We start from the raw sequence: 144,179 nt of genomic DNA, 5'->3' as shown, positions 1-144,179 counted from the left end.
CTACTGGGTTGCCACACTGTTAGATCCCCGGTACAAAAGTAAATTTGCAGAAATTATTCCTGCCATAGAAAGGGATGCACGCATGCAGGAGTATCAGCAGAGACTGTTGCAGAATCTTACATGTGCTTTTCCACAAAATACCAGTGGTGCACGTAGTGAATCTCACAGTTCCAACTTGCCAACCGTGGGACCGTCAAGTGTTCAGCACTCAAACCGTAACAGAACCACAGTATCTGCTGGTAACATCAATTTTGCGGAATCATTTCACCACTTTTTTAGCCCATCCTTTGCAAGGCCACAGGAGACAAGAAGTCTGACACATAGTCAACGCCTAGAGACGATGGTACAGGAGTATCTCCAAGTAAACATTGAAGCCACGACTGTGTCACTGGACCCTTGCTCTTTTTGGGCTTCCAATCTGGATAAATGGCCGGAGCTAGCCACTTACGCCTTGGAGATCTTGTCATGCCCCGCAGCCAGCGTTCTGTCTGAACGTGTGTTCAGCGCTGCTGGTGGTGTGCTGACAGATAAGCGCACGCGGCTCTCCACTGATAATGTAGACAGACTCACGTTCATAAAGATGAACAAATCATGGATCCGAAACGACTTTTCTACCCCTGTGTCATCCTGGGGAGAGTAAAAGCTTGATGATTGGTTAAAATCACCCTACCAACCGTTTTAAGCTTTCAAATTACTAATCATGTTTATCTGTATCTTGACTGGAAAATAATTTGGGCTTTGTAGCAGTGTGCAGCACTGATCCTATTAGGCCATCTATAATAAGCTTCACCAGATTTAAAATTAAAAATAATTTTTAGCTGCATCTAGCCCGGAAAATAATTTTGGGGCTCCGAGATGCGCAAGACACATAAGTGCCTTCTTGCTGCACTACCTGCAGCATGACCCTCATATTGTCAGAATTCGAAGTAATCATGACTACTGGGTTGCCACACTCTTAGATCCCCCAAACTTTTCGATCAACCTTTTCATTTTAATAAAGACCAAAAAAATGGTCATTTTTGAAATTATAAGCATTAGCAGGTTGTTAGAAACTGAAATCAAACAGTTTTCAACTCAAAACTTTATTCTAGGTGATGTTACATTTTCACATAGGACCCCTTGTTCGAAAGGAGCTTCTGAACTCTCTCGTCCATTGAATTTGTCAGGTTTTGGATGGTTTCTGCTTCAATTGTTTTGCATGAGGACAGAATACCCTCCCAGAGCTGTTGCTTAGATGTGAACTGCCTCCCGCCATCATAGACACTCCTTTTAATGATGCTCCAAAGGTTCTGAATGGGGTAGAGGTCAGGGGAGCATGGGGGTCACACCATAAGTTTGTCCCCTTTTATGCCCATATCAGCCAGAGATGCAGATGTTTTATGTGCAGCATGAGATGGTGCATTATCATGCAGAAAAATGATCTTGCTGTGAAATACACGGTTCTTCTTCTTGAACCATGGCAGGAAGTGCTGTTTGAGAAAATCCACATACATTATGGAGTTCATCTTTAGCGCCTTCAGGGATCCTAAAGGGGCCGACAATCTCTCTCCCCATGATTCCAGCCCAAAACATTACTCCACCTCCTCCTTGTTGGCGCTGTAGCCGTGTTTGCGTGGGGTGTCCATCAACCAGCCATCCTCCACTCCATCCATCTGGACCATCGAGCGCTGCACGGCACTCATCCGTGAACAAAACAGTTTTGAAATCAGTCTTCATGTAATGTTTGGCCCACTGGAGCCGTTTCTGCTTGTGTGAAGTGGATAGAGGAGGTCGACAGGATGGCGTATGCACAGCTGCAAACCTCTGAAGGACCCTGCATCTTGTTGTTCGGGGGACGTTGGAGGCACAAGCAGCTTCAAAAACTTGTCTGCTGCTATGACAAGGCTTTTTTGCCGCTGCTCTTTCAACCTGACGTAATTGCCTGTAGGAAAGAGTCTTCAATTTGCCCTTATCAGCACGCACACGTGTGTACTGTGAATCAGCTACATACTTCTTGATTGCCAAGACACTTCATCCTGATCATCGCACAATGTTGATTGTAGTCATGCCTTGACCTAAACACTCCACAATTTGTTGCTTCTCAGCAGCCGACACATCCTTTTTCTTTCCCATTTTGGCAGAAAATGTAGGCTGCTTAATAATGTGAGAGAGCCTTCTTAAGTAGTCTTGCCTTTCATTGGACACACCTGCCAAACTAATTAGCACAGGTGTCTGCAATTGCTTACAGTGATATAAAGAGCCCTGACACACATCACCATCAATGAGTTTAACTGACAAACAAACAAATTCTTCCCTTATCACTCCTAAACACTTTTTGCATAATAATTTGGAATGCGGTGTACATGTGCTTTTCCACAAAACACCAGTGGTTCACGTAGTGAATCTTACAGTTCTAACTTGCCAACCGTGGTCTGTATGGAATTGTTCAATAAAGGGCCCAAAATTAAGATAACATAGATGGAAGAGGTCTCTATGAATAGGAATTCCTAAGTATTTGATACCCTGTGAGGGCCAGGCAAAGGGAAAGTTGGACTGGATGGAATCCTATATGGATTTAGGGAGGCAGACATCGAGGGCCTCAGACTTCGCTGCATTGATTTTAAAATTTTACCATGTAACAAAGTGATCTATTTCAGCCATAACAGCAGGGATGGATATATGTGATTGAGTGATATATACTAGGACATCATCAGCAAATAGAGAGCACTTGTACTCGGTGCCTCCCACCTCAATCCACCTAATATTGGGGTTATGGCGAATTGATGAGAGCAGGTGCTCCGTCACTAGGATGTATAAGAGAGGGGACAGAGGACATCCCTGCCTTGTCCCATTGGTGATTGTGAAAGGTGATGAAAATGTTCTGACGCACCCCCTGGGCCTTGGGACACCCGGAGCCGGACCCTTTTTGGTGGATGCTGGTGGTTGTAGTCTTCGTGGCGGCGATCCGGTTCCGTGGCTCAGGGCGGTCAAACCAGTGGCGGAACTATTTATGTGGTTTTGATGTTTAAATGTCCGACTACGCCACCCGTGGATTGCGGTCAGAGTGAACCGCCGCTACAGGGCAGACCGCTAAGGCTGGTGTTGTGGGTGCAGCAGAGCGTAGCATAACTCCCCACGGGAGGAGTATAGCCTCAGGGCAGTGTATGCGGAGGATGGGGGTGATGGTGCAGGGCAGCAGCAGTAACGACACGGAGTCAGTGATGCAGTTCAGGGCCTTTACTCACAGTTCTTATTATCCAGACCACGTCTGCAGGTAACGGCTGCCCACGTCGTACTGTGCTCACCAGGTGAGGGGCTCAGACAACTCCCAGATAACTTTGGAGCGCTTCACAGGACCCCCTTTGTGTGTCCTTTGTCTGGCCTTTCTTACCAACACTTCTGTCCGGCTGCCTCGGGCCTCCTCTTGGTAAACTTGGCGCCAGTTTCCCTGACCCTATGTGGTGCCTTCCTAGCGGGTGGAGCAAGGGGCTGCGCCACATAAAATGTCAGAGCCTCCGGTTTCTAGCTGAGGGTCGTTTCCTGCCTCCACTAGTTCGGGGACCGGTCTCCCCCTTTGGCCTGACCCCTCCACGCAGGTGGATTCGGGCGTGCGGTGGCGACTCGCCCGTCCGCACCCCTGGCATCCCTTCATTCCTCGTTCCTGGAGCCTTCTCCGCTCCTCTTCCTTCCTTCTCCCTCTTGCAGGCCTGGGCCTCTGTTACTAGGCCCGCCTCCGGAGCAGAGCTCATGCAGAGCCCCTGCTCCCTGCCACTTCTGCTCAGACTTCTCTGCACTGAACTAAGATGGTGCCCACCTTTTATACTCCCTTCTCAATGCACCCAGGAACTGCTTCCTCCCTGCTCCTGCACTGCAGGGTTCCCCTTCCTCAGTGTTCCCTCCCCCCACTCCAGCCAGGGACAGGGACTGTCGTGCCCATCTCAGGGGCATATTGGTCGCCCTGCCCCACGGCAATGTGGTGTAATGCATGCAGGTGTCGGGTCCTGATCCACACTCCATCCTTATCTGAGAGTGAGATATCACACCTCTGGGTGAGGTGCAATACGTCTGTAGCAACCGAGCCCTCGGTGCTACAGTTCCATTTATCTTCAGCCTAGGTGACGTATTGTGATACAGGGCCGTGATTTTGGCTATAAAAGGGTCCCCTAGACCCCTACCCCAAGCTTTTTAAGAGAATCATATATGGCGTGCCAGGAGACTCTATGGAATGCTTTCTCAGCATCCAACGAGAGTATCTACTTACAAATTTTTAACTGCATCTAGCCCAGGAAATACTTTGTGCCTAGTAGCAGTGTCTGCTAGTCAGCGGATTATCCCAGCTGTTAAGCAAGCTACACCACCTGTAGTTTGGACACTTAATTTTTTCAAAGGAAATGCTTCGGGACCACGGGATACTTAGTGAAGAGCATCAGGAGGCACCCCAAGGCATAGGGGCTGGGACTGGCACTAGGATGCCTTGCGGTGGACAGCCGAGCTCGATCCTTATAAAAGCTTTTTAACTGCAGCAGCTTTAGTGGACGCTACTGGAGCTGGAATTACGCGGCTGCTGGCATGAGACTTGTCCTCCAATAGATCCTTGTAAATGGATTTAAAGTGTATTCATTCAAATTAGAGGGACAATTTAAATTAAAAAGCTTAGAGCTGCCTCCACCACAGGGGGGCTCTCTCGACCCACCAGCGGACAGGTACCAGTATTGGGAGAGGGGGGCTGGCCGTCAGGGTTCACCGCGGCTCTGGCACAAACCCGGCGACACGGAGGTGGCACGGGCAGGAGCGGACTGGCCGTCTCGGCTTCTCACTTTTTGGATTTTAGAAGGGCATGACATGCCTATATCTGTGTCTCCCCCTCCTTTTACTCCTCCACCTCTTTTCTTTTCGCATGACTATATGTACTTGTCACTTTTCCATGTGTTAGTTGTGTCTTCTGAGCAGTTTGTCAGCTTTTGGACACCTTTGAAGGTGTTTTCTATGTGTTTCTATGTGTTTTTGTTTGCCTGCCATTGGTTTTAACGGTGTTCGAAGGTGTTCGACGAACAGTTCGACGAACAGTTCGGCGAACACACGGGTGTTCGACGAACCGAACCGAACTCGAACACTACGGGGGTGGCTCAACACTAGTGGTAAGCCACCAGGGATGTTACATCAATGACTGCCTTCTGGACATCTGTCAAGTCAGCAGTCTTCCCCATGATTGTGGAGCCTACTGAAACAGAGTAAGGGACCCTTTTAAACACGTAGGGAGCATGGGCGTACCCACCGTGGGGCGGGGGGGCAGCTGCCCTCCCCCTAGAAGCAGGCACGCAAGCTGCACACCAGGGCCGGCGTCAGCACCCGCAAATGCTGGGGCCCTGAGCAGGTGGGGGGGCCCCTCACTGTCAGCGCCCACTCCCCCCCGCTTGCTCAGGGCCTCGGCACCCGGCACAATACTTACCTCTCCCCGTGCATCAGCAGCAGCTCCTGCATCCTCCGCGGCTGCTGCACTGTGACGTCTCAGGTCAGAGGGCGTGGTGACATCTTTATACCGCGCTCTCTCCTGAGCAGTCGCAGCGCAGAGCGGGATGAGGCCGGCGACGCTGGAGTCCGGAGCAGCGGCAGCAGGTGAGGAGTGAGGTGAGTATTTCATTTTTTTTTATTATATGGAGGCCTGTGGCAATATAAAGGAGGGGGGTGAGGTGGGGGTGTGTGACATCCTGCATGGGGCATTATAAGGGGGGGTGACATCCTGCATGGGGCATTAAAAGGGGGGGTGACATCCTGCATGGGGCATTATAAGGGAGGGGGGTGACATCCTGCATGGGGCATTATAAGGGAGGGGGGTGACATCCTGCATGGGGCATTATAAGGGAGGGGGGTGACATCCTGCATGGGGCATTATAAGGGAGGGGGGGTGACATCCTGCATGGGGCATTGTAAGGAAGGGGGGGGTCATCCTGCATGGGGCATTATAAGGTGGGGTGACATTCTACATGGGGCATTATATGGGGGGAACAACCTGCATGGGGCATTATGTGGGGGGAACAGCCTGCATGGGGCATTATGTAGGGGGGAACAGCCTGCATGAGGCATTATGTGTGGGGAACAGCCTGTATGGAGCGTTATATGGGGGCCAGTATTCTGTATGGAGCGTTATATGGGGACCAGTATTCTGTATGGAGCGTTATATGGGGGCCAGTATCCTGCATGGAGCGTTATATGGGGGCCAGTATCCTGCATGGAGCATTATATGGGGGCTAGTATCCTGCATGGAGCGTTATATGGGGGCCAGTATCCTGTATGGAGTGTTATATGGGGGCCAGTATTCCGTATGGAGCGTTATATGGGGGCCAGTATCCTGTATGGAGTGTTATATGGGGGCCAGTATTCCGTATGGAGCGTTATATGCGGCCAGTATTCCGTATGGAGCATTTTATGGGGGCCAGTATTCTGTATGGAGCTTTATATGGGGGCCAGTATTCTGTATGGAGCATTATATGGGGGCCAGTATTCTGTATGGAGCGTTATATGGGGGCCAGTATTCTGTATGGAGCATTATATGGGGGCCAGTATTCTGTATGGAGCGTTATATGAGGGCCAGTATTCTGTATGGAGCATTATATGGGGGCCAGTATCCTACATGGAGTGTTATATGGGAGCCAGTATTCTGTATGGAGCGTTATATGGGGGCCAGTATCCTGTATGGAGCGTTATATGGGGGCCAGTATCCTGTATGGAGCGTTATATGGGGGCCAGTATCCTGTATGGGGCATTTTATGGCGGCCAGTATACTGTGTGGAGCGATTCGCCGGTTTCTGAGCTATTGTGGAATTTACAATAGATATCACTCATGTAATGTAAGAAGTGAAATCTTTGCATTGTACTATATATATATATTTCTCTTCGGTATCTGTGACCATGGCTTGCCCCACCTAGTTTTGATCCTTGGTACGCCCATGGTAGGAAGCCTTTTCAGGTGTTTTTTGTTATTTATTTTAATTTACTGTGATAATGACTTTTGTGTTTTCATTGACTGTAAGCCATAATCATCAACATTAAAATAAATAAACAGTTGAAATAGATCACTCTGTTTGTAATGACTCTATATAATATACGAGTTTCACTTTTTATATTGAAGAACTGAAATAAATTAACTTTTTGATGATATTCTAATTTTGTGAGATGCACCTGTATATTCTCCCCAGTCCATAGCTCCCAACCGTCGGATTCTATGTACTCAATCTGTCCTGCAGGCTCTGACTACAGGCACATTGTACTGATAGAAATACACTGCTATGTACAATATATGTATTTGTATTCTAGAGAACTGAAATAAATTAACTTTTTGATGATATTTTAATTTTGTGAGAAGCACCTATATTGATGGCTCTGTTCACACTAATGATCATATCTGTTATATGTAATATTTAGGTCACATGTAATATTTATTTCCACAAAACAGATCAGTTATATCCATTAGATATCCTTTAACATGGAACACGGACACCAATGTGATCAGACACTTATACATGTAAATGTACAAATGCTTATTCAGTCCATCCATGCTTGAGATAGCCAAATTGCACGTTTATTTGCACAGTGAGAAATAAATGATTAGTTATGTTGCAATCCAAACATATGCTCATGTGCTGCCTTCACATTACATTATCAGACAATATTTATATAATACTGTGATTTTAGCTTTCAAACAAAAGGATTATTATGGCACACTGATAAGAACGGACCGATAAGATACATTGCTATTTAGCATTTTCAAATTTATGCAGTATATTTATAAAGTTTGCCACATGGGGTCACTCTTGAGTCATTTTCTTGCACACTGTCACTAAACTACTGTTTTCTATATAGATATTCAACAATTTAAAACTTAGTTATTTGTAGGGGTAAAAAAGTGTACCTGTTATTTTAGAAAAAGCAGTCATGAGTGCGTACATGAGGAAAAATACGATTTTTGGCCATTTCATTATTTGTATCCTGTATTTTTTCAACAATTTTCCTCTCTGCAGCCTCTTTTTCTTTTTTCCAGTTCTCTCTGAACTACTAGGTGGAGAATAGTTACTATGATATCTTGTATACACAGTACACTGAAACACATGGATGGATGGATGCTTCTTTCTCTCTTTGGGACAAGTTCAGAAGTAGCAGCAGAATGCAGGATATTAAACAGTAGTACTGTGCAGTGTAGCAGTGAATCCTGGACTGGGTAAGATAAATCACTCCCTATCCTGAACTGAATAAGATAAAACACCTCTAACTTTAGCAATGTCTGCCTGTCTTGTCTGTGTGACGCTGAGTCACTTCTCACGGACAAGTCGTGAGTCAGGGTAGTCAAGGAGTCTGAGGTCAAGAGACAGGAGACTATGTCATAAACAGAGGGAAGAGACAAATGCGTAGTCAAGTAACAGTTTGAGGTCAGAATACCAGGAAGATAACGGATCAGAACAAAGGGGCTAGGCAAAACGGATGGTCAGAATGAGGTCCAAGGTCAGGCACTAGGCACAGAGAACCAAACCACACAGACATATTTTACTTCATGATAGTGGTAAAATTTCTTTGATACCACTTGCGTTTATTTGTGAAACAAAGCAAATTTGGCAAAAATTTTTTTGCAATTTTCAAACTTTTAATTCTTATGCCCTTAAATCGGAGAGTAATATCACACAAAATAATTAATAAATAACATTTCCCACATATCTACTTTACATCAGCACAATTTTTGAAACCAATTTTGTTTTGTTAGCAAGTTATAAGGGTTAAAAGTTGACCAGCAATTTCTCATTTTTCCAACAAAATTTATAAAATCATTTTTTTAGGGACCACACCACATTTTAAATGACTGAGGGGCCTATATGACAGAAAATACCCAAAAGAGATACCATTCTAAAAACTGCACCCCTCAAAGTCCTTAAACCCACATTCAAGAACTTTATTAGCCCTTCAGGTGTTTCACAGGAACTAAATCAATGTGGAAAGAAAAAATGAACAGTTTACTCTTTTTCAGAAAAATTTTACTTTAGCCACCACATTTTTATTTTCACAAGGGTAATGAGAGAAATGGACCACAAAATTTGTTGTGCAATTTCTTCTGAGTATGCCCATACTCCAAATGTGGGGTAAAACTACTGTTTGGATGCATGGCAGGGCTCGGAAGGGAAGGAGCACCTTTTGACTCTTTTGAATGCAGAATGGCTGGAATCAAGAGCGGATGCCATGTCGTGTTTGGAGAGCCCCTGATGTGCCTAAACAGTGGAAACCCCCCACAAGTGACACCATTCTGGAAACTAGGCCCCTCAAGGAATGTATCTAGATGTGGGGTGAGCACCTTGAACCCCCAGGTGCTTCACAGAATTTTATAACGTAGAACTGTGAAAATAAGAAAAAAAACATTTTTTCCTCAAAAATGTACTTTTAGCCCCAATTTTTTTATTTTTACAAGGGTAACAGGAGAAAATGGACCCAAAAATGTGTTTTGCAATTGCTCTCGAGTACGCCGATATCCCATATGTAGGGGAAAACTATTGTTTGGGTGCATGGTAGGGCTCGGAAAGGAAGCAGTGATGTTTTGAAATATTTTGATGGAATTGTCTGTGGTCGTTATGACGCGTTTGGAGAGCCCCTGATGTGCTCAAACAATGGAAACCCCCCACAAGTTACCCCATTTTGAAAACTACACCCCTCAAGGATTTTATCCAGAGGTATAGTGAACATTTTAAACCCACAGGTACTACATAGAATTTGATAACATTAGGTCGTCATATTGAAAATTTTCATTTCGTTCATGAAAATGTAGTTTTAGCCCCAAATTTGTAATTTTCACAATGAATAATAGGAAAAAACGGATCCCATAATTTGTTATGCAATTTCTCCCGAATGCAATGATACCCCACACGTGGTCAAAAACTTCTGTTGGGTGGCAGGGCTAGGAAAGGAAAGAGCGCTATTTCTCTGGAATAGATTGTGAATTAGAGATGAGCGGTGTTCGACTAGAACTGTTCGCCAATCTCAAATTCGAGCTGTTTTGGGCGGTGTTCGAGTTGTTCGACGAACCCGAACGATTTGCAAAAAATTCGGCTGTTCGAGGTTATGTTCGATAACTGTTCGTGCACCAAAAGCGTGTCCTGCATGTCTGGCGCTATTTAGAGCACCAATCATGCAGGGATTGTCTGCCACTCACTGTAATGCCACAGCCATGGTGGTTGTGGCATTACAGTGATTGCCCAAATCGATGGGAACAGTGCCAACAGTGAAACATGAAAAGCCGGCAATTCAGCAGCGGCATACACCGGTACCCGACAATTTAGAACCGAAAGAATAGAGCTTCACACATAGATTAGATAGATATAAACATGTCAGTCACATATATATGAAGTACTGTGACAGTGTTGCTTACTGTACTTGTCATTTAGCGTAAAGGATTTATCAAAAAAAATAATAGTGTTTTCATGCACCGTCTCTTTAAAAAAGCCGGCCGGCAATTCAGCAGCGGTACCCGACAATTTATAACAGACAGAATAGAGCTTCACACATAGATTAGATAGATAGAAACATGTCAGTCACATATATAATAAGTACAGTGATAGTGTTGGTTACTGTACTTGTCATTTAGTATTAAAATAAAGGATTTATTATTAAAAAAATTGGCGTGGGGTTCCCCTTAATTTTAGGCTCTAGCGGAGGTTAAGCAGACGGCTGGGGCAGATGTTTGAAGCCTGGGAAGGGGGTAATACCCACGGAGCTTCCCAGGCTACTAATATCAGCCCCCAGCTGAATACATAGCCTTTACTAGCTATTAAAATGGGGGACACCCCCAAAAAAATGACGTGGGTCCCCCCTAATTTAATAGCTAGCAAAGGCTAGGCAGACAGCTGGGGGCTGATATTAATAGCCCAGGAAGGGAGCCATGAATATTGGCCCCCTCCCAGGCTAGAAACACCAGCTGTCAGCCGCCCCAGAAATGGCGCATTCATAGGATGCGCCAATTCTGGCACTTAGCCTCGCTCTTCCACGCTGCCCTGGTGCGGTGGCAGGGGGTAATAGGGTTGGGGTTGATGTCAGCTTATAATGCCAGCTGACATCAAGCCCAGGTTAGTAATGGAGAGGCGTCTATAAGACACCCCCATTACTAACCCCATAGTCAAAGTTAAAAAAAACACAAACACCCAGAATAAAGTCCTTTAATTGAAATAAAGACACAATCCTTTATTGTTCTAAATTAAACCATACTTACCGTCACGCCCATTCCAGCTGAAGCCAACGATCTCCTGCAATAAAAGAAAAATAATAAAGCAACCTCATCCTTACCTTTCCATGGTTCCCACGACAGCTTCAGCTCTGCTACATCGAGATGACAGGCTGGACCGCAGCAGAACGCTGCCATCCAGCCTCTCATCCCGCAGACACTGAGAAGCGCAGGCTTGCTTGCGCTGCTCAGCGTCTCTCTGTGACGACATCCAGATGAGCCGAGTTCATGTCCAATGAACTCGGCTCACCTCATGCACGTCACTGACAGCGTGGGAAAATTCTCACGCTGAAGCGGTGAGTGCAGGAGAATTCTTCCACGCTGTCAGTGACGTGCATAAGGTGAGCTCATGTCCAATGAACTCAGCTCACCTCCTGCACGTCACTGACAGCGTGGGAGAATTCTCCTGCACTCAGCGCTTCAGCGTGAGAATTCTCCCACGCTGAAGCGCTGAGTGCAGGAGAATTTTCCCACGCTGTCAGTGACGTGCATAAGGTGAGCTCATGTCCAATGAACTCAGCTCACCTCCTGCACGTCACTGACAGCGTGGGAGAATTCTCCTGCACTCAGCGCTTCAGTGTGAGAATTCTCCCACGCTGAAGCGCTGAGTGCAGGAGAATTTTCCCACGCTGTCAGTGACGTGCATGAGGTGAGCCGAGTTCATTGGACATTAACTCGGCTCATCTGGATGCCCTCACAGAGAGACACTGTGGAGCGCAAGCAAGCCTGCGCTTCTCAGTGTCTGCGGGATGAGAGGCTGGATGGCAGCGTTCTGCTGCGGTCCAGCCTGTCATCTCGATGTAGCAGAGCTGAAGCTGTCATGGGAACCATGGAAAGGTAAGGATGATGTTGCTTTATTATTTTTCTTTTATTTCAGGAGATCGTTGGCTTCAGCTGGAATGGGCGTGATGGTAAGTATGGTTTAATTTAGAACAATAAAGAATTGTGTGTTTATTTCAATTAAAGGACTTTTTTCTGGGTGTTGTGTTTTTTTTAAATACTTTACTAGAAATTCATGGTGGTCATGTCTAATATTGGCGTGACCCCATGAATTTCGGGCTTAGGGCCAGCTGATAATGCCAAGCTGGCCCTAACCCCTTTATTACCCAGTGAGCCACCGCATCAGGGCCCTGGATGAGTTGGGTACAGCGCCAGAAGATGGCGCTTCTATGAACGCGCCATTTTCCGGGGTGGCTGCGGACTGCAATTTGCAGCGGGGGTGGCCCAGAAAGCTTGGGCCTCCCTGCGCTGCGGATTCCAGCCCCCAGCTGCCTAGTTGTACCTGGCTGGACACAAAAACAGGGCGAAGCCCCACGTCAATTTTCTTTAAATTATTTCATGAAATAATTAAGAAAAAAAGGGCTTCCCTATATTGTTGTGTCCGGCCAGGTACAAATAGGCAGCTGGTGGTTGGGGGCAGCCCGTTCCTGCCTGCTGTACCTGGCTGGACACAAATATAGTGCGAAGCCCCACTTCAATTTTTTTTAAATTATTTCATGAATTTCCTGAAATAATTTAAAAAAATTGAAGTGGGGCTTCGCACTATATTTGTGTCCAGCCAGGTACAGCAGGCAGGAACGGGCTGCCCCCAACCACCAGCTGCCTATTTGTACCTGGCCGGACACAACAATATAGGGAAGGCCTTTTTTTCTTAATTATTTCATGAATTTCATGAAATAATTAAAAAAAAAGTACGTGGGGCTTCGCCCTATTTTTGTGTCCAGCCAGGTACAACTAGGCAGCTGGGGGCTGGAATCTGCAGCGCAGGGAGGCCCAAGCTTTCTGGGCCCCCCCCCGCTACAAATTGCAGTCCGCAGCCACCCCGGAAAATGGCGCGTTCATAGAAGCGCCATCTTCTGGCGCTGTACCCAACTCATCCAGGGCCCTGGTGCGGTGGCTCACTGGGTAATAAAGGGGTTAGGGCCAGCTTGGTATTATCAGCTGGCCCCAAGCCCAAAATTCATGGGGTCACGCCAGTATTAGACATGACCGCCATGAATTTCTAGTAAAGTATTTAAAAAAAACACAACACCCAGAATAAAGTCCTTTAATTGAAATAAAGACACAATTCTTTATTGTTCTAAATTAAACCATACTTACCATCACACCCATTCCAGCTGAAGCCAACGATCTCCTGCAATAAAAGAAAAATAATAAACCAACCTCATCCTTACCTTTCCATGGTTCCCACGACAGCTTCAGCTCTGCTACATCGAGATGACTGGCTGGACCGCAGCAGAACGCTGCCATCCAGTCTGTCATCCCGCAGACACTGAGAAGCGCAGGCATGCTTGCGCTCCTCACTGTCTCGCTGTGACGGCATCCAGATGAGCCGAGGTCATGTCCAATGAACTCGGCTCACCTCATGCACGTCACTGACAGCGTGGGAAAATTCTCACGCTGAAGTGCTGAGTGCAGGAGAATTCTCCCACGCTGTCAGTGATGTGCATGAGGTGAGCTCATGTCCAATGAACTCAGCTCACCTCCTGCACGTCACTGACAGCGTGGGAAAATTCTCCTGCAATCAGCGCTTCAGCGTGAGAATTTTCCCACGCTGTCAGTGACGTGCATGAGGTGAGCCGAGTTCATTGGACATGAACTCGGCTCATCTGGATGTCGTCACAGAGAGACGCTGAGCAGCGCAAGCAAGCCTGCGCTTCTCAGTGTCTGCGGGATAACAGGCTGGATGGCAGCGTTCTGCTGCGGTCCAGCCTGTCATCTCGATGTAGCAGAGCTGAAGCTGTCGTGGGAACCATGGAAAGGTAAGGATGAGGTTGCTTTATTATTTTTCTTTTATTGCAGGAGATCGTTGGCTTCAGCTGGAATGGGCGTGATGGTAAGTATGGTTTAATTTAGAACAATAAAGGATTGTGTCTTTATTTCAATTAAAGGACTTTATTCTGGGTGTTTGTGTTTTTTTTAACTTTGACTATGGGGTTAGTAATGGGGGTGTCTTATAGACGCCTCTCCATTACTAACCTGGGCTTGATGTCAGCTGGCATTATAAGCTGACATCAACCCCAACCCTATTACCCCCTGCCACCGCACCAGGGCAGCGTGGAAGAGCGAGGCTAAGTGCCAGAATTGGCGCATCCTATGAATGCGCCATTTCTGGGGCGGCTGACAGCTGGTGTTTCTAGCCTGGGAGGGGGCCAATATTCATGGCTCCCTTCCTGGGCTATTAATATCAGCCCCCAGCTGTCTGCCTAGCCTTTGCTAGCTATTAAATTAGGGGGGACCCCATGTCATTTTTTTGGGGGGGTCCCCCATTTTAATAGCTAGTAAAGGCTATGTATTCAGCTGGGGGCTGATATTAGTAGCCTGGGAAGCTCCGTGGGTATTACCCCCTTCCCAGGCTTCAAACATCTGCCCCAGCCGTCTGCTTAACCTCCGCTAGAGCCTAAAATTAAGGGGAACCCCACGCCAATTTTTTTAATAATAAATCCTTTATTTTAATACTAAATGACAAGTACAGTAACCAACACTATCGCTGTACTTCATATATATGTGACTGACATGTTTCTATCTATCTAATCTATGTGTGATGCTCTATCTTTCTGTTCTAAATTGTCGGGTACCGCTGCTGAATTGCCGGCCGGCTTTTTTAAAGAGACAGTGCATGAAAACACTATTATTTTTTTAAATAAATCCTTTACACTAAATGACAAGTACAGTAAGCAACACTATCACTGTACTTATTATATATGTGACTGACATGTTTCTATCTATCTAATCTATGTGTGATGCTCTATCTTTCTGTTCTAAATTGTCGGGTACAGATGCTGAATTGCCGGCCGGCTTTTTTAAAGAGACAGTGCATGAAAACACTATTATTTTTTTAAATAAATCCTTTACACTAAATGACAAGTACAGTAAGCAACACTATCACTGTACTTATTATATATGTGACTGACATGTTTCTATCTATCTAATCTATGTGTGAAGCTCTATTCTTTCTGTTCTAAATTGTCGGGTACAGATGCTGAATTGCCGGCCGGCTTTTTTAAAGAGACAGTGCATGAAAACACTAATATTTTTTTTAATAAATCCTTTACACTAAATGACAAGTGCAGTAACCAACACTGTCACTGTGCTTCTTATATGTGTGACTGACATGTTTCTATCTATCTAATCTATGTGTGATGCTCTATTCCTTCTTGTCTAAATTGTCGGGTACCGGTGTATGCCGCTGCTGAATTTGCCGGCCGGCTTTTTTAAAGAGAGTGTCTTCTGAGCAGTTTGTCAGCTTTTGGACACCTTTGCAGGTGTTTTCTATGTGTTTCTATGTGTTTTTGTTTGCCTGCCATTGGTTTTAACGGTGTTCGACGGTGTTCTAAGGTGTTCGACGAACAGTTCGACGAACAGTTCCTCGAACATCCCGGTGTTCGACGAACCGAACCGAACCCGAACACTACGGGGGTGGCTCAACACTATTGTGAATGCCATGTTGCATTTGGAGAGCCCCTGATAAGCGAAAATAGCAGAAACCCCCAAAAGTGACCCCATTTTGGAAACTAGTCCCCTCAATGAATTCATTTAGAGGTGTACTGAGCATTTTTAACTTACAGGTGATTCACAAAGCTTTATAACTTCCAGATGTGAGAACAAAAATATTTTTTTTTACACTAAAATACTGTTTTAGCACCAAATTTATAATTTACACAAAGGGTAATAGGAGAAAATGGACCCCATAATTTTTTATGAAATTTTTACCCAACACCGTAATATCCCATATGTGGTTGTACACTACTGTTTGAGCACATAGCAGGGGTCGGATGGGAAGGAGCGCCTTGACTTTTAGAACTCAGATTTTGTTTTAATAGATTGTGGGCTCCTTTAGCTGAGCCCCTGAGGTGCCAGAATAGCAGAAAGCCCCCCATGTGACCCCATATTGGAAACTTCACTGCCTAAGGAATTCATCTAAGGGTGTAGTGAGTATTTTGAAACCATAGGTGCCTCACAGAATTTTGTAACATTGGGACATGTAAATATGTAATTTTTGTATTTGCTGAAAATTTGTCAGGTATACAAGGGTTAATAGGCGAAACTGGACCCCATAATTTATTGCACAATTTCTCCCGAACGCGGTGATACCCCATATGTCATAAGAAATTACTGTTAGGCCACACATCAGGGCTGAGAAGGAAAGAGCGCTATTTAGCTTTTGGAGCACAGACTTTGGTAGAATATTTGGTGACATTTGCGGAGCCCCATAGGTGTTAGAACGGCAGAAAAACCCCAAAAGTGACCCCATTGTAGAAATTACACCTCTCAATTAATTCATCTATGGCTGTAGTGACTATCTTGTGACATCCACGCTAGGCTTTATTCTGGAGAATTGCAAATATGGCAGTTTAGTGCCCATACATTGTGTTTTTGGTAACACGCACCCCATAAATTGTTAAGTGCTCACTTTGCTACAATAATGATAAACATGTAGCCGCTCAGGCGGAGGGGGACATTTGGATTTGGGAGCACAGAATTCACTGGATTTTATTTTTTTATTTGGGGGGGGGGGCATCGCTTTTCCAGAGTCTTTGTTCTACCAGTAACGTGGGATCCCCTTTAGTTCCAGTGACAGATGACGGACCTGAGTGGGGGCTGGTTTTATGTGGGATAAATTAGGGTTTTATTGGTAACATTTTAGGGTACATAATATTTTTCGATCACTTCCAGAATAAGGCTGGGATCACCTTCTTGTGTTCTATGCTGAGTACTTACGTCAGGGTTTCCATGTAAATCCCACAAAAATGCGATTTAGATGAAACCCCCAACGGAACCACCCACCCAACTGAGACAGATGGAGACACTTTGGGTTCTGTCTGGCTTCTGCTCCAGTGGTCTCCATCTTTTAAAGCATGCACAGATCTGTACCACACTTGTGCGCTAAAAAGACGCATAAAATGATGGGACACCGCCGTAACAGAGACCAGTACAAAGTGACTCCATTAGTGACTGGTTTTGCTCAGAGTTTTGTCTGAATCGCAGTTTTGGGGAATTTACACGGAAGCCCCGGTGTAAGCGCTTAGCGGAGAGTGCAGGATAAATGCGAGCCGAGCCTTATTCTGATTTCTGGGAGGCAGAATGAACATATAGACAGCAGTTACAAGAATAGTTCTTATTTTTATTTTTGCGCGGTTCACCGTGCGGTATAAGTGATAAGGTAGATTTATTCTTCTGGTCGGTACGATTCCAGCGATACCAGATCTCTTATTGTTTGCGGGCGAGTTACAGATTTTTTTTCTACCATTTTTGGACACATAATTTTTGATCGCTTTTTATTCAGATTTTTCAGACACAGAATGAACAAAAACCAGCAATTCGGTTATGGTTTTTATTTTTTGTTCAGTTCACCGTGAGGTAAAAGTAATGACTGATTTGTTCGTCGGGTCGTTACTAGTGTTGAGCGAACATGCTCGACACTGCTCGGTACTCGCCCGAGCATCACGCTACTCGGGATGTTTGGCGAGCACCGAGCATTTCTGGGTTACTCGGGCGGGAGCTCGGGTCTCCGCCCTGCATGTTTGGCGCTCTTTACAGAGCCAATGAACATGCAGGGATTGCCAGCCAGTCACTGTAATGCCGCAGCCATGTTGTTTGTGGGCATTACAGTGATTGGCTGGCCGCACAGCGTCACCTAGAGTATTTAAAACCGGGCGCCGCCATCTTGGACACAGTCGCTCCGGATCAGACAGTGTAGGGAAAGCGCTGCTGATTTAGGGAGAGATATATCCTGCAAAATAGTTAGTGTAGGGTCTGTAAAGGCTGCCAGATCAAACAAACAGTCCTTCTCAGGACTAATATCCATCCCAGGTATGTCAGGCAGGCAGGCAGGCTGTATAGGAGACGCAGTGGTTATACCAGCAAACGCTGCATTACAGTCCTGTGTGCTGCTCCTGTTGCTGAAATTGCTGGACTTAGCTCCAGGTCCCGGAGGCCAGGAAAAATCCTTTTTTTTATCTAAATCCTCTTTTTTTTTCCTCCTTCACAATGTACAAATACCCATCTTATTAACCTTTCGGTGCCCCCCCCCCCCAAAAAAAAAAAAAGTGTGCCTCTGATTTTTCAGACACAAATATATCTGTTGAAAATAGTCTGGTGTAGGCCAGAGAAATAGAAGTGTGGTTTTGCAGTTCTATGGGCCATTTGTATCTAAAAAAAACAGTTTGAGTGTGTCGCTCACTGTTCAGCCGCAAATATATATATATTTTAAAAAGCCTGGTATACACCAGTAAATTATTACTGTGGTTTTGATGTTCCACGGTAAAACATCTCTATTATCCTGTTTTTGGCATTTTTTGCTGTATAAAAATAATAATAGTGTCTCCCTGATTTTTCAGACACAAATATATCTGTTGAAAATAGTCTGGTGTAGGCCCGAGAAATACAAGTGTGGTTTTGCAGTTCCACGGTACAAACCTCTGTATTATCCACTTTTGGGCCATTTGTATCTAAAAAAAACAGTTTGAGTGTGTCGCTCACTGTTCAGCCGCAAATATATATATATTTTAAAAAGCCTGGTATACACCAGTAAATTATAACTGTGGTTTTGCTGTTCCACAGTAAAAAATCTCTATTATTCAGGTTTTGGTAGTTTTTTCCGTAAAGAAAAACAGTAGTGTCTCCTGACTGTTGTGACACAAAAATATATCTGTTGAAAATAGTCTTGTGTAGGCCCGACATCCCAGTGTGGTTTCGCAGTTCCACGGGTAAAATCGCTGTACTATCCAGTTTTGGGTCTTTGGTATCTAAAAAAAAAGCAGTTTGAGTGTGTCGCTCACTGTTCAGCCGCAAATATCTCTATTTAAAAAAGTGTGGTATACCCCAGTAAACAATAACTGTGGTTTTCCTCTTCCACGGTTCTAATCTACTCTTTATTACCCTTTTTCCATTGATAGTGCAAGTGTAAGCTATTTTACTTCATTTACAATGGGCAAGGCGCGTGGCAAGGGACGTGGAAGTGGACGTTCTGGTGATGGTTCGTGCAGCGGACGGGGCCGTGGCCAAGGTGAAAATGTGCCACAACCAACAGCCACATCTTCTCGCTCCCACTTCTTGACCGAATTACAAGGGAAGCACAGAACAACACCAGTATTGAGAACTGATCAGTGTGAACTGGTTATTAATTCGATAGCAGACAATACTTCCAGTTACCTGGGCACCACCACCTCCGGTCTGTCTTCCACACGGTCAACTCTTAGTAGCCGTGAGTCTCAACCGCATACTCCTCCTCACCCTGATGCTCCTTCCTCCCACCATGCCGAGTGTCGTCAGACAGCAAGTGATCCCACACTTGGACACTCTGAAGAGCTGTTCACTGGTCCATTTCCATATTTGGGCCCCTCGCCTGATACGCTTGAAGTGGTGGAAGAGGAGATCCCATGTTGCGATGCCCAAATATTTGAACAGCCACAGCCACAGGAAGTCGACGTTGGTAATCTGTCACAAGAGGTGGACGATGACGAGACACAATTGCCAGGAAGTGAGGAGGAGGATCGTGGTGCGCAAGTGGAAGAGTAGGAGGTGGTGGATGATCTAGTAACTGACCCAACGTGGAAGGAGGACATGCAGAGTGAGGCCAGCAGCACACAGGGGGAGGGAGGCAGAGTACCCCAACAGGCAGGAAGAAGCAGTGTGGTGGCCGCAGACAGAAGGCAGGCAACCGTTCCCCGTAACACCAACACGAGGGACGTTGCCAGTACAAGCGGTAGGTCTTCCAAAGTCTGGAATTTTTTTAAAGACTCTGCTGATAACCCCAAAAAGGCCATATGTTCCACCTGCCATGCCAGCATCAGCAGGGGTGACAAAACTACCAGCCTGACCACCACCAGCATGATCAGGCACATGGCAGCAAAGCACCCGACTTTGTGGGGCGAAACCCAGGGTCCACGACCAGTGTCAGCGGGTGTCACCACTGCTTCTTCCACTGTTGTGCGTGCAATAGAACCCCCTGTTGTGTGTGCAAGGCAATACCCTGTCCATACTGCATGTAAAGATGCCCCCTCCTCTCAGTCTTCACTTGTTATGGCAGTTTCTCAAGAAACAGCATCAACGTCCACGTCCACGTCCCACCGCAGCGTTCAATTGTCCATATCCCAGACCTTTGAACGAAAGCGAAAATTCGTAGCTAACACCCCACAGGCCACAGTCCTAAATTCGCACATTTCACGACTGCTTGCATTGGAAATGCTGCCTTTTAGGCTGGTGGAGACGGAATCCTTCCGCAATCTTATGGCGGTGGCCGTCCCTCGGTACTCGGTCCCCAGCCGACACTATTTTGCCCGATGTGCCATCCCCGTACTACACAAGCACGTGTCCCAAAGCATCTGCCGTGCCCTCAACAACGCAGTTACTGGGAGAGTCCACCTGACAACGGACACATGGACAAGTGCTTGTGGCCAGGGACGGTACATCTCTCTGACGGCACACTGGGTAAACATAGTGAAAGCCGGGACCCAGTCGGACCTTGGGACGGAACACATCCTCCCCACACCGAGGATTGCGGGCCCAATGTCAGTCAGAGTTGCCCCCACAGTGTACAGCTCCTGCGCATCCTCCTCCTCTTCCTCCTCATGTTCAGCCTCCATCTCAGATATCACCACATCAGTTACAAGCTGGAAGCATTGCAGTACTGCCTCCGCCAAGCGGCAACAGGCTGTGCTGAAACTCATAAGCTTAGGTGATAAACCTCACACTGCTTGTGAGTTGTGGACAGCTGTGAAAGAGCAGGCAGATCTGTGGCTGAGACCGCTGAACCTACATCCCGGCATGGTCGTGTGTGACAATGGCCGTAACCTGGTGGCGGCTCTGAGGCGAGGTGAGATCACACACGTACCATTCCTGGCTCATGTGCTTAACCTCGTGGTTCAGCGGTTTCTTAAATCGTACCCCGAGTTGCCAGATCTGCTCTTGAAAGTACGCCACCTGTCAGCTCATTTTCGCAAGTCGGCTACAGCTTCCGCCGCCCTTGCTATGTTGCAGCAGCGTTTGCAGCTTCCGGCACACCGACTGGTGTGTGATGTCCCCACACGTTGGAACTCTACCCTCCACATGTTGCAAAGGATTTGTGAGCAGAAGAGAGCAGTTGTGGAGTACCAGCTGCAACAAGGCCGTCGATATTCAGGTCAGACTCGACACATAAGACCTCAGGAGTGGATCTGGATGTCTGACATATGTACCATCCTGACAAACTTTGAGGAGGCCACCAAGATGGTGAGTGGCGATGACGCCATCATTAGTGTCAGCATCCCACCACTTGTCTGTCTTTTGCAACGCTCTCTGCAGAGAATTAAAGAGGAGGCATTGCAGCCAGAGTATGATGAGATGGATCAAGAAACCGTAGCGGGAGATTACACACAGCCCAGCCTCATCTCATCCCAACGTGCATTGGGGGACAATGAGGGAGAGGAGGAGGAGGAGGAGGAAGAACAGGAGCTGCTATCATGCGTTGTAGACTGTAGTAGACGGTAGTACCTGTGCAAGTGTCATACCGTCGGTTCAGCGTGGGTGGCCTGAGGACAGGGGGGAGGAGGAAGAGGAGGAGGAGGAGGAGGAGAGCATGGTCAGTCGTCATCTTGGTGAGGACACGGAAATCTTGCCCGTTACCAGTCTGGCACGCATGGCTGACTTTATGTTACGCTGCCTTAACCGTGACCCTCGCGTTGTCAAAATGTTGGGTGACAGTCATTACTGGTTGGTGACACTTGTAGACCCCCGCTACAAAAAGAACTTTCACTCTCTTATTCCTGAGGTGGAGAGGTCTACAAAAATGGGGCAATACCAGAAGGCCCTTGCTGCAGAACTCTTAAAAAAATTCCCATCTGAACACGCTAGCGGCAGAGGTCACAGTTCGTTGCCCAACCAAGGCGTACAGGCGAGAGAGATGCAACTCCAATCCAGCAGAGGCAGGGGAACACTGTCAACGTTCTGGGACAGTTTTCTGACACCCGCCCAGCTTACAGGCCCTGAGGCGCGGGGTACTCTCACAAGGAGTGGAAAGTTTCAAAAGATGGTGAGGGAGTACCTTGCCGATCGTACCAGCGTCCTCCGTGATTCCTCTGTGCCTTTTAATTATTGGGTATCCAAGCTGGACACTTGGAATGAACTCGCTCTGTACGCCTTGGAGGTCCTGGCCTGCCCTGCCGCTAGCGTGTTATCAGAGCGTTTTTAGTGCCGCTGGGGGAATTATAACTGATAAGCGCACTCGCCTGTCAACTGACAATGCTGACAAGCTGACCCTTATCAAAATGAACAAGGGCTGGATTGGGCCAGACTTCTCATCACCACCAAATGACAGCAGAGTAACATAAAGTCAAATCCACTGTGTTATTTCGGGAGGTGTATTCACATGCACCGCTTCACACCCACACATGGGTATACGCTTCCTCCTTTCGGTTGTTTAATCTTCTTCCCCTTATCCTCAGCCTCCACCACCACTATATCACCAGGGTGCCAGCATTGCAAGTTCCTCCGTCCAAATTTTTGGCAGCTTTTGCTGGGAAAGCATAAGCAAATACCATCGGACACCCACTCCCCAATAATGGGACTTATGTTTGTAATATGCTGTACTGCATGGCTCTTGTAAGGGGCATTGCAAGTTGCTCCGTCCTAATTTTTGGCAGCTTTTGCTTGCAAGGCATAAGCAAATACTAAGGGACACCCACTCCCCAATAATGGGACTTATGTTTGTAATATGCTGTACTGCATGTGACGCGCCCCCTGGGCCGTGTGTACAAGTGTGTGGGATACCCGGTGCCGGGTCTCTGGGGTCTGTAGTCTCCGTGGCGGTGACCCAGTCCCGTGGCTCAGGCTGGTCAAACCAGTGGCAGTCTTTCTTAGGTTTTGAGGTTAATTGTCCGACTGCGCCACCCGTGGATTGCGGTCAGGGAGTACCACCGCTGCGAGGCAGACCACTGATGCTGGTGTTGTGTGCGCAGCATAGAATGGGATAACTCCCCTCGGGAGGAGTATAGCCTCAGGGCAGTGAGTGTGGATGATGGGGGTGATGGTGCACGAGCGCAGCAGGAACGACTCAGAGTCTTTGCAGTGCAGTTCAGGGTCTTTACTGATGATTATAAGGTAGACCCTCCCGGGAGTACTGGCTAGCATAAGAGGCCTGGTCAGTCTGTGAGCAAGCAGGAGTTCCCCTGGCCAGGTGGAGTTGTAGGCCTCCCCGTCTGTCTGCACTCTTCCTGGCTACCTTGCTGTAAGCGGGTAGAAGTAGCCCACGTCCCTGAGTGTACCGTGTAGTGCTCACCCGTATGGCTGGTGACTTGGGGCCTTCTGTTAGCCTCCGCTCCTCGACGGCGGTGCTGGTCCCTTGCTTGTGACTGAGCCTCCGGGCTTCTATGGCCAGAGGACCTGAAATCCCCTGCCGGCTGGTTTTTGCTGCTGGATATATAAGTCCTCACAGCTTCGGACTCCTGTGTCCGGTTCCTATTGTCTTCTGCCAGGGCGAACTCTGCTCAGCTTCCAGCCCCTGGTCTTTAGCTCCTAGCTCCTACAGAGCTCCTTGCTGTTACTTTCCCTTGCTCTTACTCTGACTCTGACTGTTCTCTGACTCACTTAACCCCGCCCCAGATCCAGTTTATAAGGGCAGAATTCTCCCCTCCCAGGACTGGGGCAGGAGGATGTTGCATGTTTAAGGGATCCTGACCAGGAAACCTCCCACTTACTCTCTGACGTAATATCTCTATTACTGTGGTGACCAGACCCCTGGGGTGCCACACATGGCTCTTGTAAGGGGCATTGCAGTTCCTCAAAATTTTTGGAAAGCCTTCCATTCACTGCTTAGGCCAACAGTGCACGGGAGACCCTGTTGCTATAAATCGAAAAAAAGGTTTAGTTAACGCCCTCTGACCTCCATGTCATTTCCAAGGGGCATTGGAGTGGCTCGAAATTTATGGTAGGCATTGCACTCACTGTATGCCCTATAACTGTGTAGCCGAACCGCTCCTTTTGTTACAAAAACATATCCTGCAAGACATATCTGGTTGACTGGCCTGATATTGATGTGAATGGTCCCTGTTCCTCCTGCTCTTTCTCCTTTGCCACCACCTCATCCATCATTTATCACCTGAAGCTTTGTTTTAACGGGAGTCATAGAACTGGGATAGTAGCAGGAAAACATCCAGCAATCCTCGGAGGAGGTAGGATATGCGCCAAAACGCGGACCACTTCAGGCCTAGCCGCTACTACATACATGCGCTTGCATTCCAAGAAAACAAAGCAGATGCTAACTTCTATCATCATCATCATGCTCCTCACGTAGGCACTCTCAACTCCCCTGATGGAGAAGCCAGGGCCCACCGGAGGAGTCTGGTTCTCTGGTGGGCTCGTCCAATGCTGTCCTAAAGCAGGCCAGGCTAAGAAAAGTGTGGGGGAAGGTGACAGGAGAAATCAGGGCGGCTGGGGACCGAGTATGGACACCTGGCCGCCACCTGGCGGCTGGGGACCGAGCGTGGACACCTGGCCGCCGGGCGGCTGGGGACAGAGTATGGATACCTCGCTGCCGAAGCGGCCATGAGGTAGTGGACAGCTTCGGCCTCCTCCAAACTAAAAGGCCCCATTTCAAGTGAAAGCTAGCAGTATGGTATTGCAGCCTGCGGGTGGGTGGGTGGTTGGCTGCATATTTTCGCTTGCATTGCAAGGAATGGGGGAGGTACAATTGAACACTGCCCTGGGACAAGGACTTGCACGGGGATAGTTGCAAGTCTGCATCTTCTGATGCGGCAAGGATCACTTCTGATGGGCACACTTTTAGGCAGTGACCTGGGTGTCAGAGATGCTTCCAGGGGTCTTCCCCATGCTGATCCCTTGTCTTTTCAGCACTGTATGTGACGCGCCCCTGGGCCTGTGTCGCGCTGCGTTGCGCACGCGGGAGCTTACCCGGAGCCGGATCTGTTTAGGGTTGTAGTCTCGTGGCGGTGACCCGGTCCGTGCCCAGGGAGTCAAACTGGACGGCAGTCTGTTAGCGGTAGAAAATGGTTGATGACTACGCCACCCGTTGAATGCAGCCAGGGGGCTGCTGCTGCAGGGCAGACCGCTGAGGCCGGTGGAAGGATGGTGCAGCGTGATAGTATAACCCCCAACGGGAGGGGTATGGCCTCAGGGCAGCCGACGTGGATGATGGGGGTAGCAGGAACCACTCAGAGACGGTATGGTAGCGTTCAGGGTCTTTACTGGTAACAACGATAGACCCTCCCGGAGTACTTGCTAGCGAACGGGGCCTGGTCAGTCCTTGAGCAGCTGGGATCTCCCCTGGCCAGGCGTAGTTGTAGGCCTCCCAAGCTGACTGTACTCTTCTGGCTACCTTGCTAGAAGCTGATGTAAGTAGCCCACGTCCCTGAGTGTACCGTGTGGTGCTCACCCGTATGGCCGGTGACTCGGGGCCTTCTAATGGCTTCCGCTCCACGATGGCGGTGCTGGTCCCACGCGTGTGACCGGGCCTTCGGGCTTCTGGGCCAGGGGACCTGAAATCCCCTGCCTGACGGATTCTGCTGCTGGGTAGAAGTTAGTCCCCACAGCCTCGGACTCCGGGTCCGGTAAAGAATCTTCTTAGTCAGGGCGAGCTCTTTAGCTGCCAGCCCCTGACTCCTTGTGACTCTGCTGCTTCCTATGCTGCTCTTGTCTCTACTCTTCCTGGACTCTCTAACCCTGCCTCAGCCCCGGGTTTATACAGGGGAAGTTCTTCCCCTCCCAAGGCTGGGCAGGAGGTGTGGCATGCACAGGATCCCTGACCAAAGGACCTCCCACCTGCTCTCAGACGTAATATCTCTATCACTGTGACAACCAGACCCCTGGGGTGTCACACTCCCCCCTAGTGAAATTTAGTACTCCGGGACTAAACACTTTTCAGAAAAATATAACAAGGTATATCAAAGAACAATAAAATACAATAAGGAAACACAATAAGATGGTCACGGATGTCCGCAACCGGGTGCAGTCTTTGAAGAAAAGCAAAGGTGTCCATTTCACCAACACAGGGAGACGTAACCAGGTAGGGGTCTGTCCTACCCCGAGTCCTTAACAGTCTCTAGTCCATCCTGGGTTACGCTCCAACTATATACAAAGGATTCCCGGTAAATCCACCGAAGACTCCTAAAAACAACTAGAAACACAAAATTACACACAAGCAACAATAAACAGGTAAACATTGTAAAACAACTTAAACATTTAGATCCTCCAACGTGCGGGTAACTGGCCTCTAGTGGCCCTAGTGGACCTACGGAGCTGACTGTCTGGCCCTGAACTACAGGGTGTAGGAGCTGTCAAGGGTAAACTGGGCAGCTGTCTACCGGCTCTTTGTCTCACTAGGGGTACGGCAGGCTCACTATAAGCAGAGGGTGGATTCTCCTGTTCCGCTTGGGTGGAGTCTTCTGCCTCCTGGACCGGCTGCTCTTCCAGCTCTACCCGTTGCTCCGTAGGTTCTTGGGATGATGGTTGGAGGAAGGTGAGTACGGGTACCACAACTGCACCATTGACTTGAGTCCAAGACCGAGGGAAGTCCCCGAGCACGGTACTAACCATATCTTCCCTTTCTTAAACGGGTCGATGGTCTTCCTGTTCCTCCTCAGGGTTCCTCAGTTGTTCGGGGCACTTCTTCAGGTGGTCCCGGGATACAATGGCTGTGGTTTCCCCTCCGTCTTTACTGATGGTACAGACCTTTGGGTTCTCGTGGCTTGAGGGCAGTACGGTGTACGGGTCCTTCTCCCACTGGTCGTCCAACTTGTGGAGCCGTCTCTTCCTCTTCAAGACCTGCTCTCCGGGTACCAGGGGAACAGCGGGAGCATACTGGTTGTAAGTCTTCTCTTGTCTTTCCCTAGCCTGACAGAGACTTCGCTCCACGCTCTCCTGTACTTTCCGGTACTGCTGCTGCCTCTCTGTGTCCCAGTCTGTTTCTGGTGAAGTGTCCTCGGGCGTCAGGACTCCCATTTCCAGGTCAACAGGTAACTTACCAGGTCTTGCCCTCATTAGGTAAGCCGGGGTACAGTTGGTGGAACCTACCGGGATGTGGTTGTATAGGTCCACCAGATCGGGCAACTTCTCAGGCCACAGACTGCGTTCTTCCAGGGGCAACGTTTTTAGAAGATCCATTACCACCTGGTTCATTTTCTCACAAAGTCCATTAGTTTGCGGATGGTAGGGTGTCGTCCTTATCTTCCGGCAGCCATACAGATTGCAGAATTCCTGGAAGACCTCCGCTTCAAAGGCAGGTCCCTGGTCCGTCAGCACTTGGTCCGGGTACCCGTGTGGACGGCAAAAGTGCTGCTGGAAGGCTCTAGCTGCTGTTCGAGCCGTTAAGTCCTTGACGGGGACGACAACCAGAAACCGGGAGTAATGATCCACGATGGTTAACGCGTAGACGTAGCCACTTCTGCTGGGGGTCAGTTTTACATGATCCAAGGCTACCAGTTCCAACGGTTGCCGGGTGACGATGGACTGCAGGGGAGTCTTCTGGCTGGCCCGGTCCTTCCTTCTCAGATTGCACGGGCCACAGTCTCTGCACCACTTCTCGATGGTTCCCCTCATGCCTACCCAGTGGAACCGCTCGCGCAGCAGGAACTCCAGCTTTTTCCACCCGAAGTGTCCAGCTCCGTCGTGGTATGCCTCCATCACCATGGCTGCGTCTCTTCGTGGCACCACTACTTGCCAGAGTAGTTCATGCGTCCTGGAGTTAACCATTCTGCGGCACAACTTCCCCTTGTAAAGGAACAGTCGACTCTTCTCTGCCCATAGTTGTTTGGCTTCCTCTGGAGCGTCTGATTCCAGGCTAGCCTCCGGGCGAGTCAGCATCTCCTTCACCAGTCGGACGGCAGGGTCGCTGTCTTGCGTTTCCGCCCAGTTGTAGTGGGGTAAGGGGTTCAACGTAGCAGCCTGTTTACCCCTTACCCGGTGGGAATACTGGATAGTCCCATGACGGTGGAACGCAGGGAGTTCAACTTCTTCCAGTCCCTCCGGATCTTCTCCTTCGTCCGGCAGGTTGGGCATCCTGGACAGGGCATCCGCGTTAGTATTGGAGCGTCCTGCCCGGTATTTGATTGTGAACTCGTAGTTGGACAGACGGGCCATCCACCTCTGCTCCAGGGCACCGAGTCTTGCCGTGTCCAGGTGTATCAACGGGTTGTTATCCGTGTATACGGTGAACCGGGAAGAAGCGAGGTAATGCCTAAAGCGCTCGGTGACTGCCCATACCACGGCCAGGAACTCTAGCTTAAATGAGCTGTAATTCTCGGGGTTCCTTTCGGTGGGTCGCAGTTTTCGGCTGGCATAGGAGATCACTCGTTCTCTCCCCTGCTGAATCTGGGATAGTACGGCTCCTAGCCCGATGTTACTGGCGTCGGTGTAGAGGATGAAGGGCTGGCTATAGTCTGGGTACGCCAAGATTTCATCCCCCGTGAGGGCCATCTTCAGCTGGCGGAAGGACTCTTCTTCTAGCTCTTCCCATTTGAAGGGCGGCTTCTGGTTCTTGGCCTTCCGGGACTGGCCTATCAGGAGGTCCTGCATAGGCGCTGCCTTTTTGGTGAAACCGGGAATAAACCTTCGGTAGTAGCCTACCAACCCTAGGAACTGCCGCACTTCTTTTACGCTGGAGGGGCTTGGCCATCCCTTAATTGCGGTGATCTTATCGGGGTCGGGAGCCACTCCGTCAGCGCTCACCACGTGTCCCAGGTATTGCACCTTTGGTTTCAGGAGGTGACACTTGGAGGGTTTCACCTTTAGGCCGTAACTCGCCAGAGCTTCGAACACCTCCGCCAGGTGTTTCAGGTGGTCCTCATAAGTTTTGGAGTATACGATGACATCGTCCAGGTACAACAGGACCGTCTCGAAGTTTCTGTGGCCCAGACAGCACTCCATTAATCGTTGGAAGGTTCCTGGGGCGTTGCAGAGTCCGAACGGCATGCAGGTGAACTCACTAAGTCCCATCGGGGTGGTGAATGCGGTCTTCTCCCGGTCCGCCTCTGCTACAGGAACCTGCCAGTACCCGCTAGTGAGATCCAAGGTAGAGAAGAAGTTAGCAGATCTTAAAGCAGCCAATGACTCCTCTATCCTTGGTAAGGGGTACACATCCTTGTGTGTGATACGGTTGATTTTCCGGTAATCTACACACATCCTCATGGTGTTGTCTTTCTTTTTGACTAAAACTAGTGGGGCTGCCCAGGGGCTACAGCTATCCCGGATTACCCCAGCCTCCTTCATGTCTCTAAGCATCCCCTTGGCGTGTTGGTAATGTGCAGGGGGTACGGGTCGATACCTCTCTTTTATGGGAGGATGATCTCCCGTGGGGATGCGGTGTTCTACCCCCTTGACTCGCCCGAAGTCTAACGGGTGTTTACTAAACACTCTCTCATACTCTTGAACCACCCGATAGACTCCTTGTTTCTGATGTGAGGGAGTGGAATCATTACCCAAATGTAGTTGCTGACACCAGTCCTCCATGTCTTTCTTAGAGCCGTTACCTTCCTCCGGGTGAGATGGAGGCAAGGGTTCCACAGATTGTATAGAATTTTGATTAGTGGTATATAATTTGGCTAGCGTGGCATACCGGGGCAGGTACACTTCCCTCTCCCCGATATTTATTATGCGAACGGGCACCCTCCCATGGCGTACATTGACCACCCCCCGTGCTGTCAAAATGGTGGGCCTACTGTCTGAGTAAACTGGTTCTACCATTGCCTGGTAATCTCTACCTCTCAGACCAATAGCTGCCCGGCACCAAATCATCATTTCACTTTTTGGGGGCATGGCAATAGGAAAAGGGTCACACATTCTTACGCTACCAATCTCACCGCCGGAGAGTTCCACTTGTTGCCGTTGCATCAGTGCCCGGATCTCTTTCTGGAGCACCCGCTGCTCGCCGGAGCTGGCATTCTTGGCAACCTGCTGTAAAAGGAAAATCACCTCTGCAAGACAATTTTCAATTACATTAGTTCCTAGAGTTATTTTTGGGTGACTCTCATGTTTGTCAATATCTACAATGATCAGTCCCTGTGCGGCCAGTTCGACTCTATCAATTTTGATGGTCACCTCTTTAAATCCGATCTGTGGCACGGGCTGACCATTGCTGGCGATGATACTCAAGTCGTCGTCAGGGTAGCGGGTAATATCCGAGTCATTCCAGTACTGCTTGAAGAGCACGTACGGGATGGTGGTGACCTGTGACCCGGTGTCCAGTAGGGCACTCATGGGAATGCCATCCAGTACCACAGGCAAGACTGGACGTCCTCCCACATATCTGTCGCGCCAGTTCGATGGGCCTGGTGATCTTTTTCCTGGGGGTTGGCCCTCTACCCCAGGTTGTGCCCGTTTAAAGAACAGTACCTTTCCATATGTCCGGGTTGATTGCAGCGGCGGCAGATGGGTCGTCCGTCCTCGCTGTATCGGTCACTGGGTCTTCCTCTGGCCGGTGGGGTCCTCCTTGGTCGACGCCACGGGATGTCCTCCGGTCCGGATGCCAGCTGGATCTTCCCTGGAGTGGAAACCTGTAAAGACTGCACAGTTCGGGTTAGCGCAGCAACGCTTTTAGCTAGCTCTTGGACCTGATGGTGTAGGTCTGGAGCCGGGTCATTGTCCAAAGCCTGCGCATCAGCTCCCACAGGCCCTGCTGACAAGGGCGCCGCCTCCTGGTAGTAAGTGGTAGTGGGGCGTCTGTGGGTCACAACGCCACCTGGTGCCGGTTCTCGGAGCACCCGGATGGCTCTGTCCTTGAACTGTGCAAATTCTAGATGAGGGTCCTGTAAGGCCATTGCCCGCAACTGGGTGCGGTGGGCATTGCAATATAAACCCTCTATAAATTGTTCGGTCAACAGCCTGTCCTCGTTTCCCACTCCATTAGGGTCGGTCTGCTTAATGGCCCTCAGGGCCTCTTGTAGGTTGAGTGCATAGTCCCTTATACTCTCATGCGCTCGCTGCTTGCACCCGTAGAATCTAAGTTTAATCTCGGCTGAGGTGCGGGTATCAAAGGTGTCCTTCAGCCGGGTTAGTATCCCTGCGACAGTCTTCCTCCCAGGTGGCCAGGATTTTACTTCCCTTTTGGCTGCCCCAGTTAGTTGGGCCACCAGGATGCTCACTTTTTGCTCTTCTGTGAGGGGGTACACCTGGAAGAGGCTATCCAGCTTTTCTCTAAAGTCATGCAGGGTATGTGACTCCCCTGAGTACTGGGGTAGCCAAGCTGCTCCCGGGATATAGGGCATGGTGAAGGGCATAACTGCAACAGCGGTAGCGCTGGCGGGGGTTGAGGCAGTGGAGCTCTCCTCCGTATCCGACATCTTCCTCCCCCCTAGTGGACCGTGGCCTACCTTGCGATGATCCTGTTCCGTAGGCCGTGGCTCCGCAGTGGATCGTCAGGGTTGAGGACCTTCCGTCGCGCTCCTGTGACGTCGGCGTCTGCTGGGCTCCTTCCAGGACCTTACGCAACGTCCGGACGTGAGGCGGGGCTTCAGCTCTCGCGCGCTTTCGGAGTCCACGCCCCTCTTCTTCCCGCGCGGCGTCCTCAAGATGGCGTCCAATGGCGGGAAAACTCCACGGATGGCGGGAAGAAGGCTGAAGATGGCGCCGGATGGCGGGAAACTTCACCGATAGCGGGAAGAAGGCTGAAGATGGCGCCGGATGGCGGGAATCTTCACCGATGGCGGGAATCTTCACCACTGGTAAGTTTGAACAGTCTTTGCTTTTCAGGCACGCAGTACCCGGTGGTTGCGGGCACGTGATCCTGCCGACTACGCCAAAGTTGACGCGCCCCTGGGCCTGTGTCGCGCTGCGTTGCGCACGCGGGAGCTTACCCGGAGCCGGATCTGTTTAGGGTTGTAGTCTCGTGGCGGTGACCCGGTCCGTGCCCAGGGAGTCAAACTGGACGGCAGTCTGTTAGCGGTAGAAAATGGTTGATGACTACGCCACCCGTTGAATGCAGCCAGGGGGCTGCTGCTGCAGGGCAGACCGCTGAGGCCGGTGGAAGGATGGTGCAGCGTGATAGTATAACCCCCAACGGGAGGGGTATGGCCTCAGGGCAGCCGACGTGGATGATGGGGGTAGCAGGAACCACTCAGAGACGGTATGGTAGCGTTCAGGGTCTTTACTGGTAACAACGATAGACCCTCCCGGAGTACTTGCTAGCGAACGGGGCCTGGTCAGTCCTTGAGCAGCTGGGATCTCCCCTGGCCAGGCGTAGTTGTAGGCCTCCCAAGCTGACTGTACTCTTCTGGCTACCTTGCTAGAAGCTGATGTAAGTAGCCCACGTCCCTGAGTGTACCGTGTGGTGCTCACCCGTATGGCCGGTGACTCGGGGCCTTCTAATGGCTTCCGCTCCACGATGGCGGTGCTGGTCCCACGCGTGTGACCGGGCCTTCGGGCTTCTGGGCCAGGGGACCTGAAATCCCCTGCCTGACGGATTCTGCTGCTGGGTAGAAGTTAGTCCCCACAGCCTCGGACTCCGGGTCCGGTAAAGAATCTTCTTAGTCAGGGCGAGCTCTTTAGCTGCCAGCCCCTGACTCCTTGTGACTCTGCTGCTTCCTATGCTGCTCTTGTCTCTACTCTTCCTGGACTCTCTAACCCTGCCTCAGCCCCGGGTTTATACAGGGGAAGTTCTTCCCCTCCCAAGGCTGGGCAGGAGGTGTGGCATGCACAGGATCCCTGACCAAAGGACCTCCCACCTGCTCTCAGACGTAATATCTCTATCACTGTGACAACCAGACCCCTGGGGTGTCACATATGCATGTGTCACACAGCACATGGCCAGATAAGGTTGTAAAATGTTAAAATGACATTTCCCGGTGAACGCATTTGTCACGGTTGAAAGCAATACAAAAGTGCAAAAACGCATGAAAAATGCTACTTGTGAACATAGCCCAAGGTGTGGAGGAGTATTTTTGTTTTTGGTTATTTATTTTACCTTATACACAAGTTTTTACCCTGGAAAGGAAATTCCTTAACATATTTCACAGGAAAACCGTTTCAGTTTTGTTTTTGAACGTTTTATTGTGAGCCCGCAAAAGTGGCTTAATACCTCTGACCACGTTGTTGACAGCAGTGACCTGGGGGTCAGAAATGCTTCCAGGGGCGATCCCCATGCTGCCCCCATGTCTTTTGAGCACTGTCACTATCGTTTTGGGCACTTTTTAGGCTTTCTACAGACTGCCGGGGGTGCTGCCGCAAAAATGCTCGGGTCTCTCATAGACTAACATTGGGTTCGTTGCTCGGGTCGAGCACCCGAGTATCACGGTAAGCTCGGCCCGAGCTTCGAGCACCCGAGCATTTTAGTGATCGCTCAACACTATCAGTCGTCATCTTGGTGAGGACACGGAAGTCTTGCCCGTTACCAGTCTGGCACCCATGGCTGACTTTATGTTACGCTGCCTTAACCGTGACCCTCGCATTGTCAAAATGTTGGGTGACAGTCATTACTGGTTGATGACACTTTTAGACCCCCTCTACAAGGAGAACTTTCACTCTCTTATTCCTGAGTTGGAGAGGTCTACAAAAATGGGGCAGTACCAGAAGGCCCTTGCTGCAGAACTATTAAAAAAATTCCCATCTGAACACGGTAGCGGCAGAGGTCACAGTTCGCTGCCCAACTAAGGCATACAGGCGAGAGAGACGCAACTCCAATCCAGCAGAGGCAGGGGAACACTGTCAATGTTCTAGGACAGTTTTCTGAGACCTGCCCAGCTTACACGCACTGAGGCGCAGGGTACTCTCACAAGGAGTGGAAAGTTTCAAAAGATGGTGAGGGAGTACCAGCGTCCTCCGTGATTCCTCTGTGCCTTTTAATTATTGGGTATCCAAGCTGGACACTTGGAATGAACTCACTCTGTATGCCTTGGAGGTCCTGGCCTGCCCTGCCGCTAGCGTGTTATCGGAGCGTGTTTTTAGTGCCGCTGGGGGATTTATAACTGATAAGCGCACTCGCCTGTCAACTGAAAATGCTGACAAGCTGACCCTTATCAAAATGAACAAGGGCTGGATTGGGCCAGACTTCTCATCACCACCAAATGACAGCAGAGTAACAAAGTCAAATCCACTGTGTTATTTCGGGAGGTGTATTCCCATGCATCGCTTCACACCCACACATGGGTACATGCTTCCTCATTTCGGCTGTTTTTTGCTCTTCTCCTTATCCTCAGCCTCCACGACCACTATACCACCAGGGTGACTGTGGTCCATGTTGCCAGCATTGCAAGTTCCTCTGTCTTAATTTTTGGCAGCTTTTGCTTGGAAGGCATAGGCAAAGACTATGGGAGACCCACTCCCCAATAATGGGAATAATGTTTTTAATATGCTGTACTGCATGGCTCTTGTAAGTGACATTGCAAGTTCCCCCTTCCTAATTTTTGGCAGCTTTTGCTTGGAAGGCATAGGCAAAGACTATGGGAGACCCACTCCCCAATAATGGGAATAATGTTTTTAATATGCTGTACTGCATGGCTCTTTTAAGGGGCATTAAAATCATCTTGTTAAGCTACTGTGACCTCCACGTCTCTTCCAAGGGTCGTTAATATTGTCTTTTTATTCCACTGCGACCTCCACCACTCTTCCAAGGGGCATTAAAAGCGTCTTGTTAAGCTACTGTGACCTCCACATCTCTTCCACAGGACGTTGATATTGTCCTTTTATTCCACTGTAACCTCCACCACTCTTCCAAGGGGCATTGATATTGTCTTTTTATTCCACTGTGACCTCCACCACTCTTCCAAGGGGCATTAAAACCATCTTGTTAAGCTACTGTGACCTCCACGTCTCTTCCACGGGGCATTGATATTGTCTTTTTATTCCACTGTAACCTCCACCACTCTTCCAAGGGGCATTAAAACTGTCTTGTTAAACCACTCTGAACTCCACATCTCTTCCAAGGGGCATTAAAACCATCTTGTTAAGCTACTGTGACCTCCACATCTCTTCCATGGGGCATTAAAACTGTCTTGTTAAACCACTCTGAACTCCACGTCTCTTCTAAGGGGCATTAAAACCGTCTTGTTAAACCACTCTGAACTCCACAGCTCTTCCAAGGGGCATTGACATGTTGTTTTTAATTACCTCTAACCTCCACGACTCTTGCAACGGGCATTGCATTTCCTCCTAATTTTTGTCAGTTTTTGCTTTTCAATGCATAGGCGAACACTAAGGGAGACCCACTCCCCAATAATGGGTAGAAGGTTTTTAATACGCTGTAATCCACGTCTGTTTCAAGGGGCATCGCAGTGCCTAATAACTTTTGGAAAGCCTTCCATTCCCTGCTTAGGCCAACAGTGTACAGGAGACCCAGTTGCTATAAATGGAAAAAACGGTTTAGTTAAGGCCCTCTGACCTCCATGTCACTTCCAAGGGGCATTGGAGTGCCTCGAAATTTTTGGTAGGCATTGTATTCACTGTATGCCTTATAACTGTGTAGCTGAACCGCTCCTTTTGGTACAGAAACATATCCTACAAGACATGTGTGGTTGGCTGGCCTGATATTGATGTGAATGGTCCCTGTTCCTCCTGCTCCTTCTCCTTTGCCACCACCTCATCCATCATTCATCACCTGAAGCTTTGTTTTAACGGAAGTCATAGAACTGGGATAGTAGCAGGAAAACATCCAGCAATCCTCGAAGGAGGTAGAATATGCGCCAAAATGCTGACCACCTCAGGCCTAGCTGCTACTACATACATGCGCTTGCATTCCAAGGAACAGAAAGCTAAGGAGGTGGATGGCCTCATGATCATGAATAATTTACTCATTGTGTAGGAGGCCGACCACTGCTGCTGTCTACCTTCTGAACTTTGTGTTGAAGCCTGATTGACCCAGGACCCGCAATCCTCTATGTCTGGAGGACGTGTTGCATCCCAGTGTCCAACTGTGTCCCGGCTTCCACAATATTAACCCAGTGTGAAGGCGTCAGTGAGATGGACCATTCCTGGCCACATTCACTTGTGTTTGTGGTTAGGCTGTCCTTCCCACTAAATGCACTGGGGAGGGCACAGGTAATGTTTTGGTATGCGCTCTTGTGTATAAGGCGCACTGGGACAAATAGGGGCGGCTGGGGACCGTTTATGGACACCCGGCCACCCCCACGCGGCTGGGGACTGTGTGTGGGCACCCGGCCGCGGGGCGGCTGGGGACTGAGTATGGACACCCGGCCGCCCCCTGGCGGCTGGGGACCAAGCGTGGACACCCGCCCGCCCGGCGGCTGGGGACTGAGTATGAATACCAGGCTACCGACACAGCCATGACGTGGTGGCCAGATTCCACCTCCACATGCCTAAAAGGCCCAATTTCAAGTGAAAGCAAGCTAGCAGTATGGTATTGCAGCCTGGGGGTGGGTGGGTGGCAGGCTGCATACTTGCGCTTGTATTGCAAGTTATGGGGGAGGTACAATTGAACACTGCCCTGGGACAAGGACTTGCACGGGGATAGTTGCAAGTCTGCATCTTCTGATGCGGCAAGGATCACTTCTGATGGGCACACTTTTAGGCAGTGACCTGGGTGTCAGATGCTTCCAGGGGTCTTCCCCATGCTGTTCCCATGTCTTCTTAGCACTGTATGCATGTGACGCACCCCTGGGCCTGTGTCGCACAGCGTTGCGCATGCAGGAGGGCTTACCCGGAGCCGGATCTCTTGAGGGTTGTAGTCTCGTGGCGGTGATCCGGTCCGTGCCCAGGGAGTCAGACTAAGTGGCGCTGTATTAGCGGTAGATGTTGGACGACTACGCCACCCGTTGAGTACAGCTAAGGAGCTGCTGCTGCAGGGCAGACCGCTGAGGCCGGTGGTAGGATTGTGCAGCGTGATAGTATAACCCCCAACGGGAGGGGTATGGCCTCAGGGCAGCCGACGTGGATGATGGGGGTAGCAGGAACCACTCAGAGACGGTACGGTGTAGTTCAGGGTCTTTACTGGTGACAACGATAGACCCTCCCGGAGTACTGGCTAGCGATTGGGGCCTGGTCAGTCCTTGAGCAGATGGGATCTCCCCTGGCCAGGCGGAGTTGTAGGCCTCCCAAACTAACGATACTCTTCTGGCTACCTTGCTAGAAGCGGGTATAAGTAGCCCACGTCCCTGAGTGTACCGTGTGGTGCTCACCCGTATGGCCGGTGTCACGGCTGTGTCGCCACGAAGATCGTCACGATTACACAGCCTGACTTCTCGCAGCTGACTTTTTGGTGCTTTGTGTTTTCGGCAGTGAGGGAGTTAATTCTCTCTCTCTCTGTGCTAGACGAGGTCCAGCCTCGCCCAGCTGCAATCAATGCTGCTGTAGTGAGTCTCCTTCAAATGCCTGCTGGTCTGTTTGGGAAGTGTCGGTGAAAGCATTTCATACAGACTTACAGAGCGGATCGTGGTATTTGGAGTTTCTGAGATAAGTGTATTTGGAGTGTATTTTCCCTTCCTCGCTTTATCATTTATCTCCTTTCCCGTTCGTGTTCCCTCTGTTGTAGTTGTGTAGTTTTTGTATGCAAGGTGGTTTTGGTTTTTCCCTTGTACTGTCTCGTTCGTCTAAGTACTGTGTGTGGGCATATTATTACTTGTCCTCTTTTGTTGTGATCGGGGTCCTTCTCAGGACTAGATTACTTAGGTGCAGGGATCCTCAGGAGGTAGGGGTTACGCTGGCGGCCTGGACCTCTGTACCTTTAACAGTACCTCCAGGTTGAGGGATTAGTCAGGGCCCCAGCTTAGGGTCAGCTTAGGCCCCCTACCTCCAGTATACAGAGACAGCGTGACATTTTCACCGACCCACTTAGTTTTTCTCCAGCTACCATGGATCCAGTAGCCGGTCTAGCTCGGCAGTTGCAGAGTTTGTCCATGGAGCTGGCGGACGTTAGGTCCAAGGTTTTGCATCCTCTGGAGCAAGCCGGACCAGAACCTAAAGTAGCTCTCCCTGACAGGTTCACTGGGGGGCGGGACAAGTTTTTTGTTTTCCGGGAGGCATGCAAATTGTACTTTCGGCTGCGGCCTCGGTCATCGGGGAGTGAAGAACAAAGGGTGGGAATTGTCATCTCGCTCCTACAAGGGGACCCACAATCTTGGGCGTTCTCTCTTCCCCCGGGCTCCCCGGCTCTCCAGTCAGTGGATAGGTTTTTCGCTGCTCTGGGACTCGTATATGATGACCCAGATCGGATCTCCCTTGCTGAGTCTAAGTTACGTAGGATCCAGCAGGGAGATCGTCCGGCGGAGGAATTCTGTTCGGAGTTCCGTAGGTGGGCCACGGACACCCAGTGGAATGACCCGGCTCTTAGGAGCCAGTTTTGTCAAGGTTTATCCGACAAATTACAGGATGTGTTGGCACAGTATGACTCTCCCGCGTCACTGGAAGCCGCTATGGCCCTGGCTATTCGCGTTGACAGACGGCTTCGGGAGAGGTGCGGGATAACTCGACCCCCTGTGATGACTCCACCTCCTACAAGGTCCCCTCATATGGTGGTTCCCCTGGTCAGTCCAGAGGAGCCTATGCAATTAGGAGGGACATCATTTCGGGGGAGGGGACCGGTGGTGCGCCATAAGACAGGAAGGTGTTTCTTCTGCGGGAGAAAGGGACATTTTATTGGGGGGTGTCCATCCCGTCCCTTGCAGAGTGAAGAGTCGTCGGAAAACTGTTGATCCCAGGTTGTGTGGTGGACGGCAATCTGGGAGTAGGTATTTCGTCCCTAGGTTCGTCTCAGTTTCTCGTACCGGCGGAGGTGGTGGTGGGTACGAGAACTGAGAGGATATCTGTTCTTCTGGATAGTGGGGCCGGGGCTAATCTGGTTGATGCTCGGTTTGCCCGGGTTCAAGGTATGCGATTGAGTGAGTTGGCTAAACCCATCCCCATATTCTCGATCGATGCCAGGCCTCTCGGTCAGGGAAGTTTTTTGCAAGCTGTGCATGACGTAAAACTTCAAGTGGGGGCGATACATAAAGAACTGTTGTCTTGCTACGTGTTGGAGGGTCTTCCCACTCCTATAGTGTTGGGCCTTCCTTGGTTAGCTAAGCATAACCCGGTTATTAATTGGCAAACCAGAGAGATAAGCCAATGGAGTAAATTCTGTAATAAAAACTGCATGAACACGGTCATCGGTGCGGTTACTCCTTGGGTCTTACCTCCATTTCTGGCGGACTTTGAGGATGTATTCTCGGAGAAAGGGTGTCAGGAACTACCTCCTCATCGCGAGTATGACTGTTCTGTAAAACTGCTCCCTGAGGCCAAGTTACCTAAAGCTAGGTTGTATAACCTTTCTGGTCCTGAGAGGCAGGCCATGAAGGATTATATTTCAGAAAGTCTGGCTAAGGGGCATATTAGACCTTCATCTTCACCGGTGGCTGCGGGGTTCTTCTTTGTTAAGAAGAAAGATGGAGGCCTACGCCCTTGCCTGGATTTCCGTGAACTTAATCGGATTACGGTCCGAGATCCGTATCCACTCCCACTTATTCCCGATCTCTTTAATCAGATCGTGGGCGCCAAATGGTTCTCTAAGTTGGATCTCAGGGGGGCGTACAATCTGATTAGGATGAAGGAGGGGGATGAGTGGAAGACGGCGTTTAACACTCCGGAGGGGCATTATGAGAACCTTGTCATGCCATTCGGTCTGACTAATGCCCCGGCGGTGTTTCAACACTTTGTTAATGACATTTTTCGCCGCCTGGTGGGACAGTTTGTTGTCATATATCTGGATGATATCTTAATTTACTCGCCGGATCTGGTGTCTCATCAGGAGCACGTTAGGCAGGTGTTACAGATCTTGCGGGATAATAAACTGTATGCCAAATGGGAAAAGTGTGTGTTCGCCGTACAGGAACTCCAGTTTTTAGGCTTCCTGGTTTCAGCGTCCGGTTTTCGTATGGACCCTGGGAAAGTGCGGGCAGTTCTTGAGTGGGATCGGCCAGAGAATCTTAAGGCACTCCAACGTTTCCTGGGGTTTGCTAATTATTACCGGAAGTTCATTCGTAATTTCTCGTCCATGGTTAAGCCTCTCACAGACATGACTAAAGAGGGGACGGATTTTTCTAGGTGGTCTGACAAGGCTTGTCAAGCATTCTCCTGCTTGAAAAAATGTTTTGCCTCGGCACCCATACTCATTCAACCTGATGCGTCACAGCCATTCATTGTAGAGGTAGACGCTTCCGAGGTAGGGGTGGGAGCAGTATTGTCACAAGGTTCGTCCCCTGGTAAGTGGCATCCGTGCGCCTTTTTCTCTAAAAAATTGTCGTCCGCTGAGAGGAATTACGATGTCGGCAATAGGGAACTCTTAGCCATTAAGTTAGCTTTTGAGGAGTGGCGCCATTTTTTGGAGGGGGCAGTCCATCCGGTCACCGTCATCACCGATCACAAGAACCTGCTATATCTGGAGTCCGCGAAACGTCTGAATCCCAGACAAGCTAGGTGGTCATTGTTTTTTACCAGGTTTAATTTTGTCGTTACATATCGTCCTGGGTCAAAAAATGTAAAGGCGGATGCCTTATCTCGTAGTTTCCCTGGGGCCGGGAATACGGACGACCCGATTCCTATCCTTCAGAAGGGGGTGGTGGTTTCGGCAGTATGCTCTGAGCTGGAGGAGGAGGTATTGGAGGCTCAGGGGGACGCCCCTGTTGGACCTCCGGGGAGACTGTTTGTTCCAGATCAGTTGCGACAAAAGGTGATCGAGGCACACCATAACTCCGTTTTGGCAGGACACCCCGGGAGTAAAGCAACTGTGGATCTTCTCTCGCGTCGGTTTTGGTGGCCTAACTTACATAAGGAGGTGGTAACTTTTGTCGCGTCCTGTGGGGTTTGTGCGCGCTCTAAGACCTCACATACCCGTCCGTCTGGGGCCCTCTTACCTTTGAAGATCCCGGAGCGTCCTTGGACTCATCTGTCTATGGACTTTATTACGGACCTCCCTCCGTCTTCGGGTAAAACGGTCATACTCGTTGTAGTGGACAGGTTCAGCAAGATGGCACATTTTATCGCTCTTCCGGCTCTCCCTAATGCTAAAACTCTTGCGCAGGTGTTCATTGGGGAAATTGTGAGGCTTCACGGGGTACCCTCCGATGTGGTGTCTGATCGGGGGTCTCAGTTTGTGTCCAAGTTCTGGAAGGCGTTTTGTGCACGGCGGGGGATGCATTTGTCATTCTCATCGGCTTTTCACCCTCAGACCAATGGTCAGACGGAACGTATGAACCAGAGCTTGGAGACATATCTCCGGTGTTTTGTGTCAGAGAACCAGGAGGACTGGGCTTCTTTCTTACCTCTGGCAGAGTTTGCTCTCAATAATAGGCGGAGCGAGTCCACTGGTAAGTCCCCGTTTTTTGGGGCATATGGTTTTCACCCCCAGTTTTGTACTTTCAGTAGGGGGGGCTCTTCGGGGGTTCCTGAGGAGGAACGATTTTCCTCATCACTCGCTTCAGTATGGAGAGGGGTGCTGAAGAATCTGAATACTATGGGGAACCGATATAAACGTATGGCTGATAGGAGGAGAGTGCCTGGTCCGGACCTAAGTGTGAACGATCGGGTATGGTTGTCTACCAGGAATATTAAACTTAAGGTTCCCTCCTGGAAACTGGGTCCCAGGTTCATCGGGCCGTACAGAATCAGTTCTATTATTAATCCGGTGGCATTCCGTCTTGACCTCCCCCCTACGTTTAAAATTCACAACGTGTTCCACAGATCGTTGCTTAAGAGGTATGTGGCGCCGGTGGTACCGTCACCTTTACCTCCCCCTCCAGTGGTGGTCAATGGTAACTTGGAGTTCCAGGTATCAAGGGTCATCGATTCACGTTTTAATCGTCGGTCCCTTCAGTACCTGGTTCATTGGAAAGGGTATGGTCCTGAGGAGAGGATGTGGGTTCCTGCGTCGGATATTAACGCAGACCGATTAGTTCGGGCCTTCCACACGACTCACCCGGATAAACCTGGCCCTGAGGGTCCGGAGGCCCCTCGTAGAAGGGGGGGTACTGTCACGGCTGTGTCGCCACGAAGATCGTCACGATTACACAGCCTGACTTCTCGCAGCTGACTTTTTGGTGCTTTGTGTTTTCGGCAGTGAGGGAGTTAATTCTCTCTCTCTCTGTGCTAGACGAGGTCCAGCCTCGCCCAGCTGCAATCAATGCTGCTGTAGTGAGTCTCCTTCAAATGCCTGCTGGTCTGTTTGGGAAGTGTCGGTGAAAGCATTTCATACAGACTTACAGAGCGGATCGTGGTATTTGGAGTTTCTGAGATAAGTGTATTTGGAGTGTATTTTCCCTTCCTCGCTTTATCATTTATCTCCTTTCCCGTTCGTGTTCCCTCTGTTGTAGTTGTGTAGTTTTTGTATGCAAGGTGGTTTTGGTTTTTCCCTTGTACTGTCTCGTTCGTCTAAGTACTGTGTGTGGGCATATTATTACTTGTCCTCTTTTGTTGTGATCGGGGTCCTTCTCAGGACTAGATTACTTAGGTGCAGGGATCCTCAGGAGGTAGGGGTTACGCTGGCGGCCTGGACCTCTGTACCTTTAACAGTACCTCCAGGTTGAGGGATTAGTCAGGGCCCCAGCTTAGGGTCAGCTTAGGCCCCCTACCTCCAGTATACAGAGACAGCGTGACAGCCGGTGACTCGGGGCCTTCTAGTAGCTTCCGCTCCACGACGGCGGTGCTGGTCCCATGCGTGTGACCGTGCCTTCGGGTTTCTTGGCCAGAGGACCTGAAATCCCCTGCCTGACGGATTCTGCTGCTGGGTAGGAGTTAGTCCCCATAGCCTCGGACTCCGGGTCCGGTAAGAAATCTTCTCAGTCAGGGCGAGCTCTGCAGCTGCCAGCCCCTGACTCCTTGTAGCACTGCTCCCACAGAGCTCCTGTTGTTTCTTCCTATGCTGCTTCTCTTCTCTACTTCTGGCATGGCCCAGGAGCTGGGCCCAGCCGGAGCCACAGCTCCCTGTCAGCCCTCCTGGCTGCACTCTCCCTCTGAACTCCCTAACCCTGCCTCAGCCCCAGGTTTATATAGGGGAAGTTCTTCCCCTCCCAGGACTGGGCAGGAGGTGTGGCATGCATAGGATTCCTGACCAAGAGACCTCCCACCTGCTCTCAGACATAACATTGTTGTTACTGTGGAAACCAGACCCCTGGGGTGCCACACATGTGTCACACAGCACATGGCCAGATAAGGTTGTAAAATGTTAAAATGACATTTCCCGGTGAATGCATTTGTCACGGTTGAAAGCAATACAAACGTGCAAAAACGCATAAAAAATGCTACTTGTGAACATAGCCCAAGGTGTGGAGGAGTATTTTTGTTTTTGGTTATTTATTTTACCTTATACACAAGTCTTTACCCTGGAAAGGATGTTCCTTAACCCCTTTCCGACCTGGTCAGTAATAGTACGCACCAGGCCGGGAAGGCCGGTTCAGTGGGGGCTCCGGCGGTGAGGCCGCACTGAAGCGAGCACATGTCAGCTGATTATTGGAATCGCAATCCACCCGCGGCTGTTAACATGTTAAATCTCTGACAGTGGCATTTAACTCGCGCTTCCGGGAGTCCTAAGCCCCGCCCATCAGTGACCCCGTCACGTGATCTCGGGTCACCAATGGGTGGGCATGACAACTCAGGGTCTGCAGCAGACGCCTGTGGTTGTCATGTCTCAATTGCTATGAGCGCCACCTAGTGGTCAGCGCTCATAGCAAGTGAGCATTTCTCCTGCATACAAGCGATCTGCTCATCGCTTGTATGCAGTAGAAGCAATCAGACAACTGCAGCTTCTAGTCTCCTCTGGAGACTATAGAAGCAAGCAGAAAGTGTAAAAAAAAAGTTTTTAAAAAAAATAAATAAATAAAAAATTTATAAAGGTTTAAGTCACCCCCCTTTCGCCCCATTCAAAATAAAATATATATATATAAAAAAAAAACCACATACACATATTTGGTATCGCCGTGTTCAGAATCGCCCGATCTATCAATATAAAAGAAGAATTAATACAATCAGTAAACGGCGTAACGAGAAAAAAAATTTAAACGCCAGAATTAAGTTTTTTTGGTCGCTACAACTTTGCAATAAAATGCAATAACGGGCGATCAAAACATCGGATCTACCCCAAAATGGTATCAATAAAAACGTCAGCCCGGCACGCAAAAAATAAGCCCTCACCTGGCCCCAGATCCCGAAAAATGGAGAAGCTAATGGTCTCGGAAAATGGCGTCATGTTTTTTTGTTTTTTTAGCAAGCTTTGGATTTTTTTTCACCACTTAAATAAAAAAGAACCTATACATGTTTGGTGTCTATGAACTCGTAATGACCTGGAAAATAATGATGGCAGGTCAGTTTTAGCAATCTGTGAACGTGGTAAAAAAAGGACCCAAAAAACAACTATGGAATTGCATTTTTTTTGCAGTTTCACTGCACTTGGAATTTTTTTCCCATTTTCCAGCACACGATATGGTAAAACCAGTGATGGTGTTTAAAAGTACAACTCGTCCCGCAAAAAATAAGCCCTCACATGGCCATATTGAACGAAAATTAAAAAAGTTCTGGCTCTGGGAAGAAGGGGAGCAAAAAAGGAAAACACAAAAACAGAAAGACCCATGGTCGTTAAGGGGTTAACATATTTCACAGGAAAGCACTTTCACTTTAGTTTTTGAACATTTTATTGTGAGCCTGTAAAAGTGGCTTAATACCTCTGACCACGTTGTTGACAGCAGTGACATGGGGGTCAGAAATGCTTCCAGGGGCGATCCCCATGCTATCCCCATGTCATTTGAGCACTGTCACTATCGTTTTGGGCACTTTTTAGGCTTTCTACAGACTGCCGGGGGAGCCGCCGCAAAAATGTTCGGGTCTCCCATAGACTAACATTGGGCTCGTTGCTCGGGTCGAGCACCCGAGTATCACAGTGAGCTCGGCCCGAGCTTCGAGCACCCGAGCATTTTAGTGCTCGCTCAACACTAGTCGTTACGATTACTGCGATACCAGATTTATATTGCTTTTTTATGTTTTGCTATTCTTACAGACTGAAAACAATATTTTACAAAAGTGAATTTGTTTTTGCATCGTCATATTCTGAGAGCTGTAACTTTTTAATTTTTTTGCCGAATGAGCCATATTAGGGCTTCTTTTTTTGCGAGACAGTTTGGCGTTTTCATTTATCCATTTTTTTTTACATACGACTTTTTGATCGCTTTTTATTCCAGACGTGGCGATACCAATTATGTATACATTTTTTTGTTTTATCACAAAGGCTACCTTTTGAGTGGCGAAACGTATTTTAGTGATTTGCGTGCACTTTTTTTGTGTGTTTTTAACTTTTTTACATATTTTATTTCACTTTTTTCACTGTGGGACATGAATAATTATTATTTAATCACTGATTTCATACACTGCAGTTCTCATGTACTGCAGTACATGAGAGCAGTCAGTGAGTCACTGACTCAGCCTGTGAGACCCAGCTTATAGCTGGATCTCAAAGGCCACCATACCCTGAGGTCATCACATGACGGCGGTCATCACATGACGGCGGTCATTAAGGGGTTAATGTCTCGTTTTTTTTAGCTGCTATATTATTGTTATTGTTAGTTATTTGTAGTTTTATAGGAGAGTTAGTCATTTATAGTCTTTTTTTTAGTTTTAAAGTACATAAGTACACAAGATTTGTAAAATTTCATTATTCCAGCATCCAATGCTCCAGAAATGCTGATAATTGAGGTATGGGCAAAAATATATATTTTTAATATTAAATAAATTGGAGATTCATGTAAAAATAAATTTTCTAATTGATTCAGTGATCGATTTATTGATTGATCCAAAAAAGGCACTTACATGCTACAGATCTTTTATGGTTAATGGAGGTCCAGACTGGCAATCTGCCCAGTCACGATGATTGTGAAAACAAGATGATCCAGGTGTTTCTGAGTGTCATCTGCCCACTATGTTAAGGAGTCACAGTGCTAGTTAGAGTGGTTGTCCCACAATTACAACTTGTGGGATAAGTGTCTAATTGATGGGTTCCTATCGCTCAAACCTCCATTGATTACACAAACATGCTGTCCAGTGTCCCCTGTGAGAAGTTGTGTTCGCATATTCATACTGCTGCTTTGCTCATTGTCTATGAGACTAGAGAAGATAGCTAAGTACTAATCTTGACTATTTCTAAGAATCCCCCAGATAGGGACCCTCAGCAATCAGATGATAAGTTCATATGAACTATTCACACCTTGGTCCCTCTCTCTTTCTAATTTAAAGGGGCTGTCCAGTCTAAAATGATAAGTCTGCAGTCACTCTGACTGCAAACTTATGAATCTCCCCAATGCACGCACTGTGCACTGCGAGGCTTCACCAATTTCTGATCTGAGACCAGCGTGTACGTATGTGTTATGTATACTCCCGAGCAGGACCTGACTAGTGGCCGTGGCCTTGCTCCATACACTTGCATTGATCGATGCCCTGTCACTAGACAGGGTGCACCTCGCTCAGTACAAGTTTTCCGATTCTTTTTCTCTTTATGGTGTTTAAGATAACTGATTTATTAATTATTTTGACTTTTACATATTTTTTTTCCTTCATTTTTAACAGTAGAAAAGGAGAGTGATTTAATTTTTATACTTTTGTTAAAACTAGTTTTTTGCAATATTTATTATTATCTAGTCCTCTTAAAGGACTTGTACTTGTAATTATTTGATTGCTTGTACTATATATTGCAGTACATAGGAATAATCATGGTCACCTATAGAGCTCAGCTCCTTGCTGAGTTTCCGCTCTATTAGTCATCTTCATTGTGGCATCATGCATGATGCTGCACTAGGCTTACTAATCAAGAGGTGCTGGGTATGTCAATAGGTAGGTGGAGGTTTGCAGGGCTTCAGTCTGGCAGACAAGGACTATCGGTGTGGCAGCTGGATCAGAATAAGGCCATGTTCACGCATTTGTGGCGCCCTGCTGCGCATCGGTGCCACAGATCCTAGAGGGGTGCATGGACGGATTCCTCCACAAGAGGCCCTCATAGCATACACACACCTCCACCTTCCACCTCAGACCACCAAAGGGAGCCCGTTAGGGATATAAATAGGGAAGGTGGAGCTAGGCAGTTCAGTCTGGTCTGAAGTCTGAAGTCTGTAAGGAGTCCAGTTACAGTCTAGTCTGTAATCTACAGTCAGTCTAGTCCGGAGTCCACAGAGAGTGAAGCCTGTGAGGAAGTCAGTCCAGCCCAGACTCAGGGAGCTCAGGTTAGTGAGCCCAAGGCGTGCCAGCGCCGTAAGAGCGGTGAAGAGTAGCGAGTGTGAAGCTTAGTGAGGGCCCCGAGCGCGGCCGAAGGCAAGTGGAGTAAGCGAGCTACATAGGGGGCAGAGGAGCTTAGTCAGCTCACCCCAATACCATATACCGGACACAGGGTCCGCGTCTGGAGGGATCTCTACGACCAGCAGAAACTACCGGAACCCCTGGCGAACTACATGTCCCAGGAACACCAAAAGCTGACTGATATACCAGGGTCAGGAGTCACTGAGGCACAAGAGACCAGGGAGTGTGATCTCCAACAGAAGGCCCTACCACCAGGTCAGCCGGTGCAAGACAGAGACCAAGTTAGGCCTAGCTCCAGGCAGGTCATAAACTTATCAGGAAAAGGTAAGAAACAGGAGGCCCCACACCCGCTCACTGGGGAGAGTCCTGATATGCACCCTTCACCCTACAGTGCCCTGGTTCGTGCCTGAAACACCACCAGTAAAGGTACTGAAGTGAACTCCGGTGTGCGTGCCTATTCTTCTACCCTTCCTCTGATCCGTCCTGCATCCCCTACACTTACGCTGCCCTGAGGCTCCGCTCCACCTGTGGGGAGCCGCACCAACTAAGCTGCCTGACAACCGGCCTCAGAGGACTGTAGCAGCGCTGGTGATCCTCACCAGACACCACGGGTGGCGTCACAAACGATTTCCCCTATCCAATACACCTTTCCCCCACCATTCCTTGCTTTTAAGAGTGACCCCCGGGTATGGGCCCGGGAGCCGACCACCGCGACATCCCCCAAAACTAACAACAAGGCCCGGGCGCCGAGTAGTCATCCCCATCCCCTGGGCGCATCATCTCCAGTATTTGGTCAGTATTTTACATCAGTATTTGTAAGCTAAAACCAGGAGTGGGTGATAAATCCAGAAGTGGTGACGTGTTTCTATTATACTTTTCCTCTGATTGTTCCATGCCTGATTTTGGCTTACAAATACTGAGGGAAAATACTGACCTAATACAAATCTTTTTGTTAAACTATAAAACATATTATATGTATATGCAACCATAAATACAAAAAGAAAATTGTATGACCTCAATGATTGATGACATATTGCAACATCAATTTTTTTTTCTATCTAGAGGCTCAGTTCAACTGTCCATTTTTGGTGTGCTTTTTCTCTATAAGAGCCTGAAAAAAATGCACAAAAATAAAACATGTAATAAAACACAGTTGCATTATTAAGTGCAAAATCAAAGCTGATGTACACAAAATAAAAAGACAATACTTTAAAAAAGCTGCTTCAAATCTGCACAAAAAGGCATCAAATGAAAAGAAAATGCATAAAAAACTTCAAAAATGCCGTAATCAGAGCAGATTGTTATAGTTTAGTTTGGATGTGCACATGTACAGAAAACATGGGTAAAAAGTAGTAGAAAAAAAGCATCATTTACGTGGCCTTACTATTGTAACACCCCTTTAAACTGCAGCTGGGGGCAGGGTGTCAGGTAGTTCTCACCTCAATAGGGTGCAGTGTCTCCACTAGAATCTTGGTGGGAGCTCTAGTGGGATGCAGGAGGGTCTTCCTCTTCTGCCAGGGGCCGACTCAGGAAACCCCTGTCCACGCTCAGTACACACTCACAATAGATGAGGTTAAAACAATTAACAGATTTATTTACAGAGGAATAAATGGTGTTAAATTCAGAGGACATAACAAAGAACAGCAAAAGATATAATATCACACAATCTATGATACAGGTTCAAAACGTGCTTTGAAGTAGGTCTGAACGTTAATGATGACACTTCCCCTTTAAGTGACAAAAGACACACTCCTAACTAATAACGCAATAATGGCTGCAGCAATGCCACCAACACAGTCCAACAATGGGCCCCAGTTGCTGCGATTGTTGGTGTGCTTGTAGATGCCGTTGGTGCACGTAATTCAATAGGAACAAAAGCCCCTCAGCAACAGTTCTCTTATTAACTCCTCAACAGTGGAACCACAAATCCCAGCAATAGCTACTCACTCCTTGATGTAACAGGTTTGTGGTCACACAGGGATCCATCTTGGGGCTGCAGGGTCTGGATGCCAGATACACAAGGGATGGATGGTAGACTTTTTCCCTTAGTTAAGCCAAACGGTGATGGACATCTCCTGGTAACCTGGCTGGTCTGCAGATGTAGTTCGGCTGCAGGATTATCTTCTCCCCTCACACACTGAGTGGCCAGATTATTATCACTCACTCTTTGCCTCTGTCACCGGCTCTCCAGGATCAGACTTTCACATGTCTGACATGGAGGATTGCATACATCTCCCTCCCTTTAGCTACACCCTTCTACTCCAACAAGCACATCCAATTAGTCCCTTCCTCTGCTGCTCTTCCTCCCCTTTGATGCAGAGAAAAGCAATGTCTTGTGGGAGTTGTAGTCCAGGGCACTGCAGGGAGAGAATCATTAATGTCTGCTGCTGTGAATATGTAATCCCAGCAGCTCCAGCCTCTGTACAAATAGGTCTCACTGCAGGTGTTACACTATAAAACATGTACTATAATACATAGGGATAGGAGTCAGCAGACAGAGAAAAGTTATTGTGAAGGTTGCGATAAGTTGGTGATGTAACAGGCATACAGGGGTGATGGGCAAGCAAAGATGGAGCAGATCAGGTATTCTAATGCAGCATAATATAGGGGAACCTGTAACAACTTTATAAGCATAATGGATGTAACGTGTACAGTGCAGGTGATTTGTTCTGTACTGCTAAGGACGACAAAGAGGGGATCAAAAAGTCCCTGATTCAGCAGAGTTTTGACCAATGAGGGTTGAGTGGGCAGGTAGAGAGAAAAATAGAGAGGGCAGGACTGGCAAAAACAAACAAACCAGGAAGCTGCCTTACCAGCAAGAGCAGCATGTAAGCTGCCAACATGGAGACACTGGACCAAAGATCTGGAGGAAACAAAGGTAGAAACAACAACAAAAAAACATTGCGGGAAACATTACAATACTGCACAAATTAGCTTCTAAAAAATTGCGTTTGGGAGATGGGAAACCCCTTTAAATTGAAAACAATAATAATGCAAATAAGACCTGGCAATACATATGCACCTGCCAGTGCATTCTTGACGAGGATTATTGATGGCAAATTCTGCCAGCGGTAAGTAGGATGCCCAATCCTCCTGATTTTCGGAGACGAAAAACCTGAGGTATGTCTCCAAGTTCTGATTGACCCGCTTGGTCTAACCATTCAACTGAGGGTGGAAGGCAGAGGAAAAGGAAAGCTGCACCCCCAGTCGAGAACAGAATGCCTTCCTGAAATTGGAAACAAACTGGGTCCCCTGATCAAACACCACATCGGAGGGAACCCCGTGAAGCTTCACAATCTCATTTATGAACACCTGAGCAAGTGTCTTAGCATTGGGAAGTGCAGGTAAAGCGACGAAGTGAACTATTTTTTTGAACCTATCTACTACTACCAAAACCACCGTTTTGCCTGCAGAAACCAGTAAGTCGGTAATAAAATCCATGGACAAGTGTGTCCATGGCCTGCTAGGGACAGGTAGCGGAAGAAGAGTACCAGACGGACGGGTGTGTGAAACCTTTGAACGAGCGCAAATGCTACAAGCAGCTACGTGTTCAATTACATCCCGATGCAACTCCGGCCACCAAAACAACGAGAGAGGAGGTCCGCGGTTTCCTTACCACCTGGATGCCCAGCAAGCACAGAGTTATGATGTTCCTTGATTACTTTACGGCGCAGATCAGGTGGTACTAATAATTTTCCTGAAGGGCAGGAGGCAGAGGCGTCCCCTTGAGCCTCCAGCACCTCACCCTCCAGTTCAGGAAAAAGAGCCGAAATAACTACCCCTTTCTGTAATAGGGTTCTCATGGTCACGACCACCAGGGAAGCTCCGGGACAAAGCATCAGCCTTGATGTTTCTGGCCCCTGGACGAAAAGTGACAACAAAATTTAACACCCGGTCATGAATCAGTCATCTCTTGGTTACGCTATATAGATGATGTGCTTTTTATTTGGCAGGGCTCCACGTCGCAACTAGACAAATTTCTCCATCATCTCAATAATAACAAATTGAACATCAAGCTAACTTATAAATACAGTCAGTCTCATATCGACTTTCTTGATTTATCTATTAATAGAATGGAAGATGGGAGGATCGGTACAGATATCTATCGTAAGGAGACCTCTACTAACTCTTTACTACATTTTACTTCGTCACACCCTCCAAAATTAAAAAGCTCAATTCCCATTGGCCAATATCTCAGAGCTCGTCGGATATGTTCGAGCGATGATAGATTTAATAATCAGGCTCAAGACCTCTCTAAAAGATTTTTAAGTAGAGGTTATAACATCCGAGATATTAATAAAGCATATATCACAGCTAAAAACTCCGACAGACAAAATCTTCTTGCCACAAATCAAAAGCCAAGGGGAAAGGAGTTTTCAGAAAACTCATACCCCAGATTCATAACTACCTTCAATAATAATTGGATAGATATCAAGAAAATTCTGACTAGACATTGGCCAGTTTTACTGACCGATAAAGATTTAAAATGTCAACTTCCCAACCGACCAGCGATGACCTGGCGGAAGTCAAATACACTGAGTGACCTACTAACTAATAGCCACTATATTCCACCAAAAAAACCCGCTCCTCTTTGGAAGTAAAGGCCCTCCCTGGGGCAGCTCCTCCTGTGGTAGGTGTTCGGTACGCAGATTCCTTCCAAAAGTGTCGCATTTCTGTAATTTCAATGGAGAAAAGTCCTTTCGCATTGTCCACCACATTACGTGTAACACTGAAGCAGTCGTCTATCACTTCACTTGCTCATGTGGATTAATCTATATAGGCATGACTACTTGGGCCTTAAAAGTACAGATACAGGAACATATAAAAGACATAAACAACGCTTCTTCATGTATTGATCCTCAATCTCTCAAAACGATACCTAAGCATTTTCTAGAAAATCATAAAGGTAACCCACGAGGTCTCACCGTCCGGGGTATCGACCATATATACATGGGCATAAGAGGTGGTAACATCAAAAAGAAGCTGCTTCAGAAAGAAACACGGTGGATTGTGCTATTGGACACCATCTCTCCAAAGGGGCTAAACGACATGGTTAGTTTCAAGTCTTTTTTCTAAAAATAAGTGCTGCGCTGTTTTAATACTTGACACCTCGTGTTTCCATTTTAATCACTAGACGTTTTTGTCTCTTATCTGAATAGGTTTTATCTTATATTCTTTCTGTTTGACTATTTATCCGACTTAGGTCTATAGTGTCACAGTAACGTGGAGGCATGGGCGGCCTGAAAGAGTTCCACTCACGTATCAACTCGTAAGGAGATATGATAGATGGATCACAACAATGAAACTGAAAATGGCCAATATAACCCCGGACAGACGATTTTGACAACAACAGTATTATGACAAGTATCATCCTAACAACAAAAAACTTTTAAGACCTTTCTAATAGAAGAAATATTCTTCGAATGATTACATCCAATAATTATTAAATAGATGTGAAAACTCTGTTTATTATGGGGGAATTATTGGTCTCTCCATAGGAAGAGACTCATGGGGATGTATGGTCATTTATTTGTTTATTATTTGTTTATTTGTTTATATTTCTCTGTTCAGCTGTAAGGTTTTCTTCTAAAATAGTGTTTTTCTTCGATTTATGGTCTTTGACCATTGTACCGCTTTCCTCTGATTGGCCATCTATTTATTTTCATGGCCACTCTCATGACTCATACACCTTGCGGTCTCCTACTTATTATCTGAGTAGTTACCCGGCTTTTTCTGAATAATGGTTGAATGTGAATTATATAGCTAATGGACATTGTACCCACTCCCTGACTGATTAATTATCATTATATCTATTTGTAAACAGGGGGTATACTCTATACAGGACTATCTATTCTTTATGCAAGAGAACACAGCATATTTAACCTTCTATTCATATATAACATCTTTTGCATTCTCCCCATGCTTGTGAGAGTACAGCGCTCTGCGACGCAGTGAAGTGGCCATTCCGTGCGTTCGCATAATGCTGCGTCTCCCATAGTTTTCAGCTCTCCCACAATGGCTCCCTGACACTCCATATACTGCAGCGTTATTTACCTCCGCGCGTGTATGTCTCCGCTCCGGCGGCGACCTGGGCAGACCGCGTTGCTACGGAAACAGAGGGGACCAGACATCCCCTCCCTAGCTGTAGGCGGCGTGTGTGTGTGCCTGCGTCATCGCTGGGGGCGGGGCCCTATCGCGCGGAGGATTTTGATTGCTGGACTCGCGTACATAAGGTGTCCTCCGTTCCCTGACAGCCACGCCTCCTGACGAAGCCATTTCCGGGCGAAATGCACGTCGAGGCTATCACACATCCCCAGCATCTCGCTTCAAGCTGCCCCAGATTCTGCCAATATGACCCAAGGTAATGTAAATAAATTTTATGGCGTCACTTTCTTTGATCTGTTCATGTGGGTGTCGCTATGGCATAACAATTGAGAGCATTGCTCAGTACTCTTCACTTAACCCCTTAAACATTTGACATCCCATACATAGGGGAAACTGTTATATGCCATATCCCCCTTTGCCTTTGGGTCCCACTAGTGGGAACTTTTTGACCTTAAACTACCGGGCTGGATCCGGACTAGGATTTTCATTCGACTATATTCTTGTATTACCTAGTTGGCAGCACAGACTTACACCTGTTACATATAGTATGCTGATCAAGGGATGTTAGTCCCTTTGCAGGAACTTCATCATCTCATCCTGCTTTCTCTAGCTGTCCTCTCCCCCCCTCCCTCCCCTCCTCTTTTCATACTCTTTTTTCCCCTATTTATATTTATTTAATTTGTGTAACAATATATAAATGCATATGTTTCAATAAAGTTTATATTTTATGATATAAATCCCTTTTCTGTCATTTCGGGACTACCAACAGGTAGATCGAGGTAATCATTTCTAACAAGGGTTCCCCCCCCCCCCCCTCTATTTTGTAACCTCTCTCTCCCAAAATGGGTCTTTTGTTGGTTTTAAAATTTAACCTAGTAAAGAACAGGGACCATCTGGCATGTCTAGGGTTGAGACGTTTAGCTGACTGGAGATATGACAGGTTTTTATGGTCAGTAATAGGATGGACAGCCTCCTCCAACCGGTGTCGCCATTCCTCAAACACCAATTTGATCGCCAAAAGTTCCCTATTACCCATGTCATAATTTCTCTCAGCTGAAGACAATTTTTTAGAAAAGAAGGCGCATGGACGCCATTTACCAGGGGACAAACCCTGAGGAAACACAGCCCCAACCCCAACATCCGAAGAATCAACATCCACAATAAAGGGTTGAGAAACATCGGGTTGACTGAGTATAGGTGCAGTGGCAAAATGATTCTTTAAGGAAGAAAAAGCCTGGAGGGAAGCATCCGACCATTTGGAAAAATCAGACCCCTTTTTAGTCATGTCAGTAAGCGGTTTCACTATAACAGAGTCATTTTGGATGAATTTCCTGTAAAAATTTGTAAAGCCCAGAAAACGTTGTAGGGCCTTCAGGTTCTCGGGACGTTCCCAGTCAAGGACTGCACGGATCTTCTCCAGATCCATCCGAAAACCTGAAGATGACAACAAGTACCCCAAAAACTGCACCTCCTGAACAGAAAAAACACATTTCTCTAGTTTGGCATAGAGTTTGTTATCCCTTAATATCTGGACCACCTGCTTAACATGCCCCCGATGGCTCTCAAAATCAGGTGAATAAACCAAAATATCGTCCAGATAGACCACCACAAAGCTCCCCACCAAATTATGAAAAATATAATTTATGAAATGCTGGAATACCGCAGGTGCATTGGTCAAGCCAAAAGGCATAACCAAACTCTCGAAATGACCTTCCGGGGTATTGAGCGCTGTCTTCCATTCATCGCCTTCTCTGATTCTAACCAGATTGTAGGCTCCCCTTAAATCCAACTTGGAGAAAACCTTAGCTCCCACAACAAATCAGGAATCAGAGGAAGAGGATATGGAGCACGTATGGTAATATGATTTAATTCCCAGAAATCTAAACAGGGACGTAGACCGCCATCTTTTTTCTTCGCAAAGAAGAACCCTGCCACTACGGGCGAGGATGAGGGTCTGATATGTCCCTTCTCCAGACTTTCCACAATGAAATCCTTCATGGCTTGTCTCTCAGGGCCAGAAAGATTATACAGTCTGGACTTGGGTAGTTTAGCTCTGGGGATCATTAATAGGAAAGTCATAAGCACAATGAGGAGGCAAATCCTGACACCCCTTCTCAGAAAAAACATCCTCAAAACCAGACAGAAAAGCAGGCAGAAACTCCGTAGAGACAGCAGCAATGAAAACATTCAGACAGTTCTCATGGCAGTAATCTCCCCATTCAATAATCTCCGTGCTCGGCCGGTTATAATGTCAGACCAGGTGTGAATGCAATACAGGGGGGAAAGGTAAAGGGAGCCTAGACACTAGGGAAAGGGGAAGTGGTGACCTCCTAAACTGGACTAGCGTCACCCTGTCTTCCCCTACTGTCCCTATACAGCCTCCGCAGCTGTCGCCGATCACGTGCCTCGCAATACTATCCCTGGCATAAGGCTACAACTGGGGTGGAAGGAGATGAGCACTAGTCAACCTCCGCTACCACTCTAAATACAAAAGGGGAAGACTACACAGGGAAATTACAACTTAGCTTTAGAAGAAACTGCAACAAGGCACACGGCCTCAAGACTTCAAAGAGGACGTGATGCTACTTCAGCCAAGCTCCAAGTAGGAATGAGTATAACCAGCGACGCCCACCTAGAGAGACCAGGTATATATACACCCAAGCCAGAGGGAGGTAGTCGCTGGGTCCTAAAGACAACCTCCTATCTAGGAAGCTGTCTGCAATGCCAAACGTGGAGATCTCCTACAGACCACTGCAGGGCTGTCACCTCCGGGACTATCCGCTCTATCCAGGACAGCTGGGACTAGAGATGAGCGAATGGATTCCCGGGTCTCTGGTCCAGCGTCCAGGTCAATGCTACCTGGCGGCTGGAGGGAGGCCGCAATTCTCGTATCTTCCGGGGCAACGCGATGTCATCTGTGCATCCTGCAGATGTCCGCACCAAACTACACAAGAACAATCTTCTCCCCTTTATTTGATGCGTTTTGGTGCAGATGTGAAGCCGCATTTTTAAAGGTGCTTTTTATAGTGCAGAAAATTTTTGCAATTAATGAAGTATCTGCGGTTTTTTTTAGGCTCCACATAGAAGCTTCTGAAGACGCTGCTGAACTCTTCGGTAGTGATGAGCGAGCCTGTATTGTTAACCCTTTCGGAGAACACGCTCGGGTGCTCGCAGAGTATTTTCGGCATGCTCGGCATGTATATTGGTGCCGCCGCGGCTGCATGTGTAACAGCTGTCTAACTACCGCTGCACATGAAGTTGCTGCAGCTCAAACGTAGATGCTGAGCACGCCGAAAATACTCTGCCAGCACCCGAGCGTGCTCGGCGAAAGGGTTAACAATACACGCTCGCTCATCACTACTCTGCGGTTTTGGAGCATTTCTCTCTATAGGCTTGTTCTGAAAAAAACGCATGAAGAAAAAAAACGCTGCTGCATTTTTAAGCGCAGAATCAAAGCTTTTCTGTACTATTAAAAAGCATTAAAAACTCTGCTTCATATCTGCCACAAAATCGCATCAAATAAGCGGAAAAACGCATAAAAGAAAGGCAGCAAACACACAATAGTCAGAGAAGATTGCTATTGCGCGGTCTGGTGCGGACACCTGCAGAAAAAAGAAGCAGAAAGAATGCAGCATTTACGCTACGTGTGAACGCGGCCTCAGCCTTACAGTTTTATTACATTTTTTATGGGTTTAATAGAGAAAAAATATCAATCGCGCCATTTTTTTCACGTCATTTACTGATCCCCGTAAATAATCTGATCGCTGTGTTCTGCGGGTCGTTACGATTACAGGGACACCAAATATGTCCATGTTATTTGCTGATTTGTGATGTTCGTTATTTTTTACAAAACACATTAAAAATGACTTTTTTTCATTATCAACTGTTTTTCTTTATTATTTTTTAGCAATTTTATAGGCTGAAAAAAATTCTTATTCTGCTGTGTACAATGTATGTATAAAAATACATTCAATGTACACAGCAGTGTATTTCTATCAGCCTAGGCAGAGCCTGCAGTACAGATCAAGTAGACAGAATTCTAGCAATGAGCTTGCGGCTCTGCAGGTTAAGTGTCTGTGTCAGTAATGTTATAAGATTGTGGGTTCAAGACCAGGTACTCACAGAAAAAAAAGCATATCTTTGTAATTGCTCATAAATTTACTAGTTTTATTTATAGGACCAAAAAAATCTTTTTCTTCTGCTCAGTATACAGGCACCATAAAAATACATTGTTATGCACAATGTATTTCTATGGAGATATATACTCTGCTTCTGGATTCATTGACTGCATTGTAGAGTCAAGTTCTCCTATGTTCACCATTGAGAGCTGTAGCTCAGTGGTCAGAGCTTAGAGCTACAGCTTGGTTATTCACTGACCAGTGAGTGGCCCCGCCCCCTGAGGAGGAGCTACAGAGCAACATCAGAGAGGTGAGTATAAGGCTATGTGCCCACGATGCAGAAAAAAAGCAGAAAATTTCTGCAGCATTTCTGCATCTCCCTGGCAGAAAAAAACGCATGCAGATTGTGCATGTGTTTTTCCTGCAGAATACATGCGGATCCACATGCGTTAATGTATGTGTTTCCGCATGCGGACTGACAAGCGCTTTCCAGGCGATAGCATCACTTGGAAAGTGCTTGACAACTAGGTCACACTGTATAAATCCATGCAAACAGCATGGATTTATATAGTGTGACCGTAAAAATAAAAAAATAAAGCTATACTCACCCCCGATGCTGCCGCGTGTGCTGTCGCGCTCGTCCTGGCTTCTTCCGGGTTGCCGGCATCTCGCGAGACAGCCTGCGGTCACATGACCGCGACGTCATCTCAGGTCCTGGAAGGAGAAGCGCTGCAGGGGCCGCCGGACAGGTGAATATAAACTTTATTATTTTATTCTTTTTTTCACAGGTACAATGGTACCCAGGTCTGGATGAGAGTCTCCTCTCCTCCAGAACTGGGTACCATCCGCACATAGAGACGCATAGAAGCCGCTTGTACAAATGTACAGACACGGATTCTATGCGTCTCAATGCAAGTCAATGGCGGGAGTTCCGCTGCGCTTCCGCAAAATTAATGAACATGCTGCGGATTTATGAGCGCTGCAGAAACGCTGCGGAAAAATCTGCAGCATGTGCATTGACATTGCGGAATGCCATTGGGTGCGGATTACCAAGCGTTTTTGATGCGTTTCCGCTGCGGAAATTCCGCAGCATAAACGCATGAAAAACGCATCGTGTGCACGCAGCCTAAATAGAACCTGGGAGAACAGCTGAGCTGTGACGGGACAGTCCCACAGAATACAGGACGGTTGGGAGCTATGCAGGTCTGATACTGAAGACCTATCCTGGACAACCCTTCTAATTAAAAATAAGCTAGTTCTGATGGGGAGTGTGTAACTCTTTTAGCTGTCTGTTTCTGACCTCCTCTGTACTGATTTGTGAACACAGACTTCATCAAAGTTGAGCTGAACTTTCCTGTGGTCACAAATCAGCTGAGAACATCTCAGAAGAAGACAGATAGGAGTTTCACACTCCCTGCCAGAACCAGCTTATTGATGCATGGTCAGTAAACTCATTCTGCAGCCAGCATTGTGAAGTGAAACAAAGAACTTAATAAAACCCAAATGCAGAAATTATTTTTGCATAAAAAAGACTTTAGGTAGTGCCTCCATTAGTCATATTGTGCCCAGCTGTTACTCATGACCTTAAAATTAGGTTGTATTTAAGTATAGTAGCATCAGCTTTCTAGTATTTCTAAGGGTATCTTACATACATCACAGGCTGGACTAGGGCATACCTCCCAACTTCTCAAGAACAGAAAGCGGGACAGATCATGCTCACCGCGGCAAATTTTGGCCACGCCCCAATCCACACCCATTTACTATTTCTTTCTCCCCTGGCAGGAGGAGTTGTCAGAGGGGCGGTGATAGTGAGGGAAATTCAGCAGACGCCCGGGACTGCAGGGGACAGACACAAATCCGGGACTGTCCTCTGTATCCAGGATGGTTGGGACTATAGATGAGAGGATCATTTCATGGGTCTCTGGTCCAGCGTCCTGGTCTCTAACCTTTCGGCATCCCCGGCGCACCTTTTGATCAACCAGGGCAAGCGGGACGTCATCTGTGCGTCCTGCTCATCTCTAGTTGGGACATGTAGGTTATTTTTTGTTCTTTCATTCAGAGTCTGAACCGCCAGAACTTTCTCATCTTTATGTAGCTTCACTCTATGACATCCGGCTTTTTTGTGTCTGTAAGGCCGTGTTCACATGTTGCAGAAATACTGTGTTTTTTGTTTTCTGCAGGATCCTCACCAAGTTACGAAATAACAATCTTCTCCCCCTTATTTGATGCGTTTTTAATGTGCCTTTTATAGTACAGTAAAACTTTGATTCTGCACTTAATAAAGTATCTGTGCTTTTTTTAGGCTCCACATAGAAGCATCTAAAGAAAAAAAAGCACCAAAACCGCACAGATCAGCAGCGTCCTTGGGGCACAGAGAGCGCCTTTTTTGTTAAAGCAGTTTTTATTAAGGATTTTTTACATAAATGGGGTAAAAGAAAAAGTGGGTGAGACGTATTATAAATGAACAGTAATATAGAAGCAAACAAGAACAAAGTAAAAGCAAAAAAGCTAAATTTAAAGAAATGAAAGATATAGGCAAAATAAAGGGTGGAAAGGGTTCAGGATGAGGGGGAAGGAAAAATATGGTTTATTAAGGAAAATGGGGAAAAAAGGTAAAAAGAAAAAAATTAAAGGGATAGAAGGAAAATGAAAGAGATTGGTATGTACAGGATAGGCAAGAGAAAGGGGTTACACATATAAGATACCTTATATATAAAACATTTAGGAGGTAGGAGGGGAAGAAAAGAAATGGGAAAGGCAAGGGAAGAAAAGGGAAAGGAAGAACACCGATAAAAACAGGTGGAGAGACAGGAATATAGAGAAATACTAACTTCTAAATAATGTAAAATACTGTTTGTTGAATTCTAATAGGGGACGCAGTTTTCATGAAATCACATCCACTTTGCTTCGACAGTTAAACACAGCAGAATTTTTATGCAAAAAAGGCAGCAGAAAATAAGCATAATTTACGCTACATGTGAACACAGTCTAAATTTACAAGCAAAATGGACATGATTCCATGAAATCTCCGCTCTCTGTTGGCTGAAGACGCTGCTGAACTCTGCGGTTTTGATAAATTTTTTCTCTATAGGCTTCTTCTGAAAAAAAAAAAGCATGACAAAAAAAATCGCTGTTACATTTTTAAGCGCAGAATCAAAGCTTTTCTGTACTATTAAAAAAGCATTAAAAACACGGCTTCATATCTGCTCAAAAGTCACATCAAATAAGCGGAAAAAGGCATAAAAGAAACACACCAATAATCATAGAAGATTGTTATTGCGTCATGTGGTGCATTTACGCTACGTGTGAACACGGCCTCAGCATTACAGTTTTATTACATTTTTTATGGGTTTAATAGAGAAAAATATAAATTACACCATTTTTTTACGTCATTTACCAATCCCCATAAATAATCTGATCGCTGTGTTGTGCGGGTTATTATGATTACAGGGACACCAAATATGTCTGTATTATTTGCTGATTAGTGATGTTTATTATTAAAAAAAAAAAAAAAAAAACGCATTAAAAATTACAATTTTTTTTCATAATTAAATGTTTTTCATTATTAGTTTTTAGTAATTTAATAGGATGAAAATATCTCTTATTCTCTCTCTAGAATACAAATACATATATTGTACGTAGCAGTGTATTTCTATCAGTTCAGTACAAGCTGCCTGTAGTCAGAGCCTGCAGAACAGATTGAGTACATAGAATCCGACGGTTGGGAGCTATGGACTAGGGGGGATATACAGGTGCATCTCACAAAATTAGAATATCATCAAAAAGTTAATTTATTTCAGTTCTTCAATACAAAAAGTGAAACTCATATATTATATAGAGTCATTACAAACAGAATGATCTATTTCAAGTGTTTATTTCTGTTAATGTTGATGATTATGGCTTACAGCCAATGAAAACACAAAAGTCATTAGTTCAGTAAATTAAAGTAATTATCAAAAAACACCTGCAAAGGCTTCCTAAGCATTTAAAAGGGTCCCTTAGTCTTTTTCAGTAGGCTCCACAATCATGGGGAAGACTGCTGACTTGACAGATGTCCAGAAGGCAGTCATTGACACACTCCACAAGGTCCCAGAGTTCCAATTTTCATTTGGAAATCAAGGTCCCAGAGTCTGGAGGAAGAGTGGAGAGGCACACAATCCAAGCTGCTTGAGGTCTAGTGTGAAGTTTCCACAATCAGTGATGGTTTGGGGAGCCATGTCATCTGCTGGTGTAGGTCCACTGTGTTTTATCAAGACCAAAGTCAGCGCAGCAGTCTACCAGGAAATTTTAGAGCACTTCATGCTTCCCTCTGCTGACAAACTTTTTGGAGATGGAAATTTCATTCTCCTGCAGGACTTGGCACTTGTCCACACTGCCAAAAGAACCAATACCTGGTTTACACACAACAGTATCACTGTGCTTGATTGGCCAGCAAACTCGCCTGACCTTAACCCCATAGAGAATCTATGGGGTAAGTGTCAAGAGGAAGATGAGAGACACCAGACGAGCTGAAGGCTTCTATCAAATCAACCTGGGCTTCCATAACACCTCAGCAGTGCCACAGGCTGACAGCCTCCATACCACGCCGCATTGATGCAGTAATTGATGTAAAAGGAGACTCGACCAAGTATTTAGTGCATTTACTGAACATACATTTCAGTAGGCCAACATTTCGGATTTTAAAATCATTTTAGAAGCTGTTGTCATAAAGTATTCTAATTTACTGAGATAATGACTTTTGTGTTTTCATTGGCTGTAAGCCATAATCATCAACATTAACAGAAATAAACACTTTAAATAGATCATTCTGTTTGTAATGACTCTATATAAAATATGACCTTTTTTTATTGAAGAACTGAAATAAATTAACTTTTTAATGATATTCTAATTTAGTGAGATGCACCTGTAGACATCACAGGACAGGCTGGGGGAATATAGATATCACAGGATGGGCTGGGGATATATAGACATGACTGTCGCAGAGTGCATCTTCTTCCAGTCACCACTGTACTTACAAGAGCTTCAATCAGCAAGATATCTTGAGTAAACAGTATTTACTTCATACTGGTTAAACATGAGATACAATTCAGTGTCACACAGTCCGTGTGTTGCTGACATAACACATTCAGGAAAGGAAAAAAAACACAGGAAGTAAAAACAACCAACAATTGAGAGCTTTCCTCCCACATTACAGCAAGCATATAACGTTACACACTATCGCCATCTGCTGTCTGGTTAGTATAAAGTCCTCCTTTCACTTATAATAAGTTCTAATCTGTTGCATATGCCAACAATGACAGTACGTGTTGGGACTGCCGCTGCTATCAGTGGGACTAGAGTCCGGAGCACAGGGCGCACCGACTCCAAGGTATGTAAGCATCTTCAGTGCACATGCCACCGTATTCTGTACTGAACGCTGCGTGTGGGTGCTTGCAGTCTCAGGAGCAATTAAATGGCCCACGGCAAGCAAAACACGGCCACAGGCCCAAGCACTGTGGTCTTCTAGAATCTGCCCAGGGACTGCAAAAATGGACACCTGCGGGGATCCGGCTGTCAATCAGCATGACGCAGGCAGTGATGCCCCATCGACAGAGCAGCCCGGAACTTAGCAACTATCTGCTTGTTAATCTTTAGGCATATCGTAAAAAAAAATAGTCATGCTCTTAGATTTTTATTACCAGGCATGTAGTTCTAGTATTTGACCACTAGGTGGCGACATTATACAGTGAACAGGTGTCACACTTGTACTACTCCAGCTATCCATTGGTCAGAGATGAGCATGCCCAGACCCACTTGTGACTGCAGGAAGTGTAAACTTGAGATAAGTTCATGCTGAAGTTTGTCCTGCAGAACTGCCTGATATTCTGCCCAGTGACAGGTAATGTCTGCATTGCTCTGCTTATAAATGCCCTGTTTGCTCTATTTGCTGTAATAATAGAAGAACAATGCCTTGTGTCTATAAGCTGCTGTATCAATAGTTTATCTGTTTGCTACTTGTGTCTCTGGCTGCAGTGAAATCTCAGAATTTCATGACAGTCGTCAGGTTTCATGTGTTCTAGGGTGTTCTTGTCATTGAGATAAAAACAAGGTTTATTAGTAATGTAGCAAATGTGTATGATAATCATGTCAGATGTATCCGTATGATGCACCATTGATAGTGCGGCATACATTTTCCCTATGGAACTGCGCATTGATCGGCAGCTAGTTGCTAACTATGCACCGTTCTCGGCCACAGACCGCTTCTCTTGGCGATTCTCCTGCTTCCTGTGATGTCACATTGACGGAGCAATTTCTTGTCTTCTGCTCTGCTGATGAGGCATCACTGCCCTTATCATGCTGATTGACAGCCGATTCAGCCTAAGGCAAGGGTCACATGAGCTTATAGTCTCTCATCTGAAACAATCTGCCGATTATGCAAATCAAACTCTGATCATTGTTTGATCATAGTGTGATCTTCTATATTCTGTCAGTCCATTAAAATTGGACTGCACTCAGATGTCATCCGAGTGCAGTGTGATGTTTTCCACAAACTCGTTGACTTGAATGGCCGAGTGCGATCTGATCAGAACAAAATCGGACATGCTGCATTTTTTTCCTCGGGCCACCTCGGTTTGAGGAAAAAATTGGACATGTGAACGAGCAATAACACAGCAGGAAGCAGGCTGCCAATTAGCATGTATTCGGCAGTGAAGACCTGTCGACAGAGCAGAGCGTAAGAGACGTCACAGGAAGCAGTAGAATTGCTGGCAAAAGCAGTCTGTGACCCCTCTGAGCCACTCGGTAGCACAGGCAGGTAGTTAGCAACTACCTACTGATAAGTGGTGGTCACGCATATCCCCTTTAATAATGTGCTATTGTTTGGTGTCAAATATAGGTTTACATTGGGGCCACAAAAAAAGGAACTATTATGTTAAAAAATTCATGCTGCACCATCTATCAATAGTGCATCGTACTGATACATGTGACATAATAATAATTTTTATTTATATAGCGCCAACATATTCCGCAGCACTTTACAATTAAGCGGGGACATGTACAGACAATAAATTCAATACAAGGTGAGACAGTTGAACAGTTACATCAGGAGTGAGGTCCCTGCTTCAAGCTTACATTCTACAAGGAAATGGGGGGACACAATAGGTGAAAAGTGCTCGTTATTTCAGGTCAGGCAATTATAATAAATAGGGATTTTCATATAAGACTGCATGATCCAGTCATCAGCCAGTATGTTCAAGTGCAATACTCAATTACCGAGTGCAGTTATCGTGTGCATGGAGGGTGTAGAGACAGATGAATAGTAGGGTATAGATTCAGAATAATATTTAGAAAGTGGGAACAGGGGAAAGTTAGTTTACTGAGTTGAAGTGGTAGGCTTGTTTAAAGAGATGGGTTTTTAAAGCGCGCTTGAAGACGTGGGGGCTAGGCATCAGTAGGGGTTGATCATTCCAGAGAACTGACGCAGCACGAGAGAAGTCTTGGAGACAGAGGTGCGAGGTTCAGATTATGGGGGATGTCAGTCTTAGGTCATTTGTAGAATGGCGGGCACGTGTAGGGCGATAGAGGAGATATAAGACGGTGCAGAACTGTGGAGAGCTTTGTGGGTGAGAGTGATGAGTTTATATTGGACTCTGTATGGGTAACCAGTGTAATGACTGGCACAAGATGGAGGCATCGGTGAAGCGGCTGGACAGAAATACGACCCTGGCTGCCGCATTCAGGACGGATTGGAAAGGAGAAAGTTTGGTAAGAGGGAGACCGATCAGAAGAGAGTTGCAGTAGTCCAGACGACAGTGAATAAGAGCGACAGCAAGAGTTTTAGCAGTTTCAAAGGAGAGAAAAGGTCGGATTCTGAAGATGTTTTTAAGATGCAGGTGACAAGAGCGAGTGAGTGATCGGATATAGGGAGTAAAGGAAAGGTTAGTGTCGAATATGACCCCAGGGCAGCGGGCGTGCTGCTTGGGAGTTATGGTTGAACCCTCCAAGGTAATTTCGTGTTAGGTAGAGTTAGGTTAGTAGAGGGGAGAAAAACAAGAAGTTCCGTTTTGGAGACATTCAGTTTAAGATAGAGGGAGGACATGATGCTAGACACAGCAGACAGAGAATGGTATTTTGTATTAGGGTAGGGGTGATGTCAGGGGAAGAAGTGTATAATTGGGTGTCGTCAGCATAGAGATGATACTGGAACCCAATCTGCTGATTGTTTGTCCAATAGGGGCAGTATATAGAGAGAAGAGGAGGGGGCTTAGGACTGAGCCCTGCAGAACCACGATAGTAAGGGGACGAACAGAGGAAGACGAGCCGGCCAAAGATACAGTGAAGGAGCGGTCAGAGAGATATGAGGAGAACCAGGAGAGAACAGTGTCTTTGTGACCAATAGAGCGGAGCATAGTGTGGAGGAGCTGGTGATCCACAGTGTCGAATGCTGCAGAGAGATCCAGGAGAATCAGCAGGGAGCAGTGACCATTAGATTTAGCTGTTAGTAGATCATTAGAGACTTTAGTGAGGGCAGTTTCAGTGTGAGGAGCGGAAACCGAATTGTAAAGGGTTGAGGAGAGATTATCTGAGAGATAGCGGAGTAGTCGAGAGTGGACCAGGCGTTCCAGGAGTTTAGAGATGAAGGGAAGATTAAAGACCGGTCTGTAGTTAACAGCGCAGTTCTGGTCCAGGGATGGCTTTTTACTTAACATGACTGTCATATAAATTTACTACATGCACTAATTATGAGCTGGGAGAGATGGTTGCATGGCAGAACAGACAGGTAGTTAGCAACTACCCCCCGATAAGTGCTTATTCTTATAGGGAAAAAAGTCCCAAATAACAACTTTAATAATAATTTGTGTTTTAAAAATGAATAACGTATTACTCCTCTTAACCTTATAACATGTGTTACAGTCACCTGATCACTGCAGTCTATCATACGCCGCAGATGTCAAGGGACTGAAAAACAGAACATGGGGGGCATAGGGCATGGTCAATCGCATGTGACAAAGTCATCATAACTTACACCACTAAAGTGGCATAAACTATGCTACAAATGTACGCCACCACCTGGTTGGAGCATCATTTCTGGTGGAGGTGCATAACAGTTATAAGACGCGAAAAATTAATTGAGATGCTGACATCTCATAATAAATTTGGCGCATATTACTCCCGTGCTCCCTTCTTTAAGACTGGAGTACAAAACGCCATCTTAATGAATCAAGCCTTAAGTCTGCAGTATATAGTCCTCACAGAGGGGGAGGGTTCACACTAGCTGATGGCAGCCGATAACTGACTGCTGATTATCTACTGATCGGCCGTTATTTAATAGGATGTTTAGACTGGTCAACCATACTTCCACGCATAAAGAGCAATTAGTAACACTCGTTCTGTGCGCATAAACTATCATGGTTCTCGGTAGCACATTGTCCTGTTTACACAGGATTCTGTACTGCCCAGAATTATTTAAGCAAGCTTAAAAATAAATTTAACTGATGAACAAACATTTTGCTCATTCTTCGGCTGATTGGTAGTCTGATTACATTGGCTGATTATCAGCAAACGAGCGTTCCTAGGGACACTCATTCCCAATAATCAGCCCGTGAAAAGTGACCCTAAGTTTCTGCCTCAAGTTGTGGGAGGCAGGGTGCATCCTCAATCGTGTAAAAGAGGCAGTACTGAACTCCCCGAGTGCTAAGTGAAGGGGACATATGACTGTAAGAAGGTTGGGACTGGCAACGTCTGTACTAGTTATTATGTATATTAATGTAGGCTGGGTTTTTATTACAGTAAGGAGGATGGAGTTTATGAAAAGATGTAACTTCCTGTCTCACTGTCTCTTCCTCTTTTTCTCAAAAGAAGAAGTGGCAAAAACATTTCTAAATCCTCAGGAGTATAAGGCTATATGCACATGGCTTATTTGAGCCGCGGATTTTTCCCAGGCTGTGCTGTATTAGGAAACCGCCAGCAGTGGTTCTCCGTAAGAGGCTTTGCTGTTGGTTTTTGGTTCACTACTGCCAATGTCTTTTTTTACTCTATATTGTCAACTTGCGTTTTTTTCCCATTCATTTGAATGTGTGAAAAATGCTTCAAAATCCCCGGATTGCTGCCTGCCGATTGCTGTATGTAGGCACCTGGGGGATCTTATGATATCCGTGAATCTCGAATATTCTTGCCTAGCATTTCACCTAACTCTTACTGTAGTCATGAGCTTTAATTAACGCTGTGGCCGCAAAACTGGGTTCGAACGTAAGGGCCAACGGGGCCATAGACTGTAATGATGCAGACAGAGCGAACGTGTGCTCTGATTTACACCATTTTCAGGAGTGTACGCCTGCAGGAGGCAGACACTCAGGTGCAGTCTACTACATCTGAGTGTCTGCCTCCTGTAGGCGTTCAGTCCTGAAAATGGTGTAAATCAGAGCACACGTTCGCTCTGTCTGCATCATTACAGTCTATGGCCCCATCAGTGCACACGTTTTGCAGGGGGGGGTTTGGACGTATGCCCCGACAGTACCCACAAACGCAATGTGAAAGCACCTTTATAAATATTGTGCAATGGCCATGTTGGAAATGCACTTTGGTAATGGTAATCACTCGGACAGCAGGGAGTTAATGAGGGAACTCATTACAGATTGCCGTTATCCGGTGAAGCAAGCTGGCAACACCAGTCCAGAGGAGAGTGATAGTCACAGCATTGTGATTACTGCATGGAGTCAGAGATAGACCTGTGAATAAACGAACACTGTTTCAAAGAGTAACTGAAGTTTTAACTTTTTTTAATACCTTTGTCCAACATGAAAAGTTATGAAACTTTGCAAATCACTTTATAAAGGAATATGTCTTCATTCTTGTAAAGAAAGATTGTTTGTAAATGTCTTCCAGTTCCCTGCTTTTCCCCCAGTTTATTTCCCTGAATTTAACTTCATTAATATCAGAACTAACTCATTTGGAGTACAGATGATGGCAGTGATGGGACAGCTCAGCACCTGTGTCTCACTAATTCTGGAGATAAACTGCTGCAGGACACTGTTCTGATAAACAGAACACTCAGAGGAGAAGACAGGTGCTGAGCTGACTCTTTCACTGCCATCATCTGTACTCCAAATAAGTACGTTCTGTTCAAAATGCAGCTGAAGGCAGGAAAATAGATAGGGGAAAAGCAGAGGTTTGGAAGCACTTGCATGCATTTTTTTACTGGAATAAAGACAGATCCCCTAATAAAGTGATTTGCAGCGTTTCATAACTTCACATGCTGGACAAAATGACTTAACTAAACTTAGAAACTTTTTTTTTTTTTTTAAGATCTGGTATCTTCATGCCTTGCATTGCCCTCCCTCTACCAACCAGGGTGTGCTGATCAGAGTGTTACCCGCCTCCCTGTCCAGTCCTTACACCTAATTTGTTTGAAATAAAAAGCGTAGTATTGTATGTGGCTTATTACTGGAATCCATGGGTCTCAATATGATCAGAGCTTAAAAAGAAAAGGCTTAAAGTTCTTTCTGTGTGGAGATAGAAGAGAGATCCCAAATGGGAATCCCATCAATGGGTTGTAATGAAAGGAGCTTTGTAATGGATGCGGTCTTTTCATTCAATTCATTCAAAACCCCTGCAGCGGCTACAGCCCTATGCCCCCCCCCAAAGGACAAAACAAAGCTGCAATATGGCCGCGTGCACGTGAGTCCTGGGGTTGCGCGAGTGTGAACCTGATGCAACCAACTGGCTCTGATGGCATACAGTGTTACAGAGCGATACTATACACTGCCGCACCGCTTATAAGAATAGATGAGGATCAAAGGTGAGCGCACTGTAAATGACAGTCATCAATAAAACGATTTTATTGACTGTAGTTGAAAGGTTACGGGTATTTATATCTGTTATCTGGTCCTGAAATCATCTCAATATATAAAGTACAAGTTATCCGATGTCCCAGCTGCAATGTAAACTTTTTATTCTAGTTTTTATGCTGTAATTTTACTGATATAGTGACTTGTGCAAACATGGCTGGAGATATGGAGTCACTTATATTTTTCTATTAGTAGAAAATAATGGGGCTGAGTTATGAGGACCTTCTCAGCTCACCTTTGAGGCGTAGGGGTTGATACAGGGTGTTACTGTTTTAGAAAACTAATTACCATATACCATATTGGGGATTTCTAAATTATTAAATGTATATCCCCCACTCAGGGTCCTCATTAACGCAGACAGATGGGCTACAACAGTGCCTCTCACTCCCTTCACATGTTCTACATACTTTACAATTGAATTATTTGACCTTTAAGGGAATCTGTCACCAGGTTTTTGCCACCTAATCTGAGAACTGCATAATGTAGGGGCGGATACCCTGATTCTGGTGATGTGTCACTTACTGGGCTGCTTAATGTGGTTTTGGTGAAATCATTATTTTATCAGCAAGAGATTATCACTAGAGGACTAGTGAACCTGCTGCCATGTAATCCTCCATATTCATGAGCTCTGTATAACCCCACCTCTACCAATGATTGGCAGCCTTCTGCCTATGCACAGCGTACACATAAATCTATCAGTGGTGTTATACAGAGCTCAGCAGTCACATCTCCACCAGAACCTGCTCCTGAGACTGCTTCTGTTGCCAGGTGCCGCCATATTCATGGGATCATAGCTGCACCCCAAACCCAGACGAAATAACACAAAGCAGAACTTGGCAGAAAAGGCTGCGGTCTTTATTTAGGGTTTACAATTAAATTAATAAATACTAATTAAAACATTCAATTCATCTCAAACCCAATAAATAACATATTCAATCACATTAAGACCAATGTCCATTTAGCGTTAGCTAAGCGACCACCCTCCAAGAAACACCGCGATGATACAAAGCTTCAGCCATAGGGCGGGCGGCATGATGTCCTTCTTTCAGCTCCTGAGGAAAACTGCCTGGGTATCAGCATGCAGTAGGGGTTAAGTAGCTGTCCTTGGAACCGCCAATATACCCTCCTGCCAATCAGCATCTTGAAGTCAGGGAGAAGTAAATCACATGACCGAGGACTAAAACCTGTGAATGATAAGACCCAAATAACAACATTAACCCTATCACCACTAAAGGGAAGAGATGGCATAAGACAGGAGAGCCCTGTGACGTGCAGTTGCCACAGCCAAATCCTGCACCTGCGCACTTCTCTTTTTAGGCAAGGCGCACTTCTTCCTCCCTTTTATGTTCATTGTAGAGCAGGGATCTTGTGCGCAGGCGCCAGCTAGTGACTGTGACTTCCGCTCCAGTGACCTCCGGCGTGCGCAACAATGAGGTTTGCTCCCCACTTCCTCCCAACATCGTCTTCGTTAGAAATTATATGTTTTATGTATACACGTGTATATGTATGTGTGGTGTTTATTAAAAGGATACTATACTGACCCATCATGTCAGGGCAACGTTTTGATCCAACAGTGGAGACCTTTTTCAAGCAGTGAATCATTATATCATGGTTATATAAATAGGTGATCTAATCAAATAATAATTAATATACAAATCCATTTTTACAAAGTACAAAAGTGCATAGTGCAATATGCCTGTGTCACAATACCTATAATTTCTCCAAAAAACATGCATCATGTATAAACAATCATTATATTCTCATATTCTCCCTTAATTAATATATTTAATACATGTGTGCATAATATACAATAATGTCTATGACTCATCCCACCTTTCATAATATAGGAATATGTCTGCACGTGGACGCGCTACTCCCGACGTCCGGGGAAGTTACACAGCGTATGCCCGCAATCCATATAAGGAAACTGTACTAATTGCTTCTGCGCATGCGCGGTCACCATGTTGTAGTCCAAATCGCCATCTGTCTGTGCACAACTACACTGTAATTAGCTCGCGCATGAGCAACTAATTGCCAAAGTATAGAACGCCATATTACTGAAGGGTAAATCAGTAACAATATAGGTATATTTTTTTGACGAAACCTCATATAAACCTCCAAAATAGTGTTCTGTCATCCTAAATGATACTCCATTATATCCCTTTATAGGGCTTCTAAATCTGTAATCTTTTACAGGGGAACACACCTATTTAACTATATCTGTCTACAATCATATGATATTCATCTCATAAACTCTAAATCTTATAATCTATCATTTTGTTACATGAAAAAAACAAAAATCAATGGTCCTACAGAAAAAAGGCTAAACAAATATTCTACAATCCTTGATAGGTTTATTCAAAAATTAGTTTCTTTGCATGGTGGAGTGAGTCATGTTTCACAAAAGTTGTTCGAGAAATGAAAATCTGTGAAAACATATAAAAGTGTTATGATTAAAATAGTAATATTAAAATCAAGTTCTTTATACTGTCATGTATGAGAAAATTACATTTATCTTTATATTAATGTATGTAGTTTAAAGTCCACATTAAGGCCATTAGGCTTTAAAGATCCCAATCTATAGATCCATTCCAACTCTGTCTTTTTAAGTAACTTCTCACAATTACCACCCCTTCTCAAGGGGGGAACATGGTCTATAATATAAAATTTAAGATCCCTCTCTTTGTGTCCTACTTCTGCAAAATGTTTTGGAACTGGTAAATCCAATTTCTTTTTCCGTATTGTGTACCAATGATGGTATCATTTAGGGTGACAGCACACTATTTTGGAGGTTTATATGCTGTTATATGAGGTTTTGTCATAAAAATATACCTATATTGTCAAATACAGGACTGGCCCTTCAGTAATATGGCGTTCTATACTTTGGCAATTAGTTGCTCATGCGCGAGCTAATTACGGTGTAGTTGTGCACAGACAGATGGCGATTTGGACTACAACATGGTGACCGCGCATGCGCAGAAGCAGTTAATACAGTTTCCTTATATGGATTGCGGGCATGCACTGTGTAACGTCTGGGACGCTGGGAGTAGCGCGTCCACATGCAGACATGTCTTCCTATATTATGAATGGTGGGATGAGTCATAGACATTATTGTATATTATGCACAAATGTATTAATTATGTTAATTGAAGGAGAATATGAGAACATGATTGTTTATACATGATGCATGTTCTTTGGAGAAATTATAGGTATTGTGACACATTGACATATGTGACATATTGCACAATATTCACTTAATTGCACTTTTGTACTTTGTAAATATGGATTTGCATATTAATTATTATTTGATTAGATCACCTATGTGGGGAGAGCACCTTAGTGCTGTGCACGCCGGAAGCCAGTGGAGCGGAAGTCACAGTGACTCCCCAGCACCTGTGCACAAGATTCCTGCTGTACTATGAACATAGAAGGGAGGAAGAAGTGCGCAGGGGCGAGATTTGGCCTCTGCAACTGCACGTCACAGGGCACTGTGACGTGCAGGGGTGGGGGGAAACATTATAATTAACAAAGGAGGTGGGGATTTCTTCCAGGCCTGCAAGGCCTTAGAAACCTTAAAGAATTAAAAGAAATTTCACAGCAACAAGACCTCTTATATGAGGCATATAGGTAGGTATAGATTTACATTTCTATCACCTGTGTGCCTATATTAGTAGGTCAGATAAGTGCCAGGGGTGACAGATTCCCTTTAAAGTTCCATAGAGAGACTAAGTAAAAAAAGTTAAAAAAGAATTGTGAACACTGTAAAAGAAAAAAAAAAAATTAGAAACTTGGCAAAAGCTATGCTTTTTCATCATACCGTCGAACAAAAAGTGGAATATAAAGCGATTAAAAAGTCGAACGGAAATAAAAATGGTATCGCTGAAAATGTCATCTTGTCCCACAAAAAATAAGCTGCCATACAGCTCCATCAGCAGAGAAATAAAAAAGCTATATCACTGAGTTTTATTGTGTAAAAGCGGCAAAACAAAAAAAAATTATATAAATGTGGTACTGCTGTAACGAAGAGTAAAGCTGCCTTATCAATTTTATCATATGGTGAATGGCATAAAAAAAGCAATTCCTGATTTGCTGAGTTTTGTTCATTCTGCCTCCCAAAAATCGGAATAGAAAGCAATCAAAAAATGTCATGTGCCCGAAAATGGTACCAGTAAAAACGTCAAATCGTCCTGCAAAAAAACAAGCCATCACATGACTGTCGGCCGAAATCTGGAAAAATCATAGCTCTCAAAATGACGATGCAAAACAAAAAAAGCATTTTTTAGTTTGTGAAAGCAGCCGGAAATAAATTGAATCAATATAAATCTGGTATCGCTGTAATCGCACCGACCCGAAGAATAAATCCATCTCATCACTTATACCGCACGAGGAACGGCGTAAAAAATAAATAAAACCTTGACCTGCTATTGATTTGTTCATTCTGCCTCCCAAAGATCGCCGCTCGGCTCACATTTATCCCGCACTGAGCGCTTACATCGGGGTTTCCATGTAAATCTCTGAAATATGTGATTCAGACGGAACCCCCGGCGGAAAATTCCCTATAATGAAGCAGATGGATACACTGTGGACACTGTCTAACCACATAATCTGGCGGAGTCCGTCTTTTTAAGCATGCATAAAAGTGCGGTTGGCCACAGTTTTGTGCACCTCTGAAAAGATGGACACCGCTGGATAGATGCCAGATGGAGTCCAGAGAAACTCTGCTGCCTCATTATAGTGATTTGTCAGATAAATCTCAATTTAACCCAAATTTTTTGATTAATTAGAGTCCCCAGAAGGCACAAAAGCAAATATGTAACCAAAGAGAGAAAAGAGGGCTGTGCCAGGAACAACGTACAACAATGTTTTTAATAAAAACATAAATTGTGAAAGCAAAAAACAGACACAATACAAACACAGGCAACAAAGAAAGTTGGTGAGTGAGCTAATCACATAGAAAAATGAGTAAGTAAGTAAATGTTTACATGGGTATACCAAAAGCGAATCACCATGAGGTAGAATTTATAGTAACATAGGAGAAAACATGTTGGTTCACCTAGACTGTTAAAGCCTATCTAGAGGGCCTTATGTATAGCAGCTGTTAGTTATATATCACAATTACAGGTGAAACCCCTTTAAGAGGAATAATGTGTATAATCCATAATAGAGAATAAATACAAGAAAAAAAGGGGAAGAGTTTCGAATAGTATACAGACAAAAGATCAATAATGCCTAAATGGCAGACCAAGCAAAATTTCAGTGAGAGCTGCTCGTAGGATAGCTAGAGAGGCAAATCAGAACCCCCACTTGACTGCAAAAGACCTTCAGAAAGATTTAGCAAACTTTAGAGTTGTGGAACATTGTTCTACTTTTCAGAAACACCTCTGGACCAATGAGGTTAAAATAGAACTCTTTGGCCACAATGATCAAAGGTATGTGTGGAGGAAAAAGGGCACAGAATTTTAGGAAAAGAACATCTCACCAACCATTAAGCATGGGGGTGGATCACTCATGCTTTGTAGTTGTATTGCAACCAATGGCACGGGGAACGTTTCACTGGTAGAGGGAAGAATGGATTCAATGAAATTTCAACATTCTTGATGCAAACGTAACAGCATCTGTAAAAAAGCTGAAGTTGAAAAGAGGATGACTTCTACAAATGGATAATGCCGCTGCAAAAACGCTTAAAAAACGCATCGTGGGCACACAGGCTAACAGTAATTTTGACCAGGGGTGCCCAACTTTTACATGCCACTGTATTTGGTATCCCAGCGTTCGTAAAAGTCCAATCTATCAAAATATAAAATAATTTAGAAGATAATCAAATAAACTACCGCACTTACTCAGAGTGGACTTCGCAAACTATAGATGGACTGCAGTCACATATAAACATAGACCCCCTGTGGCTGTCAAATCTAGACCTAACTAGTGCATCCCCAGAGAAGTGGATATTCCCTGGATCTATCTCAGGCTGTAGTGCGCTTTCTTGGCACAAAGTATTTCCGGATCTGGAGGATATATAAGGATACAGTCGTGGAGAATATAGTCGTGGGTAAAGTCCGCGGGGTCCAAGACCCCTAAGTGTCTCTTGATCCATTGTAAAGAGACTACAAAATAGCGGTTTGAGACCCTGTATGTGCCGAACTTGATACCACTTCTAAGAAATGGGGTCCCTGCTGTTAGTGATCAGTCCGTCCTGCTTGGCATGAAGTTCCACGTACAAGTCCTACTGCAGGAGTCCGGTGCGGCAGCGTCCTCTCATAGATGCCCCTCTCCGTACATGTCAGATGATGTTCCGCTTGCAACGTGCTCCGGCCGGAAGTAATGCTGGTTTCTGACAGTGCGGGCGGGGGCGTGTCTGCTGTGACATCACAGGTAAAAGGCTACGGAACCTTGGTGAGGCCACTGGACATTTAATTAGATCGGTAAACAGCGTAACGAAAAAATAAATCAAAATGCCAGAATTGTCTCTTTATGGCCACAGCAACATAAAAAAATGCAATAAGAGACGATAAAAACATCATATGTACCCCAAATTGATATCAATGAAAACATCATTTCAGGGTGCAAAACATAAGCCCTCACTCAGCTCCATATCCTGAAAATTTAAAATGTTACAGCACGAATAGTAGCGACACAAGCAAATTATTGTTTGTTTGTTTTTTTACAAATTTCTGAATTTTAGGTAAATAAAACAAAAGCTATGCATTTCGGTATCATAATCATACTGACCTGGAGAATCATATTACCAGGTAATTTTTATGGTAAAAGGAACGCTGTAAATAAAGAAAAAAAAAAAACAATTGCAGAATTGCACTTTTTTATTATTATTTCACCACACTTTCCATTACATCGTATGATTAAGTGGAGGGTGTCATTCAAAAGTACCACTCATCTCGCAAAATCCCATTTTTCCCTGTTGTATGTTAAAAATCCCCACAATAAAAACTATTTTAACAATAAATATAATAAATTCAATAAAAAAAAACACAAAAAAACCAAGCCCTCATACTGCCATATTGACAGAAAAATAAAAAGTTATTGTTCTTGGAATAAGGGGAGGAAAAAACGAAAACGCAAAAACAAAAAATTGCCCAGTTCTTAAGGGAAAAATGGATCAACACTGCATTGGATGGGTCCATTGACTACAATGGGCGGTCTAGTATTTGTTTTATGTCCATTTTTAAAACAGAACAGAAAGTTCTGCATGCTGCACTTCTTATTATTTTTTTAATAATTTTCTTGTTCTCATTGTCTTCAATCAGGATGCTGCCCATAGTGGATCAGCTGCTGGATGCGCTAAATCTAGAGCGCACACCCTTCAGAATTTATACCATCACTGCTTTACTTCTGCTCTTCACTGGTCTCATTGCTCGAACCCTCCTAAAGGTGGCGCTTTACATCCAGGCGTATTCAACCAATGCCAAAAGACTCCGCTGTTTCCCGGAGCCTCCAAGGCGCAGCTGGATTTTTGGACACCTAGGGATGGTAAGCTAAATCTAAATTGTATCACACCTACATTTCCAAAGTATGTATGTATTAAAAAATATGTCTGCCAATTTGTCAGATTGGTTGACAATTCTGCTAAGAGTCTTGGACAGGCAAATGTTTTTCTGTCATAGTTGAGAATGAATAATGAAAGATAAATAAGATACCTGACCTGTCTATAGCTCAGAATACTAACAGGAACACTATAGGGAACCTGCCACCAGGTTCTTCCCATATAAAGTAGGGCCAGCACCTATACACTCTTATATACAGCATTCTAGAATGCTATATATATGTTCCCAATGCATTGTGTAAATAGCTTTTATTATACTTACAGGCAATGGCGTCTGATCCAATGGGCATCGCTGGTCTTGATCCGGTGCCTCCTCTCTTCTTGCGATCGCAGTCCAACTTTTTGCTTTGTGTGGATGACGCCTCCTACATCATCCACACAGTGTCCTCCATCGCGCTCCTACACAGGTGCAATTTTCTGCCCTGCTGAGGTCAGAGCAAAGTACTGTAATGTGCATACACTGGGAAAGGCCAAAGAGCGCTGGCACATGAGCACTAAAATACTTTGTGGATGACGTAGAACTTGACAAAGACCCACATAACGTCGAAACGTTGTTTATGGGATGGCTGAATAAACACTTCTGCAATAAAATACCCTGGCATGGACGCTGTCGTTTTTCTTTGTGTGATGACGTAGAACTTGTCATCATACACGAAGCAAGAAGAGAGGAGGCGTCGGATCAAGACCAGCGACGCCCATCGGACCGGAAAGCCCCATAGGTTAATATAATAAAAGCTATTTTTGTGTTATGCAGAGCCCATTGGGGACATATATACAGCATTCTAGAATGCTGTCACATAGGGATCACAGGTGCGGGCCCTACTTTATATGGGAAAAACCTGGTGGCAGGCTCCCTTTAAGCCACATTTGAGCTACTGTGAATTGTATACTCTTTTGCTTCCTTCCCTGTCCAGGAGATGTGGTATGATCAGACCATGTTCCCGTACACGGTCAGACACGGCCATTACACAGTACACAGCAGGGGCACATTTATAAGATTATCTCAGCACAGGAACATGTTTTTTTAACACGTCCTATTGTGGAAGTTATTATTATTCCAAAATATATTGATTATAATGTACTTTGTTTGTGAGAAAACCACTTTAAGGCTTTTAAAAGAGTTGCCCCGATCAGAATATTGCATTATTCAAGTATAATTATATATTTTTTGTCCATTATTTTCTGCCATTTACTTACATGCTCTAGTTACGGTAACTAGGTGGGGTGTTTGTTATTATACTTATTTATGATATTGTTTTTATCACCTTACAGTCTGCTTAGGAAAACCCATTTGTCACTACCTTTTCCTCTGAAACTGGAATTGTTATAGGATCCCCCAGTTAGTTGGGAAAGAGCCCTGTCCGTGTTACCCGGCAGCTTGGTCACGTGCGCAGTCTCCCAGTAAACACCTCCTAGCTAATGAGTGGGGAAAATCTGCAACAAAAATGCACGTATGTTAGGTTTTTCCTGCCAACACATCAGGATTTTCATCAGAATTTTTTTGTGCCAAAACCTGAACGTGTGCACATACCATAACAGTACACCATTAGCCCAAAAGAAAGGAGCAGACTAACATCATACAGCTTCTAATCAGCTTTTATGCCTCGCTCACATGGACGTATAACACGGCTGAGGGCTATCCCATGGTTTATCAGATAGCACTCGGCCCAATGTTATACTATGGGGCAGTGCCGACTAGCTCTTTTATTCCCATATCGATTCGGCATGAGAAAAAAATTGCAGCGTGCTGTGGGTAGATCCGATACCACGCGCACCCATTCAAGTCTATGGGTGGGAGTAAACCATCGCACTGCACTCGGATGTCGTCTGAGTGCAGTCCAATTTACGCAGACAGAGACAATGGAGAAGATGGAGAAATTTAATTCTCCACTTTCCCCTCACCTGTGCTATGATGCTCTCATACGAGTGAATCCGATCACACTGAGATGACACTTGGCTCACACTCTGATCAGAGTTTGAGCCAAGTGTCATTAGCATAGTCAGCCGGATTCTCTCGCATGAGAGCACATGCGGCCGTCTGACTCCGGCCTTAGAGTGAGATCAAGGACTGGTACACTAATAAAGTCATGACAATATGTGATATACTACTTGGAAGATTTGTAATTAATATGCTCAATACAGTTTGGTCGTCACATCAACCATACAAAAATGGTTGATGTACTATCCATAATAGTGTGCGCCATGGTTGCAGCCAATCAGCTGTGGCCGCCATGTGACATTTCTGTCGGGAGACCAGGGACAGAGAAAATGAATGGCAGTATGGCTATAATACCCCATGAATCACAAGTCTGTGGGTGCGCCTAAATCCACCAAATGACCCCGAGCAGGATTTTTTGGCTTTTCCCAATATCATATGTTGGTAACCTTCTACAAACCTTCTATGTCTGCTTGTAACCTTCCAGCCAGATGCCATTCTGCACTGGAATAACATGCAAATCTTGTATCGACTAATAACATGGCTCATTACATTATCAGCCCAGACAATATAACCTATTGAATGTAATGTATAAGCCATTTTTGCTATTCCTTTGTGCAAGCTTTAATGTGCTAATGCTGCATCGCTTCCTAAATAATAACTTGCATGTTCTTATGTCTATTTCCTTCAAAGTTTTTTACTCGTTATAAAAGTCATAATTTGCACTGCTCTTAATGTAAAGTAGAATAGAAACTTACAGAGCTGCTCAGCCATTTTATTGGGTTCTAAGAAGAATAAATGGGATATTTACTAATAAAAATGCTCCAAATGTCTTTGTCATGTGCCACATATATTAAGGTGTTTTTTTTTTATCTCTACAAGGAACGATTTATAAGGTGTCTAGAATATGGGATAAGGCCAAGAGTGTTTGTAAAACACTCCAAAATTTAGTAAAAGTGTGTTCTATTTTTTTTTTCTTAAAAAGTAGTCTAAAAGTAAATCATCTAATATATTTGGCAATCTTAGACTTGAATAATAAAAAATTAATTATAAAAATGCACCAGATTTATCATCCAGCTTGAGCAACTGTGATAAGTTTGGAGCATTTTCAGACTTTATAGTCTACATTTACAATGACTGGCTATTACACAGTATTAGCAATTCTGCCCCTGTTTGTACAGGATAGACAGACTTCCAAGTACACTTAAAGGGGTATTACCATCTCCAAGGTCCTATCCCAATATGTAGTAGGTGTAGTAATAATAATATTAGCAAATACCTCCAATTAGAAATGAAGTATAGTTTTTCTGATTAGCTATGTCTCTTTCCTCGTGTGTAGGCATTGCAGGACCTTAGGTATCCATGGTTACAACCACTCATATAGTGACAGTTAGTTAGCTAGTTGCTAGTGGTTGTAACCATGGATACCTAAGGTCCTTCAATGCCTGCACATGAGGAAAGATGCATAACAAATCAGAAGAACTATACTACATTTCTAATTGGAGGTATTTGCTAATATTATTTCTACACCTACTACTTATTGGGATAGGATCTTGGAGATGGGAATACCCCTTTAAGGCCATAAACATTAGATCACAGTTTGGCAATTCAGCTGACAACTATCTCTGCTAACTGCCTCATGTACAAGCAGATGCAACTCAGCCTGTAGCAAGATGAAAGATGATCCTGGCATCGGCTTATCTGCCCTCAGAACATTGAAGAGACGGATTTCTAAGTTCCCGATTTTTATGTTTCCTGAAGTAATCTGCTGGTGGACCAGGCTTGGACTGGACCACAGGCGAAAAGGGGAATTACCAATGGCCCCCACCACCCTATATAAGACGTAGTTAGCACTGTTCACTTACGTCTTTATGTACAGACGGAAGCATTCATTTAACAAACCACCCAGTGTATTGAATAGAATCAGAGATAAATTTGTGGATGAGGGTAATGTAATATTTGCATGTAGCTGAGCATTGGGCCCCAGAGACAGTGTTACTGGTGGAACTCTGGCAGCACCATTTGACACTGATGGAACCTCTAGATATGATGGTACAATAAGCAAAATAAACGTAAATCCATTTAAACAAGGCAATAACCAGTCGGGAATAAGAGTTACTACGAATGCTCATTCACTGTCAGCCCATTTGAGCAGGCTGGCAATCACCTGACAAACAAGTGACGCGCCCCTGGGCCTGTGTCGCGCTGCGTTGCGCACGCGGGAGCTTACCCGGAGCCGGATCTCTTGAGGGTTGTAGTCTCGTGGCGGTGACCCGGTCCGTGCCCAGGGAGTCAAACTGAGCGGCGACGTATCAGCGGTAGATGTTGTACGACTACGCCACCCGTTGAATGCAGCTATGGAGCTGCCGCTGCAGGACAGTCCGCTGAGGCCGGTGGATGGATGGTGCAGCGTAGATGGTATAACCCCCAACGGGAGGGGTATGGCCTCAGGGCAGCAGATGTGGATGATGGGGGTAGCAGGAACCACTCAGAGACGATGCGGTGTAGTTCAGGGTCTTTACTGGTGACAACGATAGACCCTCCCGGAGTACTGGCTAGCGATTGGGGCCTGGTCAGTCCTTGAGCAGATGGGATCTCCCCTGGCCAGGCGGAGTTGTAGGCCTCCCAAACTAACTGTACTCTTCTGGCTACCTTGCTAGAAGCGGGTATAAGTAGCCCACATCCCTGAGTGTACCGTGTGGTGCTCACCCGTATGGCCGGGGACTCGGGGCCTTCTAGTGGCTTCCGCTCCATGGTGGCGGTGCTGGTCCCACGCGTGTGACCGTGCCTTCGGGCTTCTTGGCCAGAGGACCTGAAATCCCCTGCCTGACGGATTCTGCTGCTGGGTAGGAGTTAGTCCCCACAGCCTCGGACTCCGGGTCCGGTAAGAAATCTTCTCAGTCAGGGCGAGCTCTGCAGCTGCCAGCCCCTGACTACTTGCTTCTGCTGTTTCTTCCTAAGCTGCTTCTCTTCGCTACTCTTCTTAACTCCAGGCTCAGGCCCCTGGACAGGGCCTGCCTGTGGAGCAGAGCCCATAGAGCAGCTCTGCTCCCTGTCTTCTCCTCTCAGAACTCCCTACCCTGCCTCAGCCCCAGGTTTATATAGGGGAAGTCCTTCCCCTCCCAAGACTGGGCAGGAGGTGTGGCATGCACAGGATCCCTGACCAAAGGACCTCCCACCTGCTCTCAGACGTAATATCTCTATCACTGTGGCAACCAGACCCCTGGGGTGTCACACAAGCAGAAATGCTCATACATTGGGTTTGATAATTTTTAAGCAGGCTTAAAAATCATCATTATCAGCAGCGCCTAATCCTGTGTAAACAGATGCTATATTGCTGATGTTCTATTCTTACAGATTATAAAATGATCATTCTGTGTATAGAACATTCGACCTGTGTAAACGGGCCAATTAACAACTATCAGCTTGCATATAGTTGATGGCCATTTAAAAGCTGCGGTCGGCTCGTTTAAATAGGCCATGATGTGGAATTTGCTTTACTGCAGCATCCAATGGGCTTTCCTTGCTCAGGAGCTATGGAAGATTTGCACTTTGTCTTTGTTCCCTTTTAATGCTTTTATTATGCTTCAGTCCTAACCACTTTCTGCCTCTTGCTGCAGCTTAACTTTGCATTATGCCTATCATTACTTGTAGTTTTTACCTAATGAAGAGGGAATGAAGGAAGTCAGCAAGCAAGTCAGCAAATTGACCTACTATATCAAGACTTGGATGGGACCAACCATCCCTTTAGTATCACTGATTCATCCGGAAACCCTCAAACCTGTTTTTTCTGCATCAGGTATAGTACTTGGAATCTTCATTGAAACGTTCAGTCTCTTCCAGTGATTAAACTAAAACTTTGATCAATGTAGTTCTCCTATTTGGGTTGAAGCTAATTTGCAAAATCTCTAAAATTGTTCTCTATCTGTACTATGTTATGCAATGCTAAAGTGATTCTGGTGTGGAGCTATAATCTAGATGATACCAATACATTTGTAAGGCACGGGAACAGCCCCTGAGCATTTCTGGAAGTCTGGGATAGGAGCGCAGAACAAGGATGACCATGGAGTCAGGAAGGTCAACTCAAAGACAACTTTACTGGACAGCCAGAAGAAGAATAACATGGATGTCATTAATGTCAGGCACAGTAACGTCCATGATACAGCTTCACTATACTGAGGCTAACGGCTTCATATCTACCGAGGTGCAAGTTTCTTAGCAACGTTTGTACAGGCTTCACAACAACAGAGGCCTCACTTGAGACAATGGCAATTCTCAGGTTTCTCGATACACACAAGTGCGTCCTTTATCAGTTTTCTCAATGCTATGGGATTGGGACTGTGCCTTTCAGCATCCACCGAACATCTGTTAGCCGGTGCTAACCTTTAGATACGATGTCTTTCTGTCTGTCGAGACTGGAACCCTATAGCATAGTCCCAGCTATTCATGTCCTGCAGTAAATAACCCTGATGACTCAACAGTAGCACCTTTCCCACAACATTTACTAAAGGGAGAGAAGAGATGGTCCCTTACAATAAGTGTGTCATATGGGTGATCCTGCACCCCTGCTTGATCTCTGAGTTTGTACTGTCCTTTTTATAATATGGTTCCTGTGGACTAGAACTGGTGAGAATCGATTCACAGGACCTGGTCCACCAGTCACATCGGTAATCTGTGGTTACAGGACCGGAGCCCTGAGCACTGCAGCCTACCTCCCGACATCTTCAGCTCCTCTTTTCATTAGCTAACATGACACACAAGGAGAGACCAAAGAAGAGCCGCGGATGCCAGGTGGTAGGAGGAGGCTCTCAGGGCTTCTGTCCATCAACCGGATATTACTGACATGCCCGCAGGACCAACACTACTGTAAACGCCTCTTCCAATTACTAGGTACTCAGAACCACAGCTCATTTACAAACCCAAAGATCACCCCTGTTTTACAAAGAAGGAATGTGGAGCCTGTGGAGAGACAATGCAGAAAATAATTAGCACATATCATGGTATGCAGTACTTCTTGCAGCATAGTGATACTAATCAGTTTTATGTACAGCACTATTTACTCAAGATAGGGTACTTCCTCCCCTAACTATATTATCTGTAACCATAGAGTTGCATATTACAACCCTATAACTGTAATATAACCCATAAATAAAATAGCAAAGGGGTAGCAAACCCCTCCAACTGAAAGGATGGCAGCTGCTCCTACAGTAATGTAGAGAAAGCAGGGTTTTTTTTGTATCAGATTGCTTTTTAAAGTTTTATAGCTTGGAGTGAGTCTGACTTAGTTTTTAGGTATGGGGGATACATAAGAGAAATCTTGAAGACAGTTGTGTAAGAAGCAGACAAGGGGAGGACAAATAAAGAGGTCCTAAGAACTGAAGACTTGATGAGATGTATTGGAGTCAGATGCTCCTGATTTATGAAGAGGTGTATGCCTCTTCATGAATCAGGAGCATCGGATGAGTGGCGTACACCTCGTCAAAAATCCTGCTGGAGTAGGATTTGTGGTGTAGCTAATGTCATCCCTAATCAGGAATTTCATGATTGCCATGCCCCTGTCCCACCCAAGCTCTGCCCACTTTATCAGAACTGGGCAAAAATGGCGTGACAACGCCAAAAGTCTTACAAGTTTTGCATCAAAATTGTGCTAAAGTTGCTCCAAAATTATCAGACTTTTCACCCTTTATGCCAGAATACTGGTGTAAAAGCTTTGATGAATCGGGCCTTAAGTGCGAGTAGGTATCAGTAGATTAGGTCAGAGATGTATGAAGGGATAGGCTGCACAGCCTTGTATGTCATTGCTGATATTTTGATGAATTGGCAGAAGTTGGACGTAAAATTGGAAAGATTGGGCAGAATCAAAGGTAATCCTGACAAAGAAAACTTATAAGACTGAGGAAAGTGTTGAGGCATCTTTGTTATTGATAATTTTTGGGGGAAAGATGATAAATTCAGGTTTCGCCTTTGTTGAGCTTTAGTAAGTGTGAGGAGATGAAGGATGTAGAATACAAAAATACAAATTTCACCACCTATAATGGTAAAAGTTCACTTTTATTAATTTAAGGATAAAATAAGCCACACTGTTTAGAAAAAAATATTTAATATGGTGTTCCACACTGTCTACCAATTTTAGAGTGTAGATCTTTAAATGGAACCTGTCATGTCAAAAAAACATTATTAACCTGCAGATATAGGGTTAACCTTAAGTTTAATAGTGTTTTGAAGCCATGTGGCCGCTGCACTGAGCCTGGGAGGAAATTAACCTTACTTCTCCCGAAAGCCTCCGGCTTTCACTCATAGAGACGCAGCTGACATGGCTTCAGTCACCGCTCAGCACATAGTGGGCTATGGCTGTAACCACCCGTCCCTGACATTGACTGACAGCTGGCTCTGTACTGATGCACTGCTGACCCGGCTGTCAGTCAGTACCCGGGCGTGGTTACAGCCGCTGCTGACTATGTACAGAGTGGTGACTGAAGCTGCGCCTCTATCTTCTTATTGCCACCTCTGAGCTCTGATTTCCAGGGCCTCTCGCACTAGGGCGGAACTTCTGGATCTGTTAAGCCCTGGGACTTCTCTGCGCATGTGCATGCAATGGTGCACGCCATGACTTAGGCCGGAGAGGTGAATATAAGGATTTTTTTCTTTTTTACATCTTACGTTTATTATGCTCTGACGTCTAGAGAGTATGAATTGTCTTGAGGCTTCAGCAGATGTCACATCTTCAGCAGCTTCTTAAGATGCGGTTTACAGTTGGTCAAAAGTGAGTTGAATGTGGTGGAAGGAAAGTTCAGTATGCATGTATTGTTGTGAGATGATGCGATAGCTGGACAAAGGATGGATCAAGGTATTGGATCTTAAGGATTGATGCATTGGTTGTATATTTAAAAGAAAGGAAGATGCCAGTGCTTAGTTGAAGAGATGGGTCAAGGATGGGTTAAACACAGTTGTAAGTTTGGGGATGAGTTAAAGTGAAGTACACAAGTGGTATGGGGTTAATATGGATAGCAGGGTGGAAATCTTCTTATGGGGGTAGAGAGAGATGTGAGCAGTGTAGTAGAGGGGCTGTGCGGACTATGTTTTTGTCTGATGTCCCTCTTGTGTTTGAAATACTTTACATGGCAAAGTTCTACGCTGTGATGAGAGATGTGGTAGAAGGCACAGGGGGATGGAGAAAGAAGCGTTAAAAGTGTTAAAAATTATTCAGAGTTGTGAGACAGGGAAGATATGACTCTAGCAAAGTGGTCCTGTTAAGAGAATGGACTGTCATGGTCAGGACCCTCATATATTATACAAAGTATGGAGTAGCTCCACAGACTGTCTGTCACTCAGCGTATCATGCAATACACTTCCAACACAATGTTGTAATTCTTCATCTGCTCTGTGCTGGTGCTGCTGCAAATTAGACACTTTTTCAGAGTTCCTTAATAGATTACAACTTACACTTTTGCCCCGATTCATCAAAACCCGCGTTTTTTACCCTGGTCTTAATGATGGAGAGTGAGGTGCTTGATTCATTAAGAGGCGCATGCCTCTTAAAAGTCAGGGACTGGAGTAAGATACAGTATGTGGTGTAAAGTACACCTCCTGTCATGCCCCAGCTACGCCAGACGTTTGGTTTGGAACTGGCCTTACTCCTATGACAATTTAATATCTGAATGTTAGAATCTGGGGGATATGGAATCTGTAATCTGCCTGGCCATGGCCTATATTTCTTTATCTTGGTAATCTAAATCATAAAATGTAATTAGATTTGTCACTCTGTCTGTGGAGTTCTATCCAAGGACTATATGAACTTGATGGTCAATACACTTTCTCACCAATTAGAACAATTTTTTTTTAGGTTTCTTACCTTCATGAACTTGGTGTCGTATAAGAAATCCCATATCTGGACATCTTAATTCCTTGCTGCCAACTATCTAACTGTAACTTCCCATCACTCTAGATTAGGAGTACTGAAGAAGGATTGCTGGTGGTGAATGAGTTGGTCAAGCAATACATCTATGGCTGCTCCTGGTGGTTTAGTCTTTATTATCCCATCGTAAGGCTTTTCCATCCTAATTACATTAAGCCTGTGTTTCAGGTTCCAGGTAGTCTATCCGTTCTGACGTTACTGTTGTCAGCTTCAAAAATGTGCATGCTTTGCTTTCTACCTGCTAATAAAAAAGCAGTATTTCCACAATTAAAATGGGTAATGAAATACTATGTCACATGTGCTTTTTACCTGTGTCCGAAAGATGGGGTACATTCAAGAGATCTGTAGGTCAGTTAGCGCGCGATTTGTGCGGCCCCCGAAGGACGATATACAGTAAATATCCAAATGACCCAAGGCAGAAATAAGGTTCCCCACCCCTGGATTAGAGCTTTGTGAACTTTATAAAACCACAGGGCAATGAATCACGGCTACATTGACCCATGGCATCTATCTGAGGGTAGGTGGAGGTGCTTTGGCTATGTTCGTTTGCAATGCTGCTCTGTGATGTGGGAGAATAAACTGTCTGTGACATAAATGACCAGATCAGTTGTATTGTTTTATGGTGTCGTGTATTTTGTTATGCAGAATTGTATTTGTGTTTTTTGTTTTTGCTGCTGTGTGTCTATGACCGCCACCACATGTATAAAATATATTATATTAAAGAGTTTGCCCACTACTACAAAAACCTCTTCTCATGCCTCATGTTTGGTCCTGTTAACATAAAAACACCTATACTCCGCTCCTGTATCGGCATTGTTCCAGCGGTGTTGGCACTCATGTTCCTGGGGCTCACGCGAGGTTGTTAAGTCACCCAAGCCTTGCGCCTGATCAGCGCTGGTGTCACTGTCCCCACTTTCAGACATACTGAACATGAACAGGAAGTCAGGGACTTCTTCTTGATGTTCGATTTGGCTGAAGGCGGAGACAGTGACACCAGCGCTGATGGGACACAGGGCTGACATGGCATAACCTCACGCGAGTGCCGACACCCCTGGAACGACGCCAGCACAGGAAGGGAGTATAGGTGTTTTTATTTTAACTGGTGCAAACATGAGGAATGAGAAGGAGTTGTTCAAATAGTTGACAACCCCTTTAATTCCTATACTTTGTATTGCACTCTGTACACAATGAAATGCAAAATAACCAAGACTTCTTTACATTTTACACATCTCGACTGGTCTTTCCTATACAGAGCCATGAATTGGTCCTCATATAATGCTCTCTTATAATTGTATTGTTTGTTCTACACACACAAGAAGGCTATTCTTTTTGAGAATGCTAAATCTATAGTAGAGGTGCACAAACTGCGGCCCACAATGCCATTTTGTATGGCCCACAGCCATTTCTGATTTGTTTGGGGTTCAGTAATTCTCATAAACTAATGGGATAGCTATTTTCTGGAATAAAGAGGACCTCTATCTTCAACAATAGTGGAAGTTCTAGAAATGGAATTCCCCGCCCCAGTTCCTTATTAGATTATGGCATATGTGAAAAAGTGTTTGCCCCCTTCCTGATTTCTTATTTTTTTGCATGTTTGTCACACTTATATGTTTCAGATCACAAAACAAATTTAAATATTAGACAAATATAACACAAGTAAACACAAAATGCAGTTTTTAAATTAAGTTACTTATTTATTATTAAGGGAAAAAGAAATCCAAACCTACAGGGCCCTGTGTGAAAAAGTGATTGCCCCCTAAACCTAATAACTGGTTGGGCCACCCTTAGCAGCAACAACTGCAATCAAGCGTTTGCGATAACTGGCAATGAGTCTTTTACAATGCTCTGGGGAAATTTTGACCCACTCATCTTTGCAACATTGCTGTAATTCAGCCACATTGCAGGGTTTCCGAGCATGAACCGCCTTTTTAAGGTCATGCTACAGCATTTCAATTGGATTAAGGTCAGGACTTTGACTAGGCCACTCCAAAGTCTTAATTTTGTTTTTCTTAAGCCGTTCAGAGGTGGACTTGCTGGTGTGTTTTGGTTCTGCTACATAACCCAAGTGCACTTCAGCTTGAGGTCAAGAACTGATGGCTAGACATTCTCCTTCAGGATTTTTTTGTAGACAGCAGAATTCATGGTTCCATTTACCACAGCAAGTCTTCCAGGTCCTGAATTAGCAAAACAGCCCCAGACCATCACTCTACCACCACCATATTTTACTGTTGGTATGATGTTACTTTTCTGAAATGATGTGTTACTTTTACATAATGTAATATAATGGAACATACACCTTCCAAAAAGTTCAACTTTTGTCTCGTCAGTCCGCAGAGTATTCTCCCAAAAGCCTTGGTGAGCATAAAGATGTTTTCTGGCAAAACTAAGACGAGCCTTTATGTTCTTTTTGCTCAGCAGTGGTTTTCATCTTGGAACTCTGCCATGCTTGCCATTTTTGCCCAGTCTCTTTCTTATGGTGGAGTCATGAACACTGACCTTAAATGAGGCAAGTGAGGCCTGCAGTTCTTTGGATGTTGTGGGGTCTTTTGTGACTTCTTGGATGAGTAGTCGCTGCGCTCTTGGGGTAATTTTGGTCGGCCATCCACTTTTGGGAAAGTTCACCACTGTTCCATGTTTTCGCCATTTGTGGATAATGGTTCTTTCTGTGGTTCGCTGGAGTCCCAAAGCTTTGCAAATGGCTTTATAACCTTTTCCAGACTGATAGATCTCAGTTACTTTGTTTCTCATTTGTTCCTGAATTTCTTCAGCATGATGTCTAGATTTTGAGGATATTTTGGTCTACTTTAGGCAGGTCCTATTTTAAGTGATTTCTTGATTGAGAACAGGTGTGGAAGTAATCAAGCCTGTGTGTGGCTAGGGAAAGTGAACCACAGTTAATTTATGTTTTATGGGGGAAGCAATCACTTTTTCACACAGGACCCTGTAGGTTTGGATTTTTTTTCCCTTCATAATAAAGACCTTCATTTAAAAACTGCATTTTGTGTTTACTTGTGTTATCTTTGTCAAATATTTAAATTTGTTTTGTGATCTGACACATTTAATTGTGACAAACATGGAAAAGAATAAGAAATCAGGAAGGGGGCAAAAACTTTTTCTCTCCACTGTATAGTACTGTTGACATATACCTCGGATCAAAATACCCCTTCAAATTTTATACGGCATCGTACAATCACACAATTTGTCACTCGGACCCAAAAAGGTTGTGCATCTCTGATCTATAGGGAATCTGACATGTATTGCAGTCTACACACGTAAAAGAAGAAAAAAATGTACATTTATAGACCGTTACTGACCTAAATAAATGCATTACTTCTTCATAACACTTATTAATAGCTACTTCAAACATGATACTACACTAACTATTCACATTTCTTTACTTCGACATCCTTTACATAAACTGCAACATAAATTTCTCTATTATTTAAAGATCACCTTTTTTTTTTGTTCACAGCTGCCATTGCACCTAAAGATGAATTATTTTATGGCTTTCTAAAACCTTGGTTGGGTAAGTTATGTTTTGTTTTTCCATATGTACAGTATATAGTGTTTCCGGTGACGTTTTAGGATAGGATATCATTTGGGTGTACATGAGTAATATCACTATTTCTGGCTATTATGATTTGCATCTGGCATCTTTTAGTCGTTCGTTTTGTTTTCTTTGTTTTGTTTTTAAGCACAATATCTGATTATCAATTCTCCATGAGCTCAGCATCAGAGTGAATGGAGATTAACTCCTATGATGTCTGCACTGCACACATAGAAAAGATCAAGTTTGTCTATTTCTCTATAGAAGCATGAACATTATACAGCAATACTGAGCAGTGTAACTGTGATTCCAGCTCTGGGGTGAGATACAATACTCACGTCAAGCAGCAGCCATGTCTCTGTGCTTCCATCTCCAGGAGCATGTCCCTCCTTCATCTCCACTCTATAGACTTTCATAAGCTGCCGCATGTACCCCGATCTCTCTGTAAAGACTCTGTAGACATATTTTGCCCTGTAATTCAGAGTGCAATCAGTGCAGGCGTTATTGAGGGAAAATAAGTGGTTGAAAAGGGTACAAAAAGACATTTGTCTCTAATAGAATATATCACAAAGTTTCTTTTCATTGCTTGCAGTATTCAGGGCTGTGGAGTCGGTAAGCCAAACCTCCGACTACACAATTTCCATGACACCAACTCCGACTCCACGACTCCGACTCCCTCATACATTGCTCATGTTTAAGTGATAAATATACTGTAGCACAGATTCATCTCAGCTAAAAGTCTAGACCCTTAGATCAGGAATAGGACAGACATTTATAGGACATTTCATAACTTTCCCAAATTCTTATGAAAAAATATTCCCCACAAACTGCCTTGAACTACTATACCCAATTTATTTTATATTTTAGGATTCAGAGTTTGTCCATTTTATTCCGACTCCACCAAAATGGACACCGACTCCACGACTCCAAAGCCCTGGCAGTATTGATTCATTTTTTTTAAATAAAAATGCCTTTAACCCCTTAAGGACTATGGGTTTGTTTGTATGTTTGCATTTTCATTTTTTGCTCTCCTTCTTCCCAGAGCCATAACTTTTTTTTATTTTTCAGTCAATAAGGCCATGTGAGGGCTTGTTTTTTGAAGGGCGAGTTGTACTTTTGAACAACAGCATTCCAGTACTATATCATGTACTGGAAAACGGGAAAAAAAATCCAAGTGCGGTGAAATTGCAAGAAAAGTGCAAGTCCACAATTTTTTTTTTACCATGTTCACTAAATGCTAAAACTGACCTGCCATTATTATTCTCCAGGTCATTACGAGTATTCAGATACCAAACATGTATAGGTTCTTTTTTATTTAAGTGGTGAAAAAAAATCCAAAGTTTGTTAAAAAAAAAAAAATGGCGCCATTTTCCAAGACCCGTAGAGTCTCTATTTTTTGTAATCTGGGTGAGGGCTTATTTTTTGCGTGCCGGGCTGATGTATTTATTGATACCATTTTGGGAAAGATACAATTTTTTGATCGTCCATTATTGCATGTTATTGCAATGTTGCGGCGACCAAAAAAACGTAATTCTGGCGTTTTGATTTTTTTTTCTCGTTACGCCGTTTACTGATCAGATTAATTCTTTTTATACATTGATAGATCGGGCAATTCTGAATGCAGCGATACCAAATATTTGATTTTTTTTATTGTTTTATTTTGAATGGGGCGAAAGGGGGGTTATTTGAACTTTTATATTTTTTTAATTTTTTTGAATATTTCTAAAAACATTTTTTTTACTTTTCACTGGCTTCAATAGTCTCCATGGGAGACTAGAAGCTGCGATCATCCGATTGCTTGTGTTACACACATGGCTGGACTTCAGTCCTGCTATGTGTAACAAAAGTGCTCATCTGCTTTGAACGCCGACCACAGGGCGGCGCTCGCAGCAGTTCGGCAATGACAGCCAAAGGGGTCTCCTGCAGACCCCGGGTTGCCATGCCAACCCATCGGTGCCCCGCGATCATGTGACAGGTGCACCGAAGGGCGGAGCTAATGACGCTCATCCGATTTGCGCACGTTAAATGCCGCTGTCAGAGATTGACAGTGGCATTTAACTAGTTAACAGCTGCGGGTGGATCGCGATTCCACCCGCGGCTGTTAGGGTCACATGACAGCTGATCAGATCAGCTGTCATGCTGGAAAAGGTGCAGGTTCATTGCAGGAGGTAAATTTACACTCATTCATAAAATGTATGTGGTGTAGTCGTGTCTTGATTATAAATATAACTCAGTTATAACAAAGATCGAACAGTGTTGACTCTGCTATGTCACAAATTAATCACTTATAAACTTTTATTTTTCTGGGATTTTTAATATGGGTCCTTAATAGTGTTGAGCGAGTATGTTCTGTCCGAGTATGCTCGGGCCGAGCTCCGAGCTTTATTACATGTGAGGAATGTGTAAGAAATAGACATTCCTCACATGTAATAAAACTGTCAAACAGTTGCAAATCATGTACACGGGAGTGATTCAAACATATCACCGAGCAGCTGTAAATACTCGGAGCTCGGCCCGAGCATACTCGCCGGAAGGGTTAACAGAACATACTCGCTCAACACTAGTCCTTGACAGTATTCTCTGGAGAGAGAAAAGAATGGAAAAAAAATTATGTTGTTCTAAATAAATTCCTATATACGTTTCATTAGAAAATCACACTTGTTTTGTCGAGGGAGGTAGTCACTTTAGCACATTATTGGTCACCGTCTTGTTACACTAAGGGTAAGTTCACACGAGCAGATAAAAAATCGTCAGTTTTATCCAGAAGACTCGGACGACTTTTTTTCTCACTTGTCATCCATGTGTAGTCTTTATACTATCCGTTATTTTTAAAGCAGCAATTATTAATCATTTACAGTTTTCTATGTTAAATAATTGCAATGACCTCAGATTCGGCCAGTGAAAAACAAAATCTCTCCTCTGCACTGCCCTATGGAATAACATTGTTCCTAGTGCTGCCTGTGCGCAGTCTGTTTTGTTCCGGATAGCATTTGGACTGAAAATAGTCGTGCCTGTGAACATGCTCAGTACAGGTCTGTGTCAGTGTAGCAAGACGGCAGACGATTTAATGTACAAAATAAGTGATTTGCTAATTAAAGTTATTTAGGAATTTATTCCTAATGACACTTTATGTTTTTTTTTTTTAATTCCCTTTAAGTTCAGCAGGCTAAGCAGTGTCCACATGTAATAGAAAACCTGCAAGAGACATCGTCATGCTTGTGCTTGACTTTTTTTTTTTCTAGGAGCTTTATAGATACTTGGACACAAAAATATGACTGATTTGTCGAGACCACCTAATAAGAAAAAAAATAGACGATTCATATTAAAAATATAAAATCTTGTGGCACTCATCAGTAGTGTGCACTTTGTAGGCATGTATCTGTCATGGCATTGATGCATCTATCTTTAAAGGGAAACTGTCAGCAGAGACCCTGATTCCAGAGATGTATCACTTACAATGTTGGGTGCAGCAGTTCTGACACAGAGTTTTTAAATGTAGCAGAGCTCAGAAAGCTAACCCCAACTCACACCACAGCTTTCTATGTATATTGTATATTAACACTAAATTGCTAATCAGTGGTGGGGGTGGAGTCGGACCAGGATGCATGCAAGCTATAATCTGGGCAGTGATAACCTCCTGCTAATAAAACACTTATTATATTGAAATACCAGCACGCAGGCTAATAAGTGATACATTGCTGAAATCAGTGTCTCAGCCTCTACATCTTGTCCCTGTTTTCCCCTTGAAGAACAAGTATATTGTTGTAATGCGAACTGTCATGTATAATGTGAATTGTGACTTGTGTTAAAGGTGTTAGTGATATTGATAATGTGTGTGGTTTGACAGTAGGGATAGTGAGAGTTATTGGTTGGGACTAGCCCAGAGTGGTAGTGGATAAGGAAAATGACAATTTCATGGTTGAGCGGCAGATAGGGCCTGGAGTGCATCGAAAGAGGACCTAAGGTCCAACGTGAGCAGTGCCACATTCTGGGGTGTCCCTAAAGTGAGAGGAGACCAAAGAAAAGAGATAGCAAGATCCAGCGTGATCTACCGGAGACGATTCCTGGTAGAGGACGCCTAGCCGCAAGGCCCAGAGTTTACAACTCTTGGAGGTAACGTGCCTAGACCGCATTGAGTACGTGAGACGAATAAAACATCCCGGATGGGGAGTCCCAGAGCTTCAGCATTACAGGAGATAAGTACTGGCCATACTAGCCCCTAAAGGGGAAAGAAAACCGTGGATCGAGTAAATGACTCTTGCTAAACAGTACTGTAACATAGTAACATACATAGTTTTTAAGGTTGAAGGAAGATTAAGTCCATCTAGTTCAACCCATAGCCTAACATGTTGATCCAGTGGAAGGCAAAAAAAACCCATGTGGCAAACACTAAGCTCCACATTGGGGAAAAAAATTTCTTCCTGACTCCATATGACAGTCCGACTAGTTCCCTGGATCAACGCCCTATCAAGGAATCTAGTATATATAACCTGTAATATTATACTTTTCAAGAAAGGCATCCAGGCCCTTCTTAAATTTTAGCAGTGAATCACTCATTACAACATCATGCGGCAGAGAGTTCCATAGTCTCAGTACTCTTACAGTAAAGAATCCCCGTCTGTGATTATGATTAAACCTTCTTTCCTCCAGACGTAGAAGATGCCTCCTTGTCCCCGTCTCAGGCCTCAGAGTAAAAAGATCAGTAGAAAGGTCTTTGTACTGTCCCCTCATATACTTGTACATAGTAATAAGATCACCCCTAAGCCTTCGTTTTTCCAAAGTAAATAACCCCAAGTGTAATAACCTGTCTTGGTATTGGAGACCCCCCAGTCCTCTAATAACCTTGGTCGCTCTTCTCTGCACCCGCTGTAGTTCAGCTATGTCTTTCTTATACACCGGGACCAAAACTGTACACAGTATTCTAAGTGTGGTCGCACTAGTGACTTGTATAGAGGTAAAATGATATCCTCCTCATGAGCATCTATGCCTCTTTTAATGCATCCCATTATTTTATTTGCCTTTGCAGCAGCTGTCTGACACTGGCCACCAAACGTGAGCTTGTCGTCCACCAATACACCCAGATCTTTTTCAAGTTACAGTTTTACCCAGTGTTTTACAATTAAGCATATAATTATACATTTTATTTCCTCTGCCCAAGTGCATCACCTTACATTTAGCCTGATTAAAGCTCATTTGCCATTTATCAGCCCAAGCTTCTAGTTTACATAGATCCTCCTGTAATATAAAATTGTCCTCCTCTATATTGATTACCCTGCAGAGTTTAGTGTCATCTGCAAATATTGAAATACTACTCTGTATGCCCCCTACAAGTTCATTAATAAATATGTTAAAAAGAAGCGGGCCCAATGCTGACCCCTGTGGTACCCCACTGTTAACTGAGATCCAAGTCTGAGTGTGTTCCATTAATAACCACCCTTTGTTTCCTATCCTGAGCCAGTTCTTAACCCACATAAATATATTTTCCCCTATCCCCATTGTTCTCATTTTATGTATGAAACAAATAGACGAAGTAGCAAAAAATAACGAGGTGATTATTATGGGGGACTTCAACTACCCCCATATAGACTGGGAAACCGAAAGTTGTAGATCTCAGAAAGGAAACAGGTTTCTGTCAATTATCAAAGACAATTATTTGTCACAACTTGTGCAGGAACCAACTAGAGGGATGGCCCTTTTAGACTTAATATTAACTAACAGGCCAGACAGAATAACTGAGGTGCAGGTCGGGGGCCACCTGGGAAATAGTGACCACAACATTATACAATTCCACATGTGCTTCAGTAGGGTGCCCAGCAAGGGAGTCACAAAAACACTGAACTTCAGGAGGGCAAAGTTTGATCAGCTAAGAGATGCCCTTCACCTTATAGACTGGGATAGTATCTTCAGTAATAGGAGCACGGATAGAAAATGGGAAATTTTCAAAACAGTCCTACATAGTCACTGTAGAAGGTACATACCTTATGGGAATAAAAGGGCTAGGAATAGGAGGAAGCCAATGTGGCTAAATAAGGAAGTCAAGAGGGCAATGAAAAACAAAAAAAGGGTTTTCGGTAAACTTAAACAAGAAGGCAGCGAGGAAGCGCTAATATCTTATAGGGAAAAAAACAAAATCTGTACGAAACAAATAAGAATAGCAAAAGAGGAGACAGAGAGATTAATTGCCAAGGAAAGTAAAACGAATCCCAAACTGTTCTTTAACTATATAAACAGTAAAAGGATTAAAACTGATGGAGTTGGCCCATTGAAAAATAACCTGGGTAAAATCATAGAGGGCGATGAGGGTAAAGCAAACCTACTCAATAGCTTCTTCTCCACTGTTTTCACAAAAGAAAACAATTTATCAGAGGAAATGCAGAGTGATAAAGTAAACCCTCCGCTAAATATCACCCACCTAACCCAGGAGGAAGTTCAGAAACGCCTAAATAATATCAAAATAGACAAGTCACCAGGCCCAGATGGCATACATCCCCGGGTACTAAAAGAATTAAGTAATGTGATAGACAGACCGCTGTATCTTATATTCAAGCACTCTTTATGGACGGGGACTGTCCCACTAGACTGGCGCCAAGCAAAAGTGGTATCAATATTCAAAAAGGGGTTTAAAAGTGACCCTGGGAACTATAGACCAGTCAGCTTAACGTCTGTTGTGGGTAAATTGTTTGAAGGATTTCTTAGAGATGCTATTGTAGAATATTTTAATGATAATAACTGTCTAACTCCATATCAACATGGATTCATGAGGGATCGCTCCTGCCAAACAAACCTGATCGCCTTCTACGAGGAGGTGAGCTCACAGCTGGACCGGGGAGAGTCAGTGGATGTTGTATACCTTGACTTCTCCAAAGCGTTTGATACCGTGCCACACAAAAGGTTGGTATATAAGATGAGAATGCTTGGTCTGGGGGATAATGTGTGCAAGTGGGTAAATAGCTGGCTGAGTGATAGAAAGCAGAGGGTGGTTATCAATGGAGTAAGCTCAGGGTGTGTCAGGGTTACTAGCGGGGTGCCTCAAGGGTCTGTCTTGGGCCCTATATTATTTAATATATTTATTAATGATCTAGTGGAAGGGTTGCATAGTAAAATAGCAATATTTGCTGATGATACTAAACTTTGTAAAGTAGTTAATACAGATGAGGATAGGGCACAGCTACAGGAGGATTTAGATAAATTGGGGAGTTGGGCCAAAAAATGGCAAATGGGGTTCAATGCCGATAAATGTAAGGTCATGCACATGGAAAGAAAAACAGCAGTCACCCATACATATTAAATGGGAAACCGTTGGGGAAATCTGACATGGAGAAGGACCTGGGCGTCTTGGTTAATAGCAAATTAAATTGGAGTGCCCAGTGTCAGGCAGCAGCTGCGAAGGCAAATAGAGTCATGGCATGCATCAGAAGAGGAATAGGGGCATATGATGAGAACATTGTTCTTCCTCTGTATAAAGCGCTCGTAAGGCCGCACTTAGAATATTGTGCACAGTTCTGGGCTCCGGTGCTCAGGAAAGACATATTGGAGCTAGAGAGGGTACAAAGGAGGGCGACTAAGGTAATAAAGGGAATGGAGGGACTAGAATACCCAGAGAGGTTGTCAAAATTAGGCCTATTTACGTTGGAAAAGAGAAGGCTTAGGGGAGACCTCATAAACATGTATAAATACATCAGTGGGCAGTACAGAGATCTCTCCCATGACCTGTTTATACCAAGGATGGTGACAAAGACGAGGGGGCACACTATGCGTCTGGAGGAAAGGAGGTTCCTGCACCAGCATAGAAGGGGATTCTTTACGGTCAGAGCCGTGAGACTCTGGAACTCTCTGGGAGAGGAAGTGGTGATGTCCAACTCACTTAAAGAGTTCAAGAGAGGCCTGGACGCCTTTCTTGAGAACAATAAAATTACATCTTATGCTTAGTTAATTAATCCAGGGATTTAATCTGACTGCCAGATTGGTGTCGGGAAGTGAATTTTTCCTCAATGATGTAAATTGGCCTATACCGCATGGTTTTTTTTTTGCCTTCCCCTGGATCAACACTGCGGAATAGCTGCAGTGCACAAGAAATAGGCTGAACTGGATGGACGCTTGTCTTTTTTCGGCCTTATAAACTATGTAACTATGTATCAACCTTTTGTGTGGACCCGTATCAAAAGCTTTTGAAAATTCCATATATACAACATCCACTGCATTTCCTTGGTCCAGTCCCGAACTTGCCTCCTCATAAAAACTAATCAGTTTAGTCTGACAGGAACGGTCCCTCGTAAACCCATGTTGATATTGGGTCATGAGGTTATTCTTCTTCAGATACTCTATTATAGCATCTCTTAGGAAACCCTCAAGGATTTTACCCACAGTAGAGGTTAAGCATACTGGCCTATAATTTTCAAGTTCGGTTTTTGTCCCCTTTTTGGCACCAATATTGGCACCACATTTGCTATACGCCAGTCCTGTAGTGTCGAGCTGGGTTGTGGTGAAGAAGTGAGAAATAGTGGAAACAGAGGATAAGTAGAAAGAGTAAACTTAACTTAGAAGAATGATATGTATCCATTGTGCTAGAAAAGATGGCGAAATTCCAAGTGTAAACAGTCCATAAGGTTTTAATGGAGCTGAAACTTTTAGTGAACCTGAAATGCAATGTGTCAGATGGCTGACATAGTTACAGAGAAGTGACTGCGGTTGATGATTTTTCTTATAGCAGAATTTCTAGTTATACTTCCCCAATCTAATCAGGTAGTTCGTGTGAACTATTCACCAAGCAGAGGCTTTAACCGCGTTTCTGACGTGTGCTGTACATGTACTCCAGGTACGGATGTAAAGGCCCGAAAGCTGCTATCTTGGTATCCCTGCCGAGCCCAGCCACAGGTTGGGCTTCATAGGAGACTATCATTTTCCCTATGTACGGCATATATATTCTGCATTATATATAGAACAAGCAATCACAATTGCAGTTCTAAATCCCATAAGGTGACTAATAATTAAAGTGAAAAATTATAACCCCCTTTTTCCAGTTTAAAAATAAATAATTAAAAAAATGGTATTGCCACATCCGTTAGCCCCTTAAGGGCCAAGCCACTTTGTACATTATCCCCTTAAGGATGGAGCCAACTATGTACTTAAAGGGGTTTTCCCATGAACAAAAATTCATTATAATCTATAGGTCTTGGAATGATAATAACTTCCACAATTGGATGTGTTTAAATAAAATGTTCCTGTGCTGAGATAATCTTATAAATGTGCCTCTGCTGTGTACTGTGTAATGGCTGTGTTTGACAGTGTACGGAACATGGTCTGATCATACCATAGCTCCTGGGCAGGGGGGGAAGCAAAAGAGTATACAGACATTACAGCAGGGAATCAAAGTTGATTCTTCTTGTGAGGTAAAACATTTCTCTGCCTGTTTTTAAACAATGTTTTACTTCAAAGAAAGAATCATTTGCGATCCCCTGCTGTAATGTCTATATACTCCCCTCCTGCCCAGGAGCTGTGGTATGATCAGACCATGTTCCTGTACGGTCAGATATTACACAGTACATAGCACGGGCACATTTATAAGATTATCTCAGCACAGGAACATTTTATTTAAACATAATAAATTATGGAACTTATTATCATTCCAAAATCTACGGATTAAAATGAACTTTTGTCTGTGGGAAAACCCCTTTAATGACCACGACAAATTTAAAAATTCTGACCAGTGTCACTTTATGAGGTAATTATTCTGGAACGCTTCAACGGATCCCCCTGATTCTGAGATTATTTTTTCGTGACATATTGTAGTTCATGATAGTGGTAAAGTTTCCTCGATTTGACTTGCGTTTATTTCTGAAAAAAAAAAGAAATTTGCCAAATTTTGAAAATTTAGCAATTTTCAAGTTTGAATTTTTATGCCCTTAAATCAGAGAGATAAGTCACACAAAATAGTTAATAAATAACATTTCCCACATGTCTACTTTACATCAAGAAAGGAAGTTATAAGGGTGAAAAGTTAACCAGCGATTTCTCATATTTCCAACAAAATTTATAAAACCATTTTTTTAGGGACCACATCATATTTGAAGTGACTTTGAGGGAATGAAAAAAATGAAAATTTTACTTTTTACCACCAAAATATTGATATTTCAAGTGCTTCACAGAATTTTATAACATTGAGTCTTCAAAGTAAAAAATCATATTATTCCCATGTTGCTTTAGCCCCAAATTATTCATTTTCACAAGGGTAACAGGAAAAAATGGACCATGCAATTTGTTGTGCAATTTCTCCTGAGTACACAGGTACCCCATATGTGGTGGAAAACTACTGTTTGGGTGCACAGCAGGGCTTAGAAGGGAATTAGTGCCATTTGACTTTTGGAGTGCAAAATTGTCTGGAATCGTTAGCGGATGCTATGTCACGTTTGCAGAGTTCCTGAGTGGCCTAAACCGTGGAAACCCCCCATAATGGACCCCATTTTGGAAACTACACTCCTCATGGAATTTATCCGGAGGTGTGGTGAGCATCTTGAACCCACACATGCTTCACGGAATTTTAAAACATTGGACCGTGAAAATTAAAAATTACGTGTTTTATCCCAAAAATGTTGTTTTAGCCGCAAATGTTTCATTTTCACAAGGGTAACAGGAGAAAGTGGACCACATAATTTGTTGTGTAATTTCTCCTGAGTACAGGGATACCCCATATATGATTAGACACTCTTGCTTGGGCACACGGCAGGGCTTTTAAGGGAAGGAGCGCTATTTGATTTTTGGAGTGCAAAATTGTATGGAATAGATTGCGGACACCATGTCGCATTTGGAGAGCCGCCAAGGTTCCAAAACAGCAGAAGCCCCCACAAGTGACCCCATTTTGGAAACTATACCTCTCGAGGGGTATAGTGAGCAATTGAAACCCACAGGTATTCCAAAGAATTGTATAACAATGGGCTGTGAAATTGAAATGTTAAATTGTTTCCACTAAAATGTTTTAGCCTCCAGTTTTTAATTTTCAATGGGGCTAATAGGAGAAAATGGACCACAAAGTTTGTTATGCAATTTCTCCTGCATACAGCAATACCCCATATGTGGTCAAAACCTACTTTTGAGGCACAGTGCAAAGATCAGAAGGGAAGGACCGCCATATCTGAGTGCAGATTTGCCTGGAATGGTTTGCGGGTGCCATGTCACATTGGCAGAGCCTCTGAGGTATCAGGACAGAAGAACCCCCCCATAAGTGACCCCATTTTACAAACTCTACCCCTTAATGAAATCATGTAGGGATGCAGTAAGCTTATTGACACGTGTTTCTCTAAATTTTATACCATTGAGCAGTGATGAGAATAAATTACATTTTTACCACTATAATGTTGTTTTAGCCCCAGATTTTACATTTTCACAAGTGGAAATAGGTAAAAATGACCACATAATTTGTTACACAATTTCTTGTAAACGTGGCAATATGTGGCTGAAGAGTACTGTTTGGCCACATGGTGAGACTCGGGAGGGAAGGAGCGCTATTTGACTTTTGGAGAACAAATTTTCGTACAATAGTTTGCGGACTCCATACAGAGCCCCTAAGTGCCAGAAGAGAAGAAACCTCTCTCAATTGACCTCAATTTGGAAATTACACCCCTCTGGGAATTCATCTACAAGTGTAGTAATGATTTTGACTCCATGAGTGTTTTCCAGAAATAAGCAGTAGTGGATGTTACAGAGTGAAAATGCAAATTTTACAAACTGAACATGAGGCTCTTAGTTTACCATTCTGATCAGACTATATGAAGTCCACTACCACGTCACAGTGAACTTCTTAGTGGTTCCCTAGTCTGAAATGTGCGGCGCCATGCGCAAACCACCATAACAGCGGCAATGCACCTTCAGGGCGGGCAGCCCGGTGCCTCACAGCACCCATGCTGCAAGACTAAGTTTCCATAACTACAGGCTGCACCGCCCTACCGACACAACACTGCAGCAACAATGACCGCCACACAGCACCAAACACCAGCTGAATAGATGTAAAAAACTCACCTTCCACAATCTCTTTGGGCTCTTTCACACGTCAGTAATTTTTGGATAATTAATTTGCATTTAATTGCATGAAATAATGATTTGATGCAATAGAAAAACAGAACTTAATATATGGTACAGAAACCTTTGTTTGCAAATACGTCAGACGTTTCCTGTAGTTCTTGATCAAGTTTGCACACACTGCAGCAGGGATTTTGACCCACTCCTCCATACAAATCTTTTCCAGATCTTTCAGGTTTTGAGGCTGTTTGTCACAGGTGTATCACGTTTGACAGTCGTTCTGGATCCGTCTGTAGAAGGTCTCTTCAATTGGCTTTGCAGACACCTTCTTGATCCTTTCATCTCTGGAGTGTAGTGGTATCCTTCTTTCGCTAGGACCCAGCAGTGATCTCCACCTTCTGCTGCTAATTAACACACCCTTGCTTGATATATAAAAACTGTGTCTCCAAAGAGTCACCGGTGATAGAACTATTTTCCCCTGCTTAGGCCTGCAGTGCTAGCAGTCAGCTTGTTTCTTATTGGAGTTTCTTGGTGGATTATTGTCGTCTTCTCTCTGGTGTCTTCTCAAGCTAAGTGTATCCTCTTCTCTGTTTTCCTTGTTTGTCTTTAGTTGCAGTGGGGGCTGAGTAGTTCTCACCCCTTCCCCTCCCTACCTAGGGCCTAACTCTAGGGACAGTTAGGGATTAGGTATCCTATTTAGGGACAGTAGGAGAGTCAGGGTGTTGTAAAATCTGCCTAGGGGTCTCCACTCTCCCTTTCCCTAGTTGTTGGGCTTCCTCCCTTTTCCCATCGTTGTACACTTGGTCCTCCCCTCACCTAGCGTGACATTATCATCGGCCGTATATAAAAAAAAAAATTTAAAAACTGACACGTGTTTTTTTTTTTTTAATGTGAGTGTTTGTTTTTTTTGTTTTTGTCCCGGGTTCATGGATACCATTTCTGTGCTGGCAGAGCTGCTTCGTAGGTTGTAACTGGAGGTCATTGACCTTCGATCTGAGGTTCAGCAGCAGTGGCTGCAGACTCCTAATGTTGGGGACTCTGTGGTTAGGCCGGTCCAGCTTAAACCCAAAATTGCCCTCTTGGACAGATTTTCAGGAGGTAGAGACAAGTTTTTTGTATTTAAAGAAGCTTGTAAGTTGTATTTTAAACTTCGGCCTTACCCCTCTGGAGATTAGGAGCAGCGAGTGGGGATTGTGATCTCACTGTTGCAAGGAGCTCCTCAGTCCTGGGCTCTCTTTTTGCCACAGAGTTCTGTTTGTCTCCAGTCAGTAGAAGGGTTTTTCGGGGCTCTGTCCCTCATCTATGATGATACTGACCGAGTCTCAGGGTCCGTCCCCTGGTAAATGGCGTATCCCCTGCTAAATGGCGCCCATGCGCTTTCTTTTCCAAAATATTATCTTCAGCTGAGAGAAATTATGACGTGGGTAATAGGGAGCCTTTGACGATTAAATTGGCATTCGAAGAATGGTGACATTGGGTAGAGGGGGCAGTCCATTCTATTACTGTTACCACAGACCATAAAAACCTGTCATTTCTTCAGTCTGCTAAGCTTCTCAACCCTAGGCTGGCTAGATGGTCCCTGTTTTTTTTACTAGGTTCAAGTTTGTTGTCACTTTCGGTACAGGGGTTAAAAACATCAAGCCTGATACTTTACCCTGGAGCTTCCCTGGTGGTGGTGACCTTGAGAACCCTGCCCAAATTTGGCAGAAGGGAGTAGTCACTTCAGCATTGTACCCTGACCTGGAGGGAGAGGTGTTGGAGACTCAGGAGGACGCCCCTGCCTCCTGCCCTTCAGGGAGGTTATTTGTACCATCTAATATGTGCCGTAAAGTAATTAGGGAACATCACAACTCTGTGATTGTTCGTCATCCAGGTGGTAAGGCAACTGCGGACCTCCTTTCTCGTCGTTTTTGATGGCTGGGGTTGCATCAGGATGTGGTTGAACATGTGTCTGCTTGTAGTATTTGCGCTCGTTCTAAAGTATCACATACACGTCAGTCTGGTCCTCTACTGCCACTGTCTATTCCTAGCAGGCCATGGACACACTTGTCCATGGATTTTATTACTGACCTACCGGTATCTGCAGGCAAGACTGTGGTCCTGGTGGTTGTAGATAGGTTCAGTAAGATGGTTCATTTTATCGCATTACCGGCACTTCCGAATGCCAAAACTCTTGCTCAGGTATTCATTAATGAGATCGTGTGAACCTTCACGGGGTCCCTTCCGATGTGGTGTCAGATCGGGGAACCCAATTTGTTTCTAAATTCTGGAAAGCTTTCTGCACTCGACTGGGGGTGCAACTGTATTTTTCTTCTGCCTTCCATCCTCAGTCGAATGATCAGACCGAGCGCATTAATCAGAATTTGGAGACTTACCTCAGGTGTTTTGTCTTCAAAAACCAGGAGGATTGGGAATCTTACTTACCTTTGGCTGAGTTTGCTATTAATAACCATCGTCAAGAGTCTACTGGCAGGTGACCTTTCTTTGGTGCATATGGTTTTCATCCACAATTTGGTACCTTTAGTGGGGGAGGGGCTTCGGGAGTTCCTGAGGAGGAACTTTTTGCTTCGTCGCTCTCTTCTGTGTAGTGGGGGGTTCAGAGTAATTTGAAGATCATGGGAGACAGATACAAACGCATCGCTAATAGGAAACGCTCACCAGGTCCGGGCCTAAGTGTGAATGACTTTATGTGGTTGTCTACCAGGAATATCAAGTTGAAGGTTTCTTCCTGGAAGTTGGGACCTAGATTTATTGGTCCCTATTATAAAATAGCCGCCGTCATTAACCCATCAGCGTTTCATCTTGAGTTACCTCAGGCTCTTAAGATCCACAATGTGTTTCACAGGTCTCTGCTCAAGAAATATGTAGTACCTCTTGAGTCCTTCCCCCTGCCGCCGCCCCCAATCATGGTTGATGGCAATTTGGAGTTCCAAATTTTGAGAATTGTGGATTCTCTTCTTCAGCATCGTTCCCTACAGTACTTGGTGTACTGGAGGTGTTATGGTCCAGAGGAAAGGATGTTGGTTTCAGCATGGGAGGTGAATGCCCCTAGACTGGTTCATTCTTTCCATGCTTCTCATCCAGAGAAACCTGGTCCTGAGTGTCCCGAGGACACTCATAGAAGGGAGGGTACTGTCACAGGTGTATCAGGTTTGACAGACAGTCGTTCTGGATACGGCTGTAGAAGGTCTTTGCGCTTGGCTTTGCAGACACTTTCTTGATCCTTTCATCTCTGGAGTGTAGTGGTATCCTTCTTTCGCTAGGACCCAGCAGTGATCTCCACCTTCTGTTGCTAATTGACACACCCTTGCTTGATATCTAAAAACTCTGTGTCTCCAGAGAGACGCCGGTGATAAAACTATTTTCCCCTGCTCAGGCCTGGAGTACTAGCAGTTGGCTAGTTTCTTCTTGGAGTTTCTTGGTGGATTACTGTCGTCTTTTCTCTCTGGTGTCTTCTCAAGCTAAGTGTATCCCCTTGTCTGGTTTTCCTTGTTTGTCTTTAGTTGCAGTTTGGGCTGACTAGTGCTCACCCCTTCCCCTCCCTACCTAGGGCCTAGCTCTAGGGACAGTTAGGGATTAGGTGCACATAACACATCTGCATCTCTGGCTGCTGTGGGCATAAAAGGGGACAAACTTATGGTGTGGCCCCCATGCTCCCCTGACCTCAACCCCATTAAGAACCTCTGGAGCATCATCAAAAGGAGTGTCTATGATGGCGGGAGGCAGTTCACATCTAAGCAACAGCTCTGGGAGGGTATTCTGTCCTCATGCAAAACAATTGAAGCAGAAACCATCCAAAACCTGACAAATTCAATGAATGAGAGAGTTCAGAAGCTCCTTTCGAACAAGGGGTCCTATGTGCAAATGTAACATCACCTAGAATAAAGTTTTGAGTTGAAAACTGTTTGATTTCAGTTTGTAATAACCTGCTAATGCTTATAATTTCAAAAATGACCATTTTTTTGTTCTTTATTAAAATGAAAAGGTTGAAAACTCTGCTGTGCATAATAATTTGGAACATGCATTTTGAGTGCAGTTTGAGTGTTTTATTTTTTTAAAAATATACTGTTATCATAGGCAGTTTGTATAAAAACCTTTCAATTGTACTCTAATAGTTATTTGACTGGAAAATTACAATGACTGCAATTCATATAGGTAATTTGGGAAAATCTGAGAAAATATTATTTGCATAATAATTTGGAACTGTCGTCACTGAATTTTGGGTCTTCTATCCTTTGGATTACGAGCTCGGAGAGAATGAAGACACAGGACAGGATGTTTGTGTCTAAACATACTCTAAAAAACTTTATTACAAAACACAGGGCTAATATACACCCTAAAGGCAGGAAACGGATTTGCCATATATGGTTCGATTATACAGTTTAGCTGAACAAGCGAAAAAAGCTAGTTTCTGTATGCTTTAAAATATTTAATTAGACTTATCTAGTTAGCAAGGTCATTTCATCTTTCTGCAAGAACACATTATTGCTACAAGAAGAAACATCTGGCCAGGGAGAATCACGTTATCTTTTTAGCAAGGACACGCTATTGATACAAGAAGGAACATTCATAGCTGTTGTTTTCACCTAAAATAACTGTCAGACTTATATAGCATAGATGGGGCCTTTAAACTTGAGGGACTCCATCTTCTGCTATAACAGGAACACAGTGTAAAGAGTAAAGGAAATTGTTCAGTTCATTTTCGTGTAGTATACTATTAGTGTCCTGAAATATGGCTTTGGCAGCCCTTTTAATATACATAACTTTTATTTCTGTATGCGGCCCCATTGTGTTGCTGTAAGCACCTGAAAATTCATTGTCTCACACCAACAAGTCAAGCATATGTAAAAGGAAAATGAATATTCGCCACTTCCGCCACCCACAATCCTGCCCTCCCAACTGCATTGGTGTCACTGATTCAGTCAGACTGCCGTATGCCCGAGGATCACATCACAATCCTCGGACTGGTCGTCTGCTCTCCTGACCTGAGCGTGATAGCTGCATAGAAATACATGCTGTCACGCTCAGGTCAGGAGAGCCACCGGCCAGTCTGAGGATTGTGATGTGATCCAGTGAAGGGCTTTTCTGGGTTCCCAACTCTGTATTCCTGCAATTGATCATGTGCCTTGGTTGCTGATAACATTACCTGTTTAAGCAGCATTTTTTTCTTGGACGTGTACACAGCACTTGTCTTTGTGGTGTCATAAATATCTTCCCTGTATAGTAAATGCTGATTCATTGTGTTTAAAAGGTATGGCTTTCCATGCTGATTCATTGTGTTTAAAAGGTATGGCTTTCCATTCCTTTACTCCTTTTCTGGACTTTGCTGTTAGGGTCAGAGTATGTGATATGTTTGCCTATGTTATCCATCTAGGGTTTAGAAATAAAATTGCTTAAAAAAAAAAACAGTACATGGTATGCAGTTGTCATACAAAATGTGATGTGAACATGATAAATTGATATATAGTCCTAAAAAAGTTAAAGAAGGACTCCCATCAAAGTTTGTACCCTCTTCATATATTGCTGTCATCATATTATACAGCACTGTCTACTTACAATTGCTTATTTTGTCTTTCTATCCAGCTAATTCTTCTGTTTTCTATTAGGTCTATGACATCACATGATTGAAAACTGATTAACTGAATCCTTCTAAGCTCTTTGTAGAAATTGGATGCCTATTTTCCCTGCATGCTTCACGAGTCATAACTACAAAAGTTCCATGCAGGCGGAGGAGGGAGCAACTGGGTCAGGAGTTAGAGGGGGGCATAATTTATGCAGGGAAAAAGTTTTCTGTTTCTACATAGAGAAGACAAAAGAGAAGAATTAGCTGGGTAGAAAGGCAAAATGAGCAATTGTAAGCACACAGTGCTATATAATATGATGGTTGCAGTATGTTTGTTATGAACTTAACATTCACACACTCACTGGTAACGGAAAAGGGGAAGACCTACTACAGGGAGACTCAGCACCCACACCCAAGTGGTCCCTTTACAGACTAGAAAGACCCTAGCCACACAATTCAAAAACACCGCCTTTGACCTGGCTCCCTAAAAGGCCATTGAGGGGCTTCTCGTATATCCTGAGGAACCAAAGGGAAGACCGCCACACACTGCCAACAAGAGGAGAAGAAAAAGTGCAGGACAATTCAAAAAGGTAGAGAGGGAAAGCTAAGGGGAGTCAAAAGTAAATGGGACAAATATAACATCAAATAAACCTAAAGAAGTGAAAGGAAGAAGTACTGGGAAGAAAAATAGACTCACAGCAGAAATTCAAATGGTGTTTACCATGCAAGGTAAGCCCCTTAGCTGAAGGGCTGGAACTCCTAAACCCAAGTCCACCTAGAGGTATAGCCAGCAAGAAAGAGCAGTGAAGGGTGAACATATAAAACCCAACCCAGAATGTGATAGAGCAGACCAAAATGGGAAAATTGGAAACACCTGGAGAGAAGCAAACCAAGAAGGGGAAACATACAATTGGAACCATCAGCATTTGGACAGGGAAGATAAGGCAATAGCTCAGGAGACTAGAACCGATCATGGCTCAACAGGTCAGCTGATTGAATCCCCAAACCAAGCCATAACAATATTAAGAGGATAAAAACTTTGATGGGAGTGCTTCTTTAAGTAGAACATTTCTCAGTTCTATAATTGCACATTGACAGATTGCTGCTCTTGAGCCTCCAGGATAAAGAACATGAAAGGTAGGCATTTTATGTGAGATTCATCTGTGTGACCGAATCGTCCCACAGCTACCTTTGACAATAGAGACTATGGTTATCGAAATCCAAAGCAAGTATTGAAGTAAAAAAGCAATATTATATACAATACAGTTGTAGAGACATTTTAATAGCTTTATTATTAGCACAAATAAGGATATGAAATTACTGTAGGTCTGGCATGAAAGGGGTCATCCAAAAAGAGGAGTCAAGTGACAAAATGTTCCTTGGACCCAAAAGTGAAATTCAGGATTAGTTCTACACCATCATTTAATCAATTAAAAGTCAAGGCTATGCCCACATGATGCGTTTTTGCAGTGCCAGTGTTTTTTTTACTGTGTTTTTATGTAGATTAAAAGCTGCTTTTTACAGTACCAGTAAAAACTGTGAGATTTCAAAAATGTCATGCACACTTAGTTTTTTTTTACTAACTGAATTGTAAAACTGCTTCCCTTTTTTAAAATCTGCATTATGTCAATTCTTTCAGCGTTTTTGCAGGATTTTTTACCCATAGAAATCAATGAGTAAATGCAAAAAGCGCAGCAAAAAAAAGTTTTTGCAGTGTTTTTTTTTAATAAATGCAGGTACAGGAGAACGTGAAATCTTGGCAGGGAGATTTTCTGTGTGTGCTGAGGTCAATTGTCACTTATTTTTGCAATTTTCCCAAGTATATACCATAATGACTTGGTATCTTCGCATGAGCATCAATGTTCCACTTTGAAGTATTTTTCAATTGTAATGTAATTTTCAATTAATATTTTTTTAAAGTAATCCTTTTGTTTCTCCCCACTCCAAGCATTGTATAATTAAATTAGTGATATGTTTTAAAGTGGTTGTCCACTACTTGGACAACCCCTTCTTGATCTTAATGTTTGACCCGATAAAATAAAAAAAGCTTATACTCTCCTCTCGTGCCAGCACCGTTCCAGCGGGGTCAGCACTCACGGTCCCGGTGCTCTCGTGTAGTTGTTGTGACACATGACCCCGGTGCCCAATCAGCGTTGGCATTACTGTCCCCACCATTGGACAAATCAAACATGAAGAGGAAGTTCGGACTGCAGCTGATCTTGGACTTCCTCTTCATGCTCAATTTCACAGGAGGCGGGGCCAGTGATGCCAGTGCTTATTGGGCGCCAGCGTCACGTGTCACAACAACAGCATGAGAGCCCCGTAGAGAGTGAGTGGCGACACTGTGGGAACGACAACAGCACGGGAGGAGAGTATAGGCTTTTTTTGTTTTATCAGGGCCAAGCGTGGGGTATGAGAAGGAGTTGTCCAAATAAAGGGCAATTTCTTTATTAAAGTAAACAATGCCCAACCAGTTCAACTCACCCTTGCTGTTTTTATGTTTGCAATTGTGTAGTTTTTTATGCACTCGTATAATGTTAGTTCATGGCTGCACTTCATACATTAATCCAGCTTTTATGTTCAGAATAAACATTATTTTTTCAAGTAAAGGGAAAAAATATTTTTAAGCAATTAATTTTTCTATTTTTGAATTAATGATAATTAGATTAATGATATGTGTTAAAAGTAAACAATGCCCTACCTAATAAACATAAAAAAACCTTTTTCCTCTAAATTATTTGATCAAATTGCCCTTTTTTCAAAAATGTTTTATGGTTTCACATACACCTTGAATTGTTAATGCTTGCAAAGTGGAAGCAAAGACCAAACATTGGGATCCTAAAAAATGCAGCAAAAAAGCGGCAAAAACTGCATTTTGGCCACAGCTTTTTTGCTGACAAGAGATCAGTTTTAGCTACAGAAAAAAAAGACGCAACATGTGCATATAGCATAAGGAGCCCATTCATCAAAGTGTTTATGCCAGTTTTCTGGCATAAAACACTTTGAAAAGTCACATATTTTTTGTGCAATGCAAACATGTTCAGCAATTTTGCAACTTGTGGCGTCTTCACTCCAGTCCTAGCCAACTCCAGTTCAATGGGGAGTGGCAATCCCTGCCAAATTCATCAAAAATTACACCACTTTAGAGTAGAATTTCTCGTCAGGCACATGGAGATGCACGACAGTGAGAAGATGCGCTGTATTTATTAAGTCGCGTGCCCCTCTTAATGAATTTGTTGTATCTTACCCAACCATGGCCCTTCATGAAGACTGGCATGTATAGTCTAAGTGTTTTTGTTTTCATGCAGCACCACTAGAGAGAACATGAGACTTTATTGAAATGATTGACATCCCATCTATAGTAAGTGACCACTACAGCCAATAACTGGCCTCAGTCTTATCATGTGTCTACCATGGCATCACCTCTGAGACCAGTGATTGGCTGCAGCGGTCAAAATCATCGTTTTAGCTCTGTAAACAAAGCCCGTCAGGGAGCAGTGACACTGGAGCAGCAATGGCATCAACAGGAATGTAATGACTATTTTATTTTATTATATTACTTGTCTTTGCCACAATTAGGCCCGATCCTGAACAACACTTTTTTTATTTGTTGAATAAAAGTATAAAGGAATTGATTTGCATCTTCACTTATGAAATAATTAATCAATATATGTCTTGATGTGTTAACTTAACTCTTTATTTAAATAATCTTTATCTTTTAGGAGATGGTCTTTTACTCAGTCGTGGAGAGAAATGGGCCCGCCACCGACGTCTACTGACACCTGCATTTCACTTTGATATTTTAAAGCATTATGTGAAGATCTTTAACGAGAGCACAGATATCATGCATGTGAGTTTAAATAGTAGAAGTCAATTATTTCTACATGTTACATGGTGATAGTAGATGTCACGTAAATTCTAATTGGTGAATTAAAGGTTCACTCCATGGTTTTTGGTTCTTATAATGGATAAAAATTTGTCTTGGTTAAAAGATGCACACCGAGGTGGACACCTTGTTGCAAACAAAATCTAAGAGTTCCTAATAAGTTAAGCATCATGGTATCCATCACATGACCTGGACAGATTGCTATTCAGTAAATGACCTCAGTGAAGGTTCTCGATAAAGAAAACCAGAGAACTTGAACACCATGAGGAATCTAAATAGTATGTATATATTGTAAAACTGTATAACAAATTTTTATTTGCTGAAACTAGAATACTCCCAACAGTTCACCCTCTGAAATGGCCCACTTTAAAGGGGATTTCCCACGAACAAAAGTTCATTTTAATCATAGAGATTTTGGAATAATAGTAAGTTCCACCATTGGATGTATTTAACTAAAATGTTCCTGTGCTGAGATAATCTTATAAATGTGCCCCTGCTGTGTGCTGTGTAATGGATGTGTCTGACCGTACAGACCATACAGGGTCTGATCATACCTAATTTCCTGGGCATGAACCTTTGTTTGTGGGAAAACTCTGTTAAGTACTTGTTCAGACAACCATATAAATTGGATGTGTACTATCTATTTTCAATTGGATAGCACACGGGCAGCACACTAACCCTTGTTAGCTACAGAGCTTTCAAGTACTGCCCTGAGGCTGATCGTGATTGCTCGATCACAATTTCAGCCGGATTCTGATGCTGCGGATGTTAGCTGATTATATATATATATATATATATATATATATATATATATATATATATATATATATATATATATATATATATATATATATATATATATATATATATATATTAACATCTCAGGCCAGCAGCACGACGATGCTGCTGGAGGTAGGCTGGAGACGTTTGTGCTCTTGAAGATGTCATATGAGTTAACTCCATTAAGGTAATTTGTTCAGTGAGTAATATTTTATTCCAAAAATTATTCTTTCATTCATAACATTTTCAAATACATGTAAATGTTTTAACTTCTTGTAGACTTCCCACAGACTTTTAAAGGGGTTTTCCAGTTTTGAAATGCTGCAGTGTGTTTAAAAAAAGCAATCTGTTCTTTACTCACCCTCCCCGCTCCCAGCGCTGATTCTCCACCACTGGTCAGAGCTCAGCGACTCTGAGCAGTTTCTTCCATCAACTTGAGCACAGACACTTAGCTTTTGTCGGCATCACATCAACACTGCAGAGACTGACAGACATCGGGAGTAGCGGAGAAAAGTCAGGACTGGCGCCCGGGAGAATGTGTAAAACACAGTTTGTTTAATTTTTAAAATTGCAGCTAGGCGAAAGGGGTTTTCCAAAACCAGGTAACTTTAATTAAAAACCACACAATGTTGTGCAGCTGTTTACTCTGCAATAGCGTTTTAGAACATCATTGCAGAGTAAAATGTGGACTTCTCGGACGTTTAAGGCTGTGTGCCCACTATGCGTTTTTTAAGCAATTCCGCTGCAGAAACGCTTCTAAAACGCATGGTAGAAGGTCTGCTATGTTCCCCAATGATAATCCGCATGTGCTGTGCACATGCTGCGGAAATTTCCACTGCGGGTTATCATTGCGGAAAAAAACGCAGCACTACCAATTATTTTGCGGAAGCGCTGCATTTTCGCCGCCATTGACTTGCATTGGACCGCATGGATTACGCATCACTGCATCTGTACATGCGGAATCCATGCGTTTCAATGTGCGGATGGTACCCGGGTCTGGAGGAGAAGAGACTCTCCTCCGGACCCGGGTACCATAGTACCTGTTAAATGAAGAATAAAATAAAAACTAAATATTATATTTACCTTCTGATGGCCCCCGCTGCGCTAGTCTTCGCTTGCCGGCAGATCGCGGTGGACTGAAGGACCTGCGCTGACGTCATTTAGTCATGTGACGGCAGGTCCTTCAGTGTACCGCGAGCTGCCGGCAAGCCGAGACTGATCGAATAAAGACACCGGGGGCCATCAGAAGGTAAGTATAGATTTATTTTTTAACATTCTTTACGGTCACACTATATAAATCCATGCCGTTTGCTTGGATTTATATAGTGTGACCAAGTTGACAAGCACTTTCCAAGTGATGCTAAAATCTCTTGGAAAGCGCTTGTCAACCTGCATGCGGAAATGCATGTGAAGAACGCTTCACATCCGCTTGTCCCTGGCAGGAAAAACGCATGTACAATCTGCATGTACAATCTGCATGCATTTTTTTCTGCCAGGGAGATGCAGAAACACTCAGGAAAAATCCAAAGCATTTCTGCATCGTGGGCACATAGCCTTAAGATTGGTGAGCCCACTGTCAGGCAAAGCTAGACTCCCTATAGAGAAGGCGGAGATGGTTTGTTACCATCTCTGCCTTCCTGATCGCTGTATGCACAGCGCTGAACAAGTGCTGTGTATATAGTATAAGAAGCGCTAACAGCGCTTCGTGCTCCGAGCCCAGCAATCATGTTAATCAGTGTTGGGTGGGAGCAGGAGTTGCTAGCTCCTAGCAGATTGAGATCAGCTCTTGATGTTCAAGCAGGAGGCTGAATTTGGCCTTTAACTCAAACTAATATGCCAGCAACATAAAACATTTATTCAAATGACTCTCAAGACTTTTCTGACCTCATGTCGAGGGAGGGGGTCATAATGTGTGAAATGATTACATAAAATAAAAATAGAAAAAAGGCGAAAAAATTTTATGGAAAAGCAAACACAATTTAAAATGTTTTTAATGGTTACTTCTGACCATACTAAAAATAAAAAAAACAAAAGTGTGACAAATAGACACCTTCCTTCTTTCTTTCTTTACATTTTCTCCCTGATAATAGCAAAAAAACAAAAGGGAATATAAAAACAACAAAGATTAAATAATAAGTCGCATGTACCAGGAAAACATGATTTCAATATCTGAACTAGAAAATTTTTTAGAGCTGATAAAAGCTCATGTACAGTGGTGTGAAAAAGTGTTTGCCCTCTTTTTTATTTCTTATTCTTTTGCATGTTTGTCACATTTAAATGTTTCAGATCACAAAAAAAAAACAAATTTAAATATTGGACAAAGATAGCACAAGTAAACACAGAATGCAGTTTTTAAATGAAGGTCTTTATTATTAAGGGAAAAAGAAATCCAAACTTACAGGGCCCTGTGAGAAAAAGTGATTGCCCCTCCCCCTTAAAACATAAACCACAGTTAATTTATAACATCTTTGGGAAGCAGGGTTCAATTCCCTTAGACACACACAAGCCTGATTACCGCCACACCTGTTCTCAATCAAGAAATCACTTAAATAGGACCTGCCTGACAAATTGAAGTAGACCAAAAGATACTCAAAAGTTAGATATCATGCTGCGATCCAAAGAAATTCAGGAGCAAATGAGAAACTAAGTAATTTAGATCTATCAGTCTGGAAAAGGTTATGAAGCCATTTTCAAAGCTTTGGGACTCCAGCAAACCACAGTGAGAGCTATTATCCACAAATGGCGAAAACATGGATCAGTGGTGATCCTTCCCAGGAGTGGCTGGCCAACCAACATTACCCCAAGAGCACAGTGATGACTCATCCAAGAGGTCAGAAAAGACCCCACAACAGCATCCAGAGAACTGCAGGCCTCACTTGCCTCAGTTAAGATAGTGTTCTTGACTCCACCATAAGAAAGAGACTGGGCAAAAATGGCAGGTATGGCAGAGTTCAAAGACAAAAATCACAGCTGAGCAAAAGGAACATAAAGGCTCGTCTCAGTTTTGTTAGAAAACATCTTGATGATCGCCAAGACTTTTAGGAGAATACTCTGTGGACTGGCGAGACAAAAGTTGAACTTTTTAGAAGGTGTATGTCCAATTAGATCTGGCGTAGAACATCATACCACCAGTAAAATATGGTGGTGGTATTGTGATGGTCTGGGACTGTTTTGCTGCTTCACGACTTGGAAGACTTGCTGTGGTAAATGGAACCATGAATTCTTCTGTCTACCAAAAAATCCTGAAGGAGAATGTCCAGGCATCTGTTTGTGACCCCAAGCTGAAGTGCCCTTGGGTTATGCAGCAGGAAAATGATCCAAAGCACACCAGCAAGTCCACCTCTGAATGGACAAAATTAAGACTTTGGAGTGGGTTAGCCAAAGTCCTGACCTTAATCCGATTTGAGATCCTGTGGCATGATCTTGAAAAGGTGGTTCATGCTTGGAAACCCTACAATGTGGCAGAATTACAACAAATTTGCAAAGATGAGTGGGACAAAATTCCTCAAGAGCGTTATAAAAGACTCATTGCCAGTTATCGCAAATGCTTGATTGCAGTTGTTGCTGCCAAGAGTGGCCCAACCAGTTATTAGGATTAGGGGGCAATCACTTTTTCACACAGGGCCCTGTAGGTTTGGATTTCTTATTCCCTTAATAATAAAGACCTTCATTTAAAACCTGCATTTAGTGTTTACTTGTGTTATCGTTTTCTAATATTTAAATTTGTTTTGTGATCTGAAACATTTAAGTGTGACAAACATGCTAAAGAATAAGAAATCAGGAAGGGGACAATCACTATTTCACACCATTGTATGAAAAAAAATCTGAAAATGTGGCAAGTCAGGAACGGGAAAAAAATGACCTTGTTTTGAACTGGTTAATGTACAGAACCTTTATACTATAAAGAACAAGGACCCTTTTTAGCATTAAATGTATCACTTTCCTTTCGCTTTATGGCTCATGCAGAGGTACGGGCAAAACAATCCATTGTTGGACCGCCATGCACGAAGACCCGAGACAGTCCATGCATTGCTGTGCAAGATCAGACTGATTTGCATGACCATCTTCATGAGCCTTTAAGCGCAGTATCTGTACATGGATGATAACCATTCAGGTACAGAATTTTTTTTGTGAAGGCACAAAAGCAGATAGGGCGGAGTAGAGCAGATTTAAATAGGCTGGCTGCCTATGGGATAAAATCTATTCTGCATACGAGAAACTTCTACGTGCGCACCAGATACCCATGCACTATTAATTATTAATATTTTTTTCTTTTATATTAACTATATTTATCTATTCATTTTCTATTTTGATACTGCAGCGTGGGAACAGATCCCTGTAGTCCTTATATATATATATATATACATCCCATTAGACCATTGTTACCAATTTAGCGGTGGACAAGCACTTTCCGTCACATATATTTCTGTATCTTTTCACAGGCTAAATGGCGTAGACTGTGTGTAGAAGGCCCGATGTCCCTGGATATGTTTGAACACATCAGCCTCATGACATTGGACAGCTTGCTGAAATGTACTTTTAGCTATGACAGTGGCTGCCAAGAGTACGTAACTCCTTGATTATCTATTGCTTCAGAATGACTAATGGATACAGTTCTTCATGAGATCCATAATGATTGAATGGTGATTAGCTGCAATATCAGAATGGGATATAAAAGGACCTTCCATGACGTCATTTAGTCATGTGACAGGTCAAGTGACCACTGACGTCGGCAGTCTCGTGACCTGTCACATGAGTAAATGACGTCATGGAAGGTCCTTTTACAGAGCCAGGACGCACCGGAGAGAAGACCGCGGGCCATCAGAAGGTGAGTATAATGTTTATTTTTTTATTCTTTTTTAACTATAAACTTGGTCACAATATATAAATCCATACAAGTTGCATGGATTTATATAGTGTGACCAAGTTGTCAAGCACTTTTCCAAGTGATGCTAAAAATCGCTTGGAAAAGCGCTTGATAACCCGCATGCAGAAATGCATGCAAAAACGCTTGAAAAACGCTTCTACCTGGCAGGAAAACACATGTAAAAACCGCATGCGTTTTTCCTGCCAGGGAGATGCAGAAAATATCAGCAGCATTTCTGCATCGTGGGCACTTAGCCTTAAAGAGAATCTGTCACCAGGTTTTTGCTACCCCATCTGAAAGCAGCAGGATGTAGTTGCAGAGACACTGATTCCAGTGATGTATCACTTACTGGGCTGCTTGCTGCAGTTTTGATAAAAATCACTGTTTTATTTGCTGCAAATCTATTAATTCTCTGCCCAAACCATGGATAGCTTTCTGTGGACACTGTGCATTGGCAGAAAGCTGGAAATCAGTGGTGGCTCTGGGTTATACACAGTTCATGAATATGAAGGATTACATGGCAACAGGTTTACTAGTCCACTAGTGATTATCTGCTGATTAAACCGTGCTTTTATCAAAACTATAGCAAGCAGCCCCGTAAGTGACACATGGCTGGAATCAGGGTCTCTGTCTCTACATTATGCTGCTCTCAGATTAAATGGCAAAAACCTGGTGACAGATTCCCTTTAATTGGTAACATACCAAGTCAGGCAACTGTTACATTATATTTTATGCCCCACAAACAATACAACATTTTGGGATATTTGACTACTTATATTCTCCGGTAAATGTCATCATTACAGGAAGCCAAGCGAATACATTGCTGCAATTTATGAACTCAGCAGCTTGATTGTGAAACGTGAGCACTTCCTTCCTCATCACTTTGATTTCATCTACCACCTTTCCTCAAATGGAAGAAAATTTCGACATGCCTGCAAGATTGTGCACGAGTTTACTGCAAATGTAGTACAGCTGAGAAAGAAGGCTTTGCAAGAGAAGGGAGCGGAGAACTGGATCAAGTCCAAACAAGGAAAGACAAAGGATTTCATTGACATTCTGTTACTGTCCAAGGTCAGATTAAGTGTCTTCAATAAATGTGATCATATTAGGCCGGTTTCACACGTCCGGATAATTCCGGTACCGGAGATATCCATGTCCGCATGCACATGTGTGTCATATGTGTGGCAACCGTGTGCCGCAACAGGAGCACACGTACCAGCGCCTGCTGTTCCCAAGCACTGGGTGCTGAACGCTGCCCTCATCATTGTCCCCTGCTTGCGCTGTGATCAGCACTAGTAGGGGATAATGATGAGGGTAGTAGTCTGCTCCCTCACTCGAGTTGTCACTCGGCGCTGTTTCAGTGTGGGAGGCAAGTATCTGTTATTTTACAAGGAGATTAACTAATTTAAAAAGGGTTTCTCCAGGTAATGGACAACCCCTTTAATGTCTCTTAAAGGGGTTTTCCCATGAATGAAAGTTCATTTTAATCAGTAGATCTTGGAATAATAATAAGTTCCACAATTGGATGCGTTTAAATAAAATGTTCCTGTGCTGAGATAATCTTATAATTGAGCCCCTGCTGTGTACTGTGTAATGGCTGTGTCTGACCGTGCAGGAACATGGTCTGATCATACCACATCTCCTGGACAGGGGAAGAAGCAAAAGAGTATACAGACATTACAGCACAGGATTGCAGGGGCACATTTATAAGATTATCTCAGCACAGGAACATTTTATTTAAACACATCCAATTGTGGAAGTTATTATTATTCCAAGAACTATTGATTAAAATTAACTTTTGCTCATGGGAAAAATCCCTTTAAGGACAGCCTCTGTACATATTCCCAATTAGGGCATATGAACAACATAGAGGCAGTCATCTGCTCAGAATAGAGAGCACCTCTGTACCAATGGCACAAGTTTAGAAGAACTCAAGCCACCCTTGTATTACATGGACAGCCATTCATCTGAATGGTTGCTGTTGTAGAAATGTGACTGGCTGCAGCTTTCCCTAAAATCAGTTGTTTGTTACGGGTGCTGGGAGTGAGACCCGGGGCAAGCTTCATTAAATCAAGCATATCCTCCTAAAAAATACTTGAAACTTTTTTTTGGCCCAGGATGAAGATGGCAACCAGTTATCAGATGAAGAGATGAGAGATGAGGTGGACACATTCATGTTTGAAGGTACGTTCATGAAATATTCACTGCTCTGAAAGATCGAATCAGATGAAAGATGCTGTGGGAAATACAGTGATGCTTTATACTGCAGCTCGTGGCTGTATAATGTCTCTGTGTAGAACTCTATTAGGCCACGGCCCCACTATCAGTATTTTTTCTCAGGAGTAGGAGCCAAAACCAGGAGTGGGTGATAAATACAGAATTGGTGACTTGTTTCTATTATACCTTTTATCTGTTTGTTCCTCACCTGGTTTTGTCTCTCACTCCTGAGAAAAAATACTGACCGAATACTGACCAAATACTGATAGTGGCACCATGGCCTTACACTGTAATAGAGTGCTCATAGACTTCTATGGGGCCATTTCATACCTCCATATTCCTCTGACTTCATACACAGGCATACAGAGTGTTCATAGGACCCCGACAGAAAAAAATAAATTGCATGCGATTGCATGTACCATAGAAGACAGTATGAATGGGCTTTTTCAGGAAAAATGGCAATGTTGTTTCTAATGCTAGGCAACCTCTACTCTAATCTGAATGGCAGTTTTTGCCAAAGAGTCATGCTGTATTTTCTAAGCAGTCTGTCTGAACTATGGACAGATGCAGCGAACAAGTATTTCACTTCGCACCACCCTGAAAACTCTTTTTTGTTCATGTTACATTGGTTCCAAACTGCCACAGTTAGTATTAAGGAAAAATGCAAGAGTGCAATAGGGTCTTATCCAATTAATAAATGTTACATAAGTATTAAAAACTGCTCACTTAGTAGGGTTGTGTGGGACACAACACCTATAAAGCCTGGCCACCAAATGCTGCAGCTTCCTATGGATATGTCAGAGATAGATGCTGGGAATGGTTGTCCTGAGGAAGGAGTCGTTGGACTCTGAAATGCGTAGATAATAAACCTAAATTTTTATCCATACTAATGGTTTGTTGTGACTCCAGAGAGTGCAAAAACAACTTCCTTTCCCAGCATCTATCTCTGACAGTTAGTATTATGGTTGACTGATTTTGATTTAAAAGGGTATTCTCATCTCCAAGATCCTATCCCAATATGTAGTAGGTGTAATAATAATAATAATATTAGCAAACATCTCCAATTAGAAATGTAGTATAGTTCTTCTGATAAGCTATGTTGCTTTCTCCATTCAGGGCATTGCAGTAGCTTAGGTATCCATTTAGCAACTAACTAACCATCACTTTATGAGTGGTCGTAACCATGGGTGTTTACTTCAAAATCATCACAGAGATCACCTATAGTGGGTCCAACAGTGCCAGCTAACATGGCTCCCATATCCCACAACACAATGTAATACTATGGAACCCTGAGCGAGCAGTAACCCACATGTCATTCTCTCCACAAAGGACATGACACCACAGCAAGTGGGCTCTCCTGGATCTTGTATAACTTGGCCTCTCACCCCGAATATCAAGACAAATGCAGAGAGGAAATAAAAGAATTGTTAAAGGGAAGCACAACCCACTTGGAATGGTGAGTACCTTGCACAATATCATTGCACAATGGTGGCATCCTTCACTCTCACTAAGTATACCACAGAAAGACTTTTTCTGATTTTCTTCAGCATGTAATCTAATTCTTTTAAGAATATGGTTTTATGAAACGGAAGAGTTGATCGGCTGTATGTTGTAGGCAGTTTAGGAGCTCATAAAACTATATATATTTAGCTTATTAAACTTCTATATTCCCTTTACTATTACTGCCATGGCGCAGGCGCAGGGTGTCAGCACCATCAGCAGCAGGTGTCAGCTGCAATAAACGGCTGACCAGTTGTGGCAATGGCCGCGGTTGGTGCATCCCACTGTTTAACCCCCTAGATGCTGCAGTCATTATCGAGTGGTTGACAGAGAAAGGAGGTTATTGGATTTTATACATTTAGGTTATACACTGGTACCAAGATTATTAAGGCTAATATTGTGCAGTGTCCATTGTTATTATTATTGCTGCGTCTCTTTTTGGCATGAGGCACCTTATCCGATTATTGTGAGTTATTTATAAAGACTATTTTTATACCTTTTGTGTACGCTTATTGACCTGAGAATAATTTTGGTGGTAATTATCTGTTGATGCATTGTGAAGTGTTGCCCTCCCATTTGTGCAGGGTTTTTGTTGGATAGTTATGTTCACATCATCAAATCTCTGTCTGGCTTTATGAGAAGAGACAGTCACTCCACAATAAACTACTAACACTTCTCTTTCTGAAAGCATTCTTACTTTGTAGCATTTTTTTCCACATCTGCCTAAAACTTTTGCACAGTACTGTATGTCAGGAACTTTTCGTGGAGTATGTATCAAATGGAGGTAAAGAGATGATATAAACAGAGCATCACCTGTATCCTGCACAATGGAGGTGATGACAAGAAGCAAAGTGATGAGTAAAACCTTAAAGGGTTCATCTTGCTCCAATCACTTTGGATTCGGGAGGTTAGTGGGACTGGTGACATCTTATCTTTTGATACCTGCCTGGAAATGGGTGTAATGGGCAGACATCATAATCCAGTTCCAGCCACTCTGTTGTGGTAGCCTGGCAGCTCTTCAAAGGGCTCTAATGGCCAGAGAAGCAGGCTGAAAGAGCATGATTGGAAAGCCGCATCAACACCAGGAGGGCCAGAAAAAGGAGAAGAAAGGATAGACAGAATATAAACCAGGGTTACTAACAGAAAGAGCACAAGAAAACCAAGCTCTAATATTAGAGGTGTGAACAAGATCAAGCTGAGTTTACATAGTGTGAGCCCCTCCCAGGGTGCCCAGAAGAGACAAATTAGATAACAAGTTAGGAGTTAACTCCCAAGCTCCCTGCCTTGATGGCACCACTAGTTCCAAAATAACAATCAAACTGCTGCACTGTTGCCCAACTGTGCCTGCAACAAAGGCGAAGTGCTGCCAAGTAAGAAACAGAGGGAACGAACATAGAGGTGATTGCAACAGATGTCCGATTCCTGCCAGTCACGCACCCATCCAGGTATGCATCAGTAGCCATGACATCCTGACATGGAAGTGAGCGGAGCAGGACTAACCCTCTGAAGTGGTTGGTCACTTTCTATAAAAATTTCACACATGTCATAACCTGATGCACAATACCATATACAATGTTAACATCTTTTAACTTTTATTGAAAATCAAAATAAATAAGTGATTGTGTTTAGCTTAATAACAAAACAGTGGTCTCTATGATGGCTGCCTGTGTGGTAGAGATTATCTACTTCGAACCTCGTCTCTATCTACATGGAGTCCGCTGATGTTAGTGTATTACATTGAGGAACCATTAGCACCTGGCACTCTGTGCCGTTTGGGTTTTTTGCTTGTTTATTTTTTTCTTTTTCCATTACGAAACAATGTATTTACTACTAGGGGGTGCTCATTGCATATGGATTTATACCGCTTTCAGAAATACTAGCTGTATGAATTAGTGTTTAAGAAGCTCCCTCTAGTGGTTGTGGCTGGTAGATAGGATCAAACAGTGTATTCATTCTGGAAAGGTGAGACATCGAGACGTGACACATGATACCCAAACATACAAGGGGAACTCCATCTTTCAGCATAAAGCAAATTGCTTACGTTATGATGTATAAGGTGAATATTTTTAGGAGGAAAAGTCTTCATCAGGAACTCTTTGTCTGATATTTGCTTTTTCCCAGTATGCTGGTGAGAGTGCGTGCAAGGAGAAGATACTGTTGCTGCAAAACCCATGGAAATTTAGGGACGGTTCATACACCATTTTATCTCAGGATTTTGAAGTTGATCTCTTCATTAAATGTGCCATTTTTTTTGTTCTGTAGGGATGACCTGTCTCAGCTGCCGTTTACCACCATGTGCATTAAAGAGAGCCTCCGATTACATCCTCCTGTAACAGTAGTGTCTAGGTGCTGTACCGAAGACATTACAATGCCTGATGGCAAAGTTATTCCTAAAGGTATAGCCTAACCTTGCATCACAGCAAGTATATCTAATCTAAACAATTAAATCTGTAAATCTGCCATACTGTTATATTTGTGTAAGGGTAGTCTTCCACATTCATATTCAACAAAACACTGCTTTTTTGCAGCAGTTTTTTAGTTTTTGTTTAGTGGGGATGACATCCGGATGCAGTCTGATTTCCATGGACTCTAAAAATGGAGGAGTTGATGGAGAAATTATGTTCTCTTTCTCCTCAGTGTGCTCCGGTTTTCTCATTTGAGAGAATCGGATCACACTCTGCTGGCACTCGGATCAGAGTGTCATTAGCATAATACACAAAAAGCAAAGCCACACTAAGAAGAATTAAAATTCCCCCAAAAATTCAAGAAAAAACACAGCAAAAAAGGGCAGCAGTGTTTACCTGCCCAGATCTTCAGAACCAAATGCACTACCAGGGCAGGTAAACACTGCTGCCCTTTTTTGCTGTGCAATTTTGCTGTGCAAACCTTTTTATGTGCAATTCAAATACTACGCAGTCACCCCCTCCATGAAATGGTAGGTTGTGAGTGATTGTCTCATCAGTATTTTGCACCTGTGTAGCCGCCATCTTTATGTGGATTTGCTGCACCCTGGTAGTGCATTTGGTTCTGAAGATCTGGTAGAAGGCCTGCCATGTTCCCCAATGATAATCCGCATGTGCTCTGCACATGCTGCGGAAATTTCCGCTGCGGATTATCATTGCGGAAAAATCTGCAACACTACCAATTATTTTGCGGAATCGCGGCGTTTTCGCCGCTATTGACTTGCATTGAACCGCTTGACATCCGCATCACTACATGTGCACATGCGGATATCATGCGGTTCAATGTGCAGATGATACCCGGGTTTGGAGAAGAGGAGACTTGTAGAAAAAGAATAAAATAAAAAATATACATTATACTTACCTTCTGATGGCCCCCGGTCGCGTGACCCGTCACATGACTAAATGACGTCACCGCAGGTCCTTTTAGACTATCGCGAGCTGTCGGCAAGCCAGAATGGATCGCTATGGACATCGGGGGCCATCAGAAGGTAAGTATAATATTTATTTTTTATTTTTTACCATTCTTTACGGTCATACTATATAAATCCATGCCAGTTGAATGGATTTATATAGTGTGACCAAGTTGTGAAGCACTTTCCAAGTGATGCTAAAATCGCTTGACAACCCGCATGCGGAAATGCATGTGAAGAACGCTTCACTTCTGCTTGTCCCTGGCAGGAAAAACACATGTACAATCCACATGCGTTTTTTCTGCCAGTGAGATGCAGAAACGCTCAGGGAAAAATCCGGAGCATTTTTGCATTGTGGGCACATAGCCTTAGTGGGATTTTTTTTAACCAATCCTCCTCCATCGCTCAGCTCACCAGGCGTCTCACTGCCCACGTCTGATCCTCTTCTTTCTGCTGTCGCGTGACACATCTCCGGCCTCTTCACTATAGGCAGGGACCTCTGAAGTCTGGATGCGGCCGGAAGTCCTGGCCTGTAGTGAAGAGGCCGGAGATGCCGTGCGCAAAGATGAAAAGAAGAAGACCGAATGGCGAGCAGCGGGGCGGCCTGAGAGATGAACAATTAGGTGAGTATTATTTATTTTTAACATTTTACATTCGTGGCTAGGCGCCGCTCATAAGTCGGGGACTGCCTGTGTGTGTGTATGTATATATATATATATATATATATATATATATATATATATATATGATAATATAATCCTACACATTCATACGCATAGAGATGTTTTTAACTACTCATACTTAATAATACTTGTGTTTTTCAGGGAACATCAGCCTGATAAGTATTTATGGAACCCACCATAACCCCGCTGTTTGGCCAAATCCAGAGGTACAAAATGCTGTTGTTGTTTTTTTTTTTTTTACTATATGTATTTTGTTCTTCTGCTCAAAAAATTAACCAGAATTGCGGCTTCTTTTACTCAGGTCTATGATCCATATCGGTTTGATCCAAACTCCACACAGGAGAGGTCTTCACATGCATTTGTACCTTTCTCTGCTGGGCCGAGGTAAGGTTTAACTCTTCCCAACCGAATGAATTTCCATTTTTTACGGTTACGTTTTTTCCTACTTTTTTCCAAGACCCTTACGGTGAACCTGTCACCTTGAAAAGCGATATTTAATCTGCAGGTAATTATCTTTAGAACGCTGCCCGGACGCCTTACTAAAAGTGCGGCTATAGGGAGAAAATCAACTTATATCCTCCTATGAGCTGCCAGTAATAATGGCCAACAACAATAAAAATGTCAGCTCGCCACGCAAAGAACCCATGACACAGCTCCATCACTGCAAAAATGAAAATGCTAGGATCTTGTAAAATGGTGACACAAGCAACATTTTTATTTCATGAATTTCCAATTTTATTTTCACCAGTTAAATTAATAAAAATATACAAGTTTGATATTGCTGTAATCTGACTAATCTGGAGAATTATATTGTGGGGTAATTTTTACAGCACAATGAACGGCATAAAAAAAATCCCAAATAAAAATTGCAGTATTGCGGTGGGGGGGGGGGGGGGGGGGGTTGGCAGTTTTACCACGCTTGGATTTTTTTTCCCCGTTTTCCAGTACATTGCTTGGTAAAATGAATGATGTGCTCCAAAACTACAACTTGTCCCTCAAAACACAAAACCTAATATCGCTATATCTATAAAAAAAGGTAACTACTAACCGGCACATATAGAGTTAATCTGCAGCTAAATAGCTTTATAATGCTGCTGGGCCACCTTACTGAAAGTGCAGCTACCAGGAGAAAATCAACTTATTCTCTACTGGGAGCCACCAGCTTTCAGTCATGAAGGCTTGTACTGCACCGCTCTCTATGCGCCACAGCACCGCTCTCTATGCGCCACAGCACCGCTCGCTATGCGCCACAGCACCGCTCGCTATGCGCCACAGCACCGCTCCCTATGCGCCACAGCACCGCTCCCTATGTGCCCCACCACTGCTCCCTATGTGCCACACCACTGCTCCCTATACGCCACACCACTGCTCCCTATACGCCACACCACTGCTCATTATACGCCACACCACTGCTCCCTATGCGCCACAGCACCGCTCCCTATGCGCCACAGCACCGCTCCCTATGTGCCCCACCACTGCTCCCTATGTGCCACACCACTGCTCCCTATGTGCCACACCACTGCTCCCTATGTGCCACACCACTGCTCCCTATACGCCACACCACTGCTCCCTATACGCCACACCACTGCTCATTATACGCCACACCACTGCTCCCTATGCGCCACAGCACCGCTCGCTATGCGCCACAGCACTTTGATTAACATCCGACTCTGCAGTGCATCTGTGCATAGTGACCTGTCCATCACGCCGGCACCTGCTTACAGCTGCTGCTCACACTATAGTGAGCGATGACTGTAGCTGCTCTGTGAACGCTCTCATTTTGGGGTACATACGACGTTTAAAGCAATTCTTATTGCATTTTTTGCAGTGTTGCAGCAACCAAAAAACTGCAAAACTGGTGTTTTGATTTTTTTTTATCTCTTTACAGCATTTACCAATCGGATTAATTAATTTTCTACTTGATAAATCGGACTTTTACGAGTCTAGAGATACTACAATTGTATTTGTTTTTTTTTACTATTCTGATTCTAATTTTTTTATGTTTTTAAAAACATTTTTTCTTTTTTTAATTTATTTTTTAGCCCCCTTAGGGAATTTGAACCTGCGATAGGGCCATCGCGTCTACTGTATATTGCAATATCATAGTATTGTGCTATATATTAAAAATCACAGTCTCCTATGAATGCCAGCCACAGGATGGGTTTCACAGAAACACAGTCATGGCAGGCATGGGGGCTTTCAGCAGACCACCTGGCTGCCATGGCAACCCAACGTTGCCCCGCAGTAGCGTGTGTGGACGATGGGCGTGTGGAACAGTACACTTTAAATTCCACTGTCAGAGATTGACCATGGCATTTGAGCAAAATGCTGCAGGCAGAACTCACTGTGGTTATGTTGCACTCACTGTGGTTAAGGGTAGATGCTGGCTGTGTAAAACAGCCAGTATCTGCCAGAAATGATGCAAGCTCAGTTTCTGAACTTGCATCAAAGATGGGGACCCAGCCTATGACATAATAGTATGTTTTTTTATCAGGAAGGGGTTCAACAGTAATGCAAAAAATGCGGCTATAAAAATCAGATTTACAAATATTTGCAGTTTTAATCAAGAAATGTGTGTTTAGGTTGGAATTATGGTTTAATAAATTGTTTGGATTAAACTTTTCAGGGGTTTTTTTGCAGTTTTTCCTAACATAGCATATGGTTTTTAACTTGTAGGAATTGTATTGGACAAAACTTTGCCATGGCGGAAATGAAAGTGGTGCTTGCTCTTACACTTCTCAACTTCAAGGTGACTTTGGATCCCAACAAGTCAGTCCGCAGGATGCCAGAGCTGATCTTAAGGGCAGAGGGTGGGCTGTGGCTTCAAGTGGAAACTCTAAAAGCCTAAATGTACAGCAGAAGATGGAAAGTCATAGAGTAGACTTCTCTACTGGAACATGATAATTAACTATTATAGTCAACTTTATTTTCTATAATTATTTGTCTTCTTCACAAAATTCTAGCAGATTATTGTCGGCAAAACTGAAATAAAGGGGATCTAATAAATCTGACAGATCCAATTGTGTCTCTTAATATCATTTGATAATCTTATAAACGTAAGGTATCCGGGGAATCTACTTTGAATGTTGGTTAATTCTTCATGCACTCTGTACGTGAAAGTCAAGTCTCTGCTCCATTTATGTTTCATGTGATATTATCTGACCTTTCTAATTATTGGCATGTCATGAATCTGAGTCTCCATACCACACCCGAAGTGATGTCAAATTTGCCATTTTGCTTTTAGACCTCACCCCAAAGCTTTTGTGTTTAGAAGATTATCAAATGTTATTAGGAAAGACAATTAGATCTAGAAGTGAAAAGGTCGACTTTTACCCGATCTATAGAAACCAAATACATTTCATCTGTGTATGGTATAGTTAATACATTCCAGAATTAATATATATTAATTTTCTCTCGGGACACCGCCTCATATATGTATGGTAGAGATGAGCGAATACATTCATAGGATCCTGGTCAGTACTCCTCCTACCTGCTGACATCCACAGCTCCTCTTTTGATTAGCTGGCCTGGCGCGACGTTGTGTATCATCATGCCACATTGCTGACATTTCGCCAGGCTGGCTAATCAAAAGAGGAGCCAGTGATACCAGTAGGTAAGGAAGCAGTTCACAGTGCTCCTATGCAGTGGCCATGGAATACCGACCAGGCCGCTGGACCGGGAACCTGTGAATCAATTTGTTTATCTCTAATATATGGGTGTCATCAGATCAAGTTGGCCTTTTCAAAGAGGATCAGTTTAGTTGTCTTTTTTTAGGAAAGTCTCTTATTTTCCTAAGGTCACAGCCCCACTATCAGTATTCGGTCAGTATTTTTTCTCAGGAGTGGGAGCCAAAACCAGGAGTTTGGATTGTGTGCCTCTCCACTCTTTCTCCAGACTCTGGGACCTTGATTTCCAAATGAAAATTGGAAATCTGGGACCTTGTGGAGTGTGTCGATGACTGCCTTCTGGACATCTGTCAAGTCAGCAGTCTTCCCCATGATTGTGGATCCTACTGAAACAGACCAAGGGACCTTTTTAAAAGCTTAGGAAGCCTTTGCAGGTGTTTTTTGTTAATTATTTTAATTTACTGAGATAATGACTTGTGTGTTTCATTGGCTGTAAGCCATAATCATCAACAATAACAGAAATAAACACTTGAAATAGATCACTCTGTTTGTAATGACTCTATATAATATATGAGTTTCACTTTTTTGTATTGAAGAACTGAAATAAATTAACTTTTTGATGATATTCTAATTTAGTGAGATGCACCTGTATGTTCAGCCAAGCCGAATGCATAGCTTAACTTTGAAATATAAATCAACTTTTGCATCAAAATGTTTTACTTCACAAAAATAATTACTCACTTTCAGACCAGTTATACATAACTAGTGCAGACAGGATTCCGTCCACCTACAAAGAGAAAAGTATGAATATTTTTATTAATCGGCTAAAAATTAGGCGCTGTTTTAATGATGTTAATAGTTCACTATGCCATGGCTACAGCTAGTACATGAAAAGGGACATCAGGCCGAAGTTATTTCTGATCTCACGTACGGACTAGAGAGCTCACCCACACCAAGTGACTTTATGAAGAAACCTTGTTCTTTCTTCAGCACCAGCTAAACAGCATGGAAATCCCCAACATATGCTTCGCAGCAAAGAGCCTTTGATTTGTATGTCTATATGATATGGCCAAGAAATGATTTGGGCGGATTTTCCCAGTTAAGAGGAAGCTTGTTGACCTCAGTCCTTTAAGTTTTTTTTTGTTTTTTTTTTAATTTTTCATATACTAATTATAAGCATAGTTGTAGAACATTCTACTGTGTCATATACAAATTAAAAAATAAATGCTTAATGTTTTATGTTAAATGGACAGAAATAAAGACTGTAATATTATTATTATTGTTTTTATTATTCATTTCGGTCTTTCTGTCTACCAGAGATTTTCAAAAATTTCTGCGACAATTTGTTCGAAATTTGAAATGTTAAATGATCAAATATTAATACAGAAATAAAAACCTCACAAGTTGTACAGATTAAAATAAAGCGCAGAAAGACGAAAGGGTTGAAGACTGCCTCCTGTGTTATTTACCAAATCTTGTGAGAGATTTCACTTTTTCAGAAAGTCCACTATCCTAATGAACAGTACAGAATGAGAAATACAAATATCTTTTGTCATGCCCCAGCTAAGGAAACAAAGTTCTTTTGACTGACTGTACCAGCAATGTACACATACAATAAAGTGGATAAGAAAAAGATGACTTGATGGCATAAGTGGGGGAAGAACTGGACCATTTGGTTGCTGACACTCAATTGAAGGGATGTTCTCATAAATTATTACTATACTGTGTTTTAAATGTCTTTTGTTATATTGAAGCTCTTGAGAAATGGCCTTAAACCCCTTATTTTTGGGGACATGAAAGAACTGATCTGTTATGCTAGCCTTGAAGCATCAGAAGCTTCTTCGGCAAACTGTAGTTCTGGGTGGTACGGTACTCTAAACCCTCTGGGGCACTACTGGGAGGTCTAAAGCCTTTGGGGCAGTACTGGGTGGTCTAAAGCCTTTGGGGTAGTACGGGGTGGTCTAAAGCCTTTGGAGGAGTACTTAGTTAAAAGAGAGGTTTTTAGGCTGAAATTGGTGGTATAAGGAGCAAGTTTATGTGAACAAAAGTAATGGTGCAGAAAACTGTAGTGCTGGGCATATGGCTGGGTGAGGAGATAGCCCAGGTTGACCTGTTACCGATAGACATACACTGTTGAAAGTACTGTATGTATTCTTCCTGGAGTCATAGTAGATGAGAGGATGTTTTATACTTGCAGGGAGTGTTATTCTTTCCTTATCAAGATTTTTGAATGGTTGCATTCCCAGGACCATTTTTTGTGATTCCCCACAATTCTCTACATATATACCAGCAGTGAAGACACTTTGGAGTAGACCTGTTTTTTCATACACAGTGCTAGTCACCATTATTAGCACCCCTTAATTTTTTTCATAGACTTTACAATAGCTTCAGAAATGAATGGAAATGTACCAAAGTTATATTCTCAGGACTTTTTAATTAGTGGTCCAAAGTTATACAACAATAAAACATTGTTTTCAAGCTTCCATGTTGCAATTTCAAAGAAAAAACAGAATAAGCAGCAGTAAAGGCACCTCTAATTAATACCTGGTTACACACCCTTTGGCATTGCTGACAGCCTCCAAACGTTTCTTGTAGCCATCTATAAGCTTCTTGCACTTCTCAGCTGGAATTTTCTCCCACTCTTCCATTGCAGTTTGTTCAAGCTCTTGATTGTTTACAGGGTTCTTTTTCCCAATGGCAGATTTCAGCTCGCCCCAAATATTTTCAATGGGATTGGGGTCAGGACTCATTGCTAGCCATTTTAAAACAGTCCATTTTTTCTTTTTCAACCATTCCTGTGTACTTTTGGATGTGTGCTTTGGTTCATTGTGTTGCTGGAGGACCCATGATGTTCGACTCAAACCAAGTTTTCTTAAACTGGGTGGGACATTTCGCTCTAAAATCTCTTGATAATTATGATCTCATGATTCCTGTGATATAGTCAAGGCATCCAGTATCCGATGCAGCAAAGCAACCCCACAGCATTATGGATCCTCCACCATGCTTAAGGTGTTCTTTTCCTTATAAGCTTCATTGCGCCGTCTGTAAACAAACTGTTGCTTTGCATTGCCAAAAGCTCTATTTTTGTTCCATCTGTCCACAGAACATTTTCCCAGAAGAATTGTGGTTGGTCAAGGTACTCTTTGGCAAAAATCAGTCGTTCCTTTTTATGTATTTTCTTAAGCAATGGTTTCTTCCTTGGCCTTCGCCCATAAAGCTCTTCTTGGTTTAGTGTGCGGCATATGGTACTTGTTGAATCCATGACCCCAGACTGTTCTAGGTTGGCCTTCAGGTCTTTGGATGTTGACGTGGTGTTTTTTCCACCATTTGCACCAACTTTCGAAGACATCTCTTGTCAATTTTCCTCTTTCCCCCACATCCAGGAAGGTTTTTGACGGTTCCATGCTTGGCAAACTTCTTAATAACATTGCACACTATTGAGACTGGGATACCAAGGTCTTTGGAGATGGCCTTATACCCTTTGGAAGTCTTGTGTTTGCTATTAATAGCAGTTCTGATGTCCTCAGACAGCTCCTTTTGTCTTCACTATTGTGACAAAGGAACAGGGCCTACCATGTGCCTTTTTAAAACAGAGAAGTCATCATTCATTGGCTAATTCATGTCACATGGGCACCAACAATTAATCACAGAAGAATCTCTTTTTGTGATTTACCGCAGGCGAGTCAAAATGTGTTTCCATACTAAATTAATGTAAAGGGTGCCAATACCAGTGACACAGCAAGCTTTAGGTTTTTATATTTTTCCCTCCAATTGATTTTTGTTTTACATTATTGTTTATCATTTGCTCTTTTGTATTTAACACAAGTGCTCTATACAAAAAACGGTTTCACTTGATTCATTTTTTTCAGGAGATATTCCACATTATGTAGTTAAACTTCATGGGTACCAATAATGATCAACAGGACTGTATCTAATAATTGTTTGAACGCATGCCTTGAGACTCCTTTCTTCTGTAATCTGCTTTCATACAATATTGAAGTTGCAGCCAGGCATTATTTTTTTGCCATATTGCTTCATAATGTTTGATATGATCCACTCTGCGCATGCAGGGGAATATTTTATGTAAACCAGTAAATTAATATTGTACTCATGTAACTTAAAGTGACTGAAAACAAATCATAAATTTTGTTCAATGGTAAGAGCACCTAAAGAGACAAAATAAAAAAATAATGTTCTTTACTTACCCTTCCTAGGTCGAATGCGGAGTCTGCTGCTGGTCCTGTTCTGTTATTGTCTACGTCACATCGACAGCACTTCAACCAATCAGCAAGCTCAGTGGGTCGGAATGAATTGTGCCGTCAACTGGGGCAGAGCTGCTGAGCTCACTATTGGCTGTAGCACTGCTGATGTGATGTCAGCGCTGCAGACAATAACACACACTGGGAGCAGTGGTGGAGACTCAGCGCTGGACCTGGGGAGGTTGAGTAAAGCACACTATTTTTAAAAAAAAAAAAAACAAACTTCAGCTGGTGGACAGGTTTTTCGAAACCAGAATATCCCTATAAATTTCTTGGCTTAAAAATGAAAGTACATGCCATCAGTACTTATAGTGAATGCGGGTGACACATTCAGTTCACTAAGAGTATGAAGAATATGCATTTATGCTGGTTTTTATCTACACACAGAGGATTTGTGTGATACTGATCCCCAATACCATTGCAGTGTAGACCTCACATAACGAAATAAATTACAGTCTACGCCACTGGATGCCATCTATTGGATTATACTTCTATCTAGAAATACTGTTTCAGTGCTTATACAGAAAATACTGATCCATACATGTGGTAATATGATTATGACTTAAGATCTTTAGGGCACACGGGATATAAAGCTAAAAGAACCACTATAATTGTTTAATTTATGAAGGACAGGTAGATTCCAGATATAGCAAAGTAAAGAAAATGTTACGGTCTTCTAAAATCTAACTTGGAGTACTTTGCTTTTCTATTTTCTGCCTTTTTGCCACTGCCTGAGTGTCAGGTGAGTTAACGCGGAGTACAAGAAAATCACAGTGGGCAATGGATTTCTATAAATCCCATCCAGTTTACTACATTTGTACACAGCGTCAAAAGCTCAACGTGGGAACATAGCCTAAGCGAGTTTTCAATACAAAAGAGCTTCCTTTGTACAGGACATATGTACCCTGCACACAAAAGATCTGACCAGTGTTCTAGCGTAAAAAACTTTGAAAAGTCGCATCATTTTAGTGCAACTGGAGGGTGAGCTAAAATTCAGTGACTTTTGGCCTTATCACGCCATTTTCGCCCAGCTTCTACAAATTGGTAAAATGGGGGCATGGCAACCGCCACTCATTAAATTCTTGACGAGCAATGGTATTCTTTACGCCACAAATTTTACTCTAGTAGGAACTGAAGTAGGATTTGTGGTGAGGCGCACACAGAGATGTACTCCACTTGTCCAGCGCTCCTGATTCATGAAGAGACATACGCCACTTCATGAATCAGGAGCGTGTGACTAAAGCACACCTCCTCATTAACACCGGCGTGAACAACTCCGGTCTTGATGTATCTGGCCCAATGGCTTTTCGCTGCAGCTAAGGTTTATTGGTTGGTGAACCCAAACATTACGGTTATATTCATATGCAGCAGAATTGCCACAAAAATTTCAGCGAATGGCACCTTTATCTAGATTACATATGTTCAACTCTGGCCCACGTGTCAAATTTGGTCCATGGAGAATATATTTGGCCCACAACGCCATGTGCATCTCCTGCCTGGCAGGGCTCGTCCGGCATTGCACTTTCAACTGTATCGGCATCCTGGATGCCGATACAGTTGAAAGCAATGATGGAGGAAGGAATGTCTGCTGATGCTCCCTCTCTCATCATTCCTCCTCAGCGTTTGACGTCTAAGTGCAGTGGGCACCATGATGTCATTACAGCGCGTCCGATGTGCAGAGGAGCAGAAGACACCATGAAGAGACAGAATCAGTGGGGGACTGGGAGAAGTGAGTATTTTTTTTTATGTGGGGCCAAATATCCTCTATGAAGCATTATGTGGGGCCGTTACACTGTATGAAGCACTATGTGGGGCCGTTACACTGTATGGAGCACTATGTGGGGCCATTATACTGTATGGAGGACTATGTGGGGCCATTATTCTGTATGGAGGACTATGTGGGGTCATTATACTGTGTGGAGCACTACGTGGGACTATTATACTGTATTAAGCACTATGTGGGGCCATTATACTGTATGGAGGACTATGTGGGGCCCATTATTCTGTATGGAGGACTATATGGGACTATTATACTGTATGAAGCACTATGTGAGGCCATTATACTGTATGGAGCACTATGTGGGGCCATTATACTGTATGGAGCACTATGTGGGGCCATTATACTGTGTGGAGCACTATGTGGAGCCATTATACTGTGTGGAGCAGTATATGGGGTCATTATACTATGTGGGGCCATTATACTGTATGGAGCACTATGTGGAGTTATTATACTGTATGGAAGACTGTGTGAGGATTACAGTTGGGGAATCATACTTTGCCTGGGGGATTGAGGGGTGAGGGTACAGTGGGGTCAGCATACCATGCTTGTGCAGGGCACTGTGGAGGTATCTTACTGTGTTTGGGGGCACTTTTGTTGGCATCATACTTCATTATCTGTATTATTCAAGGTTTTAAATCCTTTGTTATTACATATTTAAATTAGACCATTGGGCCATATGCTTTTTGCTGCTCTTACATAACATATCATTCCAATATTGTGTTCTAAGATCTATTAATTAAAATGTACTTTGTTTTTGGGACAACCCCTTTTAGTTTGTTTCCATATGAAAAGCTTCATCGTTATATTTGATGATATTGAAGAACTTTGTCAATTGTAGCCATTTTTTTTTAATAAATATCAAGGTTGGCCTGAGACTTTGTCCAAGCTTTTCGTTTTGGCCGTCTGTGTATTTGTGTTTGACATCCCTGAGATTCTAAATGGAGCTTGCAGAAGCCTAAGTGCTTGCTAGAGAAACCGCCTCATTCAGCTGTACGGGACAGACCGTAATCACATGCTGTCAAGTGAAAACAATTAATGTTGTTGGAGCTTGTAACTAGGCTTGATTGAATAATAAATGGGAAATACGAGCTTTCTTTGAAGAAAGTTGATCCAAGCAGTCTTTAGATTACTTTTCTTCTGCTTGTACTATTTTATTTACATAGAGTCTAAGCACAGAGTATTTATAATGTAATTGTCTTTTGCTGGTATGTTGACTAATGGCAGTGTCATGACTCTTCTAAGGGAGTAGCTGCTTCTTATTTGATCTAGCAAATATGCCATGCATGACCTAAATAGGCGCACCTGCCCAGTATGTCAGGAAAGCTAAGAAAGGAGTGAAAAAGAATAAACAGTACTCATGCAAATAGTCACAGGCTTGGTTAAAAGTGTGCACGACATTGTTCTTCTGCTTAGACCTCAAGTGCAAATATTTTTATTATATCAACGCTAAAATGATTGGTCCCAAAGTAGTAATAATAAAAGAAAAAGCATTTTAAAGGGAGCCGGTAACCTACAAAAATGCTTTTTACCTCTAGATACAGTGGTAACGTGCAGCCACTCTCCTCCAGTCATCGGGGTAGTGCGGGGTACTCACTGTATAGCTAGCGCGCTGTTATCACTGCCCCTCACTTTGCTTGCTCTGCTGCATATGCGCACAGGTGCTGGGGAGTGATATCCTGCTCACTGTGTAGGGAGCGGTGACTTTTGCAGTCTGATGCACCAAATTAATGATTGGAAGGGAGCTATTGTAGGGAGAATAAAAGTTTTCTCAATCCACATCTTGTTAAACACCAAAACTATAGTATAAAGTTGTAACTATCATCAATGTAAGCTTTAATTAGTTTGCTAAATCCAGGAGAACCTTAAAGCCAGCCTTACACATGAGGCTGTTGGCGGAGCACCATAAAAACTGCCTCAGCGGTGGAAGGGAGACGCTTATTTCTTAACGTATGGAGCATGTTGAAATCAATCCCTCCTTCAAAAAATGTGCCCTTTGCATTGCAGATTAGCCACCAATTACATTTAGGAAACTGAAATTATTAGCGCCTGATTGTTTAATTTTTTTAGATCGTTCTAATGGGCACTCTCCCCTCTTTATTGCTGGGCACAGTGACTATGTGTTAAAGACCCAGGACTGGTCAAAACATCCTCCTAATCTGTATCCTATGTTTAAGGGCACCTACTGTACCAGAAACGTGTCAGTCTTTAACATGTTTTCAAGATAAATCTACTTGTTTTAAAGGATTCTTCATTTACCGGGTGGTCTCGTCGCTTTATGTGCTGGTGGAGACCCTTAGTAGTTCCTAGTCTATTTGAGTAGGTATTTCCATAGCTTATTTTCCTCTTGCAGAGTCTGTCCACTGTAAAAGATTTGTTGCCTGGCAACATGAAAAAGAGTTCTCACACCTAACCTGCTGACATGTAGGACTCACCAGCACTATGACCAGGCCTTTCAGCCGCTGTTGAGCCTCCTCAAGCAACAGCATTTGTGACACCACCTGCTTCCGAGCTGACCGCATAAGAAGCAGATCTGCTCTCATGAGATCTTTTGGCTGGATATCAGTTCCACTTTTTATTACCAGAACTCTCCTCCTGTGATTCAATCACCTTTTTATCGCCCTGTTCTGGTTCCCAGTTCATTTCCACGACACAATCACCATCATAATCCCTCCTTCGCTGACAGTTGTTTCGCTGTGGAAAGTGTCTTGAGTGCCTTGACCCACCCCCCCTCCTCCTTCTGATGCAGACCCTTGGTATAACCTGCCAATAACTTCTAAGCTGCTTCTGCCCTGTTCCTACCACCAAGGCAGACAGAGCGACAGCAAACGTTTGAATCATGTCCTGCATCTTCTCTGATCCCATCTTATCCAAGTACGAACACTGAATGTTTATCTCATCCAATAAATCCACTGAAGAAAGTTGTGAAATATCTTAGCCCCTGAAATGTTGTGACTTAGCGAACTGAGGGGCAAAACATTGAGAGGTGACATTCATGAAATTGAAAGTCTGGAATGTAAAAAAATAACTTAAAGTGGTTTTCCCATGAACAAAAGTTAATTTTGATCAATAGATCTTGGAATAATAATAACTTCGACATTTGGATGTGTTTAAATAAAATGTTCCTGTGCTGAGATAATCTTATAAATGTTCCCCTGTGTAATGTCTGTGTCTGACCGTGTACAGAACATGGTCTGATCATACCACAGCTCCTGGGCAGGGGAGGAAACAAAAGAGTATACAGACATTACAGAAGGGGATTGCAGCTGATTCTTTTTGTGAGGTAAAACATTTCCCTGCCTGTTTTTAAACAATGTTTTACTTCAAAGAAAGAATCAGCTATGATCCCCTGCTGAAATATCTGCATACTCTTTTGCTTCCTCCCCTGCCCAGGAGATGTGGTATGATCAGACCATGTTCCGTACACAGTCAGACACAGCCATTACACAGTACACAGCAGGGGCACATTTATAAGATTATCTCAGCACAGGAACATTTTATTGAAATACATTCAATTGTGGAACTTATTATTATTCCAAGATCTATTGATTAAAACAAACTTTTGTTCATGGGAAAACCCCTTTAATTATGGTGGTAGTAGATGAGGACTGCGTTGACCCAAATTTATGGTGCCACTGTCAGAGGTAACAGCATTCTGCTGTGAATGAGATGGGTGATGTGCCATGAATTCCATAACATGTCCCCACTAGAAAACATTTGGGAGGAAATGGTAAATTGTTACCTGCATTTGGTAGTACCACTGCCCGGATGGTTGGTGCCAGTGGTTGTGATGATGATACTACTGCTTGCAACTCCCACACTCTTAGTGGTGGTGTACAGTCATTTTTCCATTACAGTATTCTATCTATTGGCATTGCCACTTTATATTTTACAATTCATTATAATGAATTTGTCACTTTTTTTTCAGCCCCAATTATCCCTTCCTTCCGAAAAAAAAGGACTGAACAAGAAATGCTAAGTATGTACACATCCAAATATCCAGCAACCGCAAGAGGTCGCAGTACAAGTATACTGTGATAGACAGTCACAGTTAAATGTCTGGTTATTATTTAATTTTCTTTTGCATTTTTTAACACCATTATTCCCCATTTCCCCCCCAAAAAAAATTGAGCAAGAAAAGCAAAAATTCAGTATCGTGGCTTGTGACAAGCACATTTTATATGACAGACACTTGAGTTTGTATATATTTTTTAAGAAAAATTGTATTAGCTTGCCGCTTTCTCGTGCATGAAGAATGATAAAAAAAGAGTCATTCAAACGCAGCAGGACAAGATGCCAGCCCACTTAGGCTATGTGCCCATGATGCAGAAATGCTGCATATTTTTTCCGCTTCACCCGCCAGGTAGAAGCGTTTGTTAAGCGTTTTTGCATGCATTTCTGCATGCGGGTTATCAAGCGCTTTTCCAAGCGATTTTAGTATCACTTGGAAAAGTGCTTGACAACTTGTTCACACTATATAAATCCATGCAACCGGCATGGATTTATAGTAGTGTGCCCAAGTTAGTTAAAAAAAAAAAGAATAAGAATGGTAAAAAATAAAGATTATACTTACCTTCCGATGTCCTCCCAGTGTTTTCTCCGCTGCGTCCGGTGTCTTGGGCGGCTCTCGGTGGTATGAAGGACCTGCGGTGACAGGTCACATGACTCAATGACGTCATGGCAGGTCCTTCACAACACCGCGACCCATACAGCAGACCAGACGGAAGGGAGCAAACACCGAGAGGACATCGGAAGGTAAGTATAATCTTTATTTTTTATTTTAAATTCTTTTTTAACAGGTTCTATGGTACCGAGGTCTGGATAAGAGTCTCCTCTTCTCCAGACCTGGGTACCATCCGCACATTGAACCGTGTGATATCCACATGTGCAGATGCAGTGATGCGGATGTCACGCAGTCCAATGCAAGTCAATGGCGGCGATTACGCTGCGTGTCTGCAAAATTAATGGACATGCTGCTTATTTTTCCCGCAATGATAATCCGCAGCGGAAATTTCCGCAGCATGTGCAGAGCACATGCGGATTATCATTGGGGACCATGGGGCACGTATTACCAAGCTTTTTTAAGTGTTTTCGCTGCGGAAATTCCACAGCAAAAACGCTTGAAAAACGCATAGTGGGCACGCAGCCTTATACTATATCACAGATCAATTATTTGGCACTGCTGCTGGTACCTGTTCTATCTCAATTTCTCTAAATAAATGGAATCTCTACAGTATATTGTTTGCAAACTACTAAAGCTCATCTTCACTGCTGCAGTTGTACAACACATTACTGTCAGTAGTATTTGTCCAGTATTTTATGGCTTTCTCTCCCAATCTGTATTGCTGAGCAGTGAACTCTGATGTTCTCTTTATATTCAGAATCAGAATCAAGATGGCTGCTGCATTCCCTGTCACGGCTTTCATACAAGCTATAATAGTTCTAATTTGCCAGGATTTTTTAAAATTTGACACATGCATTCCTCATCACTAAGATCTTCTTATCTAGCAAGGTTTTGCTCAACTCTCCGGCAAGCATATGTCAATGAAGAATCCCATCAATGGCAATATTTGCCGCTGTAAACCAGAGTTCCTCAGAGACCCTCACAATGACTCAAATACAAAAATGCTGAGGGGAAAAAAAAGAGAAAAATATTCCAAACAAGATTTTAGAAGACCATAAATTTCACTGATATGTTTTGTTTTCAGTCTTTTTCTAAAGGTGGACCTAGAAATAGGGAAACAAGACATAATTTGAGTATACTTTGTTCTGAAATAAAAACTACAAATATGAGAAGCAATGCTTTTTATTTAGATATGAATGTACAGCAACTCTCACTTACGTGAGATTATGTGATTTTTCTGAAGGAGGTGAGTGAAGCCAGCGCTGTATGGCCGCAGGAATCGTATGACAATGTCATGCAAACCCTGGGAGAGCCAATGCCGACACCACTGGAATAGCAACCACACCGGAGGTGAGTATAGGGGTTATTATTTTATAAGTTGGAAACATAGGTATTGAGAAGGGGTTGCCTGAGTAACAACCCCTTTAAACCCTCTGGAACCAATGAAGAACTATAGACAATGTGTACCACCAGGTCTGTGCTGCTTTTATATACATCCAGGACAAGAACAAGCATTGACAATTCAGAAAGGTGCTTTTTTTGGCATGTGACTTGAGAATGAGTTGAATGAGTGATATTATCCGAACATACTTAAGGAGGGGTAAAGTCAATGTGAGAAAATTTGTTAGAGCCATAAGTATATGTAAGGACCATAGTCCATATGGGGAACTCCCAATATACTAAGAGACAAAAAAGAGAAAACTGGAGATGTTATTCCCCAATATTTAAGAAAACAGTATAATGAAATCTAGTTCATATAAAAAGTATACATTTTTTTACACATCTTAAAAATATTAGATATCAATATAATACAATTGTGAAGATCAAATGGATAGTTTTTTAGGTGAGGACACAAAATAAGTGACAGCACAGGCAAAAAAATAGCAATATATGGGATATGAGCAGCACAAAAGCATAATTCAAACGTATCAATCATGTGTGGTAACAATGAATGCTACTGCCATGAATATGCATCATATGAGATGGGTAGGTCTCAAATGATACAATGAAAAGGAAAAACGTCCTATATGTGAGGGAACCTATTTTATGGATCAAAGAGTTATCCCGAAACCTGCATGCTATGGCAGTAGTAAGTCTCTAGGTGATTATCAGACTAGTATTGCACATGAAGCAAACATTGTGATAGAATCAGAGACTGGTGTAAATTAAAGTACATATGCTCACCCATGAAGTGTCAAGGAGTCTTGTGCGTCAGAAAAGCCCCAACGTGCGTTTTGCGTCGGCTTCCTCGGGGGCCCCCCCCGAATTATGTTTTTGTGCTGCTCATGTCCCATATAGTACTACTTTTTTTGCCTGTGCTGTCACATATTTTGTGTCCCCACCTAAATCCAACCTGATCTTCACAATTGTATTATATTTGTAACGGGTCTGGGAGGCGGAACCTCTGAGCAACTATACAAGGGGGCGGTCCTTGTAAGGAAGCGGGTGGCTCCCAGGGAAGATGGGCAGGTAGTCACGGCAAGTGACAGGGACAGTCTCTGGGTAGAAGGGCAGGTAGTCACGGCAAGTGACAGGGACAGTCTCTGGGTAGAAGGGCAGGTAGTCACGGCAAGTGACAGGGACAGTCTCTGGGTAGAAGGACGGGTACTCACGGCAAGTGACAGGGACAGTCTCTGGGTAGAAGGACAGCAGGCAGGTGACTGGTGAGCGCTCCCAGGTGAGCGGGCGAGAGTCTCTGGACAGGCGGGTGGTCACGGCACGTGACGGCGGAGCCTCCAGGTAGGCTAGCAGGCAGGTAGCAGATGAGCGCTCCCAGGTGAGCAGACAAGAGTCTCTGGACAGGCAGGTGGTCACGGCAAGTGACGGCGGAGCCTCCAGGTAGGCTAGCAGGCAGGTAGCAGATGAGCGCTCCCAGGTGAGCGGGCGAGAGTCTCTGGACAGGCAGGTGGTCACGGCAAGTGACGGCGGAGCCTCCAGGTAGGCTAGCAGGCAGGTAGCAGATGAGCGCTCCCAGGTGAGCAGACAAGAGTCTCTGGACAGGCAGGTGGTCACGGCAAGTGACGGCGGAGCCTCCAGGTAGGCTAGCAGGCAGGTAGCAGATGAGCGCTCCCAGGTGAGCAGACAAGAGTCTCTGGACAGGCAGGTGGTCACGGCAAGTGACGGCGGAGCCTCCAGGTAGGCTAGCAGGCAGGTAGCAGATGAGCGCTCCCAGGTGAGCGGGCAGGCTGGTCCATAGACAGACTGACAGGTGTCGGAAGGCAGACCGTCGGACCGCAGTCTTGCAAGCAGGTAAACGGATATCAGGCAGGTATCAAGCAGGAATCTGGCAGGTGACTGGCAGGAAACAGGCAGGATCTGGCAGGTGACTGGCAGGTAACAAGCAGGAATCTGGCAGGTGACTGGCAGGTAATAGGCAGGAATCTGGCAGGTGACTGGCAGGTAACTGGTAACGGGACCTGAGGGCTGAAGCAGAGTGAAAGCTTTGCAACAACATTGCTCGGGCACCTCCATTTTGGAAGAGGTGCCTTATATATGGTGAAGTCCTCCGGCCATTGGCCGGGGACTCCTTAGGATGGCGCGCGCGACCCCTTTAAGAGAGGGGGAGCGCGCGCGCGTGCGCCCTAAGCACCGTGGCCGGGAAGCAGCGCGCGCTGCCAGCAGAGCGGGAGGAAGACGCCGGGCACAGAGCGGAGAGGTGAGGGGAACAGCGTCCCTGCCTAGCAGGAGGCAGGGACGCCGACGCTACAGTACCCCCCCTTAGGCCCCCCCTTTTTTAGGCCAGACAGAAATTTATCAAGGATGAGAGGGGCATGGATGTTCTCCCGGGGCTCCCACGTTCTCTCCTCAGGACCAAACCCCTTCCAATCTACCAGAAAAAAGGTTTTTCCTCATACCCTTTTGGTGGCCAGAATGTTCTCTACCTCAAATTCGTTCTCAGCGGAAGACGGAGCAGGAGGCGTACCTGTAGACTTGGAAAAAGAGTTAAGTACCACGGGTTTGAGGAGAGATACATGGAAGGAGTTGGGGATCCGTAAGTTGGCCGGGAGTTTTAATTTATAGGCCACCGGGTTGATCTGTGTGATAACCTCCAGTGGGCCGATGAACCGAGGCCCTAACTTGTAGGAAGGAATCTTGAGCCGGACATATTTGGACGAGAGCCAGACTTTATCTCCAGGACGGAATTGTGGAGGATCCAGGCGTTTCTTGTCAGCGTGTTTTTTCATCCGCTCGGACGACTCTAGGAGTGCGGATCGGGTACTCTCCCAAATGGAGGAGAATTCTCTAACGAGAGATTCCGCAGCCGGATTGTCCACCGAGGTGGAGACGGGAAATGGGATCCGAGGATGCTGACCGAAGACTACAAAAAACGGGGATTTGGAGGAAGATTCGCTCTCGTGATTATTGTAAGAGAATTCGGCCCATGGTAGGAGATCCACCCAGTCCGAATGGTGGGCATTAACGAAGTGCCGGAGGTAACTGGTCAGGTTCTGATTGATCCGCTCCACTTGACCATTGGACTGTGGATGGTAAGCGGAGGAGAAGTCCAGAGTGACGTCAAGCAACTTACATGTGGCTCTCCAGAAGCGTGAGGTGAACTGAACCCCACGATCTGACACAATGTGGAGGGGCAGGCCATGGAGACGGAA

The 144,179-nt window shown here is 44.1% G+C and overlaps 1 protein-coding gene across 2 annotated transcripts; it reads left to right on the top strand.

Annotated features, from left to right (window-relative positions):
- Positions 1–63,368: 63,368 nt before the first annotated feature.
- On the top strand, positions 63,369–129,451 carry LOC141217402 (ultra-long-chain fatty acid omega-hydroxylase-like). Of its 2 annotated transcripts, none has more exons than XM_073665804.1 (13): positions 63,369–63,502; positions 76,712–76,934; positions 86,889–87,033; positions 90,331–90,384; positions 111,703–111,830; positions 117,089–117,210; positions 118,317–118,584; positions 119,631–119,697; positions 121,060–121,186; positions 123,493–123,626; positions 125,428–125,492; positions 125,588–125,670; positions 127,963–129,451. In XM_073665804.1, exons 2-13 carry the CDS (start codon positions 76,713–76,715, stop codon positions 128,132–128,134), a joined length of 1,587 nt encoding a protein of 528 aa, XP_073521905.1. In that variant the 5' UTR covers positions 63,369–63,502; position 76,712; the 3' UTR covers positions 128,135–129,451. The 2 variants fall into 2 exon arrangements, with proteins under 2 accessions (XP_073521905.1, XP_073521903.1); XM_073665802.1 differs by lacking the exon at positions 86,889–87,033 and adding an exon at positions 82,598–82,742.
- Positions 129,452–144,179: the final 14,728 nt, after the last annotated feature.

The sequence above is a fragment of the Phyllobates terribilis genome, unplaced genomic scaffold (genome assembly GCF_046119375.1).
Source record: "Phyllobates terribilis strain yellow unplaced genomic scaffold, ASM4611937v1 Scaffold_2__4_contigs__length_985480577, whole genome shotgun sequence".
NCBI lineage: Eukaryota > Metazoa > Chordata > Amphibia > Anura > Dendrobatidae > Phyllobates > Phyllobates terribilis.
Note: the sequence above shows the minus strand (reverse complement) of the source record. Positions and strands in the feature narration are given on the sequence as shown.

Bases quoted from the DNA above. Each gene is read 5' to 3' on its own strand.
- LOC141217402 (XM_073665804.1), top strand. From the start codon at position 76,713: ATGCTGCCCATAGTGGATCAGCTGCTGGATGCGCTAAATCTAGAGCGC. The intron at 87,034-90,330 runs GTAGTCTATCCG...TTTTGTTCACAG, and splicing joins GCCTGTGTTTCAGGTTCCAG to CTGCCATTGCACCTAAAGAT. The intron at 125,671-127,962 runs GTAAGGTTTAAC...TTTAACTTGTAG, and splicing joins CCTTTCTCTGCTGGGCCGAG to GAATTGTATTGGACAAAACT.